This window comes from Osmerus mordax, chromosome 2 (genome assembly GCF_038355195.1).
Source record: "Osmerus mordax isolate fOsmMor3 chromosome 2, fOsmMor3.pri, whole genome shotgun sequence".
In the NCBI taxonomy this organism is placed as follows: Eukaryota; Metazoa; Chordata; class Actinopteri; order Osmeriformes; family Osmeridae; genus Osmerus; species Osmerus mordax.
Genome location: NC_090051.1, coordinates 12,961,191 through 13,089,142, shown reverse-complemented (window position 1 = coordinate 13,089,142; position 127,952 = coordinate 12,961,191). Strand labels below are relative to the sequence as shown.

Genomic DNA, 127,952 nt, shown 5'->3' with positions numbered 1-127,952 from the left:
GGGCAGAGGGCATCTGAACCAATCAGCAGTAGAGAGAGAGCCCTACAGCTGTAGCCTGGAATTGCGTCTGTCCAGGAGACATCTGACTGTGTCACCCCAGATTGAACAGCTTGGCCCAACCAGCCAAGATGAGGGCAGTGCTTTCCTTAATCCCCGCGATATCCTCAGAGACCTACAGGACACGGAACATCATGTGGGCGCTAGGCAACAAGCTGCAGCCCCTACTGCTGTGACCAGAAGGATATCTGATCTAAGAAAATGGCGCTTATGGCTCCAGGTCTTCCCAACCCTCTGCTCGTACTCCCTGATTATCACCATTCATCTCATCAGTTTTAACGTCATAGCTGGGATGGTATGCTGGTTTGTTGCTGTTACAGGCCACCTGATTGTGGAGCTCCAGTTGTGGAAGAGGCCCAGAAACTTCTGTCTGACACGATGCCAGGCCCAACTCTGCAGATGAACAGGTAGGCCAGAGGCCACGTCCTAAGGTTGCTGCAAGTTAGAAAGCTAAACACCAGCAGGCAGCTGCTCTAGTGTTGTTGTCTAACCACTGAATACAACCTTCAGAATAAAAAAATATTAATTCTCTAATGGTTTGAACGTCTTGTTTTTTTTGTTATGTTGAAATTACATTTTAGTTTCAGAGGTCTATCTATCTTTGCCAACAAAGACAAAGGTTGAGCTCAACAAATGAGGTTTCATATAACATAAAAGCTATAATGTCTAAAGCAACAGTTTTAACTAGGTTACATTTGGACCTTACCGAAAGGTAGGCAATGGTTTTTTCAGACGCTTGTGTTTTGTTAAACCGGAGGTGAATGGCAAATATTGGTTTTAGAAGCATTACTGACATTTCAATGAAATTGGATAATTGTAGCCTGCCATATGCAAAGCATTCAAAGGAGCCCACACAATTTGGCATGAAATATTTTTTTCTCTCTCTTTTCCGTGAGGCTTAAATTATAGGTTGTCGATGGAAGCATTTGTGCTGTAATTTTGTCTCCCTCTCTGAAGACCTGTATGATTTTAAACTAAACTGACTCCAGAGAAGCCTCTTCTCTTTCTTATATGTAATACAGGATGATCAGGCAGAGCGTTCGATGACCTCTCTAGTACATGGCTTGACGGAAGTACTTGTTAAAAATGGCAAATAAACTTGAATTTGAACTTAATGACTTGAGTAAATTACTTTATTAAAAGAGATATTGCACCAACAACCAAATCATTGGTTGTTGGTGTTGCCCACCATGACTAAATACATGAATACAAATATTCAGTAAATAATGAATAAAGGAAACAACAATGATCAGGGTAGTCTATTTAATACTTCCAGATGCATCTTTTGAACCAAATGTCTACAAACTGCAGTTATCTGACTGTCTGGTGCCTCCCCAGTGAATACATCAGACTACTCACTGTTTGGAAGCTTGCACTCTGAGTAATTGGTGTTTTGTAATGTTATCTTAACCACTAAAATGTACTCAAAACTGTTTTCAGGGATACTGTACACACTGAGAGCAAACACACACCTTAAGGACATCCAACATACAGTATCATGAATACAAATATACATTTTTTAGTGTATCTTTTTATGTGCTTTTTCACAGCATCTGTTCAGTTTTGCATTCCAGATTTGTGGCATTTGGAAGCATTATATCGACTTAAGTCTTGTTTTAACCTTTTTTCGCTTCATAAATTGCAACAACAAACAGTTACCTCCCAGCATGGGGGCAGAGAAAGGCATCTGCTCACTGTGACACAATGTCACAGTATGGAAGAGGGATGCCCTCTCAGGATGTTAAGCTCCACAGCTCACACATAGACTGGGGTTGGAGATGCGACTGGTGTTCATTGCAAAACAAAAGCAGTTTGCATGTTTTTGGATAAGACACATGTAATAACACACCTGGACACACCGCTGGAAGAGAGAAAGAGTACACACACGTGTGCATAGACATACACACACACGCCCACACACACAGCCGTCACATCACACACTGGTCGTATTCTCTGTAATCAGATTACACTAAGTATCATAAACACACAACGTTGGAAAAAAAAAGTATACATACAGTTTAAATATATAAATATTTCACACAGCTTTCAAACAGCATTTATCCCTGGGCTTAAGAACTCACTGGAAAACCTGTGCATGTGTGTGTGTATGTACTTGTGTGTGTGAGGAGGGGTACTAGGACAAAGGAGATAGAGCAGATGTCATCCATGGATGTAAAGTGTGTGCATTGCATGAACAACATTAACCCAGTTTCTATAAATGTCCATGCAGACTTATTTTGTAGTTTTGACCCGCTTGTACTCATTTGCCCGTGGCTTGTCTGGTGCACCGATATAGAAACAGATGCTGGTTTAAAGGAACAAACTTTAGGAGTGTTAGATTTAGTGTAAGGTCAAACTGAAATCATATTTATAAACCATCTTGGTCGCTGTTAAACTGTCCCTAAGCCATATTCTGTCAAAGCTTTATTGTAAATCATTGGGTTGCTGAATTTTCTCTTTAATTACGCAGCTATTTTCTTCTAACCACTCAATTGTTCCATTGTGACAAACATTCCTACGGTCTGTATACCTTTCCAGAGAGGTGATATTAAATCATGAAAACAGAATGCTCAATTGGGGTAACCATACTTCTATCCTGTCAGCACTGCCTACAATACATCATAATGACAAATAATAGCCTGCATTACTAATATACCATTCTATAGCTCAGTGTATGTTCCCTAAGGAGGCTGGGTAACTTGTGAGCTGTGTTTACCAGAGCCAAGCCACGGCCTGGCTCCCCAGCAGGAGGATCCAGGAGAGGGAGGCCGAGCCCAGGGTCACACCCATGCTCTCAGGCCTTGCGGTGGAGTGGGCTGGGGCCGCGCCTGCCAGAGTTACAGAAACCTTTCTGGTTAGTTCCAGAGACACACAAAACGAGAAGAAGGGGAAAGAGAAAAGAGCTGGAGTGCGTAAACATGGTGTTCTGAGTTCTTCCAAGAATAACATATTAAAGGTATTTTCTGAGGGAGCTGCAGAGAAAGCTTGATGTAGCGTCCAGTGGTACACTATTTTGGTATTCTATGGCCACATGAGCCTTATAGGTATCCAACCATTTTGAATGTCTACATTTTGGGAAGAGGGAACCCAGTGTGGAGAAGGTCTTTGGGCATGTCATGGTTCAAGACGATGTGAAACTGACGACGAAGTATGAGCTGATGTCTGTCATAACTCTGGTTAATCCAATTTGATTTCTGGGGGATAACCAGAGCAATAAGATGATGAATAACACCTCATATCCCACACTGCACTCATTTTTAACTGAGTGTGTACTACTAATTCATGGATCAATCACAACAAACTCTCCCATTCTCTTTCTGGGGAAATATTACATTTACATTTATTCATTTAGCAGACGCTTTTATCCAAAGCGACTTCCAAGAGAGAGCTTTACAAAGTGCATAGGTCACTGATCATAACAACAAGATAGCCAAAAAACATCGCGAGTAGCCAAAACATGAAGCACACATTGTGAACAACCAAAGTAAGTGCCAAAGGGAAGAACCATAAGAGCATGTAGTTAAACAAGTCACAACCAAACAACATGAACAGCTATAAGTGCAAGTGTACCTGTGGGAAAAAGCAAGCAACAGTAATAAAACAATATATCACAGCGAGAACCAAAAATTTTAATCAGTTACCACTAACCACAAGAGCAACAAGTCTCTAAGCAAGAGTCATTGTGATCCTTGAGGAAACTAACATCGGGTCAAGCGAACCGTTCCTAAGTACCGTTGTACTCCCGGAACAAGTGCGTCTTGAGCCTTATAAATATTATGGAGAACATCATCAAACATGATCGAAAGTCTCTTTTCAAAAGCAATCAACGTTTTCTTTCTTTTCCTTCTTTCTTTCTCTCTCTCTCTCTCTCTCTCTCTCTCTCTCTCTCTCTCTTTCTTTCTTTCTTTCTGTCTTTCTTTCTGCAAAAGTTCTCATCTGACATATAATTTGGACTGTGGTCCTTTTGAATACTGCCTTGTGGCTTGGCTGACATTTAACAAACCTGTGTGGAGTTGACAGCACTTGTTTGCGGTTTACCTTACTCCAAAGAAGTCTATTTACATACAAAACATGGTCTAACTTACTGTTAAGGAAGTTGTGTCCAAACAATACAAAACTACCAGCTTGGTCAGTTGAGTCTGTTATAGAAAAGTCTTCAACCAGCAACATAGAAAAACCTTAGACTTTTGCTGTGTCTAAAAGTTCTAAGGGTAACAATCTGCCACTGAAACATGTATTGATACACTAATGTCCTTGTTATTGAATAAAATAACTGAAAAGATCTATGTCTGACCATCCATTTCTTCCCAGTCTAAGGAGTCAAAACTATGGACAACATGAGCTGCTGCTTTTAGTTTGCAGTTGAAGCACGAGAACACAACATGAACTCTGTCTGGTCATTCTGAAAATATTCTGAACTACACACAAGACCGCGAACAGAAAAACGTGATTTTTATCTCTGCAATTAAAAAAGTAGAGAGAGAGAGAGAAGGAAAGAGAGAAACACTCGTGCTTAGTTAATTTGCAGACACAAACAAAAATGTAAAACAGGGGCGATAAACAAACCCTCTTACTTCCCTACACTGTGAAACCAGTCAAGTGTTACAAATCTAATTGGAATATATGAATGTTTTCTTTGTCTGCTGGCCTTAACTTTGTATGACCAGATGAGCTGAATGTCTCAGAGGCCAGGCTCCAGACCCATCGGACAGCCGGTCTGCAGATTTGTACACTGACTGAATGCACCACAAACGACTGCGTGTGTATGTGAATGTGTGACTGCATCAGAATTCCTGAAAAGAGAGACGGACAGTGTGGCTGTGGACAGGAAATGAATACGTAATGACAAATTCCTACCCAAAATTCATCAGATAAATGCCTTCCATTTTGAATCCCTTTCAGTGTAATCCTAAATTATTAAATTCACGAGTCAACAGAAAATGTTTCTGCCTTGCAGGAAATAAGACCGTAAGAGTGTGAGAATGGCAGTTTTTGGCTATACTATCAGACTTGGTTCACTGTACTCTCCCCTCCCAAGAAGGAGATAAAAATGTTGTTGTCTTGTTTGCAGAGATGTTTACCATCTGCCATCAATCCTTGAGAAGACTTGGAAACATTTCTGTCGAGTGTCCCTTCTCTCCTGCCTGTGTGGCTCTGACTCTGGGACATGTAAGATTCCCTGGAGAATAGAACGAGAATAGAACTACAGGAGCACTCAACAGCTCCGTCTAACAATAATAAAAGTGCTCAGGCTTAAGGTGACATTCTCAATTTACGATTATTTGTGTCTATATAGTGTGTTTCTTGGCTCTGAATCCACCCAGGCTGTCTTTGTCCGGGGAGAATACACAGAGAAAATCTTCTCGCCTCTTTTCTTCAAATGAAATCCGTCAAACCCTTTCTGAGACTCTTGATATGTGGAGTCTGACCTCAGGGATTATCATCCCATACGCCATCTCAGGATTCCTGGGAGGGCTGTGAAGTCAGTTCCCATGTTGCTCGTGCCAGCCAGACTTCCTTTTGAACCCATCTGTGGATATGAGGGTGCGGAGGGTCTGATAGAATGGGGCTTGGCATAGTCCAGTTATTCTACCTACCCATATCTAGAGTGACCTAATGTAGATCACATAGCCGACAAGAAATTTGAAGCATCTGTAGAGATAGGCATGGCTAGATTTGAAGATTTAAGTATGTTTTTAAGACAGCACAGCAAGGCAATCTTTGAAGACTCATTCAGTGTCAAAACATTGTATGAAACATTTATTTTGGGAGAGGTTTACCAGAGGATTTATTATGTGTTTGCAACACTACTAAGTGGTTTCTGTATTTGATGTGGTCATCATTCCTGTATGAGTTACAGTCTTGCACTAATCTTAATTATTTACCCATTTGTAAGTAAACATTTTCTTTTAAGGTTCCCAGCAAAGCTTTGTGGAAATGTGTCTGGCTTTTAATCAACATCAGATGCCATCGCTATAAACAAAACAATTCGGAGTAATTACATTGTGTTAAGTTGAGAACACAACTTGCACATGTCTTCACAAATATGGGGGATCAGCTACCCTTGGCCTTCACCACAAAAAAAAACACAATTTAGACACATCATGCATTTAATTAAAACTATCACTTCTAAATTGATCCATTGATTCATAGATTAAACCCTACTGATACATGTGGATTTTAGGTGACTCTACCAGAACCAACATGAGCTCATATCGTCAATTCCCTCTTAGAGAGATCTCATGAATCAGAAGTCAATAAACTACAATCTGTTGAAACAGGAAACAGACCAATTTAGCACTAACATGCTAAATAATGATTAGCTTCCAGAATAAAAGATTGGTCGCAGCACAATGGCAAAACAAATGTTCATGAAGGAGCATTTACTGCCTGTTTGTAAACTGTGAGTCAAAAAGCTCCTAAAATGTAATGAACTTTTCTTTTTTTCTTGTGAGAAAAAGCTTCAAGCAGCGTGTCCTCTCCGTCCTCTGTTGCGTCCCGCAGTCATATCAGGACCCCAGCGAGAAACTTCCTTCCTCTCCAAACAGGCCTTTTCTCCTCCGAACCCAAACGGTTTTTCTCCAGTCAAACTAGAGAAAGGAGAAGAACAGCGTAACTGAAAGAGAAAAGCATAAATGTAAATATAATGAATGGTTGAGGCTTCTGGCCTACGCTGAAGGAGGTGATCAGCAACAATAGTGCCGCGGAGCCATGCCGCCTCTCTGCCAACGAGCGCTGGACTGCTGTGTCAACTTGAGATGCTATGGCAACATTCATTGACAGGAAGTTTATTTTCTCAGGCCTTGCAGAATATTAATAACCATCTCGCGGAGTGTTGCCAAGTTTCTTTGGATCAGGTTCAAACCCACGCTGTGAACTGGACGCACACTCGGGATATAATGTAAGCAACAGATCAATTGCTTATGTTATTTGTGCAGTGGATCATAATTATCTGTCTTTTAAAGGGTTTGATGTAAATTGTCAATGATGGGGGGATGGAGTTTGCCAAGCCGTGTTGCCTTTCTGTCATGGCAGAGCAGAGGGTAACTCTGGAAGCAGTATCTCTCTGCCAACACAACTAAATGCCTCTCATTTAAAACTTTTAAAGTTGTAAAAACTGATCACTGAAACAAATGTCGGGGACCTGGCATCCCACCACATGTATTGATGATGGAAGCAAAGCCCAAAGTTTTTACATCTTTACTCAACTCATTCAGGGGCAAAGGTGCACTGCAAAAGACCTTCAGCCCCAAACTACCAAGGGCCCGACCATTTATCGAACTTGACGTTCTCTAACATCGGTCTAAGGCTCCTACAAACGCTAATGAGGAGCTGGAGAAGATGAGGCTTCTCTGGCCTCTAATCAGGTTTGGCAGGAGAGACACTTCCTGCTCAGCGAAGGAAAGCCACTCAACCACCAGACAGCAGGACGAGAGGGTAGAGAAGTCACGCTGATGAGCACTCAACACGCATGCACTCATCACACACAAAGCAACACAGTATGTGCAACTGTAACAGATCAGAAAGTCATTCAGATTATCAGATAATTTCCCCTGATGTATTTATCTGTCTCTAAATCTCTCTTCCCCACCCCTCTCTCCCTGTCTCTCACACACACACACACACACACACACATAGTACACACCCACACACAGCCCATATGGAAAACACACTCAACCAAACACTATGCACTAAAACATTGAGCATAGCACTTCCTTTCAATACACAAGAAGCCCATAATAGACCGAATCAAAAACACTCAAGCTTGTAAGCAAATGTTCCACCACGACACACACACACACGCACACTCTCAAGTTGACGCCAGGCTGGAACATATCAAACAACAAGCATCAAGAGGACAGACCTTTCCCACATTAAAACACACAGAACACTTAAGAGACCAAGTCCCTGATGAGAGACCCCAGTGCCTTGCCAGTCTCCCTCCAACCATTGACCAAACAATAACAATGGCCTGTCTGTAAAACTGTGACCTCAGGAGTCGTCCGGGTTAACACTCCAGCACGCATCAGGTCCAGATAAGGGTCAGGAAGGTGAGTTGCACTATTTGTATGTCACTTTGGATGAAAGAGTCTGCTAAAAGATCAAATGTACATAATGTGCTAATATTAGGATATATATCAGGTCCCGTATTATGAATATGTGACCTGATTCAGAACAGATATTAGCTGTGTTTCTGCAGGTTTACAGAGCACTTTCCCTGTTTCTAATTCTGGAACACAAAGGTCCCAACTCAATCTAGATGGTAAACCACGGCAAACCATTCCATTCATGTTCTCTCAAACCCAACCATATCTTTATTCACAGCAAGAGATCTCTGAGCTAGTGTAGGCCTGCTAATGAAGACAGTCGATCTAAAGAAAGGCTGACGGTGGTGTTGTAGACAATGTAGACAGTCACCACAGAGACACACATAGGTTTGCAGCCCGGGGCAGTCCACATCAAAGCAGGTCCCACGTCAAAGAGGCAGAGAAACAACGTGACATCTGACGATGGATTCCGAAGAAAAAACAACCAACCCTCCCTCGTTTTGGAGACACGCTTTTTTTTCCTCCCTTTCTTTCTTTCTTCCTTCTTCTTTTTGTGTGAAGGGGTGTTTGAGCGGCTGGAGCAGTTTGTACACCCTGCTTTCCAAGGGTGACTAATTTGGCTCAAACAATGTTTAAATAATCAAGGAGCTGAGAAGACTTTGAACTCGTTTCACAAGAAGGCCACCAGATGTTTCTGCCTCTCATTTACTGAGTCGTTCTACCTCTCATCTGTGGTACGGAGGCACACAGCGTTGCAGATCTCGAATAGGTGGGGTCGGAGCGGACTGTATACGAAAACAACAAGCTTCACTGCGAAAACAACACACCATGATCAACTTTATCACAAAATCATAAGATTGAATTCAGGTGAACAGATAATTCACCCTGATGTCTTTCTTAATGATTCTCTCTCTCTTTCTCTTTCTCTTTCTCTTTCTCTTTCTCTTTCTATTTCTTTCTCTCTCTCTCTCTCTCTCTCTCTCTCTCTCTCTCTCTCTCTCTCTCTCTCTCTCTCTCTCTCTCTCTCTCTCTCTCTCTCTCTCTCTCTCTCTCTCTCTCTCTCTCTCTCTCTCTCTCTCTCTCTGTCTCTCTGTCTCTCTCTCTGTCTCTCCCTCTCTCTCCCTCTCTCTTCTCTCTCTCCCTCTCCCTCTCTTTCTCTCTGTCTTTCTCCTTTTTTCTGTCTGTCTCTTTCCCACACACACACACACACACACACACGCCATTCAAACATCACCATCTACATCTTACAAAACACATCCAGCATGGCTGATCATGGCAGGTATCCTGTGTGTGTGTCAGACAGTGTCTGTGTTGCACATGTGGAGTGATGCAGGGAACCTGCCTGCAATCCGCCCCACATGGAGCCATGTGTTTGTGATTGGAGTAAACGAACCACAGCAGAAATGTGTGCTCGACATTTTCTTAACTCCTCCTGGGTGTTAGAGAAATAAATGTGCATATGAAAATTCTCAACAAAGAGTCGAAGATCACCCCAAAAGATTTCATCTTATATTTCTGATTTGTGTGTACATATCTGAAGGGCATTTTCTAATCAGATTCCCCCCTGTATTTAATTGGAGAATGATGAAAAGGGGTAGGCCAGATTACGCCACTCTGCCTGCTGGGCCTCCACAGGGGGAAAATTGAGAGAAGCTTTTCAGACTGTTTTTATTTGAATCTTGGTAATGAAGTTAATTTTACAAGGTTTCCGTTCATTGAAAAGCTCGCTCAGGTGCAGTGCAGACATTCACAAACTCCTACACACAAGCGCTGCATTCTTGAAGGCCCACAAACACACATACACAAACACACATAAACAAACACATATGCTTTTGCAGTCCATATGAAGCAATAAAGTGAATTAAAAACATATGAATCAATTGTGGTTTAAAAACCAAATAGCTTGAGCCATTAGACATACTGTTAAACCAGAACCAAAAAAGTAAACCTTGTCTCCTGCTGATTCTGTAAGACACAATCTTTGTTTATTTGATGAGACCAAAAAAGATAAAGCCTTGATCAAATCCAAACAACACCAGACTATCCTTGCTGGAGAAGGCGGAGAGTTCTCCAAGCCGGCTAGCTTTCACACTGTTCTCCAGAGCCCCTGACACAGAGTGTGTTGAACCTGAAAGGAAAATAAATGTGTGTCCGTGTGCAGCCTGAATTTGGTCCCAGGCTTTCACATGAGAAACGTTCAGGAATGTCCAGGAACACTGTTGGAACTGCACATCATCCTTACAACATCCTTCTCTCATTACGTCTCAATACCGAACCTTCCATTAAGGCTATTTTTAGTTGACTTCCTGTGGATATGTGAGGCAGCAGTGCACGGTAAGGGGATTGGACGACGGTTCTGGGACCTGGAAGTAAACCAGAGGAGGTCTGAGGACAGGGTGCTGGGACCAGGAAGGGGGCCAGAGGGCTGACTCTTGTCTCTGAGTGTGCATGTCTCTGTGTGTGTGTATGTGTGTGCATGTTTCTGTGCTTGTGCATGTCTGTGTGTGTGTCAGTTCTTCTTGCATAGTGGTCCTCGCTAACCTGTTTTGCTGGAAAGCTGTGGTCTCCCTGTAGTCTCTCTTTGCTTTGGTCTCTCTTAGCTGTGGTGTCTCTTGGCTGTAGTATCTCTGAGCAGTGGTCTCTATGAGTTGTGGTATTTCTTAGCTGTAGTGTCTGAGGAGTGGTCTCTCTGAGCTGTGGTCTTGAGCAGTGGTCTCTCTGAGTTGTGGTCTCTCTGTAGTCACTCTGAGCTGTGGTCTCTGAGCAGCAGTCTCTCTGACTTGTGCAGTCGAAGGGAACAGTTCACTCCTTAACGAACAGGCTGAGAGCAGCAATTCCATGCTGGGGAGAGAGAGCGATGCTCACAGCATATCCCTGGCTAGGTGACAGCGGAGATAATTTCCTGAGCAGAGGGAGTTACCACCAAGAGAGAGAGAGAGAGCAGGGAGAGAGAGAGAGAGAGAGAGAGAGAGAGAGGGGGGGAGAGGGAGAGAACGAGAGGTAAAGCGGGAGGGAAAGAGAGGGAGTAATATGGATAACAGAGTGACATTGGTGAGAGAGAGTGAGGGAAAGGAAGAATAAGGAACCAGCTAGAGAGGGAGGGAAGCTTTAATAAGAGAAAGAGACTTTGTGACGGGTGAGTGAAGAAGCAAGAGACATAAAAAGAGAACGCAACAGAGAGAGAGGGAGACAGGGAAAGTGAGAGCGTGAGGGAGGGAAAGAGTTAGAGAGGGAGAGAGAGAGAGGTGAGAGGGAGCGAGCGAGCGAGCGAGAGGGAGAGAGAAAGGGAGAGAGAGGGGAGTGTCCTTCTTTAAGAGGGACCGGCTGAGTTATGTTCCTCTTGGCAGTGCAAGGCTCATCGGCTGGGCCCAAGGCGTCTCGGCGCCACCTCAGGTTCCAGCGTCCGGGCCTTCTCTCCCCGCACATGGCATTCATTTTGGGGGCTGCCGAGGAGTGAGATGGGGCTTCGTCTCCAAAGCCGAGTGGTGCCGGAGCAATTAAGGGGCTGCAATTACGCAGGGTGGATCTCCTCTTGCAGCACGCCAAGAGTAATGCGGGCCCTGCCAGGGATGTAATGGAAGTGACAGGGGAACGGAGTCGTAATGGCCGTCGTATACGTGATTTACACCAGGAAGAAGGCCCCTGTGTTTTTCTGTTGTTTTTTTCCTCTGCGCTCTCGCATGCGTCGACCAATCCGAATCACAACAGAACACATCTAAGAGCCGTCGCTGCAGCAATGATGAGGGATTGAATATGTGACCAAACCACATCCTTTATTCGGCCAATCGCGTACTTTCTCGCCCCCCCAACGCCCCGTTTCCTTCCCCAGAGTTGTTCATGACGGAGGAATTTCCATAAGTGGTTCTAAAGTGGCACCAGAGAGAGAGGGAGGCATGGGCTCCAGGGTTAGTTAGCATTTTAACAACAGAATGATGGAGTTTCACTTAGGGAAGCCTAGCCTCTGGGTAGAGGCAGGGCGAGGCAGGGTAGAGGACAAGACAGCCTCTGGGTAAAGGGTTTCTCAGGGTAGAGGCTGGGTAGAGGACAGCTCAGGTTAGAAGCAGGGTAGAGGCTAGCTCATGGTAGAGGCAGGGTAGAGGACATGACAGCTTCTGGGTAAAGGCAGGGTGGAGGCTAGCTCGGGGTTTACATTTACATTTACATTACATTTATTCATTTAGCAGACGCTTTTATCCAAAGCGACTTCACTTTCAAGGGGTTAAGTACAGCTTCAGTGTGGAGACAGGGCAGAGGACAATATAGCAGCAGAGGTGGTTAAATAAGGCTTGTGAGCATCACATCAAACTGTTTGAGCATTTAAAAGCAACCGTAGTAATGGCAGGTTTGCAATTCACACGAGTAACAATTACACTCTGACTTATGCTGGCTCCGTCAATAAAGATGTAGGCCTTAGCTTGGTAGATAAACACAAACATGTAACATGTTTAATTCACAATTTCCTCTTGTCCCTCTCTGTTAAAGATTTTTTTGCATCTCCTTCTCCTTCCCTTCAACAAAAATGATGTTCATATGGTGCGGTCTTGGAAACTGCTCAGGATTTTCTTTTTGAACTGCATGTATTCTTTTTCTGTGATATATGAGCAGTGATTATTGGATTTGAGAAGTATGTAATGTAAGCATGAGGGCAGTGAGGAGAACTGGTTGATGATTTAATTGATGTTGTGATTCAGGGGTTTGGCAGTGCTGTTATTCAGTATATTAAAAGCGAGCACAACATTCATAACATGCTTTGTGGGGGACTCTCAAGTTCTTTATGCAATAAAAGGTCTTCTGACACCCACTGTGAAGAAGAAGAGTTTAAAACTGCCGTTGCGCAACATCACCCACACGTTCTTACAGAAATGCCTGGGAGCTAATAACAAAAAGTGATGATTTATTCTGCATTAACAAGGCAAAATACTTTGATGAAGGATCCATTAAAACTGGATCTGGAACCTGGGATGAGGTTAAAACCGCTAGTACAGCAGGAAACTGTCATGATAATTAAAGTCAATACATTTTCCTGACCATCCATGGGTCTTGACTCTGTTGACTCACTTTCAAGACACAGCTGTAAACACTGTGGCAACACTTTAGATCCAGGTGCTTGTAATAAGCGTTCATTAATAGGTACTAAGACCGTATAAGATGCTTATGAACATAAACGATGTGAAGAAGTGTTAATAACAGTAGTTTAGTAAGCGTTAGGGCATGGGTTAAGTGTCATGGTAAAAGAAGGTAAGCTTAAGTAAAAATACCTTTGTACAATGTTTTTTGACATCCATATGTGTTACTAAGACTTACCAACTTACTAAAGCCTTTGATCTATTAATTAACGCTAATTACAAGCACCTGGATCTAAAGTGTTACCAACATTGTTTGTGTGCAGTTTGTACATTGCAACAATATCATGGCTGCAGTGTTAAACTCTACCTGGTTCAGCATGTGCAGTTGGTGTTTTCTGAGGACAGTGTTAATTTACACATGAGTCGAGGAGACAGGGCTGTGAAAGTACGTTTAATCTTCTTTCCTCTATCAGGACAGAGATGGACTCAAATGGTTAAAAATGAAGTGTAAAGAAGCCCACACATGTTGACATTTTTTTGTTCCGGTAATCCCTGTGTTTTCATCCAGATTTTAAAGCATAATCCCTCATGAAAGCCTCAGGGCTAGGGGAGGAAGAGCCCCTCGGCCAGCTTGCTTCTTGGGAGCACTTACAATGACAGATTATAATGTGCAATAAAATAAAGAGATCAGGGCATGTTAGGAGTTCATGTTGCTGCGTTAGAAACAAACGCTTCCTGTGTTTCTGTGAAGTGTAGCGCTCGCAGACTGCTCACAACCAGTGCGCTGCGGAGGGTGAAGACACCTCCTAAAATAAGGTGCAACTTCCCTGTCTGCAGTCACAGCCTGGCTTCAGGGAAACATGTCACTTCCTGTGACATTGCCCAGGACACAGCATCACGTTCTGAAGTGATGTTTTTTTTACCAGAATGTCACACAATAAACTGTGGACACCTCCAAACTACATGTTGCCGACCTAGTCTCCAATTTATGATGGCAACATCACTTCACTACAGGCACACATTTCATACTGTATATTATCATAACGTGTTACATTTCTAAGCAAATATACATTTAAATTGGACGCTTAGTTTTAGGATTGATACCATGTGTGATAAGAACGGCGCAAGACTAGCAGGAAGTCAGGATCAATCTCTCGTCATTTTAAAGGTTAAAGGTTGCCCCCGTGCCACCTGCTGCAGTACCAGTGTTCCAGCAGAATTCCTCCCCTAAGTTAATTCCAAATTCTTCATGCTCTGAAAATAGTCATCCTTTACTGTCTCAGTCTTGGTGACTGTCGCCGTGCTCGCGTCCTTGCATGTGTCACTGATCTAATTTAATGATCATATTTTCCAGCTGAATCATAAATGCCTGCCTTCACATCCCGAATAGGTTTACTCTGAAATAAACATTCTTGAAACCTTCCAGTGTATAGGTGCATCAATGGCCCTATTTTGTCCGTAGAAACAACCTGCCAGAATGCAGCAGAAGCCTAACAGGTTTCACTTGACACAATTACAGACATACATACATCAAGGGCCAAGCCCTAACCATTATCAATCAAAATCAAACATATTTGATCTACTTTCAAAAAAGAACGCTTGTTTATTTGTCCATCTTATTTTAGCACAGGAGTGCTTTCTGGCGCGTTGGAAATGCATGAGACTCTTTAGAGAGAGAGCAGCTGTGTGACGGCGTGTGACGGCGTCTCGTCTGAGACCTTCCACACAGTCAGAGCTGCCACATCTCTGTCTCCCAGCCTGAAACACACTGAGCACGTTGTGGACAGAAATATGAATAGAGGATAGATGAGGATTTGTGATTTTGTTAAGGAACCAAGTTGTAATATCATAAATGGCTGGATTGGATCACATTTGTGTGTATACATGTATTTCCTGTCATGTGAATGCCAAGTTATGTATTTGTGGGGATGTCGATACCTCAGTGGTAGAGCATTTGACGGCAGGTCAAGAGGTTAGGGGTTCAAATGTTTTCTTAACAAATACCAGTAGGTACAAACACGTTTCTTTATGTTTGATATTGTGTGAGTAGCATTTTGACGTCCAGGTTAAAGATCGGACACCTAATTAAATGAGATGTCTACAGTGCTTCCACAGAAACGTCAACTAGGCCCAAAACTTGAGGATGGAGATGGACAAAAAGCATGTGTGTTTCTCTTCATTGTGATTGAATGTTAAACTACATAATACAATTACAGCAATCAGGATGGGAGAGCGACTACAGGGCCTGCTAGGTTGGAGGGCGAGCGAGGGCGGGGGGGGACAGAGCGAGGGAGGGAGTGAAATGAAGATAGATAGCCAGAAAGAGGTAAAAACAGAGAAAAGCAGGAAATGTAAGATGACAAACAGGTCTTCCAGCGCCAGTCTGACGCCACACTGCTACTCCCAGACATTAGTGTGAGCAGCGTTCACACATCACTCCAGACAGGACACAGCTCAGGACCAGGGGAGCACGGTGAGACCGACAGGGATAATCAAGAGAAATGGAGGCTGCGGTGACAAGGATCAACTTTTGTTCTCCTCTCCAGGGAAGTACAGTAGGAAACCTGAAATTGTCTCCCTACTATTGAATGGACTGGATTCACACAGTTAAATAAAGCAGAATGACATAAGCAATAGAGTAATTCAGACATCTATTCATACATTCTGTTTAGTAAGGGTTCTTTTGCTATGTGGCATTTGATGATCGTGTTTTTGTTGTTCAAACAGACCATGACCAAGGCAGGGCTGGACTCTGATGTTACGCTGAGTATTCTTTGAGTGCATGTTTGAAACATTTTCAGCAAGTACTGACAGACGTCTACATTGGATGTTGAATCAGTGGATCATTAGTCTAACAAAAAAGTGCAGCAAATAGTTTTCTCTTCACACACATAAATGCCAAGCCCCCCCACCATACACACACACACATACACACACTCCTCCCCGTCAACGAACGGACGGAGCAAATATGGCCTTATGCGTTTGAGCCTCCTGATCAAACACAATGAGAGCACAGGGACTTAGTGTCTGGCTCCATCTCTCCAAACACACCCCGGTGGTGTGGATCTAGCCGCCTGCTTGTTTTTGCAGTCTGAGGATGCACAAAGAACAAGAGTTCTTTAGCCAGGAAAACTTGTTTACTTTAATTACCAGAGTCAACAGGCTTCAAGTGGGAACCTAGTTTTGTCTTTGTCGCTGCTCTCGCTTTCTGTCTCTCTATAGCTCTCTATAGCTCTCTCTCTCTCTCTCTCTCTCTCTCTCTCTCTCTCTCTCTCTCTCTCTCTCTCTCTCTCTGTCTGTCTGAGACATTAAAACTGACCTGGCTCTACTTCCTAAACAAGTCTCTGTCTCCCTCTCTCTCTCTGTCTCCCTCTATCTCTGTCTCCATCTCCGTCTCCCTCCCTCCCTCCCTCTCTCTCTCTCTCTCTCTCTCTCTTTCTCTCTCTGTCTCCCTCTCTCTGTGTTTCGCTCTGTTTCTCTGTCTCGGTCTTGTTCTTTCACACTCTAACCTCCCCTCCCTCCCTTCCTCTCTACCTCTCCTTCAACCTGGGAGGTAACAGCTGATGTTTTTCCAGGCCTCCTCTGACCTGGCTCTTTCTTCATGATTGCCTTGAGAAAACTTCCCAATATTGCTTTGGTGCAGAGGCAAATAATCTAGAATTAAATCATGGATTCCTCAGTCCTTGTCCATAGCAACAGGCCCGGGCCATCTGCTCTTGATGTAGGCACCAATGCTCAAGCAACTCGATCTGTCACCTGGTCTTGTAATGAATGTGTCTGCATTCTCCCACAGACAAAGTGATCTCATGGTGTCACATGACCACAGACAAAGATGTCCGCAACCATAATTGAGTGCAACCAATCAGTCTTGTTGACAAAAAAAACGTACCATGACATGGCTGCTTGCCGTACTGCAGACCCAGCCACAATCCCGCTATAGAGTTCCTCTTGACTCTCTCCCTCTCATTACATACACTTCGGATTTGGTAATGTGTACACCGAGGAGAAAGAGAGAGAACTAGAGAGGGACAGAAAGAGAGAGGGAGCAAGAAAAAGGAAGTGAAAAAGAAAGAAACAGAGGGTGGAAGAGGAGGCAAAGAAAAGAGATAATTGATTGAAATAGATTTTTAAAGTCATTTCTGAGTGTTAAATGACAGTTTCACATTAGTATTGTCATCATATAGTATGTGTATAATACTGTCGGTGAAACCATGGCTCTCAGACCTATGCTGAGGCTTAATCATTAAACACTCCTGAATGAGTGTCTCAGTCACAGGGGACAGGCCGCAGAGAGGAGACTCTGTTATTACAGCAGATAGAGGCCAACCCAGACAGTGTTTAGCCACAGGGAGCCCCCCTAGCCACCCAGGGGGCATCCCTCCCCTAAACCCTCCCTTAAACCCTCCCTCTCTCCAAAACCTTTCCTATTTCCTAAACCCTCCCTCTCCCCTACCCCCCCCAAGCCTCTCTCTCTCCTAATTCCTACCTCTCCCCAATACTCCTCTCTCATCTACACCCCCCCCCTCTCCTTCACTCCCCCTCCCCTCCTTCACTCCCCCCTCCCTCTCCCCTCCCCACCTCTCCTGGACCAGGATATTGACAGCTGCCAAACAGCCCCTCCTCCCGGCCCACCATCACCCCACCTATATAAAACTATTACAGGGATTTTCGAAACTAAGCCCTTGATGTGTGAGCTCCCCAAAAAAGCTCTTCGGCGTTCTCCAACTCCCAGTGTTTAGACTGGATCATGGAGAGGGCTTAGCGATGCTCTGAGAGATATCAGACGATATGTCAGTCAGCAGCTGAGGTATCATCTGTCAGATCTAGGTATCTGACGGGGTGTGCCTTTTCCAATAACAACAGATATCATGGGTAAAATAACAGATTAGGCCCATTTGTCTGGTGAAACGAATGAAAGTCAACCCATTGGAACCATCAAATCGGTTCACGCGTGGGTTTGAGTTCTCCATTAAAGGAATTGCGCGACACGATCGTCTCCGCCATTGCACTGTAACGCTGGCATCTCACAAGCAAGGAGACCCAGATACAAAATGGATCATGCGAGTGAACAAGATGTCCCGTCGTGTATTTGACAGTTTCCTTGGAATCACACAGGTCTTTGCAATGCGATTAGCTCGAAAAAACCCGAATGTGGAACACAATGACATCTTGTGTGTTTGACTCCATCTCATGATTGAATCAATACTGACCGGTGCTTATTAAATTGATGTGATCGGCTCCACTGCGTCGGCCCCATCCGTCGTCCTGCCCCGAAATTGTTTCATCTTCAGGAAAGTGAAGGGGTAAAAGTCCCTTGTTAAGCGGGACTTTCCAACTCTATTTACGAGAGGAGGCGGTGTGTTCGAAAACAAAGTCATATTACTTTGACGTGAGGGTATAGTTATTATTTTAGGAAGAGGTGATTTGATCAGCAGTCTCTGGTTATGCCCCTTACCAAGATGCTGCTACCTGTTCTTAGAAAGGGAAGCTGCAACACAGAACTACAGTTGCCATCACACCTATCAAAAGAAGGGACTTCCGTTGTCACAGTCAGTCTTTGAAAGTGTGGGGGAGTGTGTGCGTTCCTGTCTTATGTGAGTATGCATCGTGTGAATGTGTGTGTACGTGTGAATTCATGGGGACGGGTGTGTGTATGTGTGTGTGTGTGTGTGTGTGGATGTGTGTGTGTGCATGTGTGTTTGTGGGGTGTACATGTGTGGGTGTGTGTGTGTGTATGTGTGTCTTCATGTGGACGGGTGTGTGCTCTAATTGATAGCCTGGTGAATTGACTGTTGCTTATTGACTGGTTCCATGAGACACCTTCCTAAGCATCTGAAAGCCGAGAACAGAGCTGGCTCTTTCTCCCAGGATCAAAGCCACCGTGACTGAAGCTGCTCCCCCTGACGTGACCCTGGCTCCTCCTGCTCCTCATAGACGGAGGTTAATGAGAGCTTTATGACCTGCAGAAGGCATCACAAGGCTCCTGACCTATTAAACCTTTCATTACACACAGGGGCGGTCGATGTAGACTAATCAATCAGTCCTGACCCAGACCTGAGGCTACTCTCCAGAGGGAGAAGACCAGGTGTCTCCCTATGGCTCCCTGTGGCCCGCAAACCGTTACACACGATGAGGAGGTTTTTTTCTCCTAAAAACAGGAAACAGGAAGTTGTCACCAGAAGTCAGGCTTCTGATGTCATTATTGTGTCTGTTTCGAGCTATTCTCTCTTCATGGTGGGAAAGCCCTGCGATGCTGTAGAGTCTGTGTGTGTGTGTGTGTGTGTATGTGTGAGTGTGTGTCTGTGTGTCTGTGTGAGGACATAACAGATTCTCATTCCTCAGCGGCAGCATCAGGGTTAGCTGGTCGTTCACACGGCGTCTGCCTGGAGGTCAAAGGCGGACTAGGAAGGTGAACCATCTCATTACGACGACGTGTCGTCCAAGAGGGCCTCTGTTCCCCTCCTTATTTATCTGTTAATTCGCTCCTATAACCAGAGGCAGTCCAGATTTAGCAGAGCTATGCGTGTCTCGTCTGTGTGGCCGCCCAGCACCAGACGCTGTATGAAAAGCAAAAGCCTGAGGCCAGAGCTGGACTGCAGACAGGGCAGAGACAAAAGACCTATCTGTGTCTCTGTGTCCCCCTTCCACAACCCCCCCCCCACACACACACACACACACATGCATACACACACTTACACACCCACACACTTACACTCACACTTGCATACACACACACACACACTTACACACACACACATGCACATGTGCACACTTACACACACACAACCACAAACACACACACGTAGCACACTCACACACATACTCTCTCTCTCTCTCTCTCTCTCTCTCTCTCTCTCTCTCTCTCTCTCTCTCTCTCTCTCTCTCTCTCTCTCACACACACACACATACACACAAAGCATCCTCTGCCCCATTGATATTTGACTTGGGGTTGTTGTGGAAGTCTCGCAGTTGCACCCCCCCCCCCACACACACACCCACAGATTCCCCTAACCCCTGCGCCATTAGCATACTTACGTTGGGGGGGGGCGGGGGGTTGGAGGGGGTTGCTCGTGAATCTATAAACAAGTTTCCAACGTGACTGATCTCTGCTCAAAACCGGCTAGTATTCACAATAATGCCGCCACTGTATTAGGAAACATGGCGAGATGTGTAATTGTGCTCAGGAATGTATGACCAACTGTTGTCCACAAAGGGGCTCTTTGGCTGGGTGGGAGATCATGCCATATTTTTAGAATGCTGCCCGCCTCTATGTGATCGTCTCCTTTATTTGGGTGTTTCCAGGGCGATAGGTATGCTGCTGCATTTGTTTCAAATCGCTGTGATCAATATGAATACAATGTGCGTAATCCAAATATGCCCCTATATCACATGGTACTCTGTGTAATACCTGACAAATCACTCATATTTACCCCCATCAACAATCAACCGAGCCAGCCTCAAATTTACTCAAAGTTAAACATCCACCAACCACCATCTCATCCTCAAATTGTAACTTCAGGAGCAAACAGCTCCACAAAGAGTCTTCCATACCACATGTCCTCTAGGTGACACCACACTCGGTGGACACTGGGCCATTCCTCCCCTTGTACCCTCTAGTTCCTCCCCCAGATTCCTCCCCAGGTACCCTCTTGTTCCTCACCTGGAACTTAGTTCCTTCACCTCCACACCCCTATTTCCCTGCTCCAGTTCTAGCCTGATGGAGGCGTTAGCCCCCCTCAGCAGAGCAGTTAATCCCCCATCCAGGCCCAGTGATAGACCTCAGGGCATCTCATTGGACGGAGAGAGAGAGTGACCAGGATGTCGTGGTGAGGGAGGGGCTAGGGGGGAGAGGGAGGGGCTGGGGCAGCGTGGGGGTCTAAATGGCACAGAATTCCACCCCGAGCGCTGGACTGATGAAGTGTAACATTGTGCTGCAGCCACAATGGCCACACTGTCGACACAATCCTGTCTAATTCAATTAGCCCGGGAGATGGTGCATGAATTCCCCAAGAATTCCTCTGAAGCGCAGGGGTTGCCCCCAATGTGGAGGGGTGATGTGAGCGCGTCTGTGTCGCCGTGGCAGTAGACTAACCTGGCGGGTACAATGGCACGTCTATGAGAAGAATGAGGCCCTCTAACTTTGCCAGACCTGAAATGTCCGGGGCCAAGGTTATGAGTCATGCCGGATACAAGGGCGCAAGTGGTGGTTGAGTGACCACTTCCCCTGAGTGAACGATCTGGATGACAAAGCTCAGCCTGAGGGGTGACATGGTGACCTCACAAATATGCAGAGATGAACTAAAAAACCATTTTGTTTTTAAACCTGCCTCAAAAGACCTTTCCTCCTTTTAGCTCTTCTTGATTCTGTGGAGAAAGGTTGTGGAATTCGGTTGAGTCTCTTTGGATATTGTTTGCGAGATTTAAAAATGACTAAAATCCAAGGTGATCCAAATGTGTCGAAAGCAGTTGGTAGCAACATGTCCAGTTCAGTATGATCTTCTAGACCATTCTCAAGTCCACTCCTGAAGGGTTCCTGGCGCAACACTCTTCCTCGATACCAGAACACGTAGCAGGAATTCGGCTCATTATCTGGAAAAGTTTATGTTTATTTTTTCAGGCAAAATCTCCCTTTTGGAGTGAGTCATACAGGGTGGCATCCACATTGCCAGTGACACAGTCTCCTGCCCTGATGGAAACAGTGTTTTTCCTGGACCCTGAAAGAGACGTGTGCTTGAGAGCTGGCAGCAGTTTAGAGAGCTTCCTGGGTATCTTACAACTTGCAACTCACTTGGGATCTCTGGTCTCAACCCAATAACCACACTGGGTTGGAGAGTGTGTATTTTTACACAAGGCTGCTTCAGTAACTGACGTATTACACAGACAAAAGCAAGCTGTGGTTCTAAGACTGACTTAAAGCTCCCTGGTTTAAGATAGTGAAGATGAAGAAAAAATGGGTTATGTTATTAAATCTGGGGAGCACTGGGGGCTAATACAAAGGTTTATTTTGGCATTGAGGGAGTGGCGACTAGTTAGATTGGACCTATCCGTTTCCTGTGTTCGGGAGGATCCCTGTGGTTGAGCTACGAAACACTTCCTGTTCTGCATGTCACATCTACAGACATCCCACTCTGCTCGACAACCATGACAGTCCTGACAGTTTGCCTTGTCTGTTTTCAGTGAAAATATCCTTGGAGATCAGACATCACTCTGTGCTCGCTCTCTCTGGTGAATTCAAGTGACCACACTGTGGTATGCAGTTGGGTCACTAAGCCCAGAGCTGGATTCTCATGACGTACTCCAAGAGGGTGTAGCTGCGTAGCAAAGAGCTGCCAAATGTACAACGTTAAAAAAAAAAAAGAAAAGAAACTCTTAAATCTTTAGAGTCTCGTAAAAACGCAGAGAACTGTGGATTCTAACGGCTAGTATGTGATTCTGTTTCTTACTAACAACGCCATTATCACAATGAGCGAGTGTCTGTTTTGGGGAACGTCTAACAAGTGCACTCGAGCAGTAGTGATGAAATGTTCATGTCACAACACCCCCTTATTAAAAACAAACAAACAACAAAACTCCCATGCCTTTGTGTACTGTTTCATCCTTGAAGTCTGTGAACACAGAAGAGATTGAGGAGCCTTTCAACCACTCTATATTGTCAACTCACAGATGAACTCCTACAAGCTATTTTGAACATTTTAAATTACATGCTCTTCTGTCTCTAAGAATTACAAAACCACAGTGTTGCTAGCAATTCAACATCCATTACAGTATAATTTCCACACAACCTTCAACACACTCGCACACTTTCCTCCCCCAATTCAATTTTACTTTCAGTGTTGCTTTATTGGCGTGACAAAGATCCTTAAATTGCCAAAGTATTAAGTAAATATACAAACAGTTCAAACAAACAATACATCTTTCTCTTCCCGTCTCTCACACACTCACACAAACACAACATTCCCTTTCTCTCTGTGTATCTTTATTTCTCTCTTACCCTTTTTCTCTCTGACACACACTTCTTGCACGCACTCACACATGCAAACACACTCACAATCGTTCACACGCACACGCACGTACTCACAGCGCTCACACATATAGCTCCACAGATGATCCTCCAAGAGGCTGCGGGTGTAGTTGTTGGGTGCCAGATTGTTTGTGTTAGCCGAGGCTGTGACCCTGCTGTTTTACCTGCGTGTGTCTGGGAAGCATGCCAGCTCGCTCCTCTATTCCCTCCACTCTTCACTGCACACAGCCCATAAAGCTGTCAATACGCGTGTAGGCCTGCTCACCTCTGACACGGTTTAACTGAACAAATTTCCCTTTATTTTTGGTGGGTGGGGGGCTCAGGCACACATACAGACACACACACACACACACACATTCGGTTGACTCAAGAGAAATGCATAATCATTTGACCAGAACAGATTTATTTACGGCAAGCATGTATTTTGCCAATCACGTTTTGACCTCTGCACTTGAACAGTTTACATAACAGGTCTCGACCTATGCACGGCTTAATAAAAGGTAATCCTGTCCCACACCACTGATATGGACTCCCATTATAGAACCAGAGCCCCTATTCCCAATTTGCACAGTTTGATTCAAGTTACCTTGTGAATCCTTCCCTGAAGAGAGATGCTTGTAGTGCTGGATGACATCACTGCCACAGGATAGCCCCTTGTGGAGCTGCCATGGTAACCCGAGCTGGACACACAGAGGGCCTGGTCATTTCTCTGGGAGGGGTGGACACAGGGGAGAGGGACTGAAAGATATGAATTGCTGAACTTAATCTGTTGTTAAAAGAGATGGAGAAGCAAGAGTGAGAGGAAGAGAGAGAGAGCGACAGAGAGAGAGAGAGAAATAGAGATAGAGAGAGAGATAAGAGAGATAGAGAGATGGTGAAAAAGAGAAAGTGAGAGAGAAAGAGAGAGAGTGGTAGAGAAAGATAGAGATTTTTTGAGAGAGAAGGAGAGATGGGGAAGGTTTGGCCTGGAATACTTGCTGTGTGTGTGAAGGGCAGCTAAGTAAAATACCTCCTTGTTGTAACTTCAGTAGACATAGTTTCCACTTCAGACAGGAAGATGAAAACCTGTGCACCTCTGAAGCTTTGTGCTCTGGATGTTTCTGGTTAACCTTTACCTTCAGGACAGTGGCACGGCAGTGAGCATGTCTGTGAGCACATCCATACAAATAGCAGTGAGAAACAAATATTCAACATGCTGTTCATACTTTTCACACTACTGGCGGACCCTCACAGATGAAATACAGATTGGCTTGAGTAAAATGAATTTCTCAAAACATAAAGAGTGACAGAAAATCAAGCTCAAAATACTCCATTTCCATTTTTTCCCCAGATTAGCCTATTCATTGGACAAGGTTTAGCATCCCAAACCACTACTCAGTGATAATAGGAAAACCATACAGGCCTTCCTATCAGTTCATCAAAGCATGTTTCATCTTGATGATAGGCCAGGCTGTGACAGGCCAGCCTGTGATAGGCCAGGCTTTGGCAGGCCAGCCTGTGATGGGCCTTGGCTGTGATAGGCTGGGTTGTGATAGGCCTGGGCTGGGATAGGCCAGGCTGTGGCTAATGGCATTAGCACAGCTAGCGGCTGAGTCATGAGGATAATTGCTAACATCGGAAACGGTTTATTCCATTTGCATCCTGTATACTCTAGAGATCCTCATAACACATAGGAAACGACTCATCCTTTTTCATAGACAATTAGGCCCTATTTTAGAGACAGAATCAGCACTTTGAACTGTTTGCATCAGCATGAGAAGAGGTTTATGGTATTCTATAACTATTGTTATTCCGACACATATTTAATTTTAGGGGGCACAATAATGGGATTTTGTGTTTAAGAAATATATATTTTTCTCCGCAGATATTCTTAAGGAAGCGGCAAAATGCAAAACGGTCTTGATTCAACAGAGAATAATTGGATTGTTTATCCATGCCTAGAGTTTAAATAAGTCATGACGATCTCCTAAGGGTCAGGACTATTAGACATACACACACACACATAGACACTCTCTTTATATCCCTATTTCTCTCTTTCAAAAACGCACAAATGCGCACGCACACACACACAAATGTGCAAATGTAAACAGTCATACAAAATTGCATTTTTAGAATGTTTTCAGTGGAGGAGTTATCTTCCCTGCTCTTTCAGACCAGAGTACTAAATAATAAATGTCAGAGCCTTAGGGTCAAGACATTTCAGTGCGTATCAACAATCTATTGTGAATTTTTTCAATCCCAATCACCAAATTATTGGTATTATTAATGTATTCAAAAGAGATGCATTTTAGAAAGGCCCAGTGTGGCCACCTCTTGAACAGGAATAAATGGTTTTGTTGTACACTGTACACCATCATCCAGTAAGAATTTCTGATGTTGTGTTCCATCTGCCTGTCTTCAGCATTCAACCAGGGATGAGGAAGGAGGGCTTGTCTGCCGTCTAGGTTGTGATAAGGCAAAGGGAGATCCATTCACGTGGGTCTCAGCGAGCTCATGTTTGGAAGCGAGCGGCCTCACTGTTCCAGAGAACACGGTGGCCTCATCCCCCCAGGTCCAGGAGTGTGCTGAGGGAGACAGTCAAAGATCAATATCTAATGATTGAGGTAATGTGAATCCAGAACATAAAACAATTTCCTATAAACATTCTGGATGTTTGGTTGTTTACATGAGATCTACAGATTTGGAACTATATTGATGTCCTCTAAACATGGACTCAACCCATACACATCCTTAGAACAGATAGTTCACTCTGGTGTTTGGATGAACACAGAGCAAAGGAGGACACAGGGATGAGGACCGCACTCCTCATGTGCTTCCTGTTCGGCCTGGTTCTTCATCAAGACCCAGCTCTGCAGTAGTTAAGCAATTAGAGAATGTTTGACAATAGGACCTGTGGTAATTTTGGACCCTTCTCTAAGAGCACGATAGTCCTCTATTACTGCAGTTTCTTGACCTTTTGTGTCTCCGAGAGACATGGTTTTGTAACTGCTGAATGGTGTAAGTTTATTAAGCTCTAAATTGCGGTATAAAGAGGCCCATCCACCTCTGAACACACAAACACACACGCACACACTCTTTCACACACACACACACACACACACACACACACACACACACACACACACACACACACACACACACACACACACACACACACACACAAACATACAAACAAACACATACACACACTCACTCTCTCTCTCTCTCTCTCTCTCTCTCTCTCTCTCTCTCTCTCTCTCTCTCTCTCTCTCTCTCTCTCTCTCATACAGACACTCACACGAACAGTCTCTCTCACACACACACAGACACACGCATTGTGCACACCATGAGTTTGAACCAGAGTGAAGACACCTTGTGACATGTTGAGTGTGTCACAGCACTTCCTACTTCCCCATTTAACCCTAACCTCACCTGGGAAGCCCAACTGTAACTTAACGGCAAGCTTGAGTAACACCTTTACAACTCTCGTGGGTGTAGAGTGTAGTGTGCATAAGTGTGTTTGGTGTGTGAGGTGAGTGTAGGTGTGCTTAGTGTGTGTGTGTGTATCCATGTTCGTTTGTGTCAAACGTTCTCTATAAACATCTGTTTGACCCACCTGTTCCATGTGGCATTTCACAGTCTCCTCAGACAGAATACCATCAATGAAGACCATGACAGACTCTGAACTGTTCGGCTCCATTCTAACCCAGTGACCCACAGCACTCCCTCTTATCTGGGCTTGGCAGGACCATAGATGCATCCACCACAACACAGGACAACAACACACATCTCATCTCGAATCTGACCACCAGCTCTCTGATCAGATGGTTCATTTTCCCTGAAACACATATTTGGATAAACAAAGATGTTAACCTTGCTGGTTGAAAGGGGGCCTTTAATGGACAGTTAAAACGTGTATTATTCAGAAGTCTTTGTAGATCTGGGATGCTTAAGGACTACATATAAAACTGTGCCTTGACCAAAGACTGGACATAAAGGTTTGCTGTCTGTATTCAACATTTAGGGACTTTCAAGGGGTGTGCGCATTCTAGAAATAACTACAGTATATAAATGTTCGGTTGGGTTGAAAACCAGATCGTTAAAATAATATGTTATGACCACAGGTTATTGTGTTACAAAACGGTTTATTTCTCCTGAACACATAACAATGACATTTTTCCTCTCCAGAACGGTATGTAGATCTAATTATGGACTTCTGGTATGTTGTTAGCGTTCTCTCTCTTTAGAACACGTCCCACAAAGAACTCTTTGAAGTGGAGGCAGGGTGGCATAAACAACATCCTGTTGGTTTGTTTACTCTTTCGCTTCAGTGATAAAATATGCCATTTGAGTATCCTCGAGAGATTAACCAACAGAGTCTTGTTGCTTCGTCTTGCTTTAAGGAACTAATGAAACTCACTTTCCCAACTTGAGGCAGAGTAGCAACTTTGAGGTTATAAAGTCACACATCCATCTCTATAATACCGGTAGTCGTTGAGTTTGATTTCCTTATTGTTTTAAGCGGAAAGGACTTGACCCTGTTTGAGTCTCAGTAGTTCTAGCACAGGCCATGCCTCAACCGAGTAGTGTGCAAAATGTCCCTGCTGTGTTTATCTCCTCTGGGGTTGTCTGTCGTTTTTCAGATTCTCTGTGTTTTCACCCACTCAGAACCTACTGTACACTTCAGGCTGGGAGGAATGTCCGACAAAATACTTGTCTTTTTCCCCATCTTCGTTTGAAGATTAAAGGAAGTGGCTGAGACGAGGTTCAATACAAACACCTATGAAGGCAGGAACTTATGATGACTCGGTGCTCCTTGCCTGGCTTTAATCTACAGCTAAAGAAAACAACACTAATGGTTTCCCTTTCCGACTGCTTGTAGACGATGTGCCCTGCCTCCCTGAGGTGGACTCTCACAACCAGGCCCTTCTGTCAGGGTTCCACCCTAATGTGACAAGCTTTCACAACCACTGTTTCTTCCCTCTGGAAAAGAAGGGAAATATGTTACTATAAATCAGTTGTTACTGGGCTCTGTGACAGGAACTGTGCTTTGATTGTCTTCTTTCAAATTTGTTTAGAACAATGACTCGTCACTCTCAGAGAACAATGACTCGTCACTCTCAGATAATTCTCTCGCTGTATAAAACACCCCCTTTTTTTCATTTGACTTTGCTCACTGATCAACAACGTTTACCAGTTCACGTTTGTCTAACCAGGCGTCTTACCTCACTCCAGCGGCTGAACTTTGGCCTCCTCTCCTCCCCTCTCTGTGATCCGCTGTACTAGGAAGTTTATCGAAGTGTTTCACTGTTGCCTGTTACACTCTGAAATGTTTTGAATTAGCCTTCCTCGGGATTTCCTCCTGTGCAATCTCCCCCTAATGTGTATTAGTCATAAACAGAGGCTGGCACCAGATACAGACAGAGTCCCTGCCCACGCATACGATAGCACAGAAGACGTCTCATATCACCGCCGCCTGCTCTAGCCTGGCTGGTGCCTCTTTACAAATCAAACACGCCATTCTACCACACTTGCTGGGCATGACTACATTAGAAACCTCCCTGGCTTAGGGTGGAGGTGTCTCCTGTGACGAGGGGAAAGAGAAAAAAAGAACACATCGGTAGAACCGTAGCTGGAGCCCACATTCTGAAGCGAATCCAGCTAAACACAGGCCTCTCCAAGCATAACACATTTGGTCATAGCTCAAGGACGCTACCTTGCAGACGAATTGTATACCCCCTCAGAGCAGTGGGGGATTGTGAGTCAACATTATCTGTTATAGCTTGAAGGAAGGTGGGAGGTAAGGGTTTGTCCACGATGTATGAGAGGGTCTGGGCAATTCTCACCCCGGAGATGTTTATCCAACAAGAAATATAAGGCCAAAGCCTAAGTCCCTTTAGTTTTGATTTGTCGTGTCAGTGACCTGGCATCAGGCTACCCCCTACCTTCTCTGTCTGCATTCTTTGTCTTTGGCTGCCAACATAAACCTAACCCTCCCACAGACAGCCTACCTACACCTCCCTCTGCTCTCACACCCGCCGCCTGCGAGCTGGGGAATAAAAGAAGAAGAAAAAAAAATCCCTCTCTTCTCTCTCCGTCCCTGTTTGCTTTCTTTCTGTGTCAAAGCGACCAGGAGGAATGTCTCCAAAGAGTCCTGAAGAAACAAAAGCATATGAGAGGCAAGCGGATGGCTTCAGTCTCTCCTCCGGGGAGGGATTGTGTCCATCTGACAGCATTTAGCAGGAGGGAGTGTACCTTTTAAGAAGAACACTTACCAATGGTTCTAAGAATGTAGGAATGTGTTCTTTCACCCTCTGTAGTGGTTTGGTTGCTCTCTATGTTGACACATTAGCTCACTATTGTTCTTGCATTTGACTGTATGGCAAAACAAAATGGAATCCATACAGGAAGTCAAACTTCTTTTTAGAGCCTCTCCCAAGCTGTAATCACTGACATGGTTCCTGCTCTGATTGACCTAGTGTGAGGTGAGGTAAGAGAGCATAGAAAGGTGACGTGGCTCATAAGAGAACAACTCATGAATAAGGAGTACCCTAAAACATCATGATAACCGTCAGGGTCAATGAAGCTCACGTTCTAACAGTATCATAGCCTAGTTCTATAAAAGTCTTTCATCGTTTGTATCAAATATATCAGACGCTATCTATAAAAGGTGTCTCAGCTTTCTTGGCAAGGTACCATAACGACACAATTTTGCATGGTAAGCATGGCCTAGATACTTCCCCTTGCAGTTGGATGACCAAAGACAGATATAACTCCAGCCTGTTTCTGGGGAGTCTCCAAGAACAACAGAGGACATTGAACACGACCTCTACAGGACGTTCTGACCCGGCTCTCATTCCTGGGTAAACATTAGGCGGCGTAGAACCGTCCAAAAATCCACTCGAGGATAAACAAAGATTGTGGTGTTCTGTCTAGAAATAGAGTAGTTAGGTGTCTTCTGCACCGCTGGTTGCTCTCTGACCCAGAAGATGACCTACGGCCTTTAGGAGGACCTCTAGTGTTGGGTCAGTCCCGGAGTGGTGGAGTTTCATTCTGCTGTGGGAGTACGAACTCCCTGACCTTTAACACTCAAACCTTGACACCCAACGCCTTTGCTGTCAGAGGACAGCAAACGTATGACATCCTGCTGAGTGGTAAAACAATAACTGTGACACTCTGACTGGAATGTCAATGAGGCCCCGGTGGAGGGTCGGCTATTTTCAAGGTAAGTAATACGGATCAAGAAAAACAGCCATAAAGGGAGTCCCCGGGCTGCAGGAGTCTCCCAGTCCGACACTCCTCCGCCTTGCATTGGCGCTGGCTCTGAAACGCTGGCTTTGGAGTTAAGAAGGAACACCTGACCTGTGGTAGCTGGTAATCTCCCTCGCAGGACTCCACCACCCGCAGACCACCCCTGGCAGCATCATGTGTCGCCTGACGTTGTGTAGGTCTCAGGCCCTCTCCAGTCCTACATGGTCCAGTACGCTGTGGAAGATGCAGTCTGTTTAATGAATTCATTTGTTTAAATATTGAAATAATTCAGGTATATCTTCAGAGGGTGACAGGTAAATATTTGTTTATGGATTATCAGGGACACAGTTTAATTTGATTTTAAATTACCTTTGTTTAATTGTTGTGCAAGATACTTTCCAAAAGCGCTCATTCATTCACAGTATGGACTTACTGCACAAGAACAAGCTTTTTCACTGCTTTTTCACTTCAATATCGTAAAATACTGTGAACTGCTGTTTGTAATTAGGAAAGCTCAAAATGACTGGACCAACCCCTGAGTAGCTCACACAGTCGTGGTTCCACAGTAATCCTGTGACTCAAGATTTAACAGCTTTTTGATGGGACATTTTTCAGACATTATTGGAGAGAAATACATTTTACACCTAGAGGTCAAAGCTACAAAATCGTCTATACTTACCTCCCAGTACAAACATTTCCTCTAAACAGTTTCAGAATGAGCTTTAGCTTGAGGTTATTAACAGCGTGCGCTAACACTGACCTTTAGGTCACCTTTGATGGGGTTTGTCATCAAAGACAAAGTAGCATTAGCCTTGAATGAAACCATCCAAGGTGGCCGTCATCCATGAAAAGACTGCACAGAAAGGACAAGGCTGGCAGCTGTTGAATGGAGTACGGTGGAGTAGTAATTTCACAGGCAAACACATGACATGACAGCCAGGAGAGGAAGACTTGGGAAGGAGTAAGTTTGCCGCTGGTGTTGGGGTGGTTGCTGGCAGGAAGAAGGCTGTAAACATTAGGGGCTGTGACAGCGGTGTTGACATTAACATGACCTGCTGGATCCTCCCAGCAGACAGGCCGCTGTGCTGGCTCATCTTACTACAGCAGAAACTGTATGTGTGGGTCAAGTTCTCCCTCCCTCCCTCCCTCCCTCCCTCCCTCCCTCCCTCCCTCCCTCCCTCCCTCCCTCCCTCCCTCCCTCCCTCCCTCCCTCCCTCCCTCCCTCCCTCCCTCCCTCCCTCCCTCCGTCTCTCTCTCTCGGTTGCTCTCTATCTTTCTCTAACTTTTTTCACACCATTTTTCCACATCTCTCTATTTATCTCTCTCCTCCTCTCTAGCTTCTTCTTATCTATACTTTTTCTCTCCACTCTTTTGCCTTTTCACTCTCTTAACAAATAACGTTTCTCAATAATCTTGTAATGCTTCAGATGCTGTTTACCCTGTGGAAGTGGCCTCCTAGAAGGACTGCTTACCCCACAACTATGACGCTCAGCCAAAATGAGAAACGTTAAATTTTTGTGGTCACTGTTGACAGACTGGTTTATGTTGAACAGCTAGTCTACATAGTTTATTGAATGTTTCCATCCAAACACGTGAATATTTTAAGTCAGCAGTAAGTTTAAGTTTAAGTCCTTTTTCTCCTGGGTAATGGGTGTCCAATATGACCATCCCAGCTCCCATAGTCCATATAAAGAACACAAAGATACTCCTTTGTGCATACATGCGTCTGTGACACTGCCCCATGTCACCTCCCTATACAACCCCAGGCCACTCATCTATCATTTTTAATTCAGCCATGTTCTCCTCTCTGAGAGCCATCACCTGACTTTACCTCCATTCTGCTTTTCTCCAACCCCCCCCCCCCCCCCCCCCCCCCCCCCCCCCCCCCACGAGGAGCCAACAATGCGATTAACACAGCATGACACACACACGAGTAGGGAGTCTTCCTCTCCAGGCACATGCAGTCAAAGTTTGAATTAGGAGAGTTGAAATGGAGACTCACTACTCCTCTTCTTTTATTTACCCCTCTCTCCTCTCTTCTCCCCTCCTCCTCTCTCTCCCCGCCTCCTCTCTCCACTCTTATCCCCTTCTCTCTCCTCTCCTCTCGCCTCCTCCTTTCTCGTCTCTCCACCTCCACCTCTCCTCCCTCCTCCTCTACTCTCTCCTCCCTACCTCCCTCTCTCTTCCTTAATGTCATCTCCCTCCTCCTCTCCTCCCTGATCCCTCCTCCGTCCCTCTCTCCTCCCTTCCTCTTCTCCCTTTCTCTTCTCTCCCCCCTCCCTCTCTCCACCCGCTTCTCTACTCCCTGCCTTCTCCCTCATCTCATCTCTTCTCCCTCCCTCCCTCTCGCCTCCCTCTTCTCTCCTCTCTCCTCCCACTCGCTCCTTCTCTCATTGTGGCTCGCTGTGAACCTACCTGACAGGTGCTGTGTGGTTAATCCCTCCTGGGAGAAGGAGCGCTCCCAGAGCCGCTCAGAGGAGGATGGGAGAGAATGAAGCCGCTCTCCTGTGGCTGTGTTGATAAAAGAAGCCTGTTTCATCCTTTCAAAGGAGAAGGTGATGGATTGTCTCAAATCCCTTCCCTCCAATAGTGGGAGGGATCAGAGGTGTGGGCTTGGACGCTACAGGGTCCTATGTGTAGTAAAAACACCAAGGTGGGTTTGTTTGTGAGCTGTGTGATGGATCCAGACAGCGAGAGTCATGTCAGATAGCCAGGTGGCAGTGAGCATCAATGACCCTTAACCTCACACTTCATATTCATGAAGCAGCCACGCGTGGGCTGTGTGTGTGTGAGGAGGTGGTGTGTGTGTGAGTGAGGAGGTAGGGTGTGTATGCATTTGTGTGAGGTAGGGTGTGTGTGTGTGTGTGTGTGTGTGTGTGTGTGTGTGCGTGTGTGTGTGTGAGGGAATGGTTCCATGCACACTCACCCCTCACTGTCTGACTATCACAGCTTGAATGCACTTCCTCCTTGAGCAGGCCTGGTAGAACATTCTCCACCTCCTAATACCCTGACACACACACACACACCCACACACCCACACACACACACAAGGCTAAATGACAGGGTTGTCAGCTCCGTGTACAGTAATCAACAGCCAGTCACATCCTCCAGGTTTCCTCTTCAGGTATCACCATACCACTTCCTGTGCCTGATAAACTTTCCCTGTCCACTTCCTGTGCCTGGCAGCGCATTGTTGAGACACAGGCTGGGGATTGCTGACATGGCGACCATACTGGGCCATCACAGCAGGGGAACATGAGAGGATGTGCTAACCTGACAGCCTATAGTGTTCTTCCTGTATTCACCATCATATTGCAAATTACTTTGGTAGAAATGTAAGTTTAGAATCGATGTCCCTAGAACAAAACAGACATTTCAAACACACATAACACACGCACAGACACACTCTCTCCTACTCATGCCCAGCCCACAGCCCGTGTACAGTCCTGTCAGGGTTGTCATGTCACTGCAGAATCCAGGCTCTTTATCAGCAGTCCTGAGGGCATCGTGACAGCCCAAAGGAAGTGCCAGCCATGTAAATATAGACCTGACCTGACGACCCATCACTCTGGCCACCCCACTGACAGGCCTGCACCTCTCCCTTGCATGGCTCCCATACCATGCACAGCCCTGGCCTGCTGGTCTACCGGGCTAACCAACCGCATGGTATCAAGTTTGGAGTGTTTGTGTGTGTATGTGTTTGTTTGGGAGGGGTATTTGTGTGTGTGTGTGTGTGTCAGCTTCAGTCCTATTATTACTCTTTACCTGATAACTTAGTCAATTATATTATTTCTGGATATTGAGTCATAGTATTTCACCATTTCAGCAAATTGCTAAGTTCTTTTTTTTCCAAATATAGAATGACAAATTAGCAGTTTCTTACTCTCGACTCATTAGCAAGGAGAACATCTGATGGATGTGCGCCGTCCACGGAGTATAGCGTCTTTAATGAGTCCGAGCGAACGGGATGTGTGGTTAAGATCAGACTGGGAAAATTAACACCTTTCCTGTGCAAGCTTTGACAGTCTAAATCAGGCCAGCCTTTGTCTCCTTGAGCATGGTGCAGGTCAAACACCAGTTAGCATACTGAGAAACAGGAACAGCAGAGCGCTTTACAGACTCTCCGAGAGCAGTCTTTCTTTCCCTCTCTCTTGCCTTTCTCGTTTTCTGTTTCTGTTCCTCTGAGGCTGGTTTCAACCGCAAGCAAGTTCATAAACGCTGTATTCTCAGCAAAGCAACAACCTATACTCTGCTGCAACCATGTTCCCGTGCAAGCAGACTCTTTCTACAGTAAATCCTTCCATAGACATTCCTCCCTCTGGTTTTCGACATGGTGGCAACAGTTAATTTCACGTTGCTGCAATTTCAGGGATTTTCCATCCCGTAGGTGGCATCATGCCTGCCTTGGACAGAATCAGCCCCTGGCTGAAAGACCCTTGACCAAGGACACATCTCTCAAAGTCACTGAGGAATTAAACTAATCATCTCACCTACTCTTAGTCTTCTGCAAGCAAGCTATAAAATGAGCTGAAAAAAAGTTGTGGGGCACCAATATACACTCCTCAAAGACATTTGTGATGGAGGGCTCATGGAAATAGTTTAAAACGGGACACATTTTCCACTTACCTGACTAATCTCTCTTCCATGTAAGTGACAATTGGCTGCTGTTTGTTTCAACAGGCCTCCTGAAAGATTTAGGTGTAGGAGGAGAAGATTAACTGCTTAGGCTGATAACCAGCCTCTTACCTGATGTGTCTGTCAGTGTGTCGGTTGGCCCTTCAGTCTTTCTTCTAAGGAGTGCATGTGTGTGTGGTAATGTGAGTGCATGTGTGTGTGACCGTACGCATCCGTTAGCACATGCATTAGTGTGTCCATTGGCGTGTGCGTGCGTCTATGTGTGCGTGAGTGTCAGTGTGTGTGAGTCTGTGTGTGTGCGTCAGTGTGGATGTCAGCGTGTGTGTGTCAGTGTGTGTGTGTCAGTGTGTGTGTGTCTGTGTGTGCGCGTGTGTGTGTGTGTCAGTGTGTGTGTCAGTGTGCATGTGTTTTGTCAACACCTGATTCTGATCAAAAGCGTTTGGTGTGTGATGAAGCTGGATCAAGTGGCAGGGCAGACATGGCAGGCATGTCAGGGTAGCCTACTCTGACAGGTGATACAGGTTATGTTACATATCCTCCCCGGCATGCACGTGATCCATCCCAAGGCGCACGTGATCCCCTCTCCCGGGGCAGCAGACTCACCCTGCGTGGCCAGCGCTGTGTAGGTACTCTAAGCTCTGATGGTAACGTTTGGCTTACCTTAAGCTGGCTTTTGGGGTGGGCTGTTCGGTATTATGGAGAGATGGGGGGCCGAGGGGTGGGGGAGAGGGGGGACTATGATAGTGGTGGTGGCAAAAGGGGGGAGGGCAGGGGAGGGGAATTAGAGTAATCAGTTCAAGCCCCTCCCACCCCCACCCCCCAGACATAGAAATAACTTCCCATTAGGCTTAGAGTTGGGTAGAAACCCAGCATGCTCCACAGGAACCACACATCTGTCTGTCAATATAGGACCAATCAGGGCAGGGAGAAAGAGAAGGGAGTAGGGGGGTCGGGGGGGGGGGGGGGTAAATCCCTGCCCCCCTCCCCCCCTTTAAAATGGAAATCTCAACGCAGGAGGGCAGCGTAGGTCTGCAGCAGTCTGTGTGTGTGTGTGTATCTGGTGTGTGTACATGTTTGTGTGTGTGTGCATGTGTGTGTATGTATGTGTGTGTGTCTGTCTGTGTGTCTGTGTGTGTCTGTGTGTGTGTGTGCGTGTGTGTGTGAGTGAGTGTAAGGAGGTAGTGGTACACTACTGTCTGGTCCAAATACTATTACACTCTACTAATTAATACCTGTCCCCTAAGGCCTGATAGGTTTTCCGATAAACACTAGTGGCCCATAGAATGTGGGCATTGGGGCCTTCTTCATCTGGGTCTCCAGTCTGACCCTGGCTGAGGTGTGGGGAGTGACACACCCACAGAGGCCACAGCAAGAATTACAAAATGGACAACTTCCTCCATGTTTAGAAAAGACAGTTGGGTCTCTAAAACATTAATTCTAGGAAGAGCAGAAACATTAGGCTTCTAAGAATTCTAGGGAGGAAGTCAGGTCTAAGATGGAGAAATAAATCAGTTGCTAAGTCTTGAGTACAGCTGGCAGTGTGTCAACAGTGCCACGTTCCATTGTAAAAATCAAATATGTAAAAATAATTGTCGTATTGTAAAGCCAACCCTATCTCAGAACAACAACAACATACTTTGCAGATTTTTCTCCCAAAGCCACAACCAGAATAGCAACATTTTCTCTTGTTTGAAACATGCTTGTCATCAGTAATTGCCTCAACATTCCACCCCCACCTCACCCCCGCCCCACCTCTCCTAAAAACTAGAGGGGTCAGTGGCAGGGGTGCCAGGGTCCCTGTCCCATCCAGCTTGGCAGGAGTTCAAACCCCACTTTGCTGTTACACTGGTGGGACACAAGCACCTATTTGTTTGGACAGAGCTTAATGACCAGGCCGGGGGAGAGAGACAAGCGTGGGGAGGGGGTGGTGGGGAGGGGGGGGGGGGGCATGGCCCATAACAAAAAGGCTGGCTTATCTGACCCCTTGGGATTTTCATTACCTCAACAAAAAAAACTACACCGGCCAGAATTTCACATTACCCGGAACAGTGAGGTCAAGTTCGCTGTGTAACCAGTGTGGGCTGGACTGGATAGGAGAGATATTACTATCTATCAACATCTTTGGTCTAAACAGCATTGACCTAAGTGTTTTACCATGATTGTGTAAACCAGGTAGTTTGTGCTGTGGTGACGGTGACAATATGAGGTCACTTGGATAAAACCAGTGAGTCACTGTTCACTCCTCTCTAAATGACACACTCCCAGGCGGTCATGAGGTCAACCCAGGATCCCAGCCAAGGAGAGGGTCCCAGAGGGTCAAAAGGTTGCAGTCCATGTTTCATTGTGAGAGCTATCCCTCACACATTACAGCCCCATACTTTGTATCACACAGGATGTAAGCGTAAACACATCAATGCTTCCTGCAATCCCGCCCTCACTACCCTTCCCAATAAAAGAAATGAAAACCCTTTTCCCCCTGTCTGTCTGGTTCATTTCCAGCCGTCATACTCGTTTGCTACCCCTCCACCCCCTACCGGGATTAGTCAATGCACCCCCCTCCTGCATTACCAATCCCTCCCCTTCTCAATCCCCAACCCACCTCTCTTTTTTCAATTTACAGCAGTATTACACAGATAGATAGATGCAGATTAGGGATTTGTTTATGTTGACAGCAGACGCTGGATTAGGTCATTCACCGGGGTTTGAAGGGGGGTGGGAGGGCAGGTTGGGCGTGCACTGTGGGACCTGCTTGTCTTTCTGTGTCCTTCTGAACACAGCCCACATGAGGAGCTGCGTCCTTGTCCATGCTCTTCAGTGGTGGTGGCTGGCTCAACAGTGTGTGGTTGAGGATGCTGCACATCTCTGGTCAAGCCACCTAGCTGGCCTGTCCTGACATCTAGCTGTTGTCCTGCCATGTAGGCCATCTCACACTGGAACTAACACTGACCTGGTTGTGTTTGCTGTATGTGTGGGTTGTTATTTTTGTTGTCCCGGTGCAGGAGATCAAATGTCCTGTCGTTTTCACTCTGCAGCCATCTTTACCGCCTGGCTTTTCCCTGAGAAGAGTGGTGTGAAGCTGTAAGCCTCTTGAGGTCCTCGGTTACTCAACACGGCTACAGTCTGCAGTTCCCTCATTCACCTAGCACTGTCACTGACATCCATTTGCTTCTAATCTACCCCTCCTGTGTTGCAATGAGAGCTGTTGTGCAACATTAGGTTTCTATCTTTGTGTGTGTGTGTGTGTGTGTGTGTGTTTGTGTGTGTGTGTGTGTGGGGGGGGGGGGGGGGTTTGGGGGTGTGTGTGTGTCTGTGTGTTTGTGTTAGTAAAACACAGCTCACATGGTCTGGACATGACAAACCTTACCTCAGGTTTATGGTGACTCAAGCTCTCACTTCCCTTCTGTGTTGCTAGAACCAGGTGGTGTCAGGCATAACACCAGACACAATTACATGACACAGACATTTTTAAGTTTAATCCTTCAACAGGTCATTGTCATGATATATATTTTAATGTATATTGTTCTTTGAGTTTGAGGGAATGCAATCACATCAGATATATATTGTATTTATTTATTTATTGGGGGGGGGTTAAAATGTTGGCCTCGTTCAAGTATGGTTTGATGACATAATTACCGCATCGCAGAAACCTTTAGGAATGTATGTCATTTATTGATTGTGGTCTTTTAACATTTTAACAAAAGAATAATGTGTTCCAGTTGATTTCAGAAACGTGTGTAATGAGGCGTGTCAAGGTGCCTTGATGAAACCATCTCAAATCCATCTTATTTTAGGTCACTGCATCATGTTCTGTAACATTGCATCCAAGAGAATTGAAAGTGATTCTTATTTTAGGTGCCTCTAGTTTAAGATTAGTAAGGGTTTGTAAAAGTAGATTTTGTTAACGGCAGGGCTTTTGATGTGTATGTGTGTAATTTCAAAATGATGAAACGACAGGTAGGCTAAGCTCAATAATATTTATTTTATTTGAAAATTCAGGAATTTCCCTTATGCCCCGTAGCATTTTATTATGAGAAAGGCCGATAGGCGCTTTTTCCTACGAAGTACTTTCTCAAATCAAGATATTCACTCTGATATTGAGGTCTGTAATACAGTTTCATTCCGTTGATAAAGTAGAAAAGGAGAGACACACATAGTTCCTGCACGCATCTGTGTGTATCGGCTACATATTGCATACCTCCGACTCTGACAAATGATTGCATGTTCATCAAGTTCAATATTTACTGAAGGCATTTGCCGTTAATATATGGTTTACAGGGCATGTTCTAGGTTCCAATATTGACTATTATAATAACAAGATTAATAATAACATGATTTATTAGGCCATAGTAATAATAATACAAATAATTATTATAATAAAAGATTGTCAATGAGAGGTAGGGTTTCATATTTATATATCTGACATTTAGAAATGACCTGATCTCTTAATACAATTTAGCCAAACTACTCAAGTCAATTCAATTGGCTTTGAGCATTCTAATCACAGTCGAGTGCATTCATTGGTGAACATATCTATGCAGAAAATAAATACACGCAGAGAAGGGAGGGAATAGTTTCCACACCACAATTAATGGATGTAACCCTCCGCTACACTAGTGTAAAAGTAGCCCATGGTGGAACCTGAAAATGAAATAAAGGAGGAATCTCGATGTTAAACAAAATAAAAATGAATCTTCTCATTTACATTTGTCCACACTGTAGCCGCTAAAAAACCGTACCCACCTTGTCCGTTAAAAAAAAATGCAGAAAACAGTGCCTTCAATGTGGAATGGAAACGGGACGGGTTTCTAGTAGGCTAGAGACAGTCAAAATAAAAAATAGCAGTCTTGTCAGACAATCACATCAGCACAGGAGAGCATACGCACGTGTACAGGTAAACTACCTGTGTGATCCAATCAGATACCTTGGCGCTCCTTTTGTACTGCTCCTGTCTGACAGCGCGGGTAGTGCTTGTCACCACTAACACAAATCCCTTCGCATTGCAGTAGGCTGGTCGTTTTTCGGTTTCGCTTGGAAAAAAAATAAAACTTTATAACAGACTCGACAGTATTTAACTCACATTTGACTTAAACCGTTGCTCACAAATAATCAGCAGCATCTCATGGGTGACAACAACTTGGTCTCGGTCTCCAAACAACGCACACATATACTCCTCAATTATCCCTCCGCATGAAGATAGGTGGCGCGTGTTAAGAGGTCTCTCGCCTCTATATCTCAGTAAAGAAAGAGCGAAAAAATGTCATTAGAAGAGGCGTAACACGTCAGTGCGTCCCCAGGTCTGTTTGGTGAAGTGGCTAAAAGAGATCAGTCCCAACCTGCCCATCAGGAATAACGGTCCCTCGTCAAGCTATTTCCAAGGCATATTTCCGTTTTGGGGGGATCCAAGACTCAACACTTTACCATTTTCTTTCTGACGTTCTATCTATAACCGGCAGTTTGGACCATCTTTCTGACATTCTGGTAGGTGTATTTTCAAACAATGTCATATTTTTTATGAATATGTTAGTCAAATATTAGCGTACCAGTGGAAGATTGGATATCATGCATACCTGTGCGCTCTGGCACATTCTCCTAGATAAACCACTTACCTGTGCAGGTGGCAGAGGTGCGCAATACTCCAGGTGTGAGCCACTGTGTATGCGTGCCTCAATGGTCCGCTGGTTTTTCCCGTGTGCTTTCATCGGAAGTCCAATGTCTTCGATAGCCTATTTTTCTTCCTTTCTTAAAAAAAAAATCAGTATGAGACACAACGGGCGGAGAAGGTGCATGTGTGCCATCCGTATTTATGCCGACTATTACATATATGTGAGTTTGATTCTTATATCAGCACATCTCAGTTTACCAACATATCATGTCATGTGAAAGCGACGTTTGGACTGTGGCCACATATATCCGCACTGCTGTTGCATTGCTGGTGCAAATGCCAAAACCAAAGAGAGAGGAAAAAAAGATATAGTGTGATGCAGTGGCAATATTTCGTAATTCAGTTCTAAACTAAGACCTTCTTTTTGAACCGTGTTTCTGCTGTCACGCTTTACCATTTAAAATCCACAGTATTTGCCAAAGGGTTTGTGCTGTTGCAATAGGCTATATTCAGTGCCGAGTTGTCTAAATGTTTGTGATGTATTTGTATGTTTGTTTTCCCCTGCTACGGTTCGCTACCCTTCTAATTCAAACTCAAGTGACAATACGTCCCTGCACTTAAAGCGTCTAACAGAGAGGGCCATGGGCACGCCGATGCTTCTTCTCACATTCCATGCATGTGAGCTCTTAAACATAATGGCTTCATATAACTGACTACAATAAGGAAGTTTGACATTTACCAACCTTTACATTTTGCACAATTGTGCAAGTATTTTCTCTATGAAAAGGTGTGGCCCAAATGACAGGACGGGGAAAGCCCATTTGCTAGAACTTACATCGAAAAACAACTCAAACACGGCTATGTTCATAATATTAGGAGAAAGGGGTTTATTTTAAATTATGTGTATTAGTTCGTTAGACTAAATTGGCAACAACTTAATTCGATTGAGCGGATGTATCATGATAGGCTAGATAAATAATGATATACATGTTTTGTCTATTTTCATCATTTCATACAGTTTGAGAATGTAATGTATGCAATATCTACTATATATAGGCCTGTATATAGATGTATGTAGCCTATAATCTATTAAATGAAAGATGCCATAAAACAACATTGCCTGAAACCTTAGAAATCTTTCAAAATCCCACAAAATAACGAACAAGTCAGAACTGTGTGGAAGTTCACTTTAACTTGAACTATCTACCTTTTAAGGCTCCACTAGTCGACCTAAGTCAAATTGGTTTAACTTGCCCCCATCTATCAAATGTGTCTGCCCGTCCGACCTCCTCCTCCTTGCTCCGTTCACTGACGCCCTGTCCGATTAGACTCTCATCAAAAGATCAGGCGACGGCAGACACGCACAGTGTTGCAAACTCTGGACTCTATCCTATGGAGTTTTATTGAGGACCTTAGAGTGAATTCGAACGTAATATTTTCAGGCCCCTTGTTTGTTTCACGGAATCTACAAGTCATCTTGTCCTACAATTTGTCGCCGTTTTGTTTGGTTGTTAGATAGCGGAGTCTGCGTGTTGCTGATTCAAGGAGTCAAGCCCATGCGGACTGCCATCTGACCTACTCTTATCAATGAAGCACGAGAGCATGGCGGAGGGTCCCCGGTGTAAGAGGCGAAAACAAGCCAACCCACGAAGAAAGAACGGTAAGGACAACTTTTAAGTGACCAAAATAAATGTTTGTGAAGGTTTGTAAGCTATGTCACGCAGTCATTTGCGGGACATCCCGCGCTGTCCCCTTTCTCTCTTCATTGTAGACAGAGGACCGGTTCACCAAAGTTTTCTTTGGTGTTGATTGACGCTTTAATTCATTACTATGAACATAAACAATGAAAGCAGCATATATAAATGAGAATAGAGAATATGAAACAATTATGTACGGAAGGCTTTAGTGAAACTGAGAAGGCACGTATCGGCTATACGGGGTTCGAGTAGCGGATCAGCGAGATAGTGCCATTATGGAGAGGGAGAAAAACCGTTATTTGAGCGTGAGTGCTTTTCAATGCATTCGAGAAGTTGAGAAGAAAAAAAACCTGTGGATGGTTTGTAACCTGAATTGTTTTAATGCGGTATCTATTATTACTAAGTAATTATAGGCTACTAGTATAATTGTACTTTGTTTTAAAATTGTTTGTTTTTATATGTTTTGTTTTTCCGCGAAGATAGGCTATTTGCTTTCTCTATCTATACTTTAAACTATGACATCCTTCTTTCAGCCAGTCTGCATCTTTCCACGTCTCTATAACTTGAGCAGTAGCCTAGGCCTATTCTTTATGTGAAATTGTTAAAAGATCTTGCCTAACCAAGTAGCCTACAGCAGAGTAGCCTAGGCTTCTTCAGTGTCATTTGCCGTTTGTTCAGATGCGTCGCTACACAGCGCAATGGACAACAAAACGTGTTTGCAATATGGGCTATGCCTGACTAAAGCTGGCCTCGTTTATAGCTGTCAATTCTATGATGGAAGACGTGGCTTCATTTCAAGTTATAGGTAGGCTATGTAATGTGGCCTCTAACAATCGTAGGCTATGACAGATAAACAGTCATTATGATCAGACGAGGACTCTGCGTCTCTTTTATGCAACGCTAGTCAAGTGTTATGCAAAGTTGTAGGCTATATTAGTCAAGATAACACTGCTATACATCGATACATCTGCTACACTTTGAATAGAGACATTTCTTTACGTTTCAACATGCGAAAGTCGACTTAATCCTTTTTTTTCTCCACTGATTTACTGAAATCGATAGGTTGTTCAGGGTCTTCTCTCAAGTAGCTGCAAGCACGTTTCTGATTCACACAGCAACAATGCCACGGTTGAAGTTTTGGAGCTTTGTGAACTGTAGCCTATTCTGAGGGCAGGGGGGAAAGTAATTGTAATAAGACTATGTTTGGTTACAAAAAGAAAAGCAACCTTGATTAGTGAAATTTTTCTTTTCTTTTAAGCCAATCTCATTAGCAAATGTTGAATTAGTCGAACTCTAACCAGCCTACAGGCCAAATTAAGTTTCTGAAGTGTAGCCTATTCGGCTCAATAAACATTGCCTATCGCTTTCGTAATTGTGCTGAACTTTAAGAGATATTTGTCTGGTGTTGCCTACCCCCGCATAGCCTACACGAAATTTCTTTTTTACAGATTCAACTTCTTATTTTGGATGTATGGAATGCACAGATTTTAAATCATGCAATGTGGATTATAATTTAATTGATTCTATTAATAATTGCCCGCTGACAATTGACGATGTTTCATCCAAGATTGCTTGCGCTGTAGAGCATAGCTTGCACTTCGTTCGCATGATGGTTATGTGTGAATTTATTGAGAATATTTTTACTGTCAAAATAAATGTGTCAGAAGACCCCGTTCAAATCAAGCCCAGACACAGGCTTCTCAATGACCTATTTGAATTTCATCGAGCTCACCATCACGCATCACCACTATCCGCAGGCACTGAACCATAGCCTACTGTTTAATACCTACCGTTTCTTTGTATTAACCTACTATATAAAGTGTTTTCCTGTAATCCTCATGCTTTCACATGAAGACCCTTTCTCACAAAACTGTAAGAAAATATGATAGGACTTTCCCCTAAACATAAAGGCAGTAGGCTATGTGTTAGAGTGTGATTGAACTTTACTTTTCTATGAGGATGCCTGCTCGGTCTGCCCCCAATCTCCACTCAGGGTCCCTGGGGAAGGTCACGTTAGGCCCGGTGCAACCCGATCTGCGCAGCTTGCGCCGCTTTGTTGCATTTCGCAGCCCCCCCCCCCCCCCCCCCCCACACACACACACTCTCCCGGTGCTGCACGTCACATCCAGCTGCGAGGGCTCGTTCGCTTGTAAGAGCGCAGCTGTCAAAAGCGCTCCGCTAACCTCGCCAGTAATTTTTTTTCCAATTTTTATTCTGTGTGTGTGAGTGTTGTATGTTTGCAATACCCCTCGCCCCAGAGTTAAAATCAAATTGTTAAGTGTCAAAACATACATTAATATCTAGTGTTTCGGTTTAATTAAGGCCTGTAAGATTAGATCTTAGGTTAGGCCTTTTCGACATGGCTTTATTGTTAGTCTGTCTGAAACATTGCGACCCTCATGTTAAACATTTAGATGGATCCTCACAATAAACTCTCTCACCGTGAACATCATACTAAAATGATGGCAAAGCCATTTTGTTGTAAACGTCATAGCTTGTATGCTGTTGTACCGAGAACATTTGTGGATCCAGACAAAGGGGTTTCATTAGAAGTGAGTGTCTCTCTCATTTCCATGCTTGTACCATCAGCAGTGTCAGGATGCCCGCTGTACCATTCATGCCCCATTCCTCACAAACGTGCCATTGTCCGGCCGGCCTCATGCACAGATACCTTTCTGATGGCTCCTTGTTCGTGTCTGCTGTTGCCTTCTCTCTGCTCCTACATGGGCCTCTGGCTAAAGGCATGTATGGGGTGTCGAGCCTGAGAGAGGAATAGACCCTCACATGTGCTCTCGTGGACGCACGCACGCACGCTCGCACGCGTACACACACACATAAACATACTTTCTCATTCTCTGTCTATATCTCACTCTCTCTATCTCTCCCACACACCAACAAACGCACACACACACATTGGCACTACAGCGGAGGTCCTTTAGAAAGCCTTTGGTGTGATACCACTCTCGCTCACATCGGTGCTGACCTGAATGCCTTTCATATCTGCTCCGCTATGTCTTACACACACTCCCCCTCCCCTCTCTCCCTCTCCTCCCCACCCACCCTCCCTCCCTCCCCCTCTCCCTCCCTTTCTCCTCCCCACACCCCTCAGTAAACACCCCCTCAGGGCAGAACAAAGAAAGGGAGCTCCTCTCCTCATTCTTAATCACAATTCAGGCCTTTCACTGCCGCCAGGCTGCTCTCTCGCTTTCAGCATCCCAAAGCCTGAGATGAAAAGAGCTGCAAAAATGGAAAGCCAACCAGAAGAGTGTGAGTGAACGAGTGAGTGTGTGAGAGAGAGAGAGTGAGTGCGTGAGTGAGTCTATGAGTGTGTGAAGGAACGAGTGTATGAGTGTTTGAGTGAGTGAGTGAGTGAGTGTGTGAGTGAGTTAGTGTGCCTGTGTTGAGTGAGTGAGTGCGAGTGAATGTGTGTGTCTGTTAGTTAATGAGTGAATGTGTGTGTGTGTGTGTGAGTGAGATGGATGGACGGTGTGTGTGTGTGAAAAGAGGAGTGATAATGGTGAAGAGGTGCAGAAGGGATTGGTATTGCGAGCGCCATAACGGAGGTGCCTGCAGCTGTTTGTGGTGCCTCCCCTGGTTACGTGCCCTATATAGCCTCCCTGTCCTGTCCCACTACGCCCTAGGGCTGGGTCCGGCTGATGGACAGATAGGGTTACAGGATTCCATGCCTGGACTATTCACAGCTAAATAACAGGAGGGGGAGAGGACTGGTAAAGACACACAGTCAGAAATTTAGAGAGAAAGAGAGAGAGAGCAGGTGGGGAGAGAGAGAGAGACAGAAAGAGAGAGATAGCAATTGGAGAGAGAGACAGTGATATATGGAAAGATGGGTGGTCTGAAAGCAGAGAGAGAGGAAAAGAAGAATGAAAGGACAGAGACAGAGGGAAAGGAATAGAGGGATGAGAGGTGTGGCGAAAGACACAGAGAGAAAGTTGGGTAGGGGGGACAGATTGGTTTATGGGCCTGAGACAGAAATCTTGCGAGGGCCTGAGACTTCTCAGATTCCATTTTAATAAGCATGACAGAGCAGGTGTGACTTGTTGTTGTTTTCACAGGAGACAGAGAGTCACATCGGGTGTTGTCCCACACATCCTGTCCCATCCCGTCTTCCCTCCCTCCCTCCCTCCCTCCCTCCCTCCCTCCCACCCTCCCTCCCTCCCTCCCTCGGTAAGACAGTGCACACACAAACAGCCATTTTAATGCTAACATTTGGACTGTGTGTGTGTTTAAGATCAGGGCTGGTGTCGTTTCAACTCCAAACCTGCTACACCTACAGCCTCCTGTTACACCTATAGCCCCTTGCTCTACCTAGAACCTCCTATCATACCGAGAACCTCCTGCTCCATCCACCCAGAGACTCTGAGAACATTCGGCCCCTGAGCTGCCTGTCCAGACACACCACCGTGCTCAGCACCCCCTCTTTTCTTTAGCTTCTTAATAGGTCAACAATCACACAGTCAGACAGAGGAAGAGGGAGGGAGGGAGAGAGAGAGATAGAGAAAGAGAGAGAGAGAGAGAAAGGGGGAGGGAGGGAGAGAGGGAGGGAGGGAGAAAAACACAGTGCAAGAAGAGGAGGGATGCTGCACCATGTGATATGAATTCCTAATTCCCCCGCCCCCCCTTCCCCAGAATAGTTTTTTTTTTAAAGGAGATTATCTTCATTCACCTTTATTCCCTCTCCCCCCCTGCCTCCCTCCCCGCCTCCCCCCTCCCATTGCCAGACCAAGCTGTGCAGGATTTAGGCAGATTTACTTCACCAAACACCTTTGGACATTGGGGAGGAGACAGGGCCTGTTTAGAAAGAAGGGGGCCTTTGTTCAGAGGAGGAGATAATGCTTCACCAGCCAGGCACATAATATTAACCAGTGTGCCGGTGGCCTGCGGAGCCTGGTTAAACCTCTATGCAGCTCACACACACGGAGGAGGAGGAGGAGGAGGAGGGAGGAGGAGGAGAAGGAGGAGAAGGGGGGGGGGGGAGGGAGGAGAGGGGGGGGACATGGAACTGTGGCCTTCCTGTTTCGATCACTGCGGGTACGACGTGACTCTGACGCTAGCACGTGACACAGAGTCACCTCGGTCCGCTCAAGAGTTGGCCTGATCCCACCCCAGCGACTTCAGCACAGGTTGTTTCTAACAGTTTGAGGTGGAAAAGCGACCATTGTCGGAGTAGGTCAGACATTCCGTGTGGTCTCGAGTCGGGAAAGCTGTCGAATTAGGGAGGAGAGGGTTTTTCTACCTTCTTAAGCTGTGCATGCTGCACTAAGCCGAGCCACAACAACCGCCCCCCCCTCCTCACCTCCCCCGCCCCCCCGCCCCCCCCCCCACCCTCTACGCCACCTTCACCGCTACCCTTCCCCCCCACCTCTCTGCTTCGCCAGCCACGCTAACATCTGCCTCAGCACTGAGGGGGACAGGAGAACGCCACCGCAGGCAAGCTTACTCTCGCGTCACCGGTGACTAACAGGGACATGCCTGTCCCTGTCAGTGGACACGTTTGAGCTGGCGCCATCTCCAGCCTCCCCCACTCAGCGGGCTCTGAGAGCTGCTCACAGACCAGCGGACCAGAGGACCGCGTCTCTCTGAGCTGCCAAACCAGGACCGTCAGTCTGTCAACAAGACAAAAGTCGTCAGAACCGAGAGAGAGAGAGAGAGAGAGAGAGAGAGAGAGAGAGAGAGAGAGTTTTGAGAGAGGGTTTGCTGCTCTGGCAACGTGGGAACACCTCTCGTGGGTTCGAGGTTAGCTTGGCGTTCCTTCGAGGTCGTTGTTGTTCGGATCAACTCAGAGGCCACGGCCCGGAAGTTACCCTGCCGGAGCATCCCTGTGCCCCCCCCGTCCTCCACCCCCCTCCACCCCTCACCCCCGTCCTCCAGATCACATTGGCTCTTCTTGTCCATGTTTGTGCTTTTCAAGGTGACTGACATGGGTCATTGTCTTTTGCGCCCATGCCCCCTCCCCTTCCCCTGTGTAACCATGTGCACATCTTCTTCATGAGTGGCTCCTGAGTGAGTGCAGCGTACCCTCGTGACATTTAGCAGCCGCACATCGCCGTTAGCCTAAACAGACAGGATTCACCAAGGTCAGTAATGAGGTATGTCACCGCAGGCAGCAGAAACACAGCGGACGGTGATAATGACTGGGAGTAATGTTCACTGTTGCTATCAGCCATCTGGGGGTGGGGGGTGGGGGGGGTTCAAATCTATCGTCTGACAACCTTCACTGACAACCTACTGCACAAAAGCAGGAGAGAGACACACTATTGTCTAATAAAAAAAATATACATACATATCTTCAGTCATATCAGTTTACCATGAGTTGTATTGTTTGTTGGGGTTGTAATGTTCCAGAGAGAGTTTGTGTTCCTAATCAGTTCACTGTGTGATGGTGTATCAGCTGTACGGACGGTCTTGCGTCATCAGATGTGATCATGATTGGGAGGTAGGATGACGATCCTGATGGGAGGGAGTCTACCTTTATACCAATCAAACATTGCCATCTAGCACAGACACATACACACACCTCAGACCCCACCCAGAACCCACACACGCACTGCAGCTGCCCATCTCCCCCATCCCCCCCCTCACACACACACACACACACTGCAGCCCCCCCATAGACACACACACTGCAGACCCTCCTATAGACATACACACACTGCAGCTGCCCCCCCCCCCCCCCCCCCACACACACACACAAACGTGTGCGTGTGATTGGCTCCCTGGCAGTAGCACCCCGGGCAAGGTCACAGACACATGGAACAATCAATAACGGATCGGTGGAATAAGGTGTCATGACATCTGTGAGTCCAGACCTCTCCGTTACGGGTGACTGCCTCTCTGCCTGTCCTGTCCTGTACGTGTGTGTGTGTGTGTGTGTGGATGTGTGTGTGTGTGTGTAGAGGGGGTCAGGCTAAGCTTTGATCCATATTTCAGGGGCAGGGAGCCTGACTCTATCCATGGCCTGTACTGGGTTAGGGTTAGTGTGCAGAAGTGTGTGGGAGTGTGTGTGTGTGTGTGTGGATTGCTGACTGGCCACCTGAGCTGGGACACTGGCCTTGTTATTATGGGATGTTACTATGGGAACCATACATGCTGTCATGCTACCCATTGATGTCCATATGCATCTTGCCTCTGGGCCATTCCCTCTATGTAGAGCAAATGGTCAGTTTGTAAGTAAAAGGAATAGATCAATTTAGTAGATGCTGTGATGCCCTCAGCACCCCCCACCTAACCCACTTCTGAATCTGTCAGCTCTGGGGCCGATGAATTCTATAATCAATTCTACTATCTTTGCTGTAAAACTGCATTTGAATCATAAATCTGACTCTGAATCTTTGAAGGGGCATGCATCTAACTGGCAATCACTGTAAGTGAATGCATCTGACTTTGAATCACTGTAAGTGAATGAATCTGACTCTCCAATCAGAAGGTTGGAGTCTACAGCATACTGAGACACCATCTTAGCGTGAAACCGTCCACAATGGCTGGTTCTGGGGAAAAGGCTGTTAGGCTTGCAGGTTCAAATCCCTCTGCAGGTAGCTTTTGAGAAAGCATCTGCTAAATGGATACATCACTCTTATTATTACCATGCACTTCACTGCATACCTTGTCCACTAGAAGTGAGAATGTATGTCAGTCAGAGCCACCTCCAGCCTTACTGGGCCTCACTGTACTCAGAAGCAGAGGCACAGCTACGGAAGTGGAGAGGTGATAGGATGTGACAGGGCCCTGGTTCTCTCCCTGCCTGTCGTCCCCAACACTGTCACCGCCAAATGTCATCCAGACACCTCCCCAGGTAACAACCAGACTGATTAGTCACGATGACAGCATACCCTCCTCCCTCCGTTCCCCCTCTCTATCCCCCTCTCATTCTCTTCCTCTCTTTCCCTCCCGCTCTCTCTGTGGCAGACAGAGGGGCCTCGGCGGCAGTGCTCTCTTTTTTTTCAGATTTCTCTATCAATCGCTTTTTGTCTTTTCCCTTTATCTGTTTCCTGTCTCTGTTCGGTTCAGCCTTCTTCTCTCTCTTTTGTTCCCTCCTTCTTTCTCTCAGTCACTCCCCCCTCCCCCCACTCTCTCTTTTCTATCACACACTCTCTCTCTCTCTCTCTCTCTCTCTCTCTCTCTCTCTCTCTCTCTCTCTCTCTCTCACTCTCTGCCTCACACACACTCCCCCCCCCCCTCATGTTGTGGCCTGGTTTAGAGGCATCCTTTGTTCACATGGAGGCAGAGGAGAAAGCGTGGAGGCAGATCACCCAAGTAACAGTGGTCTGTCCCCTTGCCTGTCCCCCTGCCTGTCCTGCCTGTGGTCCCCACACGGCCTGTGTTGACTTGGGGATTGTGTTTAAGTTAGGCTGGGTGTATAGGAGGCTAGGTGTATAGGAGGCTGGGTGTATAGGAGGCCGGGTTTTTAAAAGGCAGAGTGTATAGGAGGTTGGATGTATTGGAGGCTGGGTGTATAGGAGGCTGGGTTTATAGGAGGCTAGGTGTTTAGAGGCCGGGTGTATAGGAAGCTGGGGTGTATTAGAGGCTGGGTGTATAGGAGGCTCATCTGCACCTGAGGGGACTGTGCCAGGCTCCTTAGCCAGGGATGAAAGAACACTACTTCCTTGGTCACAGATCGACCAATTAAAGTAATGAGAAAGTGCAGGGCTCATAGAGAGGACACCAGGGCCTGAGCAGAGCCGTGCTAGGCTACGCCTCCGAGTGCTAATGCTAGCTCAGCCGCCCCCCACCTCTCCTCCCCATCCTGCTCCTCCACCCGCTCCATAACCCCCAGGCGAGGCTAGCTGGTCCCTTATCAGAGTGGGATGTCCTGTTCCTGCCTTCCTCAGCTCTAGTCTCCCCAGCTCCGCGGGAGTCCAGGCACTCAGGGCGATAGGACCTGACATCCCTGTCGAAGCCCTCCTGTGGAGTCCTATCTGAGGGAAATGTGAGCCCTTTTCCCCCTCAGCCTCGATTCTGGGCTGTAACCTGCCTCAGTGCTGAGCCACCACCGAGGACACGTGTGGGTTTGGTGAAAGTGACAGTTGAAGTTTGGAGATTTTCCTTGAGCCCTGGTTAGTTAGGTGGGTCTTCTGTGGCAGGCAGGGTGTCATGGAGGGCTGGCACTGCCACCAGCCATGCCAACACCTAGCCCAGATGGCACAGCCAACCCAGGCAGATCACAAGGCATGTTAATGTTGCGTTAGGAGTCTGTGATTTTTTTTTCTGTTGTTTCTTTTTTTCGGGGGGGGGGGGGGGGGGGGGGGGGGGGGTGTTCACTCCTAATGGTGCTACTGACTGGGTCCTGCTTTGCAATTAAACCTGATGAAATATTCATGTGCGGCACCTTCTCAACCATCTACACAAATGAGCAAGCCACGCTCACCCCCTCCCCAACTCCCTCCCCCAACTCCCTCCCCTGCACCCACCAACCCCCCCCAAAACCCCCCCCCCCCCCCGCGCTAACCCTAATCCCCAGTTTGTATCATGGTGGCAGCAGCATGTTTGCTATTACTGCCAGCTCTACACTACTGTAGAGCTGGCAGGAGAGGAGGACAGAAGGGGGGGAGGGAAGGAGAAGAGGTGAGGAGAGGAGAAAAGGAAGGGAGGAGAGGAGATGGGAGGGGTGAGTAGAGGCAAGAGAGTTTACTTGCTGTTACACATGACTCATATCTGCACTGCTCAACAAGATAAAGGCGTAGAGGGACTTGATTATCTGTCAGCCAGACTGGAAACCTGGTCTTGCGGTAGAATGTGTCAGCGATACGTGGTATTCCAGAGCTTGTGACACGTCGCTTACCCGTTTAGTTGTTGCACAGGAGGGAGATGAGACACCTTCCGGGCTTCAAATCCTCTGGTCCATTTGGTGGCTGTTTTTTTCATTCTCTCTTTCTATCTCTCTATCCTTCTCTGACATTAAGCATCTGTTCAAACAGGACCGATCCAGAGGATTAAGTAAGGCACAAACGCATCAACGGCACATTACAATTCCCTTTCTTCTCTTCCTTTATTTTTCCCTCTCACTCTTGGGCTTTTCCTCCCCCCCTCCCCCCCTCCCACCCTACCTCCGTCTCTCCCTCCTTCCCTCCCTCCCACCTTATCTCTCTCTCTCTCTCTCTCTCTCTCTCTCTCTCTCTCTCTCTCTCTCTCTCTCTCTCTGTCTCTCACACGCACACCCCCACCCCCCACACACAGGTTTGCATATGACAGGCCAGGCTTGATGGGGTTACGACAGTCGACAGTTCTTATTGAGTCGAAGCGGCGTGACGGCGGAGTTTTGTTAAGCCTGAAACAAAGAGGAGCAGCAATGCTGTGAGAACATTGTCTGTGTGGGTACAAGTGTTGTCACAGTTGGGCTGGAGCTGCCTGCAGTTCACTACCTCGCAAAGTATTATGTCATGCTCAAAGTCTTAGGTTTTGTACATATGTTGTTTTCATTGCCTTGTTTTGTTAAAAGTACAGCACTTTTTTACATGAAAAGTTTATTCTGTATAGTGTTTCAACGTGAATTTATTGTGTGTGTGTGTGTGTGTGTGTGTGTGGGGGGGGTGGCAACACTTCAGTCTTCCTCTCAGGATAACACCTCACAGCGTTTTGGGGTAAAATCCCAGATGCATTTCAATGATGGACGGGATGGACTGTAGTTAGACCCTGTACACCTTCATCCAGGAGCCCTGGAAAAGGTCTTATGCGCAGCCTCAGAGCAGGACTAGCCCTCAGACTAGCCCTCAGAGCAGGACCAACCCTCAGACTAGCCCTCAGAGCAGGACTAGCCCTCAGACTAGCCCTCAGAGCAGGACCAACCCTCAGACTAGCCCTCAGAGCAGGACTAACCCAGGACTAACCCAGGTCTAGCTGTGTTTGCTGTGGGATTACCAGAGCGAGGGCAGGTGGTGGTGGGGGGGGGGGGGTCCAGGGAAAGGTAGCCATGGGAAGGACCCCCCGATGGCGAGGAATGCTGGTCAGGTCAGAGCAGGGAGAGAGGGGAGGAGGGGGGAGGAGGGGGGCAGTGAGGGAATACTCTTGGGGATGGGGCAGGTGCTTTTGTGGTTCCTGTCAGCCATCAAAGCCTTAGTGGAGGAGCTGAAAAGGTTACTTCAGCAACAACCCCCTGCCCCCTGCTCAGTCCACAACCCTGTGGACTGAGCCGGCCAGTGAGTGGGTGCTGGGGGTGGCAACCTTTTCAATCTCCCATACTCCTCCGATTCAAGCCTCATCCATTTTCATTTTAAACAGACGTAAAAGGGGGAGTGCGGAGAGCTGGGTGTAAGACCTGGTTTGGGGGAGAGGCAGATGTGTTGACTGGGTAGAATCCCCATGGCTGGGTCCTGTCAAAGGGATAGACACCTAGTAAAACATCTATTGTGATAGTCATCTTCAAAGGAAAGTATACAATAATGGGCTTCATCTGCTTCCTCTTTTAGCGGGTTTATCAATGAGCTAGGCTGTAAACACAGCAGTCCAGGGCTTCACTGTTTGTTATTACAAGACAGTCATACCAAATAAAAAATAAAAAACTATAATTTATTGAAGAAAAGAAAAAGGTTAGATGATAATTCGTTTAGACATACGACAGCTACACATTAGTACTGTGACTGATTCTTGTTTGGCATTGTATTGTATTGTAACCTGTCCTGGCTGTGCATGTAGCTCCATGACTACTGAGCACCAGTACATTGTTGTTCTTTTCTTTTCACTTCTTATTCAGTGGGGTAGTCTTCCTATACCTCATGTTTGAAGTAGTGGAGGAGGGGGGAGGTGGGAGGGGGGAGAGGGGTGAGGTGGGGAGGGAGGGAGGGAGGAGGAGAACAGGTTGCGTCATGGGACCCGAGGTGTCCCCTTTTGTGTGGGCCGTCAAACGTGGTTAACATGCAGCCATTTATCTCCAAAGCCCCCTGGGTGCACAATGGGTCTGAGTTAGCACAGACCGACAAGGAGGGAGGGGGAGGAGGGGGAAGAGAAGAGGGAGAGAAGGAGGAGGGAAGGCAGAGGAGAGGAGGACGAGGTTCAGAGGAGAGGAGAGAAGGGGTGCACTGTGTTGCTGCTCTCTCTTTCCCTCCCTCCTCCTCCTTCTTGTCTTCCTCCTGTTTTCCTCTTGGATTCACACCACTTCTCTCTGTCATTGTTTGGTTTCACTCTCCCCCCCCCCCCCCCCCCCCCCCGGGACAACTCTCCAGTGCTGCTGCACGGTTATCTTACAAGGTGCTTCAGAATGTGGGCAGCCCCCGCTAGCAGGCCAGTACCTAGCCCATACCCTGCACTCTGCTCAGACACAATCCCACTCCTCTCACTGCCCAGAGCCCCTCACTAAACTCACTGGCCCTCCGTATGCACTCAGCGGCCAGAACCGTCCTATCAGACAACAAAAGATGCAGATGTACAAACGGCTGCTGCTCTTTACATCAGACCCCCTTCTGATGTAAAGAGAGCGGTCATGTATATAGTTATAGAAAGAGAGTGGTAATGTATCCAGTTATAGACGATGGTTATGTGTTCTATGTTATAGAAAGAGAAACGTAAAAATCATCAGAGGACTGTTTGCAAACTGAAAGTTCTTCCGTCTTACATGTAACATAAGGTATAAATAATATCTTACATATACAGAGCTCTACCACAAACAGTGCCAAACCAAATTGCAATTAATTACATGATTTGGTGTGAAGTTTACTGGTCAAATGCAAAGACATGAGAGCTTGTATTAAGGGACTGTTTCCATGTGCTGGCTAGAACTGACACACTGCTGGTTATGTTGCTATGAGGGTATAATGTGGTTGATTAAACCCTCTGCTCTAAATAAACGTCTCAGCCTGCCAGCACCTGCCACAGACGAGGTATGTCTTCAGTTCAGGCCTAACAGGATTATGCTGCTCTGTAATTGATTCATTTGCAGGGAGGGGAGGTGACTGCCTTGGAAAGGAGACTTTAGGTAGCAGGCAGGATCCACAGTGCTCTGCCACCCCATGTGTCAATGCTGTTACATCAGTCCAGATGAACTTGAAAGGCAGCCTTTGTGTTCATCTCAAAGAGAGCAGGCTCAATAGAGGTCACTGACTTGATTTTCTCTCTGTCTCTCTGCTAGTAGTTTGAAGGTATCCCAGTTTATCTCTGGTTGTGTTTGAAAAACAAACATAAACAGGCCTCGGACATTTCCCGTACTGTGAAATCACATGGTGTTGAAGTAATGTCGAAGATTATTAGATCTCACCAAAACCAATGAGCAGAAAACTTGGATCAAGTCTCAAGGATGAGCAGACAGAGACAAGATTATGATGTCAGTCGGTGGCGTGTCTGCATGGTTTACTCATGTTTTGCATGTGGAGGGTTAGGGGAGGCGGGGGGGTCGTTTTTTATCAAGGATGTCTGAATGGGGGCACAGGGGTGCGGGGGTCCCCTTCCTATGTGAACCAGTTCACCTGAAAGTAATGGTCCCACCAGACCAGACCCCCCCCCCCCCCAGACCCCTCCCTCCTCCTCCTGTCTGGTAAAGGCCTGGGAAAGGAAGCCCCCGGTGAACAAGTAGGTGACCCACTGGGCAGGGGTCCCCCCTCGGGGCGGGGTAGGGGTGAGGGGGGGGGCTCACATCTCAGGACTCTCCTTTGTTAGGCGCGTCTGGGACATGAGCAGACAGGAGATGTGAAGATGGTGATGTATGGTTGGCTTAGTACACGCTGTAGCACGGGGAGGAAAGGAGGGAGGTGGAAGAGATTCAGACACACACCGAGAGATAGAGCGTGTGAGAGGATGTGTGTGAAGTTTAAGTGAAGTGCGTTTTCGGATATTACTTCTTTGGTTGGCCTATTGTGAGGTTATGTGTATTGTTTGGTTATACATATATATATATATATATATATATATATATATGTCTGTGTTTGTTTACATACTTTATGAACAGGATGACAAAATAGATGGGCTCCGATAGTCTGGTGTGGGATTATTCTGTGTCACATGTGTGAGTGTGTGTGCGTGTGTGTGAGGATGACGCGCCACAATCCTCTTTGAGTTGAAATCTAGGTTAAATGCAAATGGGTCCAAGCGATACCAGACTATGATTACCATCTAACTTCCCTGTGTCCCAGACGAGAAGACTGTTCATTCATTCATCTAAACAGCAGGCCCCCTCCTCCTTCTCCAGTCAAGTCAATTGACAAAAGTAATTATTTGAGGCCGTGTTGTGTCCCAGAAACATAAACAACGGCCCTCATCTTTCGAGGGCTTATCAGGTTTATAATAACTGTCCCTTCAAAATAGTTGGGGACCCTCGAAAACTATGCGTGACAGTTTGGAAGACAATAGCCCCAGCTTTTACACGACGTTCTTGACACATCCAAGACTGTGTTGTAGTGTTTTCCGGTTTGGACAACAATAGCCACAGCTTTCACACAACCTCCCTGATATATCCAACACTGTGTTGTAGTGTTTCCCAGAAGTGTATGCAGCTTTGCATAGGTTTTTTTAGTATAAAGATGTAGTTTAATTATGTATACCCCTTTGTTTTTGTTTTCAAGCCAATTCATGCAGTTTTACAACAATTATAATTATGTTGGTGAAATTCTAATTAACTTCAAAATACATAAGGCCGTTGTAATTGATGTGCATATATGAGTGGTAATTAAATTAATGAAATGTTTTCTCTTTTCTCTCTTTCCGGTGTTGATCTTCGACGCGACTGTAACTGAAAAGCAGGTAAGCAGTTGACGACACACACGCACACACACACACACATCACAGATACACAGTTTCTGTTCTGTGCCCATGGGTCGTTTGACACAGTAAGAGGTGTCCTTGACACTTGTTGTTGGTTAGAGCAGGATTGTAATACTTTGTGTCAAAAGGTTTGGGTGACCTTCTGCTTCCATTTTTGAGAACAGACGGGTAAAAAAGTCGATCTTGCAAAACGTCTTCCCGTATTACTAGTTCCTCTCGCCCATGCCCCCCTCTTTCTTCCTCTTTAATACGCAGAATTTGAGGACTTTTGGAAAAAACACCTGTTTTCAGAATAGATTATGTCAAACACAGACAGAAACCCCCCGACTTGCTATTGGCCAGCTGGGGCTCCTGCATGTAAACTGTCTGTTGGTCAAAACCACAGGACTTGCAGCCGTGTCATGTCTTTGTGATTGGTCGTGTGTTTGCATCACTGTGGCAAACAAAGACTTTTACAGTAAGAGCGAGCCAGGTGGGCCGAAAGCAAAAGAATAGGCAAAAACAAAAATTCCACTGTTCTTTGAATGGATGAATTAATATTTAACTACTATAATATTCTGCCTGCGAGAGAGCTTTGAAACTGAGCAACAATATATCCTTCAACCTTGGGGAATGCAAAGATTTCAACATTCTCCCTCTCTCTATATCTCACTACCACTTCTCTCTCTCTCTCTCTCTCTCTCTCTATCTCTCTCTCTCTCTCTCTTTCCTCTATACTCACTTTAATCTAATGCAATGCTCCCAGCCATAGCTGTGTGGCCAAGCATGCATTTAATCTTTTTTTCATTTTTTCCCAAAAAATGTTTTTTTATCCAAATAAATATTTTAGGATGTGTTTCTGAGTTGAAGTGGAAGCTAGTCTGAACACAAATGAGTTTTAATGCTTATTGTTTCTTGGAGTTAGTGATTTTATTAGATTTACAGACCTAGGGTTAAAACAGCATTAAATGGTAGTGACCAAGTCAGCATTGTGTTGGAACTGACATTGAGCTGTGAGCCCTGAACATGTGCTACTGCTGTTTCTATATAGTTCATGTGTCTACCACCCTCTTTACTCCAGAGCACAGCAGTATGAGGAAGTTATATTCTAACATAAGTGTTAAAGTCAGTTTCTCCTTCAACGTTTTACATATCAAACATGTTCGCTACGTATAAATACCAATCTTCATGGTGCCCGGCAGTGACAGTTACACACCTATGCCACAAGTGCTGACAGGACGAGTTATTTCTAACCATGGTCATGAGCTGATAAAGCAGAAGTTAAGTGTGACAGTAAGAAAGAGACACAGTGTTCATTTTGAGGAGTTTATCTGAGCGAGGACAGTATAAGGTGCCAAAGACACTCTTACTTATTCCCTGCAGTGAATTAGTTAAAGGAATGTCATTGTGTGCGCTTGTGTGTGTGGTTGTGTGCATGCGCGTGTGTATATGTGTGTGTGAGTGTGATACGACAGCCACGGTGGACAAAAGCCTCTCCCCACCTCTTCACGCTGTCGCTAGCCAGGTCCGCCTGTTCCATTCTCTTGAGCAGTTTAGATGTTCGAGTTTGTCCTCTCACCCAGGGGGTCTGAGAGAGCGAGTCTTCAGGCAGCCAGAAGGGCTTTGAGTCTGGGTAATCTAACACAATAACACTACTTTACTTAATGACTAACTGGCTGTGGGAGGCTAGAAAGAGGAAGAGGAGAGGAATAAAGGATGGCCATCCTCCTATTCTTTTGGAGAGTGGCTCTAGTGTTGATGGTGAGGGCTCTGACGGCTTTGCTGTTAAAGGATGAAAAGTGTCCTGGTGGCAGAAGGCCTTCTGTAGTGACTCGCCGCTCACTCAGAGCACAGCGGTTCAGGTTTTTCAAAGTGCGTGTCCTTCATATCTCTCTCTCTCTCTCTCTCTCTCTCTCTCTCTCTCTCTCTCTCTCTCTCTCTCACACACACACACACACACACACACACACACACTTTCACTCTCTCCTTCCCTTTGCCCCAGACCCTCGCTGTCTTCCTCTCTCTCCCTCTCTCTCCCTCTCTCTCCCTCTCCCCACTCTCCCTTGTTTTGAGACGGTAAGGTTTCAACTGCAGTGAGCACAAGAGGGAATGTTAGATGTAATCTGCTCGTAATAGAACGATTTATTGGCCTATTTACACACACACACACACAACACATACACAGGCTTCTTCCACAGTCACACCGCCCCTTCCCTCTCTCTCACCCCACCCAAATAGTTGAGTGACCCCATGGTAACATTCATCCCAGTGTTCTCCTTGGAGCAGGCCATGTGCAGAGACGGGGGTGAAGTTGTCTCAAGCTAAAGAAGGAGCCATGCCGGCACGAGTCAGGAATGGGCGACACTGGGCTTCTATTTCGGTCACACCTATGTGAGGTCGCCCACTCGCCCATCTGGCTAGCATCTGTCTGTAATCAGCTGGCTGCGTCCCTGGGGTTTTAACAGCCTCCCTGCAACTCTCTGTCTCTCTCGCACTTACACACACACACACACACATACACTCAGACATACACACAAACAGAGAGATACCACCCCCCACCACCTGAAACACTCTCACACACACACTCAGATATCCCCCCAGCCCCCAAACACACACACACAAACACACACACTCCTCCCCAGTGTGGAGACCACAGCTGTAATAACACCTGGGACTCCCAGAGAGGTGCAGGACACAGAGGGTCAGGCCCAGAGGAACGTAGAGGACCAGGAGGCAGTCAGACAAGACCTGGGAAGGGGGAGGTAGGGAGGGGAACAGGAGGAGGGAAGCATGGACAGGCGGAGAGAGGGAAAGCGAGATAGGAGAGGGAAGGAGGGAGGGAGAGGGGCAGGGAGGAAAAGAGAGATATTGTCACCATGGTCTTATCTGCTGTTAATCTTCTGAACTACCAGAGCACGCAGCTGGGGAGATCAAACTAGTAGTGATAAAAGCTGACTTAAGATGTCTTCATGAGTCTGTCTGGATCTCTTAGGTGGGTCACAGGAAAACCATTTCCCTCAGCCAACTGAGAACTAGGTTAAAATATAGACTTTGAGACACATTATCATAAAGAAACAGTTTCAAACAGGAAGTCCCTCAGTTGAGAACTGCGTCCTGTATAATTTCTCCATCAGCAAGGTTAAACTGCATGTAGGGAGCAATGCTGAGGAAGTGAGTGTCCGGCTGAAGCTGAATGTTGAGGTGCATGTATACGCGCGGTAGGAGTAGCTAGTTAGTGTCCGGCCGAGGCTGAAGCCAGGGATAGATCTGAGGCCGGCCTCCATTGGGAGAAGGCATTATAGACCCGGTATTGTTTGCACTCCCCCTGCCAACTGTGCCAGGAACAAAGGAACTAGCGTTTATTACCACGACCTGCTGGGCTGAGGGAAGCCTGCCCCCCCGAACCCCCCCCCCCCCTATTGGGACCCCCCCCATAGCCTGCTGGGCTGAGGGAAGCTCCCCCTCCCCTCACAACGCCCTCCGAACCCCCCGCCCCCCCCCCGCCTCCTCAGGATAGACATATCCCCGTTCTGTACTCTACCAGGCTCAACGACACCAACACCACCAACCTTCCAAGTTCCACCACACTCAACCAGTCATGGGTCATGTGATACAATCCCCCCCTCCTCCCCCCCCATAAGCGTGTGCACAATTTCCCCTCCCCCTTCAGATGTTCCCAAAGTGGACAAGCGCTGGGAGGGACAGGTGACTCGCTTCCGATTGTCACCTCGATCTTGCCAGGGTGTTGACAGCAGTCATAGTCACACAGTGAAGGAGCAACAAGAACAGGAAAGGTAGAAAAAAAAAAAGAAAAGCAGAAGAGACAAAATTGAAGTGTTCTCTGATGTGTCACATGCATCATTTAGTGTACACGACCGTCTGGTTATTTCCATAAATTGCTAATTTAGTCAAGGATGTGTTCTAAGTGCCTGTAGGTAACTTGGTTGGTTTGTCCTCTTTTACGCAAATGTTTCAGTTAAAAGAGAACACAGAGAATCTGGCGATTGTTTCTCAACATGGCTGAAGCGATCTCCCACAGGGACAGTCCTCAGAGGTGGAACATAATGAAAGTGTGATTTTGGGGTTTGTAGCTTGGTATCATTCATATTGACAATCTCATGTGAAACTATGAAAATGACACAAGGTCCTCAAGTTCACTCCTAGATGAATCAAATCCAAATGATCGTTTTGGATTTCTAATAACAAACTTGCAGTGTGTGTTTGTTGCCATTTGTTTGACCAAACATTGCTATTGTCCTGCGGAGGAAGGGATGTGGTCCTCATTCAGTCAACATGCTCTAACCCCATTGTAGGGCAACATAATGCCTGTGATTTACAAAGCAACTCAACCACTTCTCCTTGGAAACCCATGTCCTTCTCTGGACTTCCAAACACATTCCTGGAGCTCGTCCTTGAGATGACATCCACCTGGATTCTGTAGGCACAGGCCCAAACACAATAAGGATATAAAACCCAGGGCTGCCCTCTCGGGTGCTGTTGATCTCCTCGCCTCGTCTTGCTGACAGGAAAACTTGAGCCAGAAAGAGGAAATGCTTGAAAAAAAAAGTGAGACTTAAAAAAAAAAAAAAAAAGACTCCTGAGCTGTTACATTCTGCACCTGTGACATGTTGAAATACCTCCTTCCACTCCCCAGGTCGCGTCTCTCCTCCATCTCTCCTCTCATCTCTTCCCTCATCTCTCCCCTAGCTCTCCCCTCATCATCTCTGCCCCATCTCTTACCCATCCCTCCCCTCCTCTCTCCTTCATCTCTTCCCCTCTCCCCCAGTCTCACTCACTCCTTTCCCTAGACTCCTGCCCAGCTGGGAGGATTCAGAGTCGTTACAGGGAATTCTGGCATCCCACACCCACCCAGCTGAGCGCTCACACTCAACACTGTCTCTTCTGCCTCCCCCTCCCCAAGGCCTGCCAGGATGTGCCTGGTTGGGTCCTTATAGAAACACAGGGATTTACTGAGGAACTGGCAACATCCTCTCCTCTGTGGGTCTCTGATATAGCGTGTAGATGTCATCCCCGTTGGCCTCATAGCTGGTTCAGTCTCATCCCACGAGGCCTTCGTGGTGATGGACTTCCTGCCTTCTGCCACGACAGGAAATAGTCATAGGTAATGGGAGTGAGGTAGCATTGTCGTGACGCTGGGGTCGTTGGCCCCAGCTGCCGTCCCCTCTCCCGGTCTACGTTGTGTCAGAGTGGTGGGGAGGGTTAGTCAGAGAGGGGCAGGAGAGGAGCAAACGACTCTTCATAAGTCATTTATCTGATTTTTTCATCCCCACAGCCTACCGGTCCACTTGACTGTAGAGTTGTGGCCTGGGGGGCTGAACGCCTGTCAGTTTCCCTCCCCTCAATGTGGGCCCTGTTGCCACCCAGGGTGGGGGAGGAGGGGGTAGGCTTGGGGAGGACGGGAGGACAGTGCAACGGTGGAAGTGTGCGTGTGTGTGTGTGGGGGGGGGGGTGTAGTAAATGACACACACTGAGCCTAGGGGTGGGTGGCAGTGAAAAGGGGGGTTTTCGTCCCAGGTCACATGGAGGATGCGCGCATCTGTCTGTCCAAAGGTGTCCCCCCGGGGGCCGGAGGGGTGACCTCGGCCCGCTCCACGTCTAGTAGAATCGACAGGGTGCCTCCACCTCTCTTCCCATGCCCTTCATCCCTGCTAAGCAATTATCACTGGCTAGCTTTCCTGCAGAGTATGTTTGTCTGTGTTGTGGGAGGAGTGTTTGCTTGTTTGTGTGTCGGAGGGGCATGTGTGTGTTTGTGGGGAGGGGAGGGGAGGGAAGGGAAGGGGGGGGGGGGATTCCGGAGGGGGGGGGGTATTGTGGTATGGTAGCAGGACAGTCTGTCTGGTTTCTGTGGCTCCGTGACTCATATTGATGTTTTCTCTGCCGAGGTCGAGAGGGATTGTGCTTCATGGTCTGTCTCTGTGTGTCGGACTAGACCCTGACACAGGAAGCCCCAGGTTAGCCAAGGTAGGGGAGGAGCATTTAAACCTCTTATCAGCTCTTTAATCTGTTTAGGCTACTCAACTTATCTAGAGTCAACACCTGATGGTGTTGACTCTAGATAAGTTGAGTAAGTTTAGCTTAGATGAGACTCTTTAAGTTTAGCTTTTCACAGGCGCTTGGCACTAACACTTGGTAGTAGCCGTGATCAGAGGTCTGAGTGTCTGTTTCTGTGTGTAGGTGTGAAGAAGAGAGAGAGAGATGGACATAGAAATGAACAGAAAGTGCATTAAGAGATAGAGTGTCAATCAAAAATAGATAAGAGAAAGAGAAAGAGAGAGAGAGAGAGGGACAGAGAGAGAGAGAGAGAGAGAGAGAGAGAGAGAGAGAGAGAGAGAGAGAGAGAGAGAGAGAGAGAGAGAGAGAGAGAGAGAGAGAGAGAGAGAGAGAGAGAGAGAGAGAGAGAGAGAGAGAGAGAAAGAGAGAGACGGGGTGAAGAAACAATGGTAAGTTTGACAAAGGTCAAAGTGACTGTCAGATAATCTGATTCATCCATGATTTCCTGAACAAGTGTTGTACAAGTCAGTTTATGGAGCCCTGGTGTTCCTGACAGATCAGTATGGATCTCGTCTACAGTCTAGATGACATGGTCAGCTTGACTGTTGGGTCCAGAAGGTCTACTACTGAGCAAAACCAGAGTAGCATCAGCAGTTTCACTACTGTAATTCATGTTCCAGGAAGCAGACCAGCTTTGCCAAAAGTGCTATTTCAAGCAGTACTTGTCGAACAGGAGAGGAACTCTCTTGCCATCGTGTGTGTATGTGTGTGTGTGTTTGAGCCGACGTGTGTGCCCGTGTGTGTATGCTTGAGCGACGCCGTGTCTATCTGTCATGAGGAAGTAATTGGAAGCAGAGTTCCTCGTTAAGCCATGGGTGTGGCCAATCTAGAATATTCATGAGGTTGGCCGCATGTATTATCTTTGTAATGATTCATCCTGGGATAATTGCAACTTCTGTCATACCAGTAATTTGGAACCACCCCCACCCCTGCCCCACCTCCAACCCCTCCTTTCCCCCCTCACTGCCCCTCTCCCTCCCCCTCTCTCCCTGTCCCCTCCTCCTCTCGCTCCCTCTCTCCCTCCCCCTCTCTCTCCTGACTGTCCTTGTCTTGTCATCCTCCTGTAAGACTGTTGACGCTGAGGCAGGCTTGGTTTCTCCAGGAAAGGCCCTGATGAAACAGAGATTAAAGCTGACATACTTTGTGAAGACCTCGTGTCGTAGCCAGTATTATAGCACATCTGAAGACCGAGTGAGGGATCTGTCATTTCAGCCAACAGGACTGAAAAAAAGATCCATGTTCATGTTATAAATGACTGAAAACTCCCTTTCTTTCCCACAAAGCCCTCCCTCGCACTCTTTAGTTCGACCCAAATACTGAAAGGTGAAGGGAAACGAGAAAAAAAAATCAAATATTGTTCTCTGGGGTCTGTGTTGAGATCCAGACTTCCATGTGTACCTCTGGTTCAGTGCCAGCGCACTGGAGTGAAGCTGCCTAAATGGAGGTTGAGTGAAACTCAACTCACCTGAGGGAAATGTGTAGCAGCCAAGTTTCACAAATAAGATCATCCACAAACAAGATCATGTTTCACATTATTTGGGCCCTGCTGACGGTTACTGCCCGTCTGGGGGCAGTAAAACAAGCCGTCCAGCAGCCCAGGGGCCGCCGAGAGGAGGAACTAAACGGGTAGCACCAGACTGAGGAAGCTAGACATCTGTTTACCTCGTGGATATTGCTGCCACTTGACCAGGAAGTGTAAGATGACGTTTAATTTGTATTTTGTGTGAATTTAATTGTTTAATAATGTATTTTTTGCTAACTAAATAAGTTGAAACATTGAATTAGATGTTGTGTAATAGCATCAGAAGTTGGGATTGTAGTTTAGTTCAGTCAGTGCACTCAATTTACAGTAGAATAGTTACTGTAGAACAGTGTACTGGTCAGTGTAGGATAGTGTAATAGTGAAGGATAGGGTATTGGTCAGGGTAGGATAGTTTACTAGTGTATGATAGTGTACTATACTAGAAGGATTGTAGATGAACCCTACCCCTCTCCTTTTGTGAAGAGCAGAGCTCCACCTGAGAGGTGAATAATTCATCTGTTTGGGAGAGTAGAGTTCCGCAAGGGAGACTGGGAGTGGGTGGGGGTGGGGGGGGGGGGTTGAAACTGCCTCATCATTGCCAAAACTTTAAGCATGCATACATTATTCAGTTCATCTTGAGTTAGGTCTGATTCCTCTCAGGCAACCTAGATTCCTGAGAACGGCCTCTCTTCTCTCCTCTCTCTCCCTGGTTATCTCTCTCATGCTCTCGCTCTCCCTCTCGCTTTCTCACTTTCTCGTTCTCCCACTCTCCCTCCTTTATCTTCCTCTTCCCCCCCCATTCTCTACAGTGGTGGATGATTAATTGAATGGGTACACAGACAGACATGGGTTTGATAAACCTCAGATTTATGTAGAAAATGTAGCAAAGTTGAACGAGAGAAGTTTCACCTTTGCTGTGGTGACTTTGAATCCTTATTCATGTATTACTTGTTCTTTCTCTCTTCACATGCACACACATACACACACACACACACACACAAATATTAAAGCTCTTGGCAGGGGTGTTAAAATCCATTGTGGACTTCATAAATAGCTGCAGGACTGACTAATTGTGTTTTGCAACATAAAGACAGGCTACGAAAGAATGCTTCACACCTCTGACCCTACCCACGGCTCATACACAAACACACGCACACACATACACAATTAAACACCTCCACACACATTCGTACACATAAACACACACAAAAACACCCACACACCTGCACAAAAACACATGCACCCCCCCCCCCCTTCACACACAGACCCCCCTTAAACACAGATACACACCCCACACACATAAAACACACGTACACACCTCGGTGTGTCCGTTTGCTATCAGTCTCAGGCAGTGTTATCAGCAGCAGCAGCAGTGAGGGTGTCCTCACCATGGGGACAAGGTACCGCTCTGCTGAGGTGACAGGGCTGGCCGCTCCAACTGCCACACACACACACTTTATGAAACGATATGCTTTATGAAGCTACACACACACACTTAATGAATCTACACACACACACAGGTATCTACACACGTATGAAACGGCATGCTACACACAAACTGCAGCCTCTTACTAAGTCCTACACATTGAGTCCTGGAAGATCATCAGTTGGAGGTGAGCACAAAATACATTTGACATTACAGTTGGTTAACTGACTGTTATTGGTTGATAACAGTCAGTCACACAGTGGTGACCGCATGTTGTGGTGTGTCACTGTGACAACAAGCTAACAGAAATAGGTGTCACAGTAATAGGGGACATACTGTATAACACTCTCTAAATACAGTTGTGTCCATTGCTTGCTCTGCCTGACCCCTCTTATTGTTAATATGATTAACAATAAGAGGCGGGTGTGTGTGCGTGTGTGCACCTGTGTGTGTATCTGTGTGTGTGTGTGAGTGTGAGAGGGGCTGGCAGGGCGGTATAAGGGGTACAGGCGGTGATGGAGGCAGGCGATAAAGTTTAACCACCCTGCCAGGCTCAAGGTGCCTCAACCTGATTAAGTTCCTATCTGAGGTGACTGGCAAGACATGACTCTCACACTTATACCCTCAAGAGGAACTAGTGGGCCATCACACCTTTCACTCTGCACACTGATAAGAACAGAGACAGAGAAGAATGGGAACAGACAGAGAAAAAAGAGAGAGAGAAGAGAGAGAGAGAGAGAGAGAGAGAGAGAGAGAGGAAAGGGAGAGAAAGGAGAGAGAGAAAGAGAGAAGAGTAAAGACAGAGAAAGAGAGAGAAGGGTGGAGGAAAGAATTCAGAGAGGGAGAGGTGAGAGAGAGAGAAAAAAAATTACTAAGAGGAGGAGGGGAGAGAAAGGTGAGAAAGAAAGAAAGAACGAAAGAAAGAGCGATGGGAGGGGAGGAAGAGGGAGGGTAAGTAAGTAAGTAAGACTTTATTTATATAGCACATTTCATACAAGAATTGTAGCTCAAGGTGCTTTACATAAAATCAATAAAAACAATAATACAAGTGATAAACAATTCAAACAAAAATAAAAATCCCAATAAGATTTCTGTTCAAGAGAAAAAACAACTTTAAAAGTAGGAAAACCCTTTTGAGATAAAATTACTTAAATGCTTCGGTAAAAAGGTAGGTTTTAAGCTGTCTTTTAAAAATGTCTAGAGTGTTTGCTTCCCTAATATTTATGGGTAATTTGTTCCATAGTTTTGGGGCGTAATTGACAAAGGCCGAATCACCAATCTTCTTATGACTGCTTCTGGTGACCTCTAATAGGCCTGCATTTGATGATCGCAGTGTTCTAGCTGGTGTGTAGTTTATAAAGGAGTTAGCAATGTAGCTAGGTCCTTGTCCGTGTAGAGCTTTGTATGTGAGGAAAAGGACCTTAAAGTCAATTCTGAAGGTAACAGGGAGCCAGTGTAAAGTAGCTAGGACAGGACTAATGTGTTCTCTCCTTTTAGTTTTGGTTAATAATCTAGCTGCAGAATTTTGAATGAGCTGTAGTCTTTCAGTGGTGTCAGAGAGAGGGTTTGTGAGGGCCCAACGACAGGCCGGACCTCAACTTCCCCTTTCTCTCTCTTCTCAGTTTTTTTTTCTTTCCTCCGCCTTTGTGCTGTTTTCACACACCTATCCCTGAGAGACACTCAATTGGTGGCCATGTCGACGCCAACAGCACCAGACCACCAGCACAGGCCCATAGCTTTAAACCCTGGTGAGGTGTACGGTTACTCAAAGGGGCTCCTTCTCTCCCTCCTTCCCTCCTTCTCTCGCCAGAAACAAACCCAGCCACCTTTGAGATAAAGCACGCCCGTGGTCTCTCTTATAAGAGTCAGCTCCGAGGTCTCTTTTAATAGTCAACTCAGAGGCATTTTTCTTGGCGCCTCTGAAGTCGAGAGGCAGCACTGCTGAAACTGTTCTCTCTCTCCCTCCTTCCATCCCTGCCTCCTTTCCTCCTCCTCTCCTTAACTCTCCCGCATCTCTCCTCCTCTGTATCGAGTGGTTCACAGGCTGTTGAACATGTAAGAAAACAGTAAGTCATTGGGCTGCAACCGAGCTGTGCTCTATCCCCCCCCCCCCCCCCCCCCGCAACCTCCCTCTCCCCCGATCCTGCCCTGCTCTCAGTCCCTCCCCAGGGGTGAATTACAGAGTAACTCTCCTTGTTGTTTTCAAGACCGCATGTGGAACAGGCTGGGTAGCATAGCTGTAATTATATAACAGTCTGCCAACAGGTTGGTGATGGAAACTCTGCAATCTGTCTCTCTCTCTCTCTCTACCTCTCTCCCTCCCTCCTCTAACTCTCTCTCTCTTTTTCCCCCTAGAGATTTTGTCCATTCTTAGATTCTTTGTCTGCATAGTTGAGAAATGATTAGGTAGCTGGTGCCAGGATATCTCCGCGCTCCAGAGGTGGTTTCCGGTGGTGCCTGTTGTCTCTGACCCTCGTCAGACATAGCTAGCGACACACACAGCTAGCGACACACAGCTGGCTGGAGTTACATCCTGCTGCACAGACACAGCTAGCTCTTTGCATAGTTGCTGCGCACACTCACAAACACTGATCGGACCACTTTGTCTTGCAAATGGCAGTGTGGAGAGTTAACCTCAAGAGTTTGTGATTTTGTCTCTTTCTCACCATGACTACCCCCGCCGCTGGCCTCTGTAACAGCATTGATGCCTGTGAGGGCAGGAACGGAACTCTGTAACGGGCTCGGGTGGAATGGATAGGACTTCCGCTCTGGATGATAATCCGATCCCTCCACTGGCTCCCCTGAGAATCTCCTGGAGTGGAAGAGGCCAGTCTCCACAGGAAGTCGCAGGAACAATGGCCTCTCAAATATTTACAGCAACCCAGCTCATAATCGTCCATCCTGGTCTCGTGTTTACGGCGTGTAGGGAGGGTGTGCAAATGTGTGTCTGACTTGGAATGTGTGTGCGTGTGTTTGTTTGTGTACAGAACGAGGGATTCTGTAGCTTAGCGGCACGTTAGTACGAGCCCTATTTAAGTGGCATAAGCTGCATCCTAATTATCCACTTGAACTAATTACCACCTCTTCCTTAACCAAGGTATCCTGAGTGGACACATACATACATACACCCACCCACCCACTCTCTCTCTCTCTCTCTCTCTCTCTCTCTCTCTCTCTCTCTCTCTCTCTCTCTCTCTCTCTCTCTCTCTCTCTCTCTCTCTCTCTCTCTCTCTCTCTCAGTCACACACACACACACACAATACCTAAGGTAAGGTTTGCGTGCACTGGTGTGTTGTTTGCAGCAGATCTTCTGCTCAGGATCATAATAAACCAGCATGGGGCCATTCGGACACAGACCATCACCGGGGTCAAAGGTCACTCCCCCTGCAGGGGTTGCTGGGGGAGGGGTCAGGGGTCAGAGGACAGAAGGAAAGCCTGCTCTCTCTTCAATACCAGGTGGGCGCTGCTATTCAGGTGATTGATTCTGTACCGGTGTGTGTGTGCGTGTGTGTGTGGGAGGTAGGGAGAAAAGAAGGGAGGGAGGGAGGGAGGGAGAAAGGGACAGATGTGTTTTACAATCTCATTACCATGTGAAAGAGCAGTCCACATTTAGGGGTCTTGAAACTGTTACTCATCGTGGTGTATTATCAGTGGGACCCCTTTTACACATGCACTCGCACACACACACACACACACACACACACACACACACACACACACACACACACACACACACAAACTGACCTGTTGGAAGTCCTCCTGACTACACTGCCAGCTGGTGACTGGCAGCAGATCACTGTAGTAACCACAGACCAGACCACAGATGCCCCTGACATGCCCACTGAAATGCCCATCTCCCTACCTCCCTCCCTCTTTCTTTCACTCTATCTCTCCCTCTTTCTTCCTCTCTCAATGCCTCATCATTTCTTCTTTTTTTCCTTTCTATTTCTCTCCCTCTTTCTATTTCTCTCTCTCTCTCCTTCTCTGTCTGTTTCTCCCCAGCCTCCCTCACTCTCTCACACTTCAACCCCCCCCCCCATTTCCTCTCAGTGTTACTATGTTCTCTCCGTACTGGCACAGAAGGAGCTGCCAAACGGAGAGTGGGTGCCGATGCCTGAATGCGATTCAGGTTTTGCTTAGCTTGTCATAGAGGAGGGGGAGACAGCTTACAGTAATCCTGCCGCTCTACCGTATGTTATTGTTGCGTCCTAATTAATGCTACAGGATGAGAGGAGGAGGGTATCAGATGGAAGCAGCACAGCAGATAGATTTATTAAGGCTCCTAATCTGATTCAGCTAAATTAATTTCGCCCTGATTGCTTGTATTCATCCGAATTTGCATACGTTTCTGCACAGGTGATTTATTTGATGCCGCCTCTCTCATACACACACACGCACGCACGTAGACAGACGCTCACAGACACATACGTGCACGTATATGTATACGTGCACCCAGTCACACACATTCACGCACACGCGCACACAGACTTACAGAAAGAGAGTGTGATCAACAAAGCTGTCCCCCAGTGATGTTGGTAATGGACGGTGGTGTGGAGGATGTGTGGAGCACACTGGCGGATGAGACGGGGGAAAGGGGGAAGGGGGGGGGTGTTGTTAATCTGGGGTACAGACCACCGGAGGCAGGTGGTCCTGTGGGGGAAACGGTGGGGGGGGCGAGGTGGAGTGGGGTGGGGTGGGGTTGGGGCGCAGCTTATGGAGTAACCAACCTGGCACGGAATGTCCCAAACAAGTACAAACACATGGCCAGGTCTCTGTGGCTGTAGTGGATTATATAAAGGGTGTGTGTGTGTGTGTGTGTGTGTGTGTGTGTGTGTGTGTGTGTGTGTGATTGTGTGTGTGTGTCCATGCCCCTGCACTGTGGCAAAGGACCTGGGTCTAGCAAAACCAGGCTGCTCCTTGTGACACATTTCCAACTCGGAAACAACAACTCTCCAGTATTCACAAGGGTTTCAGATTGTTGTTTTACACAAAACCTCTGTGCCTCCCTCAGTGACAGGTTAAATTGTTCTGTACTCTGACAGCAGGCCGTGGAGTGACAAGAGCAGGAATATCACTCCTAGAGGCAGGAGCAGGATTATCACTACTAGAGGCAGGAGCAGGAATATCACTCCTAGAGGCAGGAGCAGGAATATCACTACTAGAGGCAGGAGCAGGAATATCACTCCTAGAGGCAGGAGCAGGAATATCACTACTAGCGGCAGGAGCAGGAATATCACTACTAGAGGCAGGAGCAGGAATATCAATCCTAGAGGCAGGAGCAGGATTATCACTACTAGAGGCAGGAGCAGGAATATCAATCCTAGAGGCAGGAGCAGGATTATCACTACTAGAGGCAGGAGCAGGAATATCACTACTAGAGGCAGGAGCAGGAATATCACTACTAGAGGCAGGAGCAGGAATATCACTACTAGAGGCAGGAGCAGGCATATCACTACTAGCGGCAGGAGCAGGAATATTACTCCTAGCCTGAATATTTCATGAGCAACCTGAGTTCCTGCTGGTGGTGCTTAAAATGAGGCTCATAATGTCTCATTTTGTGGCCATCTGCACCCGAATCCATCTGCACCCGACTCCCCCACAAAGGTGAAAATCACATTTGGCTTCGGAGCACTGGACCAAGCTAGATACACTCACGGACGGGACTGCACTCAAAAAGAGACAACCAATCTTTTATCCTGTTGAGGTTGATTTTTTCCCTGAAATCAATGCAAAATATGGAGCACCTCGAACTGAAAATAGCGCTAGCGTAAAATCGATGCTTAACCTGCAGCCAAGAGCAAAATCCATTTAGTTAAGTGAATTCATGTTGACTTGGAAGAGCAAATTAAAAGCCTGAATTGATCCGTGTGGTTATTATTTTGACGGGTTGTTACAGAGTATGGAGGGAATAGTCAGTGGAACAACAAACACTGATGTCTTAATGTATCACAGGCTTAAGCAGTCCAGTGTTGTTGACCAGGCTTTTAACTGGTAGTCTTTAATGGGAGAGGAGCCATTGTGGTGTGTATGAATGTGTGTTTGTGTGTATAAGTGTGTGTGAGTGTGTATGTTTGTGTAAGTGTGTGTATTTGTGTGTACGTGCATGCGTGTGTTTGTGCAAGTGTGTGTGTGTGTGTTGAAACAGTAAGAGCAGTGAGTGACCAACAGGACAGAGTTACACAAGTAAGGCTTGCTGCATCTGCTGGTAGATTTGCATATTAATTGACAAATATTCACTCCAAACAGGGACAAAATGAGTCCTCCCCTTCTTTCATGTCTAGACTTGTTTTTCTATTTCTGTTCTTAAAAATCATTAAGGACGTTTTAAGCCCTTTTTCAATCCGACATCAGCAGACGAACGAGTGTGTATTCTATTTTTCTTGAACATGGTGCTTTTCTTGTCCTCCAGTCCTTTCACCTTGGTTTGGGCTGTGTTCCTGGCTAACGGGGCCATGTTGAACTGTCTATTCTATCCTTAACCTCCTCCTGTTCTGTGTGTGTCCAGGGGGAGCCTTGCTGTCTTCTTCTGTGTGTGTGTGTGTGTGTGTGTGTGTGTGTGTGTGTGTGTGTGTGTGTGTGTGTGTGTGTGTGTGTGCGTGTGTGTGTTAGTGAGTGTGCCGGCGGGGGCCCTGAGCATTTGTTGAGAAGAGTAACATGTGCGCGGGCAGGGCACAGATGGTAGCTCTCTGACGGAGGGAGGGAGAGAGGGGAGGGGAGGGAGGGAGAGGGGGAAAGGTGGGCCGTCTGGGCACTTGAAAACTCCGATCTTTCTCTCTCTCCCTGTCTCTCGCTCTCTATTTCTGTCTCTTTCCCCCTCTCTCTCTCTTTTCCCTTTGCTTCCCTTCTCTTCTCTTCTTTTTTTCCAGCCTGTTGCTCACAACCCAGTAGATAAATGGGAGTTTAATTTAATTAGAGCCAGGCTACTGTGACTGAACTCACGACAGGCCCACAACTGTCCTCCTGTCTGGCACACACTCACACACATACGCACACACACACACATGCATGCGCACACACAAACACACACACAGACACACACCTACACGTGTGCCTAGTTTCCATGGTCAAACAGAAGTGTAGTTCTGTCGAGGCCTCAGCATGGTCAACAATGCCTAACTAACATGATCAAACATTCTCTAAATCCAATAACTTCAACATGACTTAATACATCATTCAATAACATCACATTATATTAGTTTATTTCGACATCTTCTTAATGTGGAACTATACTGCCTCCCTACCTTGGCAGAGCTACCTGCACTGACTGACGAAGGTTGAATCACTTCCAGCACACAACCGCTAGGCAGCGACCTTATTTCCACGGCAACGCTTCCTTACCTAACTCACCTCCCTCTCCCCTCCCCCTCCAGCTGTTCGCTCAGGTGATCTGCACCACTCACAGACGAGCCAGGAGAGCGAGGGAGAGGGGGGGGGAGGGAGGGAAAGAGACAGAGAGAGAGGGAAAAAAAGCGAGAGAGAAAGAGAGCAGTTTTTCTTCAGTAGCTTCCACCTCATCTCTCATTATTAGCTGGTAGCGGACGGTGTAGTGAGCGTTCAGTCAGAGGCACCTGGAGCCTGAAACCGAACGTCTGGATCTATAAACACGTCAAATACTGGGATACTGTCTCTGTGTTGGGAAATGGAGCTGGGCACACGGAATAGCACACAGGAGAGAAGTGGAGAGAGCAGGACGAGACAGAGAGAGCTGGCTGGATGGTTAGCCCCTGTGAGGGCAAGCGTTTTGCTTTACCTCATGGATGGTGTGGGTGTTTGGCCAGCGCCTAGGGCAGCTGGGGGAGCAGCTTTGGAAGAGGCGCTGGTGAGGACTGGGGATACTGACGGATTTGTAATTCTGTGCCAGGTATGGTATACAACTGTTTGCAAGCCTGGGAGCCAGGGATAGTGGAAATGTGCTGGGTGATGTTTAAACCTAGTCATCAGGTAAAGGTCATGCATTAATTACAGAAAAATACATCTCTTGGGTGTATTAAGACTGTAGACTTGCTACTGGTCAGTGTTTTCTGTGGTGAACTGTAATCTTTGTACCAGTTTAAATCTCCAGTTTATTTACATGGTGATTTGATGAGAAGATATAATGTAGTGACCTCATTGGTGAGAAAGCCCTCCTCACCCTCCTACTCTCCCACCATCCCACCCTCCTTCTCCTAGAGACACTCCAGAGATCTCTCTCCCTCCCGCTCTCTCACCACCTGCACTAAGCTGTCTGAGCCGCTAAACACACAGTCCCCTGTTATCTCCGATCGATGCTGCATACCTTTGTGAAAGCACCTGCCCCGGAACTGGAAACATACTCAGAGTGGGGGTGGGTAAGGGGAGGGGGGGGAGATGGAGGCATGAAGTCACCAAACCCCCACCACCCCTACCCACACACACCCTCTCAACAGGAACAGCTGGACAGATCTGTTTGCATAAAAGAAGCCATTCTTCTGCTGGGGTATCTGAGAGTGGTCTGACTCGGAGAGGAGAGGTGAGGAGAAGAGAGAAGGGGAGAGGAGAGGTGAACAGAGGAGAGGAGATGACAAAACTGAACAAGGAAGATTAATGTGTCTTTGTGAAGCGTCTTGCAGGGGTTGAGAGAGGAAAGAGAGAGAGAGAGAGAGAGAGAGAGAGAGAGAGAGAGAGAGAGAGAGAGAGAGAGAGAGAGAGAGAGAGAGAGAGAGAGAGAGAGAGAAAGAAAGGGGGAGGGAGAGAGAGAGAGAGCAGGGGATAGAGGGAGAGAGAGCAGGAGATAGAGGGAGAGAGAGCTCAACAGAGAAGGAGAGGGAGAAAGAGAGGGAGTGGTGTGTGAGGAGAATGAGTGCGTTGTTGCAGGCTTTGTCTCTGGCTCCTTGAATGAGCACAAAGGGGGAATCGTTGGAGAGGTGACGGCCAGAGACAATAGACCTCTGGGAGATCAGCAGGTCGGAACGGCGGCGCCCAGACACACAATGGAGGTGTAGCAAGACGGCAGCGAAGGGCGGCGCTCCGTCAAAGATGTCACCGGAACAAAGCGCTCAATTTAACTCTTGGTTCTCTGCGGGTTTTTATCGCGCAGTCTGTGGACTGTAGAACCTATGTAGCTAGAACACAGTGCTGAAATCACTTTTCCAAACACCGGGCAGTTTCCCGTTGAAGGATAAACAACCGCTGTACATACAGGTGGTAGTGGTGGTGTGTGTGCGCGCGTGTGTGTGTGTGATGGCTGGATAGCAGGACTATAGGTCCTTTCAGATAGACGTGAACAGAGAGCGATCTCCTGCCTGCAGCCAGAGCTGCGGTGACATCTGCCTCTCCCCCAGACCCATGTGACCTGGGAGGCAAACAGAGTGATGAATGTCCTTTGTTAGGGAGGTCACTGGCTTTTCTCTGTCTACCCACCCGCCACCCCAACGCAGCACAGATACTAAACAGTCCCACGCTGCCAAAGTATCTGAGCAACATTAGAGAAGTTTCTAACAAACAGTTGTCTTGGAGTTTTTTATTCGCAAACTTTTTTCTTTGTCAGTGACCTGGGATATACACTGGCAGTATGCTCTCTCTCTCTCTCTCTCTCTCTCTCTCTCTCTCTCTCTCTCTCTCTCTCTCTCTCTCTCTCTCTCTCTCTCTCTCTCTCTCTCTCTCTCTCTCTCTCTCTCTCTCTCTCTCTCTTCCCTCTTTCCCTCTTTCCCTCTTTCTCTCTCTTTAACTCTCTCTTTACTCATTACTCTATTCACTCATGCACGTTTGGTTGGAGGAAAAACAAGTCCTCTACAAAGTGGACAGGATTCTAGCCGGTTTCTGTTCCTTCCCGAGGTTTGAACAAGGGTCAGATATTTCATTCAGCGAAAAGGCACGACCACTATTGTTCCTAGGCCAAGGTGGGGGAGGATAATGCGAGGCAGTGTGAGAGCGAGGTTAAGACGTTGAGAGTGAGATCATATTATATCCAAACGCGTACCTAGACCACACAACGAGCATTCACGTCTCACTCCTCAACTCATTCTCTCCATCCCCCCTTTCTTTTCTTTTCGGTTTTTTGATCCGAGAAGGCATTACCCTGTCTGAACTCCCCCTAAATCCTGGTGGTCACACCTCTTATTAAAGGGGCTTTAGTCCCACGCCCTTCCATCCCCCTCCTCTCCTCTTGGTATACAGCCCAGGTCAGCAGATTTCGGCCCAGCCCACTGTGACTCCCCTTTTTAATTTGCACCTGTTGCGCAGTTGTCTAGGAGGCAAGTGCCGGCCTATACAGTCAGACAAAGATCATATTATGAACAGACATGCGCTGCCTAATCTCCATGTATCCAAAAGGGGGAAGACTAGAAAAAAGAAAGGGAGCAGGAGAAAGAGAGAGAGAGGAAGAGAAAAAGAGAGAGCGAGCGAGCAGAGCGAGAGAGAGAGAGAGAGCTGGAGGGCAAGAGAGACGGAGAGAGAGCGACAGAGAGAGAGGTTTTTGTATTCTGTTTCCTGGTAATGCTGGAGAAGGTTATGAGGGAGAGATGTGAACGTCGATGCTGTGAAATGATCACATGGAACAAAAGAATACCCACTCAAACAGGCGGTTGAGTTGAACATGCTCCGGCCTCTCCCCACCACCCACCAGCCCTCAGCCCTGCATCTGGCAGAGACCTCTGCAGATAACGGGCTTGAGAGCTTGGCGAAATATTGCTTTATTAGGCATACCCAGAACTCAAAATGAACCTGAAAATTGCTCTCGTTCTTTCCACCCCTGAGGCCCTCCTTCCTGCATCTAGTTCCCATGATGTCATGACTTCACATTTTTTTTGCTGTTGTTTCTTCCCCCGCCCACCCCGCCTCCCTTGTTTCTCCTCCCGACGGAGGGCTGGCGGTTCTCATGCACCTTTATCTCAGTATTGCGGTGCGTCGAAAAGAGCACTTTAATTCAAGTCGAGGCTTAGTCCCGACCCAGACCCCTGTTATCACGCTCAGCAATGTAATATTTACAAGCACTCCATTTTGCCTCAGTCCCCTGGGTGTCTGGCTGCGTGGAACGCTCCCCAAACTCTGCAGGCAGGAATGTGACTTTCCCCTAAGCTCCCTCGCCCCGAGCCATCAGAGCCACTAGTGCCAGGTCTGATGTTGTTTTAGAAACCTAACAGTGGTGCTTGTTTGTGTGTTGCAGTGCTGAACTATGAGAGCGTGGTGGAGACAGGCTCTGACACAGACGGGGATGAGAGGCCGCTAGTCTCCCAGGACAACGGCCCAGCCAATGGGGAGGAGGGGAGCCCTGCAGGCCTGCCCCTCATGGAGGCGTCGCCCCGAGTCGGCCATGCCCTGCTGTCCTGCCGGGGGGAGGAGGGGTCGGAGGTCATGGATGGCCGACAGGGTCACCTCGCCTGGCGTCTGGGCGATGACCTGCACGGGCACCTCAACGGGAACGGTGAGTGGTCTTCTCAATGCGCCTTTGTAATGTCCATCTTCCACACGACTCTGGACTGGAGATTGAGTCGTTCTGTCTTTAAATGCAGTTTCTCAAGTTGTTGTTGTTTTGTAGAGGGTGGAAACATGAGCTTAGTTCTGTTGGTGGGCTTTGTAATCGAGCTCCCACCAGCAGCTTAGCTGCTCCAGCTCTCCACACTGAGACCTCCAGCTTGCTCTCACATCCACTCATGACACGACAACCACTCACACTCCCTCATCTCTCACCCCTCTTAGCCCTCCCTCCCGTTTTCTCTCCTCCTTTCGTTCGCTTCACTCCGTCGATGAGAGCTCGCAGCCTCCTCATTGTTTTCTCATGGTGTTTTAAATGTAGAGATGAAGTCAGAGGCGTCAGCCAAGCAGGACACCTCACAGTATTTCAACAACAAGAAGCTCATTTCTATTTCGGTTGACCCCTCATTCTGACCCACACGTATCGTTTTTTCTTCTGTCTAATTAGACCCAGTTTAGCTGGCTGTGACGAGCGCAGTCTCCACAGCCCCGTATTCACCCGCCTATCAGCGATGATCAAGCTGCACATGTGAAACCTGTCACCCTCTCACCCTCTCTCCTCCCTCCCCCCTCTATTTTGTCATCTGCGGCATCAGTGACCCTCCCTCCCCCCCCTCCCTCCCTCCCTCCCTCCCTCCCTCCCTCCCTCCCTCCCTCCCTCCCTCCCTCCCTCCCTCCCTCCCTCCCTCCCTCCCTCCCTCCCTCCCTCCCTCCCTCCCTCCCTCCCCTCCCCTCCCCTCCCCTCCCCTCCCTCCTCCCTCTATCTCCTTTCTCTCGATTTTCCTCCTCCTTCCTTCCTCTCATCTGTGGCATCAGTGACAGGACAGCGAAAGTCGCAAGGGCCGCAAAGACAAATACTTTTAATTAGGAGCCAAACGTGGTCGTTGGGAGGGGCAGGATGGGGGGGGGGCAGGGGCCTCGTTAATGACCCTAAATGAAATCTTCAGTTTTATGATGCTCATTTACATGCATAATAGGTCCTTGGTTTGAAGGCTGTTTGACAGATACAGAGTGAAGAGAGAACTCATGTGAGACACCCTGCTTTAACAAACGGACCGCCATCGCCCATTCGTCTCTGCTAATGACCCCGCCGGTACAAACGCAGCTGAAATGGGAAAGAGAGTGTGCGTGTAGGTCCAGGGAAAATCGCACAATGGTTCAAAACTCAAACGTAAATGAAAAGGGGAGTGTTGATTGATCACTGTCATTGCAAGGAAGCTGTTTCAGAAATTATCCCCAGATGATTCCATCTATGTGTGAACTAGCCATCTACTTACGGCCTTCACATTCAGATGGAGGTCTACAGAGGTTTGAGTTTGAACTGAAGATGGCTGAGAGGATGGAGGGGACTGTGGCTGGTACTAGTCGGAAGGCACAGATGGCAGTGTCGGGATTGGCAGTATCTTTCGTTGCCAGGAGAAACAACACGTTTGTGGGCAGAACAGAAATACACTCCACAGCAGAGAGAACCGGCGAAGATCTGTTACTATCAATTCAAAATGCTAGATATCTCAAAGACCTATGTTTCTTCTCCTTTTAAAATGAAGTGATCTTACCATCATAACTGAACTGAACTCAGTATAACAGAGCCAGTTAGAGAGAGAGAGAGAGAGAGAGAGAGAGAGGGAGTGAGGGAGAGAAAGAGAGAGAGAGAGAGAGAGAGAGAGAGAGAGGGAGAGAGGTGTCACTTCAATAGAGTAAAAAGGACAAGCACATTAAATAGTGCCAGTTTGAGTCAAACTGACAACACATAAAAAGTTGAAACACAGTTGCCACAATCCGAACAGAAATTCTAATTTGCTGTCCATCTTGTCTCTTGAGGAAAAAAGGAAAACGATAGAGAAGAACACAATGGGCCTCCATTTTGTATTTCATAGCCTATAGAGTGACGGTGGAGGGAGGGGTTGACTGAAAATAGAACGGTACAGTTCTCGGTTCTACGAGAGTGCTACAGGGTGTGACTTGCTTTTGTCTCTACTCTGCTCGCAACGAAACTGTAACCCACAAAAACAAAACCTGTGCTGGAGAGAGAGAGAAACCCATACTGCAAAGTCTGGTACTGATTCTCTTCCCAATGAACCTCAAGTTTTTCATCAGAGAGGGCCCACACTTTCCCAGTAGATCTCTGAGGCACTGAGAACCGTGAACTGAGCAGTTCAAAAGAAACCTCAAACTGTGGGAAGAAGTCTTATAAAACAGAAGAAAATGTATTTACATTTACCCTGCGCAGTCCAACCGAATCATTTGACAGTTGAAAGCTTTTATAGCTACAGTATTCTGTAAAAATTTATGATTTGACAATCTTCACAAATAAGTCGTATTATCATTATGTCTCGTGACTCATCAGACTCGTGAGAAGGTTCATAAGGTATGAAAATACAAAATCAAGTTCCTGTTGAACACTCAATCTGTCTTTGAGGAAGGAAGTTTAGTAAAGTGACCTGCTGCCATGACATGAGATCATGCAACAGCAAAACACTCCTGATCTCAGACCTTCTCCCTCCCTCTTCTCTCACTTCCTCCTCCCTTCTCCTCCTTCCTCTCCTCCTCCTCTCCTCGTCTTCCTCCTCCTTCCCATCCCTCGCCACCTCTCCTCCTCCCCCACCTCCCCCACCTCCTCCACCTCAAGCCTCTTTCAGCAGGGTGTGCAGCATATCCCTCCTTTGAAGGCAAAAGCTTACGATGCTTGTGACTGTAGTCTTGGAGTCACATGTTAGAGCCCAGGAGCAACAAACACAATAGACTTAGTATACGTCCAGGCAGGCGGGCCCCCATTATCAGTGGAAATACCTTCATTTTAAGAGCTGTAGTGAATGGATACTAGAGGTGCTTGTTAACTGAACTGTCAAGGCAGCCATACGGCGCATTCCCTCTGACTTAGCCCGGGGCGCCTCCTGCTCCCTGCTCACACAAGCAGTCATTGATGGCTGGGTTAGCTACAGTCCATAGAGGATTTAACGCTTCTCTCCTTCCCTCGGCAGATGAAAGGAAGGAGGAGTACGAGGCTCTCGGACCCGAGGGCTCTCTCCACGCTGTAGGAAACGGCACAGGTGAGGCCCGCCCCCCCTCGGACACACTCAAATCAGGCGCCCTTTACGAGGCTAAAGCGCACCGCCGTGTCATAGGGTGTCACGATTATTCCACCTATTTCACATACGAAACACATCTTCTTTGTGGTGGTCTAGGGAGACGTTCGCGCGAGCACTCACACAAACACATACACACACACACATACACACACACAGTCAGACCCATGTGAGCTAAGCAACCCTGTTCTGCATCAAGTAGGAGAAAGACAACATTTGTGAGTTGTTTGTAAGTTGAGCATGAGTGCAACGCAAATTGCATTTTGCTGCGCAATTGAGTTTTGGCCCAAATCTTATTTGTTTGGTTCATGTACTTTCAAATTGGTTTTACAACAAGACAATAAAAAGCACGTTTGCCCTTGCTGCAAGTCACAGAGCATTTCAGAGTAGCAACAAAGTGTTATGTATTCTTCCCTTCTGGTCACTGTTGGGTGCCCTCTATGTTCAGAATATTGTTGACAAAATTAAAATCTGAAGTATGATTATTTAGAATCACAGCTGAGAGTACAGGAAGGGACCTGGGGTAAGTGTTCAGGCTAAACAGTCTGTCTTAATAGTCAGACTGAATACTGTGATGCCTACAGGCTGTACTAGGCTAATGAAGGCATCAGATACCTGATCCAGCATTAACTCTGATTGTTAGGCAGTTGTAAACTAACATGATCTGCCCCATAATTACATTTATGGTCTAAATTATGTAGAGGGAAATTCTAAGTGAGATCCGCAAACCCAGCAAATCTAATTGCAACTTAACCGAATTACCAGCTGCATCGAAAATATTTAAGTGAAAAGCTAAAAAGCTCTTTTCAACCATTTAAGAAGGCTTGAGAACACGGCTTAATGCTCAAATTGTCTCTGCTTGTTCTTAGTAGAAGCCATTATCTGACATCATTAATGGTAACTTGAATGTATACCACCCCCCCACCCCCTCGTAGCGCCTTAATGGTTTCCTCCGTGTTCCTCCTCACACTGAGGCCAGTCCATCATCCTGTGGACCACAGCATCCTATGCCCAGAGTTGGGGGTGGTTGGGTGGGGGCAGCACATGAGACAGCATCATAACTCTTTTACCTCCTCTCTCTCTTTTCCTCTGTGTAGTCAAGCACATCGATGGTGTCCCCGAGTTTGTCCCCGACTTTGACGACTTCTTCACTAAACGCAAGCTGGAGGAGGGCGATGGCCACCCTGCCAGCATCGCAGAGTACCTGCAGCGTGGAGACACCGCCATCATTTACCCAGAAGCCCCGGAGGAAGTGACACGACTGGGCACGCCAGAGGCCCTTGGTCAGGATGAGAATGAAAGTGGTGAGAGTCCAGATTCAGGAAATACATTCTACTATGCTGTCCACAACTTCCTCCTATTAGGAATAATGGGTGTATACATAATAGGTCCCAAAGCACTGGAGGACCCTGGTGCATTGGGTGTCTGTCATATGCTGTAGCCACTCCAACACGCAGCGGTGTTGGAGTGGACAGCAAATCATGAAACAATCCTTCCACAGTTTTGGAGTACTGCCCATCAGCTAGCTGCTGACTGCCTTTGATTTTTCTCCTCCTCTTCCCGCCCTTCCTATTCCTCCTCCTCTTCTTCCTTCCCCCTCCCCCCCCCCCCGCCTGTGCAGACCTACCACCTGGGACTCCAGATGCTTTCGCCCAACTGCTGACCTGCCCTTACTGTGACCGGGGCTACAAGCGTCTGACTTCCCTGAAGGAGCACATCAAGTACCGCCACGAGAAGAACGAGGAGAGCCTCCCCTGCCCCCTCTGCTCTGAGTGCTTCACCCACCGCACGCAGCTGGACCGCCACATGGCCACACACAAGCCTGGGAGAGATCAGGCAAGACACAGCATCACATTCTCTCCATTTATACCTCATTTTCTTCTTTGAAAGTCTGTTCGTATCAGAAGGTTTCGAAAAAACTGTGTCATTTGGCATCTCTCTCGTTTCCCTCAGTCTCTGAGAATTTTCTTTCCCAGCTTCCTCGCTGCAGCCCCTGTGAGTAAAAATAAAACCGTATTCTCCTGAGTGAATGATTAGGCCAGTTTCCTGAGCTGTCGTTCGCTCGCATCAAACCCGGTTCGTTTTTCAGCTCTTGTTTTAGATATGAGAGCCGCCACTGCGTGTTCACAGCTGCATGTTGCTCCCCCAGCCTCCGCCTACAGTGAGGCGCGCGTAGGATGTGGAAGCATATTGACTTCCCCAGGCCATCTGAATTCTTACATCAGCTGTTGCTGGAACTGGAACACATTTGATTAGAAATTAGTGCTAGTAAAAGATAGTGCTAGATATGGATCGAGCGTTTCTCATGGACTAGTTATGAAGCTTTTTTAACCCGTTTTTTTTATGCTTGTTATTTTGGGGATTATTAGTATGAAGACCAGACAAAGGAATATGGTTGTTCTAGAAGTGCTATGGTTAGCATTCTGGGCCTATCCTTTCCTGAACAGTGTTTTATTTAAATGCAAATTAATAGTTAAATTATCTAGTTATATCCTAATTATTATTAAAAGTGAGATTCAAACTCACATTTGTCTGAGCCCACCGTAACAAAAGCAGCAATCACCTCTCCTCCTCCCCACCCCCTCCCCCTACTCCCCCCCCCTCCTCCCCCCGCCTCCCTCACCTGACCCCCCCTTCTCTCTATCACCCTTAAACAGGAGCAGATGGCCGTTTCCTCTAGTGACTTGGAAGATCATAATCCTCAAATGACTTTAAGTGTTTGTTTATTTGTGTGCTTCCTCTTAGTTAAATAGTTAAAGAGACACTAACAGGAGGTCAGGCAGTCACCATGGCGGCCTGGCTCTGTGGTGTCTGAACCGTAGACCAGTCTGGTGTCTGAATCATAGACCACTCTTTGGTGTCTCTGAACCGTAGACCACTCTGGTTTGTCTGAACCGTAGACCACTCTGGTTTGTCTGAACCGTAGACCTCTGTGGCTTCTGAATTTTAGACCATTCTGGTGTCTGAATCATAGACCACTCTGTGGTGTGTCTGAACTTTAGACCAGTCTGGTGTCTGAACCGTAGACCAGTCTGTGGTGTTTGAACCGTAGACCAGTCTGTGTCTGAACCGTAAACCATTTTGGTGTGTCTGAACCATAGACCACTGTGAAAATTGGTGAATTTCCTCACCCACCAAAAGTACAATTATGGATTTTTACCATAGATATTATTGGTCTGATTTAGATTGAGTAGATTTAATTTAGATATATTGAAAAAAAAATGTTACACAAAATACTGGCTTGTTTAGAAAGGAGATTTGTTATATTAAACATTGTACTGTTTAATGTGAACACCTCCCACTCTTTCACATAAACTTCTCGCATCTGTGAGGGGGCTCTATTTCACCCGCTGTTATTTTTGTTTGTTATCTCATTTGAATTTCAAACAGAGACAATGCACCTACACTGAACAGTTACCTTTGAAAAAATCCAAGAATTCAACCCACACTATTTTCAATACTCAAATGAGGGCTTTCCTTATCAGTTACAATACATTCCTAAACCATGGGTGTGATTTGATTAGCCTTTACAAATTCTATGTTTCACAAAATATTTTGTACGTAAAAACAAATTAATATTCTCTTCAAGGACGCTACCTTCTTATCTACATCTGCGTGTCTAGCCGACTCCTACTCTTTCTAGTAGCTCAGAAGTAAAAACTCCCTTTTCTCCTCCACAGCCTCCTCTGTTGAATGATGGGTCTGGAAACCGAAAGTTCAAATGCACCGAGTGTGGAAAAGCCTTCAAGTATAAGCATCATTTGAAGGAGCATCTCCGCATTCACAGCGGTGAGTACTCCTCTTGGTTTTCAGCCATTCATTTTGAAATATATCCTTTTCATATGCCTCTGCATGATTGAGGCTTATGCCATGAAGAATTTAGATTGATAATGTTCCTTTTTGGCCTCTGTCAGCAAATGACTCATTTCTGTTTTATAATAGCTCACTAGACCTGTTTCATAACTGACTAATTCAGCCATATGGATGGACCCATAGCTCAAGGAGCCCAAAATGGAATGGAAATTTTAAAAGAAATTGGTCGCTCAAGATATTTAGGCTTTTCTGTTACTCATAAGATTTCATATAACCAGCCAACTGCAATATGAGTTTCTAATACATAACTTTTTCCGACTGCAGGTGAGAAGCCGTACGAGTGCTCAAACTGCAAGAAGCGCTTCTCTCACTCCGGTTCCTACAGCTCCCACATAAGCAGCAAGAAGTGCATCGGCCTGATCGCCATCACTGGACGAGTACGCAACGGAGGCAACGCCAAGGCCGGCTCCTCCCCCAACTCTGCCTCCTCCTCCCCGGGAAGCCCTGCCCTGGCCCAGCTGCGTCACAAGCTGGAGAACGGACGTCAGGACCAGCAGGGTCACATGGACATCAAGGCAGAGCCCATAGACTTCAACGACTACCGGTTACTGATGGCGTCTTCGCATGGCTTTGGGGGTCCAGGGGTGTACCTGAATGGAGCCGGCCGAGGGGGTAGCCCACTGGGCGTCCACAGCTCATCCCAGAGCCCCCTGCAGCACCTGGGGGGCATGGGGCTGGACCTGCCCCTTCTAGGTTACTCCGCCCTGGGGAACAACCTGAGCGAGGTACAGAAGGTCCTCCAGATCGTGGATAACACTGTGTGCAGGCAGAAGATGGACGGGAACCCGGAGGAGATCTCCAAGCTCAGGGCTTATATGAAGGAGCTGGGGGCCCAGATGGAGGAACATAAGAGGGCCCTCTCTTCTCCCCGGGCGGGCTTCCAGGTGATGGGCCACAGCAGCCCCACCAAGAGCATCATCGATTACACCCTGGAGAAGGTGAATGAGGCCCGGAGCCTGATTGACGATTCCAAAAGGCAAGTGGTTGACATCAAGAAGGAGAAGCTCAACAACTCCATGGATCTGGGTGCCGAGGAGAAGCAACCCCACGAGCCCAGCCAGGCCCACTTCCTGCCCTTCTCCTGCCAGTTCTGCAAGGAGACGTTCCCCGGGCCCATCCCCCTGCACCAGCACGAGCGCTACTTGTGCAAGATGAACGAGGAGATCAAGGCCGTCCTTCAGCCCAACGACGGTGGAAACCCCGGACGCAGGGGTGGGTATCCGTCTGAGCAGCAGGCCTCCATGCTGTCCTCGGTGCTGTCTGAGAGAGGCGCCTCCAGCCCCGTCAACCCCTTCAAGGACCACGTGTCGGTGCTCAAGGCTTACTTCGCCATGAACACCGAGCCCAACTCGGAGGAGCTGCTGAAGATCTCCATCGCCGTGGGGCTACCGCAGGAGTTTGTCAAAGAGTGGTTCGCTCAGTGGAAAAACCAACAGCACAACCACAATGCCAACTCCAGAAAGCGCTCACCGCCTCCAGACCGCAGCAGCGCCGAGATCAACCACAGCCTGACCAGGTCGCCTATGGTTCATGCCGACCGCGATTTCCACGGCAGCTCCTCTAACGGTGACTCCTCCCACAGGCTCTCAAAGTCCAATCATTTTACAGTCAATAAGCAGATAACCGACAAACCACTAGACTCCTTGGACCACCTAAGGACCAGCACTCCGTCTCCCCTGAACCTCTCCTCCACCTCCTCGAAAAACTCCCAGAGTAGCTCCTACACTCCAAACAGCCTGGTCTCTGAGGAGCCCCCTGGGGAGCCCCTGCCACTGGACCTGTCCCTGCCCAAACACATGAGCAAGAGAGCCTCTCTGGGAGAGAAGAGGTCCAAACCCAACGGCTTCATGGTGGAACGCAACGGTGTTGAATCCCACACACGGGAGCATGGGACTGGACCCATGGACCTGGTCAGCATCAAGAAGGAGTTCCTGGGCTCTGAAAGCAGCAACGCGGGTGGGAACAGCGGCCACCAGATGGAGAAGAGTGCCAGCCCCATCTTCGGGATCAATCCCTTCGGTGGCGGTCACATGTACACCTCTCTGCCCCCCCATGGAGCGTTCCCACCCCCCACCTTCATGTCCCCGGCCCAGGCCTCCATCCCCGGCCTGAGGTCCTACCTGGACCCTATGAGCTACCTGCCCCACATGGCCTACACGTATGCCAACGGGGCTGCCACATTTGCAGAAATGCAGCAAAGGAGGAAGTACCAGAGGAAACCAGGTTTCCAGGTGAGATCTTCTGTGTAGAACTGGTGAAGAACTAAGCCACATTGATCGAACAAGTAATGTATGCTAAGTAATCAGCTAAAACATCAGAGAATCAAATAATTTTGTTTAACTGGATTTACGTTACTGTATTTGTCAGTTAAAAGAATGTAATTAAACGTATGCTCCTGAGACTGTAAATACCTTCTTACCCCTTCAAACAAAAACACAATCCAGTATTAAAAAGCGGCCCATATGTCTCCCTGAGTCTCGTGGCTCAAAGGGTCTCACACAGGTCGTCTGTCTAAGCCATGTCCAGACTGAGGCTCAGGCCCAGCAGAAGGTGTCTATGTTTAGGTGACAGGTGTGGATTACTAAAATAATTGATACATCTGCTGGTGTGTTGCAGGGTGAGCTACTGGACGGCACAGGGGACTATCTGTCAGGCTTGGAGGACCTGACAGACAGCGACTCCCTCCTCTCCCGGAAGAAGATAAAGAAGACAGAAAGTGGTATGTACGCGTGTGACTTGTGCGACAAAACATTCCAGAAGACCAGTTCCCTCCTAAGACACAAATATGAGCACACAGGTATATAACATTTGGACACTTCTTTTTTACCCCACCCCCTCCTTCGACTCTGTGCCCTCCTCCCTTCATGTTCTGTCTTATAAATATCGCTCTTTTCGTTCTTTCTTTTTTATGATAGCTTTTTCCATTTTTTGTCATTTTTACATTCTTTCTTTCATCTTTTTCTGCATTCTTTAAGTTCTATGTTTTCAAATCCATGGCCTTTAACATGTCCCTTTCTTTTCAACAGGGGGTAGGAATGTTTAAGGGATACATTTAGTAAAGTCAATATAAACATCTGTTACTGCGTTCCATTCATAGCGCTTGTGTGTGTGTGTTGAAGTTCACATGATGACTGTCAGTAAAATGACCTGTGAACAGATACCAAATTAATCCCTTTGGAGAACTACAGCCTGCACTGTCATGGCACAGACAGTCTGACCAGTGGAGAGTTACCTCCATTCCGACTTCCTGTTTACTGCTCATGGTGTCCATAGTAACCTCACTAGCAGCCATTTTAGAATACATCTTCTCTCTTTAAGGAAGTTATTTTTCCAGTTAGGTCCTGTGTTGTGTGGGTGGGCGTTATGGTGTGTGTATGTATCTATGTGAGCGTGTTTGTGTATTTATAGCTGTACACAGATTCCAGGCCTTCTCAGTGGCAGGTCTTAGACTTACCGAACCTGGCGGTATTTACCAGAGCCCCAGGTCTGGGTCTTTTAGAGAGGATCTTAAGGTGTGACCTCTACTCTTGGGGACTCCTCTTTCACCGGGTTGCATCGCCCGTCATCCGTTCTCCCCCGTCACTCTGGGCAGGAATGCGCGGCAAGGAATCCGCTGTCTCGTCTATTTTTGCTCCGCTGTCGGGGTGTAGGGGAGGGCGGGAAAGGAGGGTGGGGAGTATACAACTATGCCAACTATGGAAGATGTTGCAGGCATTCCAAGGCTATTTGCGGCTTGGAATTGCCTGTGTGTGTGTGTGTGTATGTGCGCGCGCATCAGTGTGTGTATGTGTGTGTGTGTTTGTATGTACTCACATTCCCCTGTGTGGTTGCCTCCATGTGTGTCAGTGTATTGGCATTCTCAGGTCGGGAGGCGTTTGTGCATGTGTGCGTGGGATGTGCGTTTTGGAGCGGTGTGAGATTGGGCAGATTGATCTGGCATCAACAGGTCCACTCTGCTTAACAGAAGTCTGATGCAGGAAAGATATTTCCGGTAGAAATTAGTTGTAGATGTAGTAACCCTCATGAGGAGGTGGTGGTGTGTGTGTGTGAGGGCCAGAGAGAGGGGGTGGTGGGTGTTATGGGTGTGAAGTTCCACCCACAAATACACCCATCACACCGTCATGCAAACGGTGGCTAATCCTCATCAGTTTTAATCTGGACCTATGATGTCATGAAAACACACACCGTCGACGCAGCCAGCTGCTTCTCTCTCACCTCGCGGCCGCCATCAGATCTGGGCTCAGGCTCAGCTTGCTGCAGTTGCAGACTAACACACAAAGCGATGAAGTGTGTGGGCTCTAATTTCATCTTCCCCTGCACATGGGGCTTGATGCGGTACTTTAAACAGGGTTTTTTTTACAAACTCAGAGCTGGGGATATCTGGGGATGTCTGGATTCCTCATGACTGTGGGCAGGTGGTTATTTGTGTGACAAGTCATCACACCTAGAGTCATATCTACTGTTTTGTTGTCTGGGACCAATGGCAGAAGTGTATTGTTGTTCATTTTTCAACATGTTAGGAGAACATGAAGTTGTTCGGAAACATAATGAAATATTCTCTGCACTTTGTATGCACTTAACATGATTGGTACATCCAATGTAGAGCAGATACAATCCACCCTAACTCTGCATGTCTTTGTCCTTTCCCTTGAAACTGTTTAACATCCCCTGTGTGTATGTGTGCAGTGTTTCTAGTGAAGAGGACCCCTGGTCACCATAGTAACACGTCCTCTCCCCTGTTTCCTGTGTCTCTGCAGGCAAGCGCCCACACCAGTGCCAGATCTGTAAGAAAGCCTTCAAACACAAACACCATCTCATCGAGCACTCACGCCTACACTCCGGAGAGAAGCCCTACCAGTGTGACAAGTGTGGGAAGCGTTTCTCCCACTCTGGCTCCTACTCCCAGCACATGAACCACCGCTACTCCTACTGCAAGAGAGAGGCGGAGGAGAGGGAGGCTGCAGAGAGGGAGGCCAGGGACAAGGGGCCCCTGGAGCCCACAGAGCTGCTGATGAGGAGGGCCTACCTGCAGGGCCTGGGGCCCCTGGGATACTCCGACCCCGAGGACCAGGCGGAGGAGGGTGGAGGCACCATCCTGAGAGACGGATCGGAGGGAGGAATGAGAGGACGAGAGAGGGAAGTGGATGAGGCGTACGAGGAGGTGACAGACAGACGGGAGGAAAGTTTCAGGGAGGGAGAGGAGGAGGAGGAGGACGAGGGCGACAGCAGGAGCCTGGGAACGCAGATGGACTTGATGAGGGATGGCGAGGAGGGCAAGGACGTGGCTCATTCGATGGATGACAGTTCAAGAGAAGGGAAAACAGACGCCAAGTCGGACCAGGAGGAAGCAGACTGATTCAGTGCTGCAGTAAAAAAGAAGAAGGAAAAAAAAAGAAAAAAGAAAAAAAGCTTTCAGCAAATATTTGTCATGTTGGTTTGTTTCATTTCCTTTTTTCCATTCTTCCAGCAAACATGAAACCTGCTCTGTTTCAGAAAGAGAAGGGGAGGCTCAGTCATAGGAGTGCTCACCTCGAGCTTCTGAAGATTGTAACTAAAGATGGAACTCATGCATATGGTGACTGCTAACATCAGAGTTGTAAAGACAAACTGGGTGGGATTGTTTAAAAATCCACATTATGCAAAAAAAAAACTAAAAAAATGAAGTAATAATGATTATCATTATAATTAAAAAGAAAATGAAGCTGTTGTCAATGTACAGAATTAAGGCCTAAAAGCTGTGTGGTGCTATAATGTTCTTAACCCCTGTGTTACATTGTGTTTATACCCCAAACCAGGAAATTGCACTCCGCCCCTTTAATCACTACAAAAATACGTTTGAAAAAAAATGAAAGAAAAAAAGCCTATGGATATTTATACCGTGCTTGAAGACTCGGTAGCAGTCCTGTCAGTGTTGTGTTTTGTCTACCACTTACTGTGATGTCCTTGGTTTTATCCTCTTTTGCAAGGCAAACTAACCACACAATTTTGGGCCTCACAATTTTCTTTATGTGAAGGAACTTTAAACCTGTGTGATTTTTGATATGTTGTGAGTCTTAAATGGACAGGAGAGTGAGAGAATGAGAGGAGAGAACAGTGAAATATGACAGGCTACTCCATATGAGAGTCTTTGTGTGTTTTATTTTCTCAAGAGAAAGCCTTATATGCAAACCTTTTCACCTGTGCGTTTCTGCAAGTGCCATCCCTGTACAGTGTACATCAGAGTTGACCTGTGTTATCTTTGCTCTGGCTTCAGTATTAAATGAATATTTCACCTTGTTTTTTGAAGTACCTATGTCAGTATTAGCATAGATAGACGGCAGTTTGTTAGTTTACATATGTTTGTGCAATTTTCTGTATTATTCATGATCTTTTGTCAGTATTACATTTTTAGTTTTTTGTTGATTTTTCCAACATAAATTTCATTTTGTTTTTATTTTAAGATTACCATTTTATTTATGTGACTCATTTTATATTTCCTAATTTTATTTATTTCATACTGTAGTGTACAGTATTATAGTTCCTCAACAAATAGATATATTTTAGTAAAAAGGATTCTGTCATTCACCTATTGGAACAAATTATGAATAGAGAGCATCTATGGTATTTGGAAACGTTAATTGTTCAATTTAAATTTCTTTTTAGTTTTTATTTCCTTACAACTACTGGAAATTCTAAATTTGGGGAACTTTTGATACAATATTGTGAAAACACTGTATTTTTTGAGAGTCAAAATCCGCTTTATTCATCCATTTGAAGTGATGAAGAGGGACTGATGATTATGAAATTCCTGAAATGTCTGAAGTATTATTGAATTTTTAATTTCTCTTGGAAATGACCATGCTCGAATAAATGTAGCCAAAATTAAATTTTAATAAAGCTGTGTTATTCTTCTTGTAGTGTGTGTGTACCTGTGTGTCATTGACGATTCAGATATACTACACCAACAAGATTTGTCATGCACAACTGCAGAATAACACATTCTTAATTTTGTACAATTTCAGTCAAGACATCATTGGCGTACACAATTTTATGAATGCTATCCCTCAGGCTTGTTGAGGTTGCAGATAGAAGTTGTCAGCCACATGAGAACCACTTATACAGCTGGCAGATAATTTATCATCGACATATTCATCAGTTTGATTATTTATCTACAGGCATAACTAAGATCACTACAAACAATAGAAGACGCAGGATGATTACAGTTACAAAGTTATACATTTGCAAAACATTTTCCCCTTAGTCTTGGTATATTGATGTATTTTTCTTAGTATAATTTGAATCCATTCCAGTAATAAAGAAAAAGTATCTTCAAATATGTGTACTGTAGATTTACTGGGAATCCTTATCTGATGTATGATAGACTTTTTGTCCACACACATTTTCCCATTAATTTGAAAGTTCCTAATTAACATGAACTAATTGAACCTTTTATTACTTCTTCACCACAGCAGTTTTTTTTAATAAAAAACTACAATCTCATATTAAGAAGTAATTTATTTCTGTCTTCACACTTATGACTGGTCCTGCTGAACTCTGATGTCCATTCTATTTTATACTCCACATTTCTTGGCCTCTTTGAAGTTACGAAACTTTAGCTTCAGTTAAAATGTTCTCTAGCAGCATACAGTCTAACTGGTCATGACGTCGGAAGAATTACATTATCTTAAACCTTACAATTTTAACTCTCATAAGAGAATGCAAATAGAAACAGGTGAAAAGTTCACAATGTAATTCTGACACAGTTAGCTAACAAACACATACACACACACACGCAAACACACACACACACACACACACACACACACACACACTCACACACACACACTTGCATAAAAATGTATTGTAGTTGATAATTAAATCACAAATTATGAACAATACAAAAGTAATATTTTTGTGGTATCAAGTCATGATTTACTATGTAATGTTTGGAAGACGTTAAAATCACAGAATGTTTAGAATTAATTGAATGTGCATTCTCAATATAGATTTACCTCAAACTTGGAAGAAATATTGGCAGAGAGTACTATAACTATAAAAGAGAAAAAAGTATTTCCTTCTGGGGGAAATTGTGGGTGAATGATGAGAATGTGTGATGTCCATCTGACATTCACACCACGGGCTAAAGACTTCTCTCGCATCTTGAGCGCCCCTAAAGGGGCGTACTAAATGACGTAATTACGCAGGAATAAAACGTAGTGCGTCAGGCTTTTCTACACGCATAATTCAGGAAGAGGTAAGTCTTGTTTATTTAGAGATCCATGAGCATGCCGGAGTGTTACTCACATGTTTTTTTTTAACACATTTTGCTTTGTAGTGGCCGCTTATTTTCACACTGGTCCAGTTAAAAGCAAAAATAAATTTCGGCCATATGTTCTTACTGCCTAAACTAGTCATCACTGAGAAACATTGCAATCTGTGATAAAGCTATTACCGATGGGTCCATGCGTCAGTCATTCATTGTCGTGGCCACTGATGATTAATTTCGGGCAACAAGACCTTAAAGTATGTACGTGATGATATCTTAGATTATGCCGGTGTTCTGTCAGTGATGGTGGCAGACAAGACAAAGGTCCACCTACTCGTTGAGCAGCCAGACGATGTAGCCCAGTGCCTCAGCAAATCACATCTCTGACACTGCTCTGCTCAGAAGCGACAGTGATGTGGTTACGAAATGAGCTTCACTGCCTGCTTCACTCAGATGAAACACTCTAGAATGCCACCCATACATTCACAACACTGCAACAGCAATACATGATTGGTTAAATTTGCTGTATTTTTCCAGTGTTGAATCCACAACGCTAGGTACATTTATTAAATGTTTAAAAGTGTTATGCTACGTTAAAATAGGCCTCAGGTAACGGATATGGTGCATCACGGCTTTCTTCTCTCAAGTACCATATAAAATCAGAATTTCCATGTTGAATGTGAAATCTTTTTCATTTCCTAGGCTATTGTACGCACCAGAGCCTTCTCCCCATCCAAGCATGGAGAGATTAGCACATGTCCATGTGTCTGTAATTACAGCTGGAGCCTCAGTCAGTGGATCCTTAAATGATTAGCTTTCACATAAAGCCAGCGCTTGTGAAGTACAAGGGCACGACTCCCTCAATTAAAAGAAGGAAAGTCACTTCTCACTCATTTTACCGCTTTGAAACCTTAATCCGTGGAAAATGTGAGCCTCCTCCCCTATTCTAATATGAGATCAAAGGAGTTATGAATAGCATTACACGTTCCTTTCCCGATGTGCGAAGCTGCTTAAACTTGCATTGTCAAACTGAAAGGCTCGATATGAGAACAGTGAATTAAAAGGTTTTTAGGACACAATATTACCCACTGTTTTGCCAGCATAGCTCTGATTCTCATTTAATCACGGTGGTTATGAGTTACAACAATTGGGTTTCAGGCAACATATATCTGTGGATATTACACCAGTAGGGATAACATACAATATCATCCATAACCTTGTTGTAAAACAGCAAATATGAAAACGTTTAATTCCTTACAAACCCTTCAAAATCAAATGTCTGTTTATCTAAAGTGTTGACATGCTTGATCATATTGTATTTTGATCATAGTGTATTCAAGATCTGTTTACAATTGGTCCACATCTGCACTAAGGGGTTACCTTCCTTACAGCACTGGACACTGGCTGAACTTTGCTTTGCCTCAGCCTCAATCTGCCATTTTGTCAGTAGCTTCAGAGTTAGAGGGGGAGTTTCATCTGATCTCATGTTCAGAGAGAAATAAGCCTCCAAGAGAACATATCAGCGTTAGCCTCATCACTGTCAGGCCCAGTTGAAGATGATGACACCCCCCAACCCCCCAGCACACAAACCTACACATGCACATGCACTCACACACCAACCCATAGACACACACACAAACACTCACACACTCAGAAGCACAACCCCAGAATGGCTGCAGGGATCTACAGGGAGGTGTTGGAATCTGGCATGCACGCTCCAGCCATCAGTGTTGATCGCCGGTCACTGCAGCCCTATCCAGGCCCGAGCCTGCCATAGCCGGGGGCGCTGAGGGGAGACTGCTCCCGGTGATGACTTTAATGGTCACGATCAGTTCTCACTGTGACGTCTTTATGCATTCAAGTACAGAATCGCTGGCTGCTCCCCTCTGTGTTATCTAGGTCTATGTAAATCCTGCTGTTCTGCATGAAATCCCTTTGCACCTCAGGGAGATGGTGTGTGTGTGTGTGTAAGAAATGTTTGTGTTAGCCTGTGTGTGTGTGTGTGTGTGTGTGTGTGTGTGTGTGTGTGGTGGATGGTGGTGACATTAGAGGCACTACGTTTTATTCCTGCGTATTCCTGTGTAAGAAATGTTTATGTGTTAGCCTGCGTGTGTGTGTGCGTGGTGTGTGTGTGTGTGTGGTGGATGGTGGTGACATCGGAGGGATACTCGACGCCATAGTGTTCATCTGCAAGGATAATCACACTACTGTAGCTCCATACTGTAGTTTCATACTCTACGAGATGGCCTAAATGTTAGGGCTTATAGGTGTTCCTTTTCAAATGAATAGGGAAATGCCACACACATCAAGGCTTAGAAACACCACATCCCACAACACAATTCTAATATTCACTTGTGTAATTGCGTTTTCAGTTTCCATACTGAGATGGCTCTATGGTTTAATGACTAAGCCCATCTCTGGGTCTCCAGTCGGGTAGTGAAATGACTCGTCAGCATACAGGGTGTCGTTGCGCTGCTCTGAATTCCTGAGTGGTGTGGTATCGAGGGGATTCCCTGACACGCTAGTGTGTGGGGTGATGAAGATGACATTAACCCTTTACTTCATCTCAGTCATCAGAGGTGGAAAGGTATCGACACCCTTCCAAAGTTTGAAGTTGCGGGGGTGAAAGGTGCCTATAGGTGAGGTGAACTTGCTCATCACAGAGGGACCAGTAGAGACTCGGCGGTGAGTTTGGAAACCCCCAAAGATACTGTAGGGTTGAAAACTTGTTTTGTAATGTGTGCCATTCCGAAAGAGGCGTTATTATTCTGTTATGTCGAAGTTGAATTTATGTTCCTTTGTTTGCTTTTCATTCATAGCTTTAAAAATAGTTGGACTGCAGAATAATTTTGCCATGCTGGCAGGCTGGAACACATATAGAGAAGCTGGACACAGATTTGATGCTATCTAAGCCTCATCGGTATTGCATTGAAATGAATGAATATAATGGAATATTATTTAATAGTCCATTTGGTATTATGGTCTGCTGTCTTGGTACAATGGGTCTCATTTGGACATCCATTAGGATTCTCTATTTCCATTGGCCTAGACTTCCGTCCGGCTTTAAAAGCATTCCCCTCCCCAGCTCTGCCTGGGTCCATCCGCTACGCTTATTTCTTCCTCTGCAACTTTTTTGCCACGTTGTAAAATATTGCACAGCTCATTTTCTCCTTAAGATATGACTTGCATTTAAAAGCGAAATGGGGACCAAGATATTGACTGGTTGGAAAGTCTGTGGGCGATTGGAGAGCGATGCGAATGCATTAAACCCATTGTGGGCTGCCAAATGGAAGAACGAGATTGAGGACAACATGTACTGTCGAAGTAAACTGGAAAATATATGGAGAAGAGGGCATTCACTGGAAAAGACAACACCGAAGACGTTGTGAGGCCTGTGATGATTAGCATTAGCCTCAGCAGCTGCTGGAGCACTCAGTCTTTATTCTGGTAACCCTGCTTATCGGGGTTAGTTTGTCATGACAACATGTAACATTTGTTTACCTCCCATATAGGCCTTATAATGAAAATTATGACAGTTGAAAATGGCTTTATGTGCATCTAGCATAGATGTTTCAGATAGCAACTGGAATAATGCTTGTGTGTGTTGTCAGCTTTTCTTTTCTCCCACATAAGACGGCGAGTCCAACATGACTTCCTTCCCTTCCCAACCAAAGACACCCCAGCCATCCCTCCAAACAACAACCTCACCCATCTCTCCCAATCTTCCCTGGGATTTCTCTCCACCCTTCTTCATCCCTCCATTCTGTCTCCTCAGAGAGCCGCCTCCATGAGTGTGCTGCTGGTGGAGGCCTTCTACGGAGGCTCCCACAGGCAGCTGTGTGACCTGCTCCGGGGGGGGCTGGAAGGATGCGTGGCCTACACTCTGCCTGCTAAGAAGTGGCACTGGAGGGCCCGCACGGCAGCCTTGTTCTTCATGGAGGCCATCCCTCCCAGCCCCTCATATAGGTATTGTCAACCAAGCGGGCCAGGATCAAAGCCATCTGATACGAGTCTACTCAATTAATCAAATGTAAAATGAGAGAATCAATGAATGTCAGCACGGTGTTCACCAAGTTTTTGATTGGGAGAGGCTGGCAGAGAGAGACTTGCAGAGAGACTGGAAGACAGGCTAGCAGAGAGACTCATTAAAGAGACTACCAGATATATTAAGGATACAGTAAAAGCTAGTAATCTGACAGTTAGGCCTCGATACACCAACTAGACCTTTTAGAAAGCATGTAGATACAAGATACTACACTTCTAGAATTTAGATAGTAAATCAGCCCACTGGGGTGGCTGCCCACCCACATATGTAACACACACACACAGACACACACACACACACTTGCTGCTAGATATCAGGTTGCCGTGTCAACCCACCTACTTGTCTGCTTTTGATCCTTCTCGGCATTTGAAAGGCGGCCGCGCGGCGGTGCCAGCATGAGAGGCAGTGTGGAGGCAGAGGAGGGAGCTGAGAGGCAGTGTGGAGGCAGAGGAGGGAGCTGAGAGGCAGTGTGGAGGCAGAGGTGGGATCTGAGAGGCAGTGTGAAGGTAGAGCAGGGAGCTGAGAGGCAATGTGGAGGCAGAGGAGGGAGCTGAGAAGCAGGGAGCTGAGAGGCAGTGTGGAGGCAGAGGAGGGAGCTGAGAAGCAGGGAGCTGAGAGGCAGTGTGGACGCAGAGGAGGGAGCTGAGAAGCAGGGAGCTGAGAGGCAGTGTGGAGGCAGAGTGAGCAGAGAGCTGACTCATACAGTAGAGTTCAACTCCTGATTCTAAAGGTCAAACAGAAGACAGGTACCGCATTGAAACTGCTAGTGCTAAGGTAGATACAGTAAGTAGGGACACACGCCAGCGCTGGAGGCTGGAGCCTCGTGTATTGCCGTATAAGGGATTGCAGTATTGATTTCAGTGTCAGATGATGAGGGATAAACCGGTTGAACTGTTTCAGTAAGACTTCTCTATTCTTTAACACGTGACACTGTCCTATAGCTCCCCATTCCACTTTCATCTTTATTTATTTGAGTGGTTTCCGTAAACATCTCGGATGTGGATGTTTTAAAATCAGCAATCCTCCCTGCGCAGTATGAGGTCAGATATGGACATACAGAGGATCTAAGTTCCTCAGATATTCACGTACGGAGGTAAAGCCTGTGTGATTCAGCTTGCACTGCGTATAACAAGCGCTGCAGGTCCCGCCGTTTAATTCCTAACTACACAGGAAGTCCCTCTGGACTGGTTTTGGCTGGAAAAAAAGGTAAAAATAGAGAAGTCTCATCTGGTTTGAGTCAGAGGCTCGCATTAGCAAGGAGTTTAGGGGGTGAGGGTGATTTCTGTTACACGCAGTCTTAGGCCTCTTCTTAGGTTTGATGGAAGGTCTGAACAGGGCCAGGAAACTGGGCTAATCCCAGGTCTGGAGGGGAAGGGGGGGGGGGGGGGACGCCTGCTCAGTGATGGCTCGTGGACTCGCCACATCAAAGAGACTCGCTCGTGGGTAAGAAACTGAAAGGGAGGAAGAGAGAGGAGGAGAGGAGGGGACTGGCTGACTGGTGAAGGGATGAGCCAAGACGAAGTGGAGGAATAGAGGGACAGGGTCACTTAGGGAGATGCAGCGCTTCAAAGACTTGTTTCTCCAGCACGCAAGGTTGGCTAGAGGCTACAGTAGAGATAGATGGTGGTGATACAGTATAGACCCAGAGAGATGATGGCGAAACAGAACAGAGAGATGGTGGTGATACCGTATAGACACAGAGAGAATATCCTGTGAATGATGTTCCTTATTTTACCTGCCTTGGTCTCCAGATAACTCAGAGATTGGGTGACATGGGACTTCCCTGTCACATGTACCCCTTAGATGGACGAGGAAAATAAACACTTAACGGTTGGCATTGGCAGCCATATTTAAGTATGGCCCTGCTAAATGGGGAGTTATGTCACTCCTCTGGGTGCATACTGGTGAGGTATGAAGGTATTATTAGCGGGTTGAAACTCACCGCTAACCCTCCACCCCTCCGCTCTGCTTTCCCAGGGTGCTGTTCACCTCCTCCGTCCTCAACCTGGCTGAGCTGGTGGCCTTGAGGCCCGACCTGGCTCGCCTCAAAAAGGTTCTCTACTTCCACGAGAACCAGCTGGTCTACCCCGTCCGCAAGACCCAGGAGAGAGACTTCCAGTATGGCTACAACCAGGTCCTGTCATGGTAAACGCTGCCTTCCACAGCAGGCTGGATCCACTGGGTCCAGTGTTATGTTAGCGGGACGGACAACGTTGAGCAGCACAATCGGAACATGAGCGAAGCTTCAGCACAGAGCACGAGTAAACAATGACAAGCAATAACAATTAAGAAGACGCACAATTACTCTGTTTGTTGCATCGGGGAATAAAAGACGCGTACTACTCAACTGTAATAGTTTGTCTTAATGAGCATGTCAGGGCGCACATGATTGGTTAATTACCGCGACCCAACATGATGCTCTCTGGTTAATTGAAGTCAGTTTTGTCGAGAGACAGCCTCGCCATTAATCAGAAGGCTAAACGGTAAAGAGAGGCACTCGAAAGAAAACTGATTGTTGTTGATCTGCATAGGGCAACACGTCAATAACTCTGCTGAGCCCTGCCCACTCCATCTACTTTAACATCATTAACCCAGTCAAATATGGCAGCATTAAATAATACGCTACTCAAAGAGAATGGATCATTAGGAGAGCTTTGATTGGATTGAAGCCAGATTGCTTTGCTAATTTGAATTATAATGCGCAGGCCTTTTTCTTCTAATGAAAGAGAATGGGGCTTCATTTAGGAGTCCTGGAGATCAAGGGATGAAGAAACGATAGTTGCTGCTGTTTCACTTTTCATGCATGGCGGAGAGAGCAGAGAGAATGTGCTATCTCTGACGGTCCTCCCGTTTCCTTCCTCCTCCTCCTCCTCCTCCTCTCACCCAGCTTGGTGGCAGATGTGGTGGCGTTCAACTCCTCTTTCAACATGGAGTCCTTCCTGTCCTCCATCTCATCCTTCATGAGGAGGATTCCCGACCACAGGCCCAGAGATCTAGCCTCGCTCATACGACCAAAGTGTCGGGTCCTCTACTTCCCTCTCCAACTCCCGGACGTCACCAGGTCAGTGGACTCATCCTTGGCTCCAGTCGTTTTCCTTCCAGGGATGGACCGGGCCGCTGATTACAGCAGGCGCAGAGGAGGGAGGAGGGCCAGCCTGTTAATCCAGCTTCAGGAGCATGGTTAATGGCAGAGTTGTGTAAGAAATCCAGATTAGAAGTGACAGAGGTTTAATATCCTGTCGTTGGGGCCTATCACTCTCTTACATAGGCCGTACTGGAACACTGATTTGTTTAGCAATCTGGGAGTGTTTGTGTGTGTGTTTGGGTGGGTGTGCGTGTGTGTTGGTGGGAGATTGTCTGAAGTGACAAGATTAATCTGGTTCATGTTCATCCTGAAAGCTAATTTTAAGTGCTTGATCTGTCAAACACTTTCATTGCTTTTTCTATCCTGTACAGTTTAAAAGGGACAACTTTGTGGTCATCAAAAAAGTGCTTTTTGATTAGTTTTATTTCAACAAGATTGACTTTTAGCAGTTTGACCCATCATCTCTACCAGGTTCATGAGATGAAACACAGAGGTGAAACTACATTAGTCAGTTTTAAGTCTATATTTGCTTCACTTGATACTTCTGGGAGTTTGTATTGCTCACTAGAAGTTGTGTACCTCAGAACAGAACAAGCCAGTCAGAACCTATTCATGCTGAATCGATTGGTTCCATGTCCTTCTTTATAAGATGCAGTCCCGGGTCAGTGAAGAGGGGTTGTGCTTTTTTATTGCTGCGTTCCAAAACAATGCTCAGTGAAACGGGCCAAACCAGCGATTCTACAGAGAGGCTCTGGTTTGGATTAGAGCTCAAATTAACAGCAGCCACCTCTTCACATGAAAGCAACAACACAGTTTAGAATAAATCTATGAATGTCAACAGAGCAAGCATGCTCAGATTGAAACAGATTAGTGTTGTTGGCCTCTCAGGTGGGAATATCTTCCAAATAAAAAGTGTGAAAGTCGGTTCAGATCTGCCTCCCAGACGACACAGCTGCTGGGTTTTATGATATCGCATTTTAAGGAAAACCATAATGGCTGTACTTTCATGGGGGCGCATGGCATTTATTGAATTGAAATTCATAAACATATGATGCAGTTTTTGAGCAATTTTTGCTGCTTTCTTTCAAGCCCTGCCATTCTCAGGGGTGACTGAACACAGCGGGGAGATGAAAGGAGCCCTGTCACTCACCCAAGTGCACACACTGTTCTGAGCACACTCTTGAGGCACATTATAGCTAATTATTAAGACCCAGTCCCCCTGAGGAGATCCCTGGCCAGGAAACGTATGTGTGCGGCTTGCGATACTGTGTATGAATGTGCGTTATGATTGTATGCGCGTGTGTAGGTGTGTGCACGCACATGTATGTGTATGTATTACGAGTGTGTGTGTGTGAGAGAGAGAGAGTTGAGTTGTGTGACCCTGCCTCCAGTAATGGTGTCAAATCTTTACTTTATGGCCTCCCTAGTCAAACTTGTGTGTTTGGTGACTAGTCATCTCAGATTTATCCCATACATGTTCAGCACCACACAGTGAGGGCTTGAGAATCACATATCATGAACATGATACATGGTATCATCTAAATGATACAGATAACCATCTGGATGCATGCCTATATTGGTAGAATAAAGAGAGTGATTCAAATATTTTACTTAAGTGTATTTGAGAAAGAAGTTTGTTTAATTATCCTTTAATTCTGTGTTTGTGTGTATGGGGGGGGGTGCAATCGTGCATGTTTGCACAAGAGTGTGTGTGTGTTTATGTGGACCCCTGCATGTTTTCCTGTGCATCCGCTTGGCTAAGACCCAGAGAAAGTGAGCGGGCGAGGCTGACGCAGGCCTCTCGCCCAGAGGGTTCTCAGCTCATTTTCAGACGGTCATTTGCCTGATCCAAAGCAAGCTCACAGAGTGTAAGTAAGTGATTATATGCATGGCCGACGATCCCTCAACATGCCTGTGGTCTCATCCCAAACACGGTTAGTCCAGCTCTCTGGAAATATAAAACGCTCAGAGAAACAAATGAGGGAGAAATACCAGATTATTTTTCTGCATAGGTGTTTTGATGTCTCCCGCTCTCTTTTCTCCCTCTCTCTGCCTTCCCCCCTCTCTCTCTTCGCCATCTTTCTCTTCCTCCCCCTTCTTTCTCTTCCTCTCCATTCTCTAGTCCTCAATGCATTTCTTTCTTTCTCTGTGTTTCTCTCTCTTTTTAAAATATTCCTGGTCAGTCTTTCAAATTGACCTGGGGAGTTTTGTGGCGTTGTGAGTCCCCCCCCTCCCCCCCGCCCAGAAAGAAAACCTGCAACCTTTTTTGTGTCTGTGGAGGAACTCTGGTGGGTTCCTTAAAGCAGAGAAGAAGGCTCTTTGTGGTTGGTGTGTTTGCAGGACTCATCTATCAATCTGCCTTTTGATGGGAGGACTTTTGTAATTTAATAGTGATTGACCTGAGCCGGCAGAAACCTGCGGTGGTGGACAAAGCCTCCACATTTATCATGGCGGAGCGGCGGGATGCTGACTTTGTTTCAAATGTCGTCAGCGGGCTGGTGCGGCGCGTCTGGGTGGGGCGCGCCCAGGGTGCTAATCAGATCAACACGGACCACCACGTGATCAGCAGGTGTCGTCTTGGACAGCTTGGCCCCCCACAGCTGTTTCTACCTCTATTCTCTCTCTTCATGTCTTTGTGGAGCTTGTCAGGCCTTGTGGGGTTGTTCCCTAGCTGAGGCCTGCACAGTCAGGTGTTGGGAGCAGGGGTTCATTCGATTATGCCTTGATTAGTGTTTTGTTCAATTGTTTTGCGAGAATTTTAGATGTGGCCTGTAGAAATGGGGTAGCTTTGATCCTGTAGCGGTTGTTCAACAGACAAACGTCTCCATTGTTGCCATCAGTTTCTAAGAGAATCCCCCCCCCCTCTCTTCACGGTTGCTTTCTTCCTTGGAGAGAGATATGAATGCAGGTTTGCAGCCCAACTTGAAAGAGTTGCACATACTTGGACCTCCGCATTGATGGCCGTTTTTCATTAAGCTCTTTAACTGGCTGCAGATAACTGAAGCTACTTTTAAGTTGATTGGTAAAAGGTTCCCTCTTTGGCTGAGTTTAAAAGCCATTGATGTGGCTCCTTGTGAAGTCTTAAGACTGCTCTGCTCAGGTCTCGTTTGATTGGCCCCTGGAATGACTCTTCTGGGAGCAGATGGCAGGATATCCTGTGTGAGACTCTGCTGTTTGAGACTTTATCCTTGGGCTGCTCTTGCAAGCCCAAATGCAAGTGGACGTCTTCTTGCAACCAACTGAAGATGCTGAACTAGAGTGGTAAAATAAGATATTTGAGATCATTCGATTTCATTTTGAGGGATAACATTAGTTTTTCGTGTGGCCTATGTAGGTCTCTTCATGTTCACTAGAGGCTGAACACTGGGCCATTTCCCGTGCTTTGGGTGAATAGATCTGTTGAGAACAAGAGCTGACCTGGTTTGAATTGGTTTTGCATTTGTGTCTAAAGAGATTGTTGTATCAGCCACCCCACAAAGTGAACCTAGCAGGAAGAAGCAGCCCTGAGGCTCTAGAAGGTTCTCCAGATTATGGACATCAGAAGGCGTTGCTTGCCACGTGCCTTAGTGAGTCTGTTTTGCCGTGGGACTGTGTGAACTAATTGGAAACATTAACGCGATGGAGCAAAAGGAATTTGTAACACAAAGCTATGTCTATGTCTATCCGACAGAGGAGAGAGGGAGAGAAAGTGAAAGGGGGGAGAAACAAAGAGAGACAGGTATTACACAGATGTACTGTATCATTTTTGATTTCTTGAGTATCACTATTTAATATGGTTTATTTAAAGGTTCCATATGCTAAGTACAATGAGCAGAAGTCATTTAGGACATATCAGATTAACATTTTGCATTTAACCACATTTGTATTCATTTTTATTTCTTTATCAAAGCTATACCAGAAAGACCTGGCCAGGAAAAATATACATTCATTGTTGTTTTATCCTGAGTAGGGTGAATTTCGGCCTTGATTACAGTCGAGATCCTGTGGTTGACTTCAGATCTCAGCGCACGGACTGGATTTAAACTGCAAAAGGATCCCTGATATTTATCCTCCTGTTAACCCGCATTTACGATCTAGAAGCAAATCGATCTTGAGTCGGTGATTGCAGATCTGGCGTGCACGCCGTCTAAAATCTCTAATCTCTACAGCCACACCGCTAAAGTGGGACGAGGCAACGGACGCATCTACTTCTCAAAGCTGTGACCTAGCTAGTCCTGCGTGTGTGAGTGTGTGCGTGTGTGTGTTGGGGGCTCAGCATCCCAAGCCTCTCAACTTCACACAAGCTGATAGTCATTGTCCCAGTCTCTTTAATTAATGTCACTTCCACCCAAAGTCCCACTGAGATGAGGAGGAAGATGAGCAGGAATAGGGATAGAAAGGGGATAAGATGACCTGATACTCCGACAGTCTCAGGGGGTGGCGTAGAGGGGGATGTAGAGGAGGAGGTGTGGAGGGGGTAGGAGAGGAGGAGGTGTGGAGGGGGTAGGAGAGGAGGAGGTGTGGAGGGGGTAGGAGAGGAGGAGGTGTGGAGGGGGTAGGAGAGGAGGAGGTGAGGAGGGGGTAGGAGAGGTGGAGGGGTGGAGGGGGTAGGAGAGGAGGAGGTGTGGAGGGGGTAGGAGAGGAGGAGGTGTGGAGGGGGTAGGAGAGGAGGAGGGGTGGAGGGGGTAGGAGAGGAGGAGGTGTGGAGGGGGTAGGAGAGGAGGACAGGAGGACAGGAGGAGAAAGAAGATAAAGAGCAGAGAGATATTAAGATAGCTGAGGGTTAAGGATGGGGGAGGGGGTGTCCTTCATCAGGGCTTCATCCAGGCTCATCATGATAAGAACAGCTGTCTGCCACCTTTTTCTACATGATTACTTAACACCTCTTTCCTCCAATCACAGCCTGTCTCTGTGTCAGGGTCTGGTCTTCTGCTCCTAGTTCATGACACATGCATCTGAGCGTGTGCAAACTGTGCGACGTAGGACTGGCTAGAAAGGCTGACGACGATTGAAACTAGAGGTGCAGTAGTGCCTGGGATGGACTCAGACTCGGGTGCCAAGAACAACCACAATTGAGTCCATATGGCGCTTTGAAGTTGAGGAGAGTAACCGTGATGAATAGGAACGAATTAAGGATCAAACCATCCATTGGTGATTTGTCCTTAATACCAAACTTGAGCTAACACACACTGGCATCTGTTCAGCCATGACATAATCAAGAAAAACGAGTGTTTTCAAAACACTGCTATACTAATCCCAGTGCTGCTGGGGTTTTTACACACACTGAGGGAGCAGAAAGAGAAATCTGCTTTACGTTTTTATTTGTCTTCTCATCCGGCGCAGCTACATTTTGTGTTGCATCGTCATTCTCGGCAAGAAAATGAATAAAATGTTTGACTGCCACAGTGATCCCTTCGATTAAATGGAGACGTAGCATTACTGGCTGTGACGAAGCCTGTTAACTCTGACCAGTCATGCAAGCTCTAACATGGAAGTGAGAATACAAACAAGTAACGTGATTGAGTGTTTATGAAGTTTGACACAAGCTGGTGTTCTAGTCTTTGTCGACGGTACAGTACCAATCTCACTTGTGAAGTGGCTTCAATATATGAAATCTAATGAGATTATTTGTCCTTCAGCTAGGATGTTTGAGTGCATTTTTCTCAGTATTGACCTGCAGGTCATCGGGTCATGTTCTCTGCATGCCCCCCCGTTCATCCCCACTAACACGTTTCCCAGCTTGCTGTTGGTCCCATCCCTGTTGTTGTTCTGTAGTAAATCCCGTCCTTACATGGGGATTGTCCCGTGCCGGCTCAACCTGGATGCTACCCAGGCAGGGGACAGGTTATTGGGTGTTTCAGGGTATTAGCCCCTCCCGTCAGCAGATGCCAGGGCTTCTGTGGCTCCTGCTGTAATCTGCTCTCTCCTGATGTCCCGCCTCGCCAGCCATATGCACATTACGTCATTTCAGAGTTTTTCCTGTTACTGCCACAGAAATTGGTGGGGGGGAGGGGGGGGGGGGGTAAAAAAGGACAGCGTTTTGATCAGATATTCCTCTTGGCGGGGGTGTCCTGCTCAGGCCTTCTCAGCACTGCGGGCCAAGCAGTCGAGTCCCCCCCCCCTCCCCCTTTCCCTCTGAATATCCATCAGCGCGCTGCTCTGCTCCCGGGGGGCTGTGGGCCGCGGCCTGGGATGGGATGGCCGCGCCACGGAGACAACGCCACAGACATCCGGGAGACTGGATGAGCTCCTGGCGCAGGGTTCAGACGGTAATGACTGTAATGTCGATGCTAATGTGTTTTAATGACCTGCTCGGACCACACCGCTGAGCCCCTCTCCACTCCAGCCCCTGCTCAGAGCTCCGTCAGCTGGGTGGATGGCAGGATGAGGCTGATGAGATGGCTGTGGAGCTCTCCTGCCCTCGGGGTCGCTAACCTAGCTGCCAAACCTTTGGATGAGGTCCGTTATTCTGACCTAACTAGTCAAGTCAAGCCTCCTGGGAGTTGAGGGCCAGAGATTGTTCTAGAATTAGCCGTGGTGGACTGACCTGGAGAGCCCTGGGCGTCTCTACTGTGGTTCAGGATGCATGGTCAAAGTATGCATGTATACGTTCTGTCATGTTTTGCAAACATCGTTTACGAGATACTGTGTGTATGTGTGTGTAGCTTTGTGGTCCTCGGGCAGATACTGTTGGAATGCACCTGTCCTCTTCAGGTACTGTGAGATATTCTGCCCCAGTCCTGTAGAGCTTAATCCCTTAGCACGACACACAAACAATACTCTGCTATCATTGAAGGTATCATGAATTCAAAAGCCCAAATATATCTCATCCATCTTTGTAAAACAAATATCAGCCTTCTCCACGAATGACAACACAGATGCAGGTCTGGTTGTACTTGCAGAAGTCTGACCCAGGTTTCAGCGTTGCTGCCTCTCCAGTTCGAGTCTCCCTGCCCTCTCTCCCCCAGGGCCAGCGTCCTCTGGGCCTCCTGATCACTGACGTTTTTCATTATCCAGTTGGAGAGACACTTGTGATTATTGCCAATAAAGGAAATTAGATCAAATGATTTTTGACTTTGACTCCCCTCTTCATCCTTTCAATTTTAATCAAATGCAGAGGTAAAGTCATCACCGAAATTGCTGTTGATTTATAAATAAGATAATTGTGTGGCATTCTCCCTAAGTACCTCTCTCTCTTTCTCTCTCTCTCATTCTGCCGGTAGACACCGTATCGTTTTTATTGCCCCTAGTCAAAACCTCTTCATCCAATTTTTGAAATGGCTTATTGAATGAAGCTCTCCCAGGGGCTGGCAGCACAGCACCATTGGTCATAGCTAACCACAAGCCCCTGCTTGTCAGCCCCCCCCCCCCCATCACCCCACCACCACCCCACAGAGACACAGCACAGACAACCCCCTGTCCAAACCTGCTGTGTAACAGATCCATCTCCCCCCCTCACATCTACTCATCCACCGAGGCACTTTCATCGATGGCTTGTCAAGGTGATGTCCGGCTGCCTGGATGCCAAGCCACGCCTTTACAAATGACCTCATGGATTGTAATAATGCGAGTGCTTATTAGAAGGGGTAAGGGGTGTCCTTCCGTCCACTGTGCTGTTCCCGTTTCTTCATGCGCATGCCTGAACACCTCAGGCAGTGTTATTGTGCATGCTTCTCTCTGCAATGGGCTGTGTTGTATGAATGATCCAAACGAGCTTTAGGGCAGTTATTAAAGAATGGACTTTTTTCGCCTAACGTGCGACACATTTGAATTGGGTGTGTGATATATCTTTTAGTACCACTCCCAGGGTTTGTTTTGCTTATGATGGCTTTTCCAGAGATGGAGAGGAGCTATAAACACCATTAACATCTTATGGTAACGATGCTAAATCTGTCAGCGTCCATTCGTCATGCCGTGATGTCAGTGCCCGCCACAAGCTTATTCTGGCGTCGGGATTGAGTGTTTTAACGGCCTTCCAATGGAACACGCTCCCATGTACTAACTCCCAATAGACGCTGGCTTCTCCGGTCAAAGGTTAAGTTCTATCTCTAAGGTCATGGCTGTGGGTGTTTTGTATTTGCAGGCTTTGGCATTTTGGCCTTAGTTGTGTGTGTGTGGGTGTGTGTGTGACTTCACCTCTATCCTTCTGACCTCTGAGGACATCCTAGGTCACCTGTTGACCTGTTTCTGATTGTCTCCATACGTCTGTTTGGCTGTGCGTCTGCAGGCTGAGGGTCTGCAGGCGGAGCCTGGTCACCAGACCAGAGGTCTAGGGAGATCCTCTCTGTCTCCCTCCCCAGCGATTGAGGCAAGGCTCCCGCCTTCATAAATTCACCCAGCCACGAACACCTCCCTCTGTGCCAGCGTGTCCAATGTGTTTCCCATTCCTCCGGCAATGACATCAGCATCTTTCCATGCTGGCTCTCGGCCTCCTCCTTCTCCAGCTCCTCGTCTCTCCTTCTCCAAAGAAAGCAGAGCGGCCGGGCCCAGCCTGGGGAACATCCTTTGGTGATGGGCCGACGTCGATCCGTCTTGCGATGCAAACACGGGTCACAAGACCCGCGTTAGTGTGTGTATGTCTCTGTTTCTGTTGTGGTTGTGCTAGGTCTGTATTTAAACACTATCCAAAGACTATAACCAGATGGCTAACCATATACATATTCTTTGAAACGTCTATGTGATAATTGTTTTACTTTATACAGTATCAAATCGATATTCTGTGTGTTCTGTATGCTCTTCACACAGGCTCCTGCCTGAGCACAAGATTCTTTGCAGACTGAAGGAACCTCAGCAGAACGTCTCTTACACAAGTATGTCAGCAGAGGAACCGCTCTCTCTCCCCCCAGAGCCAGGCCAGGAGGTCGAGGCAGACCAGGGCCTCTGTGACCGGCGGGAAGCTGAGAAGGAGGAGGGGAGTGAAGGAGCAGAGGGTCAGGCCAGACCTCTCCATATTGTCTGGCCGCATAGGTGGTGAGTTGTGATTTGACCTTAGGAACTGAAGGATGAATACACGCACACATGTACTAGCACGCAAACATGGGTGGGTATACACAATCTCACGCAGACACAAGCACAAACACACACACAAATACAAAATACACACTAAAATGGTTTTAGACAAACATAAATGACTGTACGTTTTAGAGAACTTGTCTCAGAGGGAGTGTTAGGAGTTATAGCGTGATGACGCAGCATGTTCCCATATCAATATGCCACCAGGACAAGCACTGGAAGCAAACATGTTTCCACAACAACCTTGTTGTTGTTACCTTGCTGCTTTCTCTGTGTTTGGGGCCGCTGGCCATGTCACGGCGTGGCACGATGGAGAACAAAGCAGTCACGCACCCCGTAATCCAAAAACGATGTGCTGGAGCTTCTCCTGGGACTGGGAGAGACCTGAAGGGAGCTCTCGCACCGCAGCGCTGCCCCCCTCAGCCCCACCAGCGCTGCCCCCCTCCTACAGCGCTGCCCCGACAGCCCCACCAGCGCTGCCCCCCCTCTTATAGCGCTGCCCCCACAGCCCCACCAGCGCTGCCCCATTCCTACAGCGCTGCCCCCTTCCTACAGCGCTGCCCCCACAGCCCCACCAGCGCTGCCCCCCTCCTACAGCGCTGCCCCCACAGCCCCACCAGCGCTGCCCCCCTCCTACAGCGCTGCCCCCACAGCCCCACCAGCGCTGCCCCCCTCCTACAGCGCTGCCCCCCTCCTACAGCGCTGCCCCCACAGCCCCACCAGCGCTGCCCCCCTCCTACAGCGCTGCCCCCGCTCCTACAGCGCTGCCCCCACAGCCCCAAGAGCGCTGCCCCCCTCCTACAGCGCTGCCCCCCTCCTACAGCGCTGCCCCCGCTCCTACAGCGCTGCCCCCACAGCCCCACCGGCGCTGCCCCCCTCCTGCCCCTCCAGGAGTGTTGTTCGACAACACTCAGATGAGTAAACCAAGGTACTCTTATTGTGAAACCCTTAGTTAGAGTGGTGTGTTGATAGTTGATAGACTACCATGAGTGTGTTTACCTCTCGCTGGGAGATCTTCCTTGGAGGGTTTTCTATCCAGTGTGACGTAGTGGTGCAAGTTGTTTTAACGTTCTATGCCAGTCTCCGGAGAGCAAGCACCCTGTGATCTTCTGCAGTGTCTCCTGGCCGGTGTCACTGAGGACAGATTCACACATTCTTCTCCTGTCCGTCCGCCAGAGAAGCTCCGTTTCCTCACCAAAACATGTCCGTAAATCAGATTAACTACCGCAAAGACCACCAGAGCTGCTCGTCCTCGCTGGCGGCGGCGGCTGTGGTTCTCGTCGGTGCCCCCCCATCTCTGTGTTTGCTCTGGCTAGCTGTTTTTCACCTACTCTTATATCAGTAACAAAAGCACCCAGGGTGTAATCTCCTCTAAACTGAGCAAAACACAGATGGATTATCGCTCCCAACATCCAGGCCTCATAAACGCTGGCTTTATTCTGGGCTAAATTAGGATTTACCGATTGAGGGGCAAAGAGAAAGAGGGAGAGAGAGGATAGGTGGGAGCAAGAGTGAGAGCTAGATAATCTCCTCGATTGAAGCTGCTCGCAGTTTGTTTTATGTCCCTACTTCCTTTCTTCCCTCCATAGCTCCACACACACACACAAACTCACACACACACCACACACACTCTGTCTCTCTCTGTCGCTCCATCTCTCCTAGGGGCTCACTAGTTTTTGTATCCTCATTCGCAGATTGTTAATCTGTGTGTGGCCTGGATCCCTGAGATTACAGGACTGTCTTATTGCAGGCACTGACCAGGGGGTGGAGGTGGGAATGGAGGGATGGAGGGATAAAGGGATGAGATCAGAGAGGCCCGCCAGTAGACAGATGTTTACAGGTAGGAGGATGGCCTCGTGCCACGGTACTGAGGATCAGGGAGAGAGAGAGAGAGAGAGAGAGAGGGAGAGGGAGGGGGAGGGGGGAGGGGGAGGGGGAGAGAGGGAGTAGAGGTTAAATCTAGCAGAGGTTTAGCCTCTGACAGCTCAGGACACAGAGGTTGAGCGGGATCAGCTCCAGCTCTTACCTCAAGAGGATTGCAGCCCTGGGGTCTGTTGATTTGAAAATAACAAACAAAGCAATCAGGACTCACGTAGGCACACCGCTGTGAAGACGAGGGGAGGAGGAGAGGAGGAATAGGAGGGGTGTCTTAGACGGTGTCCTAGATGAGGTTAGGGATAAGGTAATGATTTGTATGCAGGGCACGCAGTGAGCAGTGAGTCTGACGCCACCCTCAGACTGATGACGTCATCAGCGGTTGTGATGTTTCTCCGTTTTTGTTAATCCGCTCGTAAGGCTGGCAAGTGGTCATTATTGACGCACACATTCATACACACGCACACACGCCCACTCAGACACATACATACACACAACACATACAGCACCTACACAAACACACACACACTCTTGGCGCTCATCTCAGCATTCCCCGGCCTCGCCCTGCCTCCTGACCTCAGACGAACCCTTGTCAGCAACTTGGACAGGAACAGGAAATGAAAGTCAAACATGGAGGCATGAGGCAGAAGCACACTCATTTAGCATCCCAGCATGGCAACTTCTGCTTTTCAGCTTCATGCTCGGCTTATTATGTTAACGAGTAAGATCGGAAGTTCTACAACCCTGTGTGGAGTCAGATGGAGAGAACATCCAGCTATTGAACCAGGCTTGTGGACCAAACCTCTGAAATAGCTAGTGTATCATGCTTGTGGACTTGGCCTCTAACGTAGCGAATGTATCAGGCCAGTGGACCAGGACTCTCAAGTGTCAGGGTGTGCTGTTTCAGGCAGGAGGACTCAGTAGTGTTGTTAACTGATACTTTATTCCACACGATACAATACATGATTGTAATATTTGATTTGGCATATGGTTGTGCTCGCAGCAGCTCCCTGCCGCACCCAACGGAGACACCGTCTCCTGAGACACCGTCTCGACATCCGGGCAGAGAGCAGCGAACGCATTCCCCCTGGTGAATGCGTTCACCATGTGTGCCTTGACGCGTGATGACGATTTGCTCGTGACGCACTAGGTCTCGCGTCCCCTGCATGAACCAGCTCCGCTTGTTTGTGGAAGAAATAAACACTTCCGTGTCACTTTCAGTCGATGTACGGCGTCCATGATCCCTGTGCAGATTCACTTCAAAAATGAACTAGCCAAGAAAACTGTCAATGGGTATGGGCAGTTGATGAATAGCACCCCAGAAAATATGAGGTGTTTGAATGTAAATTTACAGCTCTCTACTCTTTTTCTCTACTCTGTTCTCTAGTCTACTGTTCTGTACTACTCTACTTTGTTACACTACTCTGTTCTCTTCTCTACTATGTTCTGTTTTTCTTCTCTATTACTCCACTCTGTTCTCTACTCTACTGTTTCCTATTCTGTTACTCCACTCTCTTCTCTCCTCTGTCTTCTACTCTACTACCATCATTTCTCTATTCTGCTTCTACCCTCGCCACTGTTCTGTTCTCTCCTTTGCTAATCTGTCATGCTACTGATATGAACCCAGGCTTTGTTGTTCAAGTGTCCCTTAATTGGGGCTCTGCTGTTCAGTTTTCCTGTGATTGGGCTCATTTCACATTGTGCATCGGAGTAAATAGTATTTGAATTTTAAAACGCACCTCTTGGGTGCAACATAAAGGGGAATATTTAATCCCAGCTTTCTAAATGAGAGGATCTTATTTTCTTTTGGGCTGGTACGTTCTGCATATTAAAGAGGGATAGAGACTTCTAGATCATTGCTCCGCTTCATCTGTAGACATTGGAGGTCACTGGGGTGGTGTGCTGTACCGGCACAAAGGACTGGAGCTAGGGAGCAGAGGAGAAGACGAAAAGAGAGTGGAGGAGAAGGGAGGGGAGAACAGAGGATAGGGAAGAAAGGAGCGGAGGGGGCGGCTGAGAGAAGACAAGAGGGGAGGAGAGGAAAGGAGAGGAGGGAAGTGGAGAGGATACGCGAACAGGGGAGGGGTTGGAGGAAGAGAGGAGAGGAAGGTGGAAAAGGGAATTCAAACAGCGGCCATGAACAGCCACATCATCTTCACAGGAGTCTGTAACACAGATGTTTACCTCGTACATGAAGACAGGCCGTCCCTTTTTAACGCTCTGGTTTATGGTGAAAGATCCGTCGACCCGCCCGCTGAAACAAGCCCCTCAGAGGGACGCACCTCGACTGCCAGGGCAGCCTGTCTCTGCCTGGCTGCAGGTCAGCAGGCGGGGGGATGATGACGTGAAGATGTCACCAAGTCTATGTTTGTCTCTCACTCTCCAATCAGGGGGATGATGATGATGATGGCGACTTGGTGCTCTGTCGCTGGGGGTTAACGGGCGTCATCAGGAGATCCGGGTCATCAATGGGGAGTCAGGCAGGGTGGTGTGTGTGTTTATGCATGCATGCATACTTGGGGAGGGGGGGTGTTTATGTGCATGCATGCATGCATACTTGGGGGGGGGGGGGGTGGTGTTTATGTGTGTGCATGCATGCATACTTCGGGAGGGGGGTGTGTGTTTATGTGCATGCATGCATGCATACTTGGGTGAAGGTGTGTGTGTGTGTGCGTGTGTGCGTGTGTGTGCGTGTGTGCGTGTGTGCGTGTGTGCGTGTGTGCGTGTGTGCGTGTGTGTGTGTGTGTGTGTGTGTGAGCGAGCGATCGGGTGCTCAGGACTCTTCCTGACAGTCATATACCCAAAATTAATGAGCACTGCTTTGTTTTCCAGTGGAGGGTAGAGGGGTGTGTGGGGGGAAGGGTGTGTGGCGCTATCACAGGCCTCTCTCTCACTGTGCTCCTGGAGCAGTAACGAGGGGATAGGGATTCAGAGGCAGGAGAGGAAATAAGGGAATTAGCGTCTTATCCACAGGGGAAGAGAAGGAATAGGAGGGCTGGAAATGAGGATAAATAAGCTCCCGTAATATCTCACCTAAGGAGGTCCCAGAGAGGAGGTGTGTGGAGGAGTACTGGTACTGTTTGACCTTCACACACACACACACACACACACATGAGCACACACATACGCACACACACACACACAGCTACGGGAGTTTCTCCTGCCAGTAATATACTTTCCAGCGTAAAGGACTTTTTACCCAGAGTGTGTCTGACACTGCGGACTTCATGTGAAACGCAGCATTTCCCATGTGGGATGTTGTTGTTTTAACGTCTGTTGTTTTTGGGAGGACAATTCTGCCCTCTCTCCATCTGTAATGCTAACAGTGACAACTCAAATTTAAAAACATGTTGGCCTGGTCGCTAGTCTGCACCTTCTCTCCCCCTCCTTTCCCCTTTCCCTCCCCAGAGCTTCCTCTCCCTGGGGTTTAGAGGATCCTTGTTGATCAGTTTAAAGGCTGCCCCCTACTGGCCTGGCACCATCCCTGTTGCTCTATCATCACTGATTCAGTCAGCATGTTGGCATGCTCAAATCAGCCTGCATCAGAGCTCTGTTACATCACAGCTGCATCACCAGAGAGGTGAGCTCGACAGGGCCTCCAGGGAGACACGTTGTAAGTGAGACAGGTCCGTTCACACTGACAACCTACATTCAGGCCGCTGTGATCTATCTGCTGTCTGACGTGAAGTGACACTCATCCAGTTGGTGCTGCCGCAACATTCAGCGCTGATTTACATCACTGGACCTCACAGGGAGAAGGTGTGATGGGAAGAAACATCTGTGGCTGCTGTTTGCGATCATCAGCGCTCCCGTTGGCTCCCCTTTATGATGGCGTGGAAGGGAGGGGGAAAGTACAGGGTGAGGAGGGAGGAACAGGGGGAGGTGAGGAGGGGGAGGAGGAGGAACAGGGTGAGGTGAGGAGGGGGCAGGGGGAGGTGAGGAGGGGGAGGAGAGGAGGGGGAGGAGGAGGAACAGGGTGAGGTGAGGAGGGGGAGGAGGAGGAACAGGGTGAGGTAAGGAGGGGGAAGGGGGAGGTGAGGAGGGGGAGGAGAAGGAACAGGGTGAGGTGAGGAGGGGGCAGAAGGAGGTGAGGAGGGGGAGGAGGAGGAACAGGGTGAGGTAAGGAGGGGGCAGGGGGAGGTGAGGAGGAGGGGGAGGAGGAGGAAGAACAGAGTGAGGTGAGCAGGGGGCAGGGGGAGGTGAGGAGGGGGAGGAGGAGGAACAGGGTGAGGTGAGGAGGGGGAGGGGGAGGAACAGGGTGAGGTGAGGAGGGGGCAGGGGGAGGTGAGGAGGGGGAGGAGGAGGAACAGGGTGAGGTGAGGGGGGGGTGAGGTGAGGATGGGGGGGACAGGGTGAAGCGACGTGTGACATCTGCTCGCCAGCTGAGCACCTGTGTGTTAACTAGGATCTCCCAGGCGAGCGTGCTCTTCAGGGAGGAGAAGAGGAGCAGAGCAGGCTGGTATCACTGTCCCCCCCGTCCCCCCCCCTCTCACACCGCCCCACGCTGCCCCACTCCCCCTCCCACACCTCCCCCGCCGCCCCCTCTCTCCCCACCTGCCGGAGCAGAGATCACAGTCAACTACCCCCCAGGGAAGACTGTGATCTGTCTGGCTGCTGCTGCCTCCTACAACCTGGGCTGGCTGGCTGGGCTGGTACTGTGTGTGTGTGTGTGTGTGTGTTTATAGGTCAGAGCTGGTTATGGCCAGGAATGTAAGCCTCCAGCTCTCCTGTGTACCATGTGTGTGCGTGCATGTGTGGGTATGTGTGTACTGTAGGTGAATGTACATGTGTACACTCGTGTGTGTCAAAGTGAAGTCCATCAAAAGGCTGTATTCTGTTTGTGTGTGTGTGTAGGGAACATGACAAAGACCCGGAGCTGTTCTTCAGGACTCTGCTCAAGCTGAAGAACAGAGGCCTGGCTTTTCATCTGTCTGTGCTGGGGGAGACCTTCACCGACGTACCAGGTACACACACACACACACTTTGACACATCAACCCCACACACAGATCCCCTACACTCAAACACAAACACAGACAAACATACACACACTCACTCTACACTCACGCCTTACACACACGTACACACACATAGCCGGGTCTCTGTGGTGAGTGAGTCTAGTTTACAGATGGCCCTTCATGTTCCGAAGCAGCAGAAAAACTTGGTTGACTTTTCACTCACCTTAGAAAAGTGTTGCCAAGACATCACGGTTAGGCCGGGCGGGTGTAAATATTACGGCTTTAAACGTAATTGGTTATGAGATTAGATTAAGGCCTAAGGTCACCTGACATACAAACACATTACACTCTTGGGAAGGGTTTTAATTGATAAAACACACTTCCCATTAGGATGTGATGATGCTGTAATGACTTTGGGACACTCCAATGTATTTACTCAGGACTGTTAAGTTAATTAATACTCCCCCTCTAAGGCCTTTAGTGGAGCGGGAGTTACAGGAAACACACTCTCTTATATTAGAATGTAAACTTTTATAGTAGCAGAGAGGCCCTAAATCCTGCCTCATATTTACTAATTACCTTTATGATTGCTTGGAAGGCAATCACATTAGGATCATTTTAATCTACTCTGATTTTCCTAATAGGGTCATGGTATTGATTATTTTTGCTCGCTCACCTGTTTTTCCTCCTCTCATATTGTCGGCTCTACAGTATATCACCTACTCGTATATCGTATAAACCCTAAAGCATTTTTATAGTAAGTAGGAAAACTTGCACAATTTTACTTTCTCATATCATTACAATCCTTTAGCCGTAAAGTAATTTTAATTGGAAAGAAGTATAAATATTTTTGTGAAAAAGTGTAGGCTACACATATAAATATTTATTTTGTTTTCTTGGCTTTCTGGGCCTCATTCATCTGTCTGCCTGGCTGACCTTTTCTCTTGGCTGTTGTGTCTGTTGAGACATCTTCATCATCATCACTTCCTTAGCGGGATGCCGAAGCATGGCTCTTGTTAGTCCAGAAGGCCACAGCAGATGGATCCTCAACGACATGCACTCCATCACATTATTTCTCTCAATTTATTTGCCATTCTAAGTGAATTCTTTTTCTAGGGGAATCGAATTGACTCAAACTCTCAGGTCTGTGTCAGCGGATAAGCAGTTCATGAAGTAAGCCGCTGCCCTGGTTTGTAGTCATGGGGACAAAGGCCAGCAGTCACTGACATTTTTCAGCTGAAGACATATCAAATAATACTCTTTTATACTCTATCCAGGTCATGAAAGACAGCTATTGTGAGATATACAGTCACCTCCTTCTCTCTTTCTCTCTGCTCTCTTTCATACCCTCCCCTCTGTTGCTCCCTTCCTGTCTCTTTCTCCCTGCCATCCTGGATGCCCCTCTCCCCCCTCCATCTCCTCTATCTCCAGATGTCTTTGCGGAGGCCAAGGAAGAGCTGGGTGCCCATGTCCTCCACTGGGGCTTCCTGCCCAGGAAGGAGGACTACCTGGGGGTGCTGTGCCAGGCAGACGTGGTCGTGTCCACCGCCAGGCATGAGTTTTTCGGAGTGGCCATGTGAGTCCTGCTCCTCATGGCGACGCAACAGCGACACAACACGGCTCAGTGCTTCTCAGAGCATTATGCTAAAGTCAATGTTGTTTATGAGGAATATCGATACTATGCAGCCAATTATACCAGCTTGGTAGTGCTGTTGGTTTTCTGCCATTTCTTTTTTGCACTTTACGAAGCAGTGTCAGAAAACCGAGCCCACAGAAGTGTGGATTAATGCACCAGGCAGGTTGAGTTAAACATCACCCCGCTCCCTCCTTCACCTCAAGAGAGTCCAGAGTTGGGCCTCAGCGATCCGACCCCCTCGCCCCCTCAGCGCCAGACTTCAGTCACCTTTCTGGGGTGCGCTTGATGTGTCGGGTGATACGCTCCTGGCCAGGGTGGAGCTGGGACAGAGAGAGAGCTTCAGTGGAGACGGGCTGTGATCCTGCTGCTCCCAGGGGAGGATGGAGGGAAAATGAAGCGTGGTGCTAATTCTGGCTGCGGAGGAGAGTGTCCTTCTGAGTGAGAGGAGGGGTCTCCCTCTGGGGGAGCCTTCCACAATCATGTACTCTGCTTCCTTTCATCCCAACCAAGGGGAGCTCAAGCACGCAGGCCACCCACTGAGCTCTATTGATAGTACTGTGTGCGTGTGCGGCTGTGTAAGTGTGTGTGCGTCTGCGTGTGTGAGAGAGAGAGTGTTTGTGGAGATGCGAGAGAGGCGTAATGCGCGTGCGTGCGTGTATGTGTGTACACGTTTGGGGTCTGGACGTGTTTTTCAAGGTACAGGCAGGGAAACACAAGCCACGGATCGATACTAACATGGGCTCCTCGGAGAGTTGACGCTCAACAGACGAGCTCGTCATCCCTCTCTACAGCTCTCCCTCACACCTCTCCAGCAACACTACGGGCTGGCACATTAGCTTTAGTAATGACTGAGAACAACAGCAGATAAGTACTCGCCCTCACTCCAGGGATAATGCAGGCCTCTTGAGCCCAACGGAAAGAGCAGTCCGGTCATGTGGCCCAACGGAGGTGTCGCCAAAGTGTTTCATCCTCATTACAGTTGAATGTGGCCTAATCTGATTAATCACGGGCAGGCGATTTGAGCAGGCGCTATGCATGCCCTACAGTGAAGAAGTCATTTAGCAAAAATGATCAGCTAATTATATTTGAGATGAAAAGCCTGATAACCATTCGGGCGCTTACGCATCACGGCGGTGAAACGGAACTGAGCTTGATGATCGCTTTCATAGATCGTGCTGTCAGGCGCCGTGGGCCTGCTGTCCACCTGGGAATTAGCACGATCTTCACAGCTGTGTTCTGGAAGGCAGGACTGAGTGCTGTTTGATTACAGAGCGTGGACTTCTCCATCACTGTGCTTGAATGTTACTGTCGGTCCATTTATCAACAACGCGCTGCCCAGAATCGAACTGTTGCTGTTCCAATAAACGTACTGTAACTGCCTTTCACCTGTTTGGGGAGGATGCGGGTGTAGTGTCAAGGCCAAAACAACAATACTCTGTTGTAATTACGATTTTTTATTAAAAGATGTTGAAGTAGAGGAAATTAATCTCTTTTCACCCCAGCGTAACATTGCAAACTCTTTTTACACTATGTTTTCCAAGTGAAATAAAATGAACCTGGGAATGATAATCTGGCTGTTTAAATATGCATGTCTGGAGCCAGCGTGAGAGATGGTGCACCACGGTGATGGCGAGGAGTGAGATTGAAGAATCATCAAATATGCATGTGCCGTTCCACAAAATATTTCAGAAGCTGTGTGTTTAGGAAGCCTACTGTGGTCAGTGGGTGTTCATGGAAGTGGAATATGCTAGAGAATTGATTAAACTTTTTTTTCTTTGTCACTATTCTCCAGTGATAGTTGCAAAAATGTCATCAGTCTTCTTGCGGTTGTTCTCAAAAAAGACCGGAGGTTGGTCCTTGTCCAGCAGATATTTTCTCATCCCGGCCTTTCTTTTGAAGGCTCCAGTTATTCAGAAATGTGCATGAAAATAAACCAGTGGCAGAACAGTGTGACATCAGACTCAATGGACTGCATTCTCCAGCTCTACAAGGCTCAACCAATTATAAGTGGCAGAAATGTCACGCAATTTCTTTTCTTTTTTGTCGGGCGAGAAACAAACACATTTTGTGTGCCTTTCCTGAGATTGAAACATACATTTGTGATTGAAACATATATTTCTGGCATATTTTTTATTTTTTGTTGGACCAATTGTTTAGAGGATCAGAAACCCAGAATATTTTCTGTTGCTATTGATATGATTGCATGACAAACTAAATGTAATTGCAAACTAAATGTGTTTAACACTGTTCCCCTAGGTTAGAGGCTGTCCATTGTGGCTGCTATCCTCTGTGTCCAAAGGCCTTGGTTTACCCAGAGATATTCCCAGGTACTCTTTCCTTTGGTTTCTATTTGCACGCTCGTGATGAATAGTCTCTCCAGAACAGGACAGGAGTCTCTCACTGAACTGTTACGTCGACATGAAGAAACCTCTAAAAGAATGTGACCTGGATTTACCTGCTTTTAAAGTCTCAAACTCCGTCTCACATCCATTATATTTGCATAGCTAATGGGAACCTTTAAAAAGAATACTAGCTCAATTATGTACAACCTGCCCATCAGTGTTTTATGCATTTTTTATGATGAACGTGAGCTGTCAACGCTTTGAGGTTTCTGTTACATTAATGATGCAGCACTTCTCTTTTCCCCCTCGTTTTCTCCTTCATACTTTCCTGTGTGTGCGTGTGTGTGTGTGTGTGTGTGTGTGTGTGTATATGCTTGTGTGTGTTTAGTGGAGTATCTGTATGCCACTCCAGAGCAGCTGTGTAAGAAGCTGCAGGCCTTGTGCAGAAGACCTGATGTTGTCAGGAGACATCACGTTCAGGTAACACACTCCTCACAGCCTGACACATGCAGGAACACAATCAGTGTCGGACTGGCCATCGGGAGAATTGGGAGATTTCTTGAACGGCCGCTATGGCCACTAAACTATGCAAAGATAAAAAAGCCTAATAGTTTACGTTCACCTTGAGGATGGCCTGAATACCCATCAACTGTTTAACTGGAGCGATCCAAAATCCAAAGGGTGGGGATTCCCCCCGTAAACTTGAACGGTGCACTTGTCTGTCCAGTTTACAGATCGCAGTTGGTCAAAAATCAATCGTTTTCCGGGTAAGCCCTACGGCCAATTCCATGGAGTGGGTGCGGAAGTACTGAGATTGCGTGCAGTGTTTTAAAAGTTGTTTGCAACCGGTGCCATATTCATTTTTAGATACTGTATTAGATCAAATTTTGTTAACAGTCTTCGATAGCACTGCATTATACTTTATTATCATATAGCCTATTTGTATTAAGCAACTGTACACGGGTCGCGGGCCGGTCTGGGTTCCAAAGTCCTGGGCTGTTTTTGGGTCCCAGTCTGACCCTGAACACAATCCCCACCTCCTGATGAAAGCAGGAACACATGAACACTCTCCTGGTTCGTTTTTGTTTGTTATTTATTCAGTTTTTCTTTTGTCATGTTGTACAACCTCCTTCTGTCCTGACCTCTATCTTTGCCTTCCTCTGTCCTGGCCTCTATCCTGGCCTCTCTCTGTCCTGTCCTTCCTCTGCAGGTTGACACCAGGAAGTACTCCTGGGCAGCATTGAAGGAGGGCTTCCTCAGTCTTCTGTCTGGAGGGGAGGAGGACCTTCACCCTGACCCAGTCCCAGATCCATCCTGACTAGACCCTGACCCAGACTTTAGAAGAGGACTGTGGAAGAGGAGAACCTTCATCCCTCTCCTGGAAGCCTCTCTGGAGCTGCATTCTTACTTCACTCCATAACAGGCTGAAGGAGAGGGACTGGAGGTAGACAGAGAGTCTACCAAGTGCTGGGAGTTCGTCATAGTTGACTCACTGCCACAAACCTGTGGTGGCTTCCAGCACCTCCTCTCTTCTCTCCTCTTCTCTCCTCTTCTCTCCTTGCTTCTCCTCTTTTCAAATCAGAACCAGTCCTCTTCTGGAGACATTGTGCCGACCCTGTAAATGTCCCCCTCATCTTCACGTGCGAGGGAGAACCTTTTATGTGTGTGGTTTCTAGAAAGAAAAGAAATGAAAAAAATCAAAAGGAAAAACGTGTAAAGGCTTTCATGTTTCCCAAAGGCAGTGCCACCTCACATATCCGGTCGGGGCCATTTTTATCCTCTGTTCTGGAGAACGTGGGGCTGGAAGGGACTCTTTTTTTTCTTTCTTCTTCTTTCTCCTCCTCCTCCTTCACCGCTGCCGACAGACTGGCAGCCAAGTTGTGGCTGGAAGTTCTGTTTTCTGTGGCTCCACCTGGGTTGCCAGGTTTGAGGGCAGAGGGCCTGGAAAGCTGTGCTTGCTGAAGTGCCTTAGCAGACTGGCTGCAGGGCTGCTCCACATCTATGGTTATGGGTGGCTCCTTTACCTCATACTTTTGTTGAGCCATTGATGGCACTTTCATTGACAATGCCTATATTCTCTGCAGTTTATTTCTCGTTTTTTTCCTCTCATGTAACAATAAAGGTCAACTTAAATGTATAATCTGTTTGTAGACCATGTATTTGTGTCTTGATAGTCTTTGGTCTAATTCCGTTCAGGGGAAGGTTTTTCATGGGTAGGATCCCAGTGCCGCCATACACTAGACCATAGTTTATATATTTAACCACCTTAGCCTGTTTGGGGAGACCTTAAAACCACTCTTTAAACCCTTCCATTCGGGAGTGAAAAGGTGGAAAGTGTGAAACTAAATGGCTTCCTACTGTAGTTGTGAAGCCCTTTTCCTGCTGCTCCCCTCCTTCCTCTGAGCATTGCTAACAGCAAACTGAATCCCTCATTCCTTCGTGTACCCTTGATCTTTTATAGAGAACTCGCGAGAACAGACTGAGGAGGAAACGGCATCCAGACAGACAGAGAATGAATAGATATGAAGGAAAACACAAGAACTTACGATTGAAATGAGAAGTTGTGTATGACGCTATGTATGATGCTACTAGTGTGACTGTCATTACATTTAGTCATTTAGCAGACGCTCTTATCCAGAGCGACTTACAGTAAGTACAGGGACAGTTCCCCTGAGGCAAGTAGGGTGAAGTGCCTTGCCCAAGGACACAACGTCATTTGACACAGCCGGGAATCGAACCAACAACCTTCCGATTACTAGCCCGATTCCCTAACCACTCAGCCACCTGACTCCCTAGGTGCCTATGCTAGTGACAGAGGATGATGCAATGGTCCATAGGGGTTGAAACGGACTGAAAATATCACCAGGGGCCACAGTAGTCCATAGGAAAGGAGATCATCTCAGAATTGTATCGTTAAACCAACTAGCTTATCTTTATCACCAAGATATGCCTGCCCTGTGTTTTGGTTTATTTTGTTTATTTCATTTTGGGAGAGAAAAAAAACCTTGAGCCTCCATTTTACCTAAAGTCCCCTGCTTCTCTCCAAAGGCAGCCCTTCAGTACACAGAGCAGCAGAGTTGAACCATCATTTTCATGAATTACGCAGCTCTAAATACAACAATGACACATCGCGGCAATTTACCCCTAACATGTATTCTATCTGTAAAAATGGCCGTCCAGTGTTTAAATACCGTGAATGATTTCTGCCCTGTGGGCCTTCTCTTCCACCTGGGAGTCAGAGGAGAGGAAGTGGAGGATTAATGCGATTCCTTTTGCGCTAAGCGAGAGTCTGTCATAGCGACAGCTCCTAGCCAGCCTTGGTGGTGAGCCACAAACAAGCCCTGTCTCTGTCCACAAGGCCATGGTTTAACTGGATGTAAATCCAGTCAGTTCAATATGCACAGGGTGGACATGAACTGTGATAGCCGTATAAGTGATGTTGTCTGATATTGCTAAATAAATAGACCATTTGAAATTGAGTTCTTGGATTTCAGCAGGGGATACGGTCTTTCCTGGTTTGGAAGAGTTATATTCCTAAAAAATGGTGGTTTCATTAGCGTCTTCTTCCATGTTATACCATAACATGGAACATATCATACGCCTATGTGGTACCACATAGGCATATCATCCTCTGTTGTTGCTATACTGGCTGAAACACATCTGACACACTAACCAACACTTATGAAGCTATGAATCTCCCATTCTCTATGATTGGGCATTAGAAACTAGGGGACCATGAGCACTAATGCAGTTACATCACAACGTGTTGCGTGACATGTTGAAGATTACTCTCATCACTTCTCATGCTATTTTCTTATCAAATCAGGCTTTGTCCGACTAACCCTCTCACCGAGAACTCATCCACTTATCACTCCCTCATCAGACACAGGCAGGCCATCACCTGGCCATATCTGCTTTGTGTGGATATTGTTAGTTTAATCACCGTTCTGAGAAGAAGAGATGATTAAACAACAGCCGGGCGCTCCGATGGTCGGCTCGTTTACTCCAGGAGGAGAAGAATAAAAACGATTCACACGCCACAAAAACAAATGTCTTTTTTGGCAGACAGTCAACTGTCCAACAACACATGGCCCCAGCTTGGACAGGGAAAACAACTCCTAATGACCTGAGTGGAGGGAGAGAAAGCCAGAGGGACAGCCCTGCCAGATGACCCCTTCAGCAGATGTATGGACGGCATACCGTGCTGGACCTGCAGCAGAAGTGGGTCAGGCCTTGGAGGGCTTAGCATGCAGAATCTGTGCACAAGTGTCATTGGGCCAAAATGTGCATTATGTGCTGTATGGACAACTTTGGGTGTCTGCCAGTGGCCACATGACCATTCTGCATCAGAATAAAAGACAACAAACAGGACACACACACACAAACGAAGCACAACAAGACCCGGGTGGTACGTGATCGTTTGAATCTAGAGTAGGTACATGAATACCCTCGCACAATGGCTGCAGTACTAGCACAGTAAGTGGCACTCAGTCAAGTAGAGTGATGTCTATTCCTCATCCATAACGCTCCCCTCAGCGCTGTGACTGGGACCATTGACTTGTAGGACTCCCACAACAGGCCTGGGTCGCGACCTGACGTCGCTGTTAACCCTGTCACAATGCAGTCAGTCTCCTCGTTGCAAAATGCCACCCCACTCATAAAGCTTTTACAGCGCAGTCCATAAAACACTGAATGCATTAAACCTTTTCATAGGCTTGTTAATAAACGTTGCTTTGAACAGTTGGTGTCGTGTGAACGGCCGGGTGTTTACTGTATGGCCTGTCTGTGTTGCGCGCGCGTGTGTGTTTACTGTAATGTGTGTTTGCTGTCTACCTCAGGACTAAAAGGCAACTTATTTCAAACTACTTTCCCCAACTTTGATATGTGTCTACAATGAAAATCCCCACAGTGGTTTAATCTTGGAAACCTCCACACAAGCTGGTTGTGTGCCCCACCCTTAGTTAAGCTAATTAGCCAACAGCGGTTATTGGGGCCTCCCAGTTGCTGATAAGCCACTGCACAGCCATCGCCACTGCTGTAGCCGTTAGTTACACTATGTTTCCAGAAAAGCCTTTAAAGCAAACTTTTAGTAGGTAGCTTCAAACCATGTAAACCATGTAAACACCCTGGTCCAGGAGAACCTGACAGAGCGCAATCTCTCCTTGTCTTGGTGTCACATTTCAGCTGTTGTCATCTCCTGTTCCCTCTGCTCCTGCACACAGCCAAGTGAGAATCATTCTCTCCGGTAATTAAAGCTTCTTTTTTGTTCTCTCTTCCTCCCGTAGCCGGGGGTTAAAGAAAGGGGAGCGTTTCTTAATGTGGAGGCTGCCTGATGAGTGCATCATCGTAGCCGGGGGTTGTGAATGTCTAGATTGTGGCCGTGAGCCGTGTCTAGTTCACTCATCTCAACCTCACAGACAAATACACTTTTCTAAACCCATCAACTATGGGTACCCATCAACTAACTCATTTTGTCTTAAAAGGCTAATACTGTCTGCACCCCCCCCCCCCCACCCCGCCCTCCACAACAGAAATGACTATCCTGCAGATCCGTTTGTTGACGAGGATAATTGCCGAAACTGAAATGAGAATTCAATATTTTGGGGGTAAACAAAACTTTTTTCTCCATTCCTTTGGAAGATGGAAGTCGGAGCAGGAAAGCAAGAGCGTCCGTTATTGACAGAATTTGAAAGTAAGAAACTGTTGGTTTGGGGCCCTTTCTGGAAACTGGTGGATTATCAACAAAGAACAGCAACATTAATTTCACGCATCAGGAGCAGCCCTGGTTGAGTCCTCCTGGCTTCGCGTCTGTCTGATTGTGGGCTGAAACAACACCTCCAGCACGGAACGACAAACCAAAAGAAAGACAAAAACAAAGACGCTGGTCTGGGAAATGTGTTTATGCAAATGTATCTGTGCACATGTGGCAGTGGATAAGGCTGCTCCACTCAGGACATCTGATAGATGTATCTCACTGGAGAACCTGCTAGGAACATACTGGAACAGTTACTGGGTTATAACAATGAGGATCATAATATCAGCACTCTCACTACGTGCTTGGAGTAATATTGTGTCTGTGTATACTTTTGTAAATCGGTTCTTAGCTAACCTACCTGGTTAAATAAAGTAAAGTATTGTTCAAGGCAAAAAATTCTGAGCAGTGACTTGTCTTCTGTTTGAAGGTTTTGGTGGATGATGCGTGGGTGGAGCTGTAGTTCTAGTTAGCTCTGCTCCGCTTCTACAGGTCTGACTGTTCTCATCCTGTCTGTCATCTGAAAACTGTGTCTGGATGGATCACACAGAACATCAGAGAAGATAGAATGTGATGACTTACTTCGAATCTGACTGATGTTCTGCGTCTTTGTCTTTCAGCGTCCCTGCGTTGACGTGTTCGTTAACACAGGTAAACATGAGCATTACTGCAAGATCAAACGCGTTCAACAAGGGAAATTCTTTGATGCCGGTGTTTTCTGTGCCTAGCGATTGGTAACTGAACCATGTGAATCCAACCTTCATCGCCGCTGTGCATAATGAAGAGGTGCATCAAAGGAGCAGGACTGTCACATTATCGCGAGGGTTATATTTAAAAAATGCAACACTTTGACAAATCAATCTTTAAATAAAAGGCCGGGCCTCAATTTTCCATGAGACTTCAGAGCCGGGCCCTCCCAGGGGAGGAAGGTGCCATACACAGAGACTCTAATGCCTCCACACTGGTTTTCTTACCATGGTCACATGGACCCGTGGGATCTCTCTCAAATCCTGTGTCTTCAATTCTCTGTCTCTCTCTCTCTCAATCTCTCCGCCTCTCCATTTGCGCCGTAGCTCCTGGAGGAGAGAGGGAAAGGAAGGGAAGAACAGGATGGAAAGAGCAGTTGTCCTCAAGTGACACCGTCATGTGCTCTCAATGAGCTGCCATGTTCTCCTGTGTTCCCCTGGAGGCTGGTCAGCAGGCAGTGTTTTCACAAGCCTGGTGGTTAGAACACTCAGGGACTCCGTTATGCTTCAATTTCACTCTTTTATTTTAGAATGAGGGACTTTTTTTTGTCTTTTTATTTTTTACACATACCTTCTTTTTTTCAAGCAGGAAGGCGGCCATTTTTATCCAGCGAGGGACAAGGAAGGGGCCATCCAAAACAAAGTGGTCTGCAGTTATTGTATGAAATCACTGCTGTGAGAGAGGTTTGGCTGGAGTGGTGAAAACAAACCAGCCCCATACAAACTGCAGACTGTCTCATGGCCCTGGAATGGAGAGTCCCTAATGATGGACTTGGTGTCATGCGTCTGTGTTTGTACCTCTCTCCTTCTTAGACATCCTACTCTCAATGGAAGTTCACTCAAAGTCTACAGGACTAGTGGTAACATGTCCTTGCACCACTATGGTTCACATTTGCTCAGCCCAACCCAGAGCGCCCCACCCCAGTAGTCTGTCTTTCTCCAGCATGAAGGCCCGTGAAGGCATCCAACAAACCCGTCCCGATCCCCAAAAGTGTTTTTCCTGTCAGAAGTTCTGTGTGTGGAGAGAGTGAAGCATGGTGCTGAAAGCTGTGGCCTGTCTCGCTCGTTTGGTCTTCGAAAGTGTCTGTGTGTGCAGGGGGGGGGGGGGGGGGGGGGGGGCGGTGTGTGTGGGGGGGCACTCGGAGCCGGCGCTCATTCTGCCTTTTCTTCTCTGGGGAGATTTAGTGAAACACACGACCACAAAGCTAGTTTAAGTATGTCACTCTCCCATCGTTCCCAGTCTCGCTGCCAAAGCATGAGACATCTGATTTAGAGAATAATAAAATACAGAAAAATGGCTTTCCCATAATTACAGACTCTCTTATCTCAGCGCAAGAGAGAAAAAAGAGGGAGAATAAGAGCGAGAGAGGGGGAGAGAATTCCTCACAGGCAAAAGCCTGCATAGGTTTTTTAAATGGGTATAAAAAGAAACTGCTGTTTGCGAGTATGAAAGCAGTCTGCTGATTGAAAACTGATGTGAACGCTGTCACTCAGTCCCACACAGCTACAACTGTGTTTCAGGGGATTATTTTGTACACTGAAGACGTGGAGATATGCTGACTGAGCACTGATCCGGACAGTATTTACGCAACTCATATTTACTCCTTGACAATAGCCCGTGAGGTATCAGAGCTCCTGCTTCGACCAGGAGAGTTTGTGTTCTCTACAGGGTCCTTTACAAAGGGGTCTGATCAACCCACCAAAAACATAACCACCTTAACACCTCTACTGTCGAGAAATAGCACATCCTTTTATAAACAAGGACAATGAATTTCGACTTGAATTGTACATTTTACATCCTGTGTTGTTGTTGAGGTCATGTCTGCAGCTATTCA

At 47.0% G+C, this 127,952-nt stretch overlaps 2 protein-coding genes across 3 annotated transcripts; both read left to right on the top strand.

The window, feature by feature from the left end:
* The first annotated feature begins 40,379 nt into the window (after nucleotides 1–40,379).
* zeb2a (zinc finger E-box binding homeobox 2a) lies at nucleotides 40,380–91,727 on the top strand. Of its 2 annotated transcripts, none has more exons than XM_067254485.1 (10): nucleotides 40,380–40,535; nucleotides 42,175–42,319; nucleotides 77,178–77,435; nucleotides 80,467–80,535; nucleotides 81,669–81,875; nucleotides 82,193–82,407; nucleotides 84,252–84,360; nucleotides 84,709–86,675; nucleotides 87,061–87,163; nucleotides 89,202–91,727. In XM_067254485.1, exons 2-10 carry the CDS (start codon nucleotides 42,247–42,249, stop codon nucleotides 89,798–89,800), a joined length of 3,600 nt encoding a protein of 1,199 aa, XP_067110586.1. In that variant the 5' UTR covers nucleotides 40,380–40,535; nucleotides 42,175–42,246; the 3' UTR covers nucleotides 89,801–91,727. The 2 variants fall into 2 exon arrangements, with proteins under 2 accessions (XP_067110586.1, XP_067110577.1); XM_067254476.1 differs by having other exon boundaries at nucleotides 87,061–87,241.
* Nucleotides 91,728–96,468: 4,741 nt separating this feature from the next.
* Nucleotides 96,469–121,738, top strand: gtdc1 (glycosyltransferase-like domain containing 1). The gene is made up of 9 exons (XM_067257810.1): nucleotides 96,469–96,655; nucleotides 98,712–98,879; nucleotides 99,622–99,795; nucleotides 108,544–108,768; nucleotides 115,540–115,649; nucleotides 117,073–117,217; nucleotides 119,534–119,604; nucleotides 120,008–120,099; nucleotides 120,830–121,738. The coding sequence occupies exons 1-9, from the start codon at nucleotides 96,477–96,479 to the stop codon at nucleotides 120,935–120,937; spliced, it is 1,272 nt and encodes a 423-aa protein (XP_067113911.1). The 5' UTR covers nucleotides 96,469–96,476; the 3' UTR covers nucleotides 120,938–121,738.
* Nucleotides 121,739–127,952: the final 6,214 nt, after the last annotated feature.

Coding starts and splice junctions, on each gene's coding strand:
- zeb2a (XM_067254476.1), top strand. CDS start 42,247: ATGAAGCACGAGAGCATGGCGGAGGGTCCCCGGTGTAAGAGGCGAAAA. Junction 84,361..84,708: donor GCATCTCCGCATTCACAGCG/GTGAGTACTCCT, acceptor TTCCGACTGCAG/GTGAGAAGCCGTACGAGTGC. Junction 86,676..87,060: donor AGAGGAAACCAGGTTTCCAG/GTGAGATCTTCT, acceptor GGTGTGTTGCAG/GGTGAGCTACTGGACGGCAC.
- gtdc1 (XM_067257810.1), top strand. CDS start 96,477: ATGAGTGTGCTGCTGGTGGAGGCCTTCTACGGAGGCTCCCACAGGCAG. Junction 96,656..98,711: donor CCTCCCAGCCCCTCATATAG/GTATTGTCAACC, acceptor CTGCTTTCCCAG/GGTGCTGTTCACCTCCTCCG. Junction 115,650..117,072: donor GACCTTCACCGACGTACCAG/GTACACACACAC, acceptor CTCTATCTCCAG/ATGTCTTTGCGGAGGCCAAG.